Genomic DNA, 139,098 nt, shown 5'->3' on the forward strand with positions numbered 1-139,098 from the left:
GACTTAAAAAACGAGGCAACCGTGCTTTTGCAACTGCAGGCCCAAAACTTTGGAACAGTCTACCGCGCTATATCAGACTAGCTCCTTCAGTTTCCATCTTTAAACCTTATTTAAAGACTTACTTATTTTCGCTTGCTTTTAATACTCATTGACTCTGATACGATGATTGCTTATATTCTTGTCTTATATTATTAGATGTTTATTCTTATTGTCCTGTTCTGCCGTGTATTTTTATCAGCACTTTGTATAGCACTTTGGTCAGCCTTGGTTGTTTTTAAATGTGCTTAATAAAAATAAATATTGTATTGTTGTATTGTATTGTATCCTTCTTCTTCTTTACATATTTACCTCAAAGCATCATAATCCTTTCCAGTTTTCTTACAAACATCTGTATTAAAATCCCCCATGATTATACATTCCCTAGTCATTGATCCATTTGGAGTTCTCATCACATTTTCAAACAAATCAATTTAGTTTTTATAAAAAAGCACCCCTGCTTTAACATGATAATAAACACCTGGTTGATGTTTCCATTTGCTGACATGACATTGTGAGATTCAGTTGGGTGTCCACCTTAGAGATAATCACCATATTTATAGTAAAACCATCATTTTTTTAAATATTATATTTATTATATAATATCAGAAAATATCATTTATTGTAATACTTTTAATCTATATTAAATTATTATGAGATATCCAATGGTTTGAAAATCTTTACTTTTTAAGAATAATTTTATTTCAGTATTTATTATATATTGTGATATTAACATATTTTAATGACAGTATATATTTTTGTATTAATCAAAGCAAACAAAAAATTGTATAAACTTTGCTATTGTGATTGTTTTTATAAGTATTTACATTATTAAAACCATATTATTATTTGATCTGAAGTATTTGTATCAATAATATTTGCCTTTTACCCCATGCTGGTGAGCTTTTAACCCCTCCCCTCATACATTTACACGATTTTTAAACAAAAATAACCACTTATGATTTATTTTCACACAAAATATGTCGCTCCATAAATGTTTAAAAAATATTTTCTTCAATCATACATTATGGGTGTAGGGAAAGGCACATTGTTTCTTAAGGTGTTCCTTTAGCCCTGTTGTACCCTATATTTACATAAAAAGTATTTCTGCGACAATAGCTGGACACCTCTTGCTAAACTAAAGACATGAGGTCAAATGACAGCTGTAAAATATAATGTTTAGCGTTGCTTACAGTTTCACATACTATTTTAACTGGTGCTCTGTTTATTAAAAGAAATAATGCACAGTGTAATTACGTAATAAACATGCTTCATAATATGAAACTTCGAAGTAGTTCTTGTCTACGCCAGACATCAATAATTTAAAAATGCATATTTATACAGTATTTACAACATACGGCAAATTATGTTGTTAGTTTTTTATTTGTGCAAATGTTGCAGAGGTTTTGCGTAAAGGATACATTTCAGCATAAATAACATTCAGATTGCATATTTCAAGACAAAACCTGGATAAAAACTACACATACTGAATTCCTGTTCTCATTTAAGTGTCTTAAGATCCACGCAATAGCACTTTATTCATAAAAAATTATTCTCTGTTCATCAGTACAGTATTGCTGCATTACGGGTTAGTGCATATAGAGAGTTTAAATAACTAATAGACAGAAGGTCAGAAAAACCATTTGAATAAGAACAGCAGGCATATCAAGATGAGATTAACCATATAGAGCACAGGTATGAGAGTAATCTGTATTAGAGTAACCAACATGGTGATCACATGGACCTCATTTATAAAATGTTGCTTAGAAACCATCCTAAATTTGATTTTACGATAATTTCTGAACGTGTGTATGTGTGAGTCAATGAATGAACGGACACAGAAAACGCTGTGTATGCCTCTCTATCAGATGTTAAATCTATAAATTGCAAATTATCCTGAAATTGCGCACAGCTGAACAGTTTCAGATTTCTAAATGATGTCTAAATAGTGTCATTGTATAAAAGAGCAACTGTCAACGTCCAAATTCTATACCAGCGGCAAGAATGACTTATATTTCCAAAAACCTGCAGCACTCGGACATGCAGAAGTCTGATCAGACCCTGACGTGGCGCTGAGCACTTTTAAACATCAAAGACCGTCCTTATAATTATGAACATTGCCTTGGATATTTGCTTTACGATCAAATCTGTGCATATGCATGTTTTATAAATTAGGCCCAAGGTCATCAATATTTGCAGGTCAATTTCAAACATCAAACATCATCACATTTTCATGCTGGAGACTTCATGCTGGAGACTTTGGAAACAAAGGAAGATTGTGGAAACAATGAAAATATATTTTTTCAGGCATGCACTAGTTTTTGTGGGTAAAGAATACTGGCTCTTGTTTCTTGAACCTTGGCCAATGTATCCTTAAAGTGATTTAAAAAGTAGAAGAAATGTCTCATGTCACTTTTCATCGTTCAGTTATTGCTCTTTCGAAACAGCTCTTTTCAAACATTCTTTTCAAAGTAATATCACTGACAACCGTCCCATAATTCTTTTCTTGAGACCAATAGGCCTTGTTTGTGCTTGAAATGTCATTTACACAACCTGCAAATAAAAACGGCAATAAAAACCTGCCTTTAAACTCAAAGAATGTATATGCTGCTTAATCCACTGGTAAGAACATCCAGATTGAAGATTTAATGGTAGTTCGCCACTACATAGTAACAGCATAGAACTTGTCAGTGTATTATAGCTATTATGTTTAGTCATCAACCAAAGCCCCCTATTTTCCACCAATCTTGTAAAAACATGCTTAGATCGTCCAAAAAAAAGGAACAACATCCACGAGGGCAACATTCAGAGGTTCCTGGAGTTCGGGTGATCAGTGCACAGACTTGAATATAACGTCTTTGCTCTTGGAGTCTTTATTACCTTTGTAGCTTTGGAGGGGTCTTGGAGAGGAAGACTTGTTGGCTGGGTTGTGGTAGTGAGAAATAGCATTTTTCCCCTTGGATCTGTGGTGAGAATGGTGCTTGTGAGGAGTGTTGCTTGATTGGCGGCCTCCGGTGACCTTAGGGGGATGTGAGGCAGAAGATGAAGAAAACTCTGGTAGTGGGTCTAGCACAGATGGCACTGCTTGGGGCTTGGCCTGTGGACAGGAGCTTGTGAGGAGCGGTGAGCGAGAGGCAGTTTCCAGCAGACCTTTAGTACCCTGAGTGCACTGTAGTTATGACAAAGACAAAAAGGGAAGAAGGAAGCAGATTCCAGTCAGATGATGAAACAAAAAGCAAACCTCTTAGGGTAAAAGTCATAAAAAAATCTAATCAAAGTAAAAAAGCAGTAAGCAACAGCCATTAAGATGCCTATGATGAGGCAGATGTCATAGTACTCAGTAACAAGTGTTATTTTCTGCTATATAAAACTTTTTAGACAAGAATCAATATAGAATAGTATCACTAACAACGGTATACAGTTCATCCAAAATAAAACAAAAACATGATAGTCGTCATTAAATTTATTCACCCTCATGTCACCCACATTTCAGAAACGTGACTCAATGGAACACAAAAGCTCCAATTCAAAATTTTTATTTCGATAGGATGAAAATGTGACTTACCATATTGCCATTCTCACCTCTGCACTACTGACAATTAATCAATAATGTAAACACTCACATAATTAAAAATAAGCGTGGACTACAATGACAGCACTAAAGCCATTAGCTATAATAAGCCTTCCCGTCATCGGTATATACATTTTATTTGGGCTTTGACATTTTTAAACCTATCACCTGACGATCAATGGCCAACAGCCATATAACCCTGTAGCCCAAGACTGGATGCCTGCTGAAACTAATGGCAAGCACAAACTGCGTGATTTTTGGCTTAACTTTTTCTGTCACAGACAGATTTCCAAGGTCTGCTATAAAACCCTCGGATCATGACCAAATCAGAATCTTAAACAAAAGTCCTGAGTCTCTGTAAACAATACAAATCCAATGGCACTTCTTGTAAAGAGTAGGGGTATCCCTAGGCGTATCCCTAGAGTCCTCTTTAAAGCCTATTGCACTCCTTTGTATGCTGCCCACCTGTGGTGTAATTTTAGTGAATCGAAGATGAAGAAACTTAATGTGGCTTATAATGATGCACTGAGAATTGTGCTTAAAGTTCCTAGGTGGAATAGTGCCAGCGAAATGTTTGTGTCTAACAATGTGCCCACTTTTTATGCGGTTTTAAGAAATCTTATGTATAGATTCATGTGCAGACTGACAGGGTCTAAGAATATGATCATTGTATCCTTAGTGGATGTCTCTAAGAATGATACAAGGTATACATCTTGCTTTTGGAAACATTGGACCCGAAGCCTGTATATGTTTTTATAAATAATACCCCATCGGTCTCACTCCCATATGTTTTTGTATTGTATTGTTTTGTACTGTATTCATATATATATATATATATATATATATATATATATATATATATATCCGTACTGTGTTGTCTCTATGGACCTTTGTGTCTTAAGTCCATGGCCAAACACCGTCCATTCAAATATTTCCCATCCACTAAATTGGCTTTATATCTCTCTCTTATCCACCTATAGCTGGTGTGGTAAGCACACTGGCGCCATTGCATCATCCAACTGGTGGTGAGTGAGGAGAAACCCCTGGTACAATTATAAAGCATTTTGGGTGTACAGTAGTACATAGTAGAGTGCTATATAAATTATTTCATACATGTAAGTTACAATCAATCAAGAAATAGCGGCGAACCAAACAAACCATCATATGACTATTGGCAGCATTTGAATGGGCTTTGGATTTGAAACCAAAAAATGAATCATGTGATTGTTCAGTAATTTTATAATTTCAGAACACTTAATGCATGGGTGACTATTTATTTTGTTAGAGTTTGACATGACCTGTTCACTAAAGGTTTATGCATTAGACTATGTATCTAAAACAACATGGGTAAGTAATTACATTTTTGGTACATTTTAGTTTAACTCTTGACCCACTGCATTCTACGACAGACAAAAAAAGAAAACAAAGATCAAAACAATCAGTTTTATTAGGAAGTTGTTGAATACATTTAAAAAAATCAGCATACGATATACCCCTGCACCCATTCTGCCCACTCACAACTATCTAAAGTGATCAGCTAACATTGTGCATGCCATTGTAATTCTGGCATGCCAGAAACAAAGGTACAGCCAGGCAGTATGCAAACATGCCTAAAACACCTGCCTAGGGTCTTACCAACCTCCCTATAATCCATGCCTTTGCCCAGTGAACCATCAGCTGGCACAAGACAGGACAAATTCCAGGTAATCTTTTTCCTAGACACACATGCAGACACACACACAGAGGTCAAGGGTTAATGTGCTGGGCTAGTGAGTGTGTGCATTCTAAATTTAATTGGTAGGACAAAGTATAGAACCTGGTCTGCGCACTGTTGATAAATGAGGCCCCTGGGATCAAATTTTTAAATGTTGCGAACGGACAAAACATGGCTGGAAATGTTCGTTCGCCACGTCCACGCAAAGATTGTGATCTATTAAAAGCAAACTTGACGGGAGGATGTGCACACCTGTAAGTAAACTCTGAACCTGCCTGCTTACGCATATTCTGGACACAAAGGCGACACATGGTGAGTTAGTGAACTCAAGTTAGATTGCAGAAAGTAAGAGTCATAAAAATGATTATAAGAATAAATGCCTCACACACATTTAATTTCATCTCATATCCGTTAAAGATCCACATTATCACAAAGATTAAAGTTATTTACCCTTGTGTTGAGTGATAATCGTTTCATATAATGAGGTGGTAATTATCAGTCTAAATGCTGTTAACATATAAATGTTGCAGATACCTTCTTTGGCTCTAATGATTGTTACAATTATTAATAACAATTATATTAATTTTAAATCGCAGTGAATCTCATGTGTGGCCATTTGTGATATCGCTGCGGAGATAAAGGATGGGATCGAGGGTTTTACATAATTAAAAATTTTCCTTTGGCTTCTTATAGTGGTTGGAACCAGAAACGTTAAAAGACCAATTTACATGCAGCTGAAAAATTCTGGGGTATAGTATGATGTTTTTTTTCATCAAAATGCATTGTGGATATACAAGTACTTTTCTTTCTTTCAAGTACAAATGCAAAATATGCCGAAAATGTAAAAAATATGTTTAGAAATTTTTTAGGAATGTTGCGTTTTTAAAAAGTACAAATACATAAGTAATACACACGGATTAGTGATTTCAACCCATTCGTTCGTACCTAAAATCCCTTAGGGAAATCATTATATTATTCCACATGTACATGCATTCAAACATAAACAGAAGGCTTGTGTATCCTACACTATTCCTAATAAAGTTACACCAGGTAAACTGTGTATCAGTGCTCGGATTAGCATTGGCACCTTTGCATTGCAACTTGATAAACTAAAGAACATTATATTTTTGCTGTTTTTGAATCCAAGTAGACTGCTTATAAATCTCTTAGTTTTATTTAATTAAGCTAAACAACACCTGGACAAAAATACACGCTTTGTTTGTGTGTTTACAACTTTTTTGTTGCAGTACAATAAATTATCAATCGCTTACAATGACAAAACAAAAATAAACTAAATAAACAACAAAAACAAGCACATGTTTATACCCTGAGGATTTTTAAGAGCACCATTATTTGTCATAGACAACACTGTACAAACCATTAGAACCACACAACCACCACCTGACCCTATCATCTTTCCTGTTAAGTAACTGAGAATTCAACCTGATACTACAGGAAGTACTTTAATTTCCTCATCCTGTACAAAGAAAACTAAAATATTTTTTAAACATAATAGCTGCCGGATTTTTCTGTAAACCATCTCCACTCTAACCCCCTGATCTATAAGGAAGCCTTCTGTAAACACCTTCAGAAAATGGTTGTGTATTTCTCTCATCTAAGTAACATTAAACAAAACAGCACAATCTGTCCTCAACAGCACAGAAAAAGCTGAATTCAAGAAATGAAGAATTAAATCAAAGGTGCTTCAACTAGTGTGGCTAACCTCAGCAGTATGCTTTACTAAGTGGAATGATTGGATCAAACACAGTAAGTCAGGATGTTGAGTGGTTTTGAACTGAGATGTCAGGCTGATGTAGGGTTAAGACAGGAGGTGGAGGTCTGCCGGAGGTGATGATTCGTCCTACCATGTTTATGTCATTTTTAGCAGCTGGCAGTTCAGATTCCATCGGGCTGGTTCGAACGGAGTCATCAGAAGGCACAAACCCTCGCCTGTCAATCAAACTGACAAAAGAACAAAGGAGTTAAAAACCTGCATAAATAAATAAACATAGGTGCCAGAGTAACAGCAAAAGAGATGTTATGCAATAAAAGGTTAAAGCTATGTATTGGTTGATAATCTGCAGCTATTCTAATAAAGGCTGTGCAAATCTCCCATATAACAACTTTTACAGTATTACTAACTCACATCTTATGAGAAATCTGATACACATACTATGAATATAATGGTCTTACTACAAACAATTATTTATTTTCACAGTTAGTATAGCCAATGTACATCTTATGGGAGTAAAATGCATTGATACCGTGTATTGTATACATTTCAGAATTTTACTAAAGTATTGATTTGATTTGATCATTTATAATATTTTTTATTAAAGCAACCAAGTCAATTTGTCACTTTATACATTTTGTTAACACTTTACAATAAGGTTATATTTGTTACAGTAACAATTAGTTATTGCATTAGTTAAAATGAACTAACAATGAACAATACTCCTACAGCAATTCATAACCTTAGTTCATGTTAATTTCAGCATTTACTAATAAACTAATGTTAACAGTGACAGCTTTTGATAAAATAGTTGAAGCACCATGAACTAACATGAATAACATGACAAGAATCAACATTTACAAGGATCAATATATGCTAAAAACCTATATTGCTCATTGTTAGCTAATGTATTTAATGCTGGTAACAAATAGCACCTTATTGTAAAGTGTTACCAATATTCTTTATCTCCAGACATCTCACCTGGGCGGCATGGGCCCACAGAGGACAGAACAACAGTTTTTGATTATACTGTTGTAGCTGTAAGGATTTCCAACATCTTCATTTCCACTTTTTGCTGAAAAGGAACCTTTAATCTGAGATACAAAAAATATGCTGCCATAAGAGAAAAATAAGTATTTTAGAAATAAATTAACCTAAAATTGAAAATGAACAACACTTACATCCTCATTGGTAGTAAGATTTGCTGCTATAAGGTATGTATGGAAGCCTGAGAGGCCCAGAATAGACCATACAGAAAAGAAGCAGACCACTAACTCAAGAGCAGTGAGCTGGAGTCAAGGGCACAATTAAAATAATCAGATATAGATCATAAGTTTCAGGCGAAATCCTAATAATATACTAATAATAATAATAACTACTATTTATGACTGGGTAATGCTTTGCATTACAGCTTTACATAGTAAACCGTCACAGTTTATAGAGATTAGACAGTTTTGCACCCCAAACATTCCCTTGAAAGGAATAATACATTCATCTAACTAAAGTAATTTGAAATTAAACAAAAGGATATCTGGCAGGACTCTCCTGGAGAGCAAAAACCAGTCCATTGCCTCCTTGTGACCCTATAAAAGACAGCATTAAAAACATATCTTAACCAGACTTTTAACAGCCCAACTGGCTTCTGTCTGACCGAAAATAATCCCAGTTTCAAAAGGCCATGAAAACATCTCATGTACACAAATATACATTAGAGATAGAACAACAAAACTTTTTCATAAGAGTTACAGGAATAACTAAATAAAATGGGATGTCTACACGTGTGGTTGCATGTACCCGCACTAAACCAAAAAGAACAGATTCTACCAAGGAACAGATGATTATAGCATTTCCTGTTTCATGTAACTGAGTTCACATATATAAAAGGATTTGGTTAGTGGCATGCAAGAAATTGCAAGTGCACATACTTAGTGCCAGGTGTGTGGTCACACAACCAAAGATGAAGGCTGTGAGGAGAGACAGCGAGACGATGAAGGTGTAGAAGAAGCGATAGTTTCGTTTTCCCACACAATTCCCGACCCATGGGCAGTGATGATCAAACCGCTCTATCAAACAGACAAAATATTTTAGCATTAATAAAAGATTCTGTTGGTTTAGATGAAACACAAAACAAGTGAAGAGCTAAGTGTTCTTATAACTATTTTGCCTCTGCCATGGAAGTCTATGGAAGCTCATAGAATCATACATGGGAAAAAATTGTGAAATCTGGCACACACAGAGGAGATGTTACCATGCCAAACTGCTTTGCCAACAGTCCACATACATTTTTGCCATACATTTAATCGGACTGGGCCTGCAGTAAACTTCTGGTCTGTGTTTGGCTGGTGTCTAAACTATTTATATTTTATTTGTTAATATTAATTAATATTATTATTTTATTTTATTACTTCTCAGCCTCCCCTGGAAAGTCTATGCCAGGGTACTGGAAAGGAGAATACGGCCGATAGTAGAACCTCTGATTCAGGGGAACAGTGTGGTTTTCATCCGGGCCGTGGAACGCTGGAACAGCTCTACCAGCTCTACAGAGTGCTAGATTAATGGGAGTTTGCCCCTCGCGGCGTCCTGTGGAGGGTGCTTCGGGAGTATGGGGTCCATGGTCCTTTGCTAAGGGTTGTTAGGTCCCTGTACGACCGAAGCAGGAGCTTGATTCACATTGCCAGCAGTAAGGCGGACTTGTTCCCAGTGCAAGTCGGACACTGGCAGGGCTGCCCTTTGTCACCGGTTCTGTTCGTAATTTTATTGACAGAATTTCTAGGCGCAGCCAGGGGCCGGAGGGTGTCAGGTTTGGGGACCACACGATCTCGTCTCTGCTATTTGCGGATGATGTTGACGTGTTGGCCGCTTCAAACCAGGACCTTCAGCATGCACTGGGACGGTTTACAGCCAAGTGTGAAGCGGCTGGAATGAAAATCAGTACCTCCAAATCCGAGGTCATGGTCATCAGTCGGAAAAGGGTGGCTTGCCCACTTCAGGTTGGTGGAGAGTTCCTGCCTCAAGTGGAGGAGTTTAAGTATCTTGGGGTCTTGTTCACGAGTGAGGTAAGGATGGAACGGGAGATTGACAGACGAATCGGTGCAGCTTCTGCAGTATTTGCGGTCGATGTTCTTGTCTGTCGTGGTGAAGAAAGAGCTGAGCTGCAAGGCGAAGCTCTCAATTTACCGGTCAATCTACGTTCCTACTCTCACCTATGGTCATGAGCTTTGGGTCATGACCGAAAGTACAAGATCCCGGATACAGGCGGCCGAAATGAGCTTCCTCCGCAGGGTGGCTGGGCGATCCCTTAGAGATTGAGAAGCTCGGTCACCCGGGAGGAGCTCGGAGTAGAGCCGCTGCTCCTCCACATCGAGAGGGGTCAGCTGAGGTGGCTTGGGCATCTGTTCCGGATGCCTACTGGACACCTTCCCCGGAAGGTGTTCCAGGCCCGTCGGACCGGGAGGAGACCCCGGGAAGACCTAGGACACGCTGGTGGGACTATGTCTCCCGGCTGGCCTGGGAACACCTCAGTGTCCCCCCGGAAGAGCTAGAGGAAGTGTCTAAGGTGAGGGATGTCTGGGCATCTCTGCTTAGACTGTTCCCCCTGCGACCCGTCCCCGAATAAGCGGAAGAAATGGATGATTGGATAATTATTTTATTGTATAATAATTTGTTAAATGAACGATTTGTTGAATTTTTATGCATGTTCATTTGATGAAATAAACCATTTGTTGAATGGGTCCTGTAATTTGGTTGCATTTAAAGAGGCCGTAAATAACATTGACATCTAGCGGTTGAGCTTGGTATCATCGTTTAAATTAAAAATATTGGAGAGACAAGTTTAGTCAAACAACGGTTCTTCTCAGTTTTTTTTGCTTGTTATCAGAAATATCTACAGGCACTCTATTGTTTGTGAATGTGTACCAGAAGTAATGGGCAGTTTTGCCTCAGAAACAGCCTTTCATTTTCTGCACTTCTTTATATTTTTTGTATATGTATATCAATTGTTTAATAAAAGTTCGCTGTTCTTCTGCACATTGTCTGGAACGACCCATTTTACTCAGAAAACACACTTTTTCTGGTTTGCACTGAATTTGGTATATGGCTCCTTGTGACATCCATATATAAAATTTATTAAAAGCATTTTGATTGGTCAAACGATTCTTGTATACAGGATCAATTCATTTTAAGGCGTGCGTGCCAAAGGGTCATGTGGCCATTTCTTTGCGACACTTTTGTGTATGGACCAAAACTTATCATCACTGGTACATCTTCTCTGCCTCTTAAAGAATTGGCAACAAAAATGTGGTCAAAATTTATGAGCAATTTTATTGTGTTCTAGGTGCATTTGCTTGTTTTTAAACTTTGTTTTCAAAATCTGATCATCTGACATGTCCAAAATATTTGCCTTTGGGCCATGGTTGGGCTTGACCCGTAATCGCTGCTTGCAGCTATATTTTAAAACACCATGGCACACCACACGGTGCAGGACAAGTTACACCTAGATGTTTATTCTTTTGAATTAGGGTAAATCTTTAATATACTATCTGTTACAACAAAGCATGCCTATTACATCACTATTACAAGGGTTACAAGGCGATTTGGGAAAAAAATCAGAGGAGAAAATACATTACAAACCACACAAGTTTATATTTCAACCATTAGGCTATAGTAACATTTACATAATAATTATAGCTTTAATAAAGCAATTTTAAAAAACTACAATAATTTTTAACGCCAATTCAAGCCGAGCCAGCAAACACAGACATTCTGTTGGTTTAATGCAGTTAGAGCATATATACACTTATATATTAAATGATAATTGAGAAGCATCAGGTGTGGTGCAAAACATTACATATGACATTTTTATGACATATCGCTTATTGCATTTACATTTACATTTATTCATTTGGCAGACGCTTTTATCCAAAGCGACTTACAAGTAGTTTTTTACAGTGACACATTACTGCAGAGCAATCAGGGGTAAGGTGCCTTGCTCAAGGGCCCTTCAGTCATGACCTGCTGGCACTGAGATTAGAACCGGCAACCTTCTGATCACAAGCCCAACGCTCTAACCATTAGGCCTTTATTATCGATTTCTGGGTCTTGATGACAGAATAGGGTTTGTATATTTTCTGTTTGAGAGAGACGAGTAAAGGTAAAGGTAAACTGCCTTCATATTACATTTCAACATATATTTGAACCGTTCAACCGTTTAAGCAAATATATTTTTTATTTAATTCCTTCAAAACGTACATAGTGCTTTAGTTTTCAGCAAAATTATGTATAGTGTTTCTACAGCCTTATTCAAGCATGCGTTTCTATACAGAAAATGTTTGTGGTCAAAAAACAGGGATTTGCACTTGATGACACTATGAAAAGCTGTGCCTAGATTCAAAACTGGAACTAGAATCATCATGCGACCTAGATGCACTGTCATCTAGATCAGTGATTCTCAACCGGTGGGCCGTGGCCCTTTGGTGGTCCTCAGATCGCCATCTGGTGGGCCGTATAGGCAGTGGTAGACACCCACCAAATATAATTGACACATTTTGTTGTTTTGTAATGTTTTAATAATTCTTATGAATTGACATGTTAAAGAAACACTAAAGTCGAGTCAAGGTGCATTATCTAAAAGTCAATGTCACAACACCAAACATGTCACAACGTCAGATTGAATGTCCAATCACGTCACAACGTCAGATTGAACAAACACGTTACGACATTAAAATATAAATTAGAAAAAGCGTTGAAGTGTGAGGGGAGAATTAATTCAATTCAATTTTATTTATATAGTGCTTTTCACAATTTGCATTGTTCCAAAGCAGCTTTACAGGGGAAAAACGGAAACCCCCCCAAAAAAAGGGTAAAACAAGGAACATGAATAGTTTAACTTGTTATAAAAAAGACCTAGTAAATAATATCTAATCTTAGCATCTCCTGGTGGTTTATTTAGCATATTTAGCATTAAGTGAATGCTTGGCTGAAAAGATGTGTCTTTAATCTAGATTTAAATTGGGTGAGTGTGTCTGATCCTCGAAAATTATCAGGAAGGCTATTCCAGAGTTTAGTTGTTACGTATGAGAAAGCTCGACCCCCTTTGGTGTGATGGGTTGTAGTGTGATAGAAGCTCTGTTACGTAGGTAGGGGCTAAACCCTTTAAGGCTTTATAAGTGATTAAAAGAAATTACAGCGGTGGTAAAGTGCCATGTCGGTGGTGAGCTGCCACCGGCGGTAGTGCACGTCACGGTGACAAATATAAGTGTAATAAAAATTATTGTTGCGATCAGGATCGCCATTTTCGATACCAGCATTCAAAAATGACCAAAACTTCAGCCAAAAAGCATAGGAACTGAGAAGTGGTCTGTAGTCACCACCAGTAGAACCACCCCTTTATTGGGGGTGTCTTGTTAAGTGCCTATAATTACCACCTCTTGTCTATCCCATTTGCACAACAGCATGTGAAATTGATTGTCAATCAGTGTTGCTTCCTAAGTGGGCAGTTTGATTTCACAGAAGTGTGATTGACTTGGAGTTACATTGTGTTGTTTAATTGTGTTTATTTCCAAAACCACCGCTGTTGATTTGTCCATTTCCACCGCGTTGGTAAAAAACTGCCACCATCACAGCAGTCTACATTACATACATTAAATTTGGTTTTATAAGGACAGGTAATAAGACGAAGTCGAATGCACAGTTTGTTTTATGTGGATAGATTTTGCTTAATGAAAAGCTACAAAGACATTTGAACACAGAACACCCGGTCTGGTCTGGCCCTCCCCTTTATTGTTACAGGAATAAATGGTTACTAAGTAGACCTGCCAAGTCTATTCTATGGTTATACAACCGTTTTCACCTACAGGTGCTGGTCATATAACTATAATATCATATAAAAAAGTTGATTTATTTCACTAATTCCATTCAAAAAGTGAAACTTGTATGTGTAATGAATGAATATAATACAGACTGATATATTTAAAATGTTTATTTATTTTCATTTTGATGATTATTACTGACAACTAAGGAAATTCCCAAATTCAGAATCTCAGAAAAGTTGAATATTGTGAAAAGGTTAAATATTGAAGACACCTGGTGCCACACTCTTATCAGCTAATTAACTCAAAACATCTGGAAAGCCTTTAAATTATGGGATGAATTACGACTCAAAATTATTAACAAATGCACACACAGTCATCCGTGAACGTGATACACGTTTCATTTGTATTTTACGATTCACAAATATATGCCTTATGATTTGATTCTGTGAAATTTAGATTTGAATAAACACGAAGCGATTTGTACAAATAGAGGCAGATTTGTGATTGCAATGTTTTATTTTGTGTTCATGTATATTGATTTTGCGCATACCAATGAGAAGTTGTGCATTTGTGTATCCGGCAACACGCGTCCATTTATCCTGTTCGGTTCATTTGGATTTTGAGACTTTCTTTACGCGGTTTTGCATTGGACAAATCCACACACACGCAACTGCAGACCCATGCGCAACCATGCAAAAAATAAGAACTACCACTAGATAGCAGGCTTACGGAAACCATAGGTGCTGGTCATATCATTAGAATATCATCAAAAAGTTGATGCATTTCACTATTTCCATTAAAAAAGTGAAACTTGTAAATTATATGAATTCATTACACGCAGACTGATATATTTCAAATGTTTATTTATTTTAATTGTGATGATTATAACTGACAACTAACGAAAATCCCAAATTGATAAGGCGTTTTAATCTCAAAGACAAAGCATTTTCTCATAAAGTTAATAGATGCAGTTATTACAATTACAGTGCAGTAGATGAGTCAATGCAGTTATTAAAGTTACAGTGCAGTAGATGAGTTAATGCAGTACCAGTACACAGTTCTGTAGTGCAAATGATGCAATGTGTGTATGTATATCTTGCCTGAATCAGAAATTAATCGAATATCATTTACTTTTTCTGTGCTGTGATGCTGACGGAAACCAGACTGATAATTGTCCAGATTGCCATTTGAGTTTAGGAATTTGTTCAGCTGATTGAAGACAACCTTTTCAATGATCTTGCCTATAAAGGAAGATTTGTTGGTCTGTAGTTAGACAGTAAGTTTTTGTCTAGATTGATCTTATTTTAGTAAAGGCTTGACAAATGCAGTTTTTAGGGACTCTGGGAAAGTTCCTGAGAGAAATAACGTATTTACTATTTTTAAAAGATATGCTTCTAAACAGTTAAACACTTTTTTGAAAAAGGGTGTGGGGAGTGTGTCCAGGTTGCATGTTGAGGACTTAAGATGCCAACGTTTTCTGATCAAACTTTACTAATTTCTTAGATTGTTGTAATAAAGTCAGACTGACCTGAGTGCCATGTAGGGCTTTGCAGACTTGTCATCAGAAAGCATTTAGAAGGGGACTTGACTTGGGGGTTTGTTAGTATCTCTACAGTAGCAAAAAGCATATGACTGTTGTTGCAGTCAATAGAAATAAGTCTGTATTATAGAAATAAGTCAAAACCGCGTAAAGAAAGTCTCAAAATCCAAATGAACCGAACAGGATGTATAAACGCGCGTTGCCGGATACACAAATGCACAACTTCTCATTGGTATGCGCAAAATCAATATAGATGAACACAAAATAAAACATTGCAATCACAAATCTGCCTCTATTTGTACAAATCGCTTCGTGTTTATTCAAATCTAAATTTCACAGAATCAATTCATAAGGCATTTGTTTGTGAATCGTAAAATACAAATGAAACGTGTATCACGTTCACGGATGACTGTGTGTGCATTTGTTAATCATTTTGAGTCGAAATTCATCCCATATTAAATGGTCTCTCAGTCTAGTTCTGTAGGCTACATAATCATTAGGGAGACTGCTGACTTGACAGTTGTCCAAAAGACGACCATTGACACCTTGCACAAGGAGGGCAAGATCCAAAAGGTCATTGCAAAATAGGCTTGCTGTTCACAGAGCTCTTTGTCCAAGCACATTAATAGAGAGGCGAAGAGAAGGAAAATATGTGGTCGAAAAAAGTGTACAAGCAATAGGGATAACCGCAATCTGGAGAGGATTGTGAAACAAAGCCCATTCAAAAATGTGGGGGAGATTCACAAAGAGTGGACTGCAGCTGGAGTCAGTGCTTCAAGAACCACTACGCACAGACGTATGCAAGACATTGGTTTCAGCTGTCGCATTCCTTGTGTCAAGCCAATCTTGAACAACAGACAGCGTCAGAAGCGTCTCGCCTAGGCTAAAGACAAAAAGGACTGGACTGCTGTTCTCTAATGAACGTAAATTTAGCATTTCCTTTGGAAATAAGGGTCCCAGAGTCTGGAGGAAGAGAGGGGAGGCTCACAATCCACATTGCTTGAGGTCCAGTGTAAAGTTTCCACAGTCAGTGATGGTTTGGGGTGCCATGTCATCTGCTGGTTTTGGTCCACTGTTCTCTGAGGTCAACGCAGCCATATACCAGGAAGTTTTAGAGCACTACATGCTTCCTGCTGCTGACCAACTTTATTGAGATGCAGATTTCATTTTCCAACAGGACTTGGCACCTGCATACAGTGCCAAATCAACCAGTACTTGGTTTAAGGACCATGGTATCCCTGTTTTTAATTGGCCAGCAAACTCGCCAAAATCTATGGGGTATTGTGAAGAGGAAGATGCGATATGCCAGACCCAACAATGCAGAAGAGCTGAAGGCCACTATCAGAGCAACCTGGGCTCTCATAACACCTGAGCAGTGCCACAGACTGATCGACTCCATGCCACGCCGCATTGCTGCAGAGCCCCAACTTAGAATTGAGTGCAGTACATGCTCATACCTTTCATTTTCATACTTTTCAGTTGGCCAAGATTTCTAAAAATCCTTTCTTTGTATTGGTCTTAAGTAATATTCAAATTTTCTGAGATACTGAATTTGAGATTTTCCTTAGTTGTCAGTTATAATCATCAAAGTGAAAAGAAACAAACGTTTGAAATATATCAGTCTGTGTGTAATGAATGAAAATAATATACAAGTTTCACTTTTTGAATGGAATTAGTGAAATAAATCAACTTTTTGATGATGTAAACAGCCTGTATATAGCTGACTTGACTTAAGTCTGCTACTATGGCATAAAAGAATAACAACAGTGTATATGTAATCTTTGAATATTCTGTGTTCATACTATCAAATTTGGAAAGTTTGTCCTCTGAAACAGTCCTTGATGGACCAAGAGTTGCAAAAGGTTGAGAACCCCTGATCTAGATTAAGGTCTGACAATGAAAATCCATTTCTGATTTCATCTTTGTTTTTATCACCCTGCAGGAGTGCAATATCTTAATTGTAGGTATTTTATATTATCTGTTTTTTAAATATCAAGTCACAATGGTGGCAGAAGGGATACATTTTGTCCCCACTGGTGACCAAAAGGGGGAAATCCACTCCATTTCGACAGCAAATCGCACCCTGACTGTTACTGTAGCCAAAGCTAAATACCTAAGCTAAAAGCTAAGCCACCAGACAATGACTGTACACTGGTTTTGTAAAGTGTTCCTCACCCACACAGTTGTCACACAGGCTGCAGTGAGAGGTTCGAGGAGGACGAAAGATCTTGCAGGTGAAGCAGTACTTGAGTTTAACTACTTGCTGGTTGATGACAATTTCTTTAGTGCGCGGAGGGGGGAGGTAGGATGAGGAAGAGCCATCTGGGTTGTCTGAGAAAAAAAAGAATAACAAAAGAATTTAAAGAATTTAAAGCGGACACAATAATAAGGTATAACGTGTTTTCTTAATATTCCTTTTTCACATTATTGAACTTGAAAATTATTTAAAAAAATTGAACCATAAACATCTACTTGTTTTCAGAACACAAAGTAACTATTCAATAACAGCCTTGGGATGGGCCTTTATGCCTAAGAAGTGCCTTAAACTGCCTCATCTGATTTGAGGCTTCTTATAATTCCCAAGTTTGGACTGTCCATTGCAGATAGAAGATAATTTAGTGTTAATGCCCCCAGGTTATGGAATTCTTTACCCATCTTTACTCTTCTTCTCTATCCATCTTCAAAACACAATTGAAAACAAACTAGTTTGAAATGTAACATCAATAATCTTGCATCTTTCCTGTATAATGGTATGTTTGTTTGAAAAAGTATTCTCGCTTGAAAGTGCTCATTGTAAAGCGACCTTGAGCTTGTGGAATAGCGCTATATAAAAAAACGACTTCTTCAGTGTGGTAATTCCACGGGCCATTTTATTGTTTAGAAAAAACAAAGGTGGTAATGCCATTACACCTCGGGGAGTGCGTTATTTTCTAAATATTAAATGGACTGGAAGACGGTGTTCAGATGTTTTATCTCAAGACTTTTGTAAGGTATTTGTCCTGGAATGCTCTTCTTGGAAGCAATAATTTCTTACACATCTCATCTAAAGCCGTTGTTTGAGCTATATATGCAGTTACCCAGAGAGAAGAGGTGAAGACAGACCGATATCTGTAAACTGTAATTTGCTGGCAATTTACCAGTAGGTGTGAAAAGGGCTATATATAAATTATCTCCTTGTGTGCTTGTGAACAAAAAAAAACATAGGTGTTCTGAAACAACATGAGGCAGACTAAACGCTGACCCATCTTTATCAGTAGCATGGTAGTATTTTAAACGTTTATAATCAGAGGTAGTCACCCTCACCAATCTTTTTCTCAATGTCTGCAGCCTCTTCTGGTGTTGCTCTGGGCAGAATCCCTGGATCTGTAAAGCTTGTCTGGAGAAGAGAGATGATCACAAACACAAATAGGATCCCTCCGATTGCTGGAATAAAGGCAGTCAGATGTTTCACCAGGAATGGGCAGCTATAATGAAAGAACAGCGGAGTCAAGAAAACATTGATTCTGGAAAAAGGTCTAAAATCCTGTGTGCCACTCCTGGGTGACCATTTTAGTTTTGGAAACTGATGTTCCGAATATGGTAAGAGGCGCTACATTTCCGTGCAGTTTTCAACCAATCACTACGCACTTGTGAACTGGTCAATCATAGCACCCTTCGCTTTTCAGAGCGATGAGCTTTGTAAATTATCAGCGCGTTTCAGAGAGGCGGAGCAAAGAGGAGATACAAACATGCACAGCATGTGGAAAATACAGTGTATTAAAACCTTAAATCGGGTTTACACATTGTTTTACATCTAAAGAAAACAATAATATTCGTTTTAGCCGCATCAAATTACCCATTTAAGTTTTTTGTTTTTTTATGCATTTGGCAGATGCTTTGGAAGCGACTTATATTGCATTGTGCCAAACATTTGTTTCGGACTATGTGCAGTCCCCTTGGATCGAACTCATGACCTTGCCGTTGCAAACGCCATTCTCTAACCACTGAGTCTATGTAGTGCAGCTCTTAACATGCTTTAACATAAACCATGTGCAAATTAATTTTTTTAAACGATTGCGGAGTATTTTCTCTATAAAACTGCAGTTTAATTAATTGATTATTCAAATTATTTGATACACACCTCAAGGTGGTAATGCGTCCACGACGCGGAGTGGTGTTAACTTTCGGTATATAAACTTTCAGACCGGAGTCGATTATTTCGCTTATACCAGAGTTACACCACAAGACATTGTTCAAATGTTTAATTTAAACTTTTGTCATGTTATCGTCTTTAAAATGCTATTGATGGTAGGACTACATTCTTGCGCATATCATTTCAAGCGTCCTTTAAAGCAAACGGACTCGGAGGCTTCAGCCACTGCGGCTACGTGGTGTACCTGTGAGTGAGGGCGTGTTCACATATGCCATGTTTATTTAAATCATGGGTCTCAAACTCAGTTCCTGGAGGGCCACAGCTCTGCACAGTTTAGCTCCAACCCTAATCAAACACACCTGATTCAGCTAATCAACATCATCAGGATTACAAGAAACTTCCAAGCAGGTGTGGTTTAGAGCTGGTTGGAGCTAAACTGTGCAGAGCTGTGGCCCTCCAGGAACCGAGTTTGAGACCCATGAGTTAAATTAAAACGAACTCTGGTGCGATTGCTCTGTTGATCCGGTTTATTTGTGTAGCGTGAACTGCCACCAGAACCCTGGTGCGCACCAAAGAAGCGGACCGAGAGCGCTAAAAAGATGGGTCTCGTTCCGCTTTCAAAAGAACTCTGGTGCGGTTCGATTGTAATCGGAACCGAATACAGGGTGTGATGTCATCAGATGCGACCCTAATAAATCACATGATTGTACAGCGAGAAGAAAGCAAAATGAGCCGAGGGCCGTGGAGCAACGAGGAGGACCCGCCCTCTTATAGCAGCAGATCTTTGTTTGTACAGGCAGCGGAGGTATTCATGACGCTGATTTGATTCGTGTAGAAATTATTTTAGGTTATCGTGAGCTCGGAGCTGATAAAAATTCCACAATATGAGGACAGAAACGAGCGCGTTTGTCACAGCACGCATCATTGTTATGGATGTTCAGAGTTCCGTCATTCAACAGCCCAGTGGTATAAGTACCTATAACCAATGGTCTAGCTCACATTACTTAATGGAGGCGTGGACTAATTTGCATATTCCTTAGTATGCTAATGAAGCAAGGGTATAGAATTACTTAAATCACCGAAGAGATAATGTGTGTTAAGTGATAAAATTATCGAACGCAATGGGACTTTAAAATAATACAATTAATATGCAATAAATATTTATATAAATGAATATTAACAAATAAAATATAAATAAACTATTAAATTACTGACCAGACGATAACCAAACACAGATTTGACGTTAAACCTGGGATTACATTTTTGGATTTGGCTACATTTTGATTTATAATATAATATATTTATTGTAATTTCACAGGTAAATACAATGACATTTTAGCTCTCTCTTCCCAGGTGCACATTAATAACATTAATATGCACATATAATGCAAATGACATACAGAAACAAATATGTACAGTACAATAATGTATAAGTACATATTTGTGCTGGAGTAGAATTGTATAGTCTTATTTTATTAACACTGCATATAGGAATTAAGAGTGTGTCTGACCTGTGTTTTGACTTTCTATGGACCTTTTATGTTTTGCTTATAGTCAATGTTTTCTTGTACAGCTGCTTTGTAACAATGCAAATTGTAGAAAGCGCTATATACATAAAGCTGACTTGACTAAACTTATATAATTACATTATTTTGTATTTACTTTACAATCTGTACAAATAAAACCAAATTAATGTATCCACAGTGTTGTTTTCTTTAGCATTAGCTAATGCTAGCGCTTTCACAAATAGACCATTTGTTGTTCAGTAGCTGAGGTGTTGTGGCTCAATGATCACATGTGCACTCTTGACGTGATGCTATCAAGACTGTACAACCAGTTAATGTTAAATTCCGTATGTGTAATAAAGTAAATCCATCCTCGTAACATGTTTAAATCTCTATGAAGCTTCATAAAACAGTACAGCCATGCCTGGAGGAACCCCAGTCACAGACTGTATGTATTTAAAAAGCTGCCGATCATGACTTAACTAAAGTTGTGTATTATAGCGCTGTGACATGTTTAAAATATAGTATTATAACTTTAAGATTTAGCACATTTGCTATGGGAGAAAACAGGACTGAAAAGTTCTTGCACACTGAGATTTAACCGGAAACACAAAGGTCAAAAAGAGTCTATTTTAAAATAAAATTAATTTAAAAATAATAATAATTAAAACAGCAACATTTTGTCATTTTGATGTGATCTGGCATGCTACCAAACCCTAGTAATGTGTCTTCACACAACAGTTATCAACCTCAAAAAAACTGGCCACTTACTCGAATATGAAAAATAGTCCGCTGGTGACCAGTATAAGCCCCAGTGTGAGAGGCAGCACGCCGCTCTGACGCGCCACGAAAATGCGTCCATCACAGTAAAAGCGGTTCTTCCCGGGAAACACCTCCCATTTTCTCCGGGCTTGTTTGGTCTTTTGCTCTGGAAGAGTTCGCGATGGAGGTGTTGGCGTGGGTGTCGCGAGTGCCTGAGGATCTATTTGCTTATATTCGCGTTTTTTCATCATTTACAATGGTAGAAACAAGACACTCTGTGTTTAGTGTCCATCAGATATCAGCTGCTGGATAATGATCGGACAAACGTCGTTGATACTGTCATTACAGAGAAATCACGCCGACAGTCATAAGGCTTGTTTGAGATGCGCCTTGCCTCGCCTGAAATGTTGGTGAGAGTAGGCGGCTGCAGTAAGGGGAGGAGTCAAAAAAGTCGACATTCTCAGCCAATGAGCATGAAGCTGTTTCGTCAGTCAGTCGATTCCCATCATGCTTTTGAATAGCGCAGTCGGAGGAGAGCAACTGCGTTCGCCTGTTCAATCCGACACAGCCGCCTCGCCGTCGCGAGAGTTTTTTGGCATACGTCAGCATGACATCAGAGCAAGGCGGACGTAACTCGGACACTTTTCTAACCGGCATGCAGCTGAAAAGTTCTATGGAAGGCCATTTAGGCAGAAATGTCTTTAGACGTAACGTGTACAGACGCTTATGGAAGGCCAATAGGGTCAAAAACGCGCGAATTTTAACACGTCAACAACACGTTAAGTACGTGTACTTTACGTGTATTTAACACGTACTCAACGTGTTAAATACACGTCAAGTACACGTAGAATACACGTAAAAAAACGCGTGATTCAGTCGCCGGTTTCCAGTTTAAACGGGTCATTATCATTGGCTGCCTACGAATTGGGTCAAACCATTTCTGCACACTTCGGGGGTTGCCTGCTGCTCATAGGCTACATGCTACCACCATGAAAGATCCTTTTGTTTATTTGTAATTTTCTTGTGAAGCCCACAAGTATAAATGTCTATAAGTAGGTATTATTTGTTAGTGGAAATTAAGTTTATTAAGATAAGATAAAAGTTATCTAGAAATTCAGTTTTCTAACAAAAAGTTACAAATGTGGTTCTTTATAATTCTGATACAATCCATTGTAATGAATTTCGATTTTTGGTAAACAACAAACTTTTAAAGACTGAGATAAAGTTGCTGCTATGACCAGCAGGGTGCACCCAAAATACCACAGAAGTGCCATAGTACAGGATCGAAATCAAATCACAATAGATATCAATGAAATAAGATACTGACACATGTTTTTTCTGTAATAGCCCATCCCAGGTCATACTCATGATTTATATCTTAAGGCATACCATACTTTAATAAGACACTAATATCACTGCAATACATTAAACTGCAATGCTCAGCTACATTACTTTACAAGTAATCTTATTTCTGAGATATGCTTTTATTTCTTGAGAAATGGTACCGTGGCCAAATGTACAACAAAGGATCAATAAATAGATATATGATATAAATACATTAACTGGTTTAAAAATAGATATAGTCTATGTTACGATAAGGCTTAAATATAAATATAAGGCTATGTTATGTTAAGTCTGTAACAAAAAAATACCACCTTAACAGTGGTACCTGTAAGAAACACAGTCAACAAACCAATAAGAATATTTAGTTTTATTTCCAAATTACAATAAAAAATATAGCTGCAGAAACTTTGGCAGTGGGATAATGCTACCAACTTGTAGGGGAGAGATTCAGCGCTACAGGAAGACTGTAAGATACAATAAGGTGGACTTCAAAATTTAGTTTCTACGCATACAGCATCCACCTGAAGGTTGTGTGTGCAAAGAATTTTAGCTGAATGCACAACCTGCTATCCCCTGACCTAACAGGACATGTAAGATAATTAAGTTCGATTTTAAGCAGGACAAAATTACATAAAATGTAGAATAACTATAAAGAAAAAAGACAAGAGAATATGTGTCAGCTTCAGTTGAATATCAAAAACAAACATGAAAAACTGCTGTTAAATCCTAACCCTGCCAAAATGTCCATAAGTACAGAATTAGGCAAATAATGTATATCACCACTATAATTTGTGTATGAAGTGCAGACTAGTGTCCAACAGACAGAAGGATAACATCTCCACATAACTCCTAGCGATTGTCCCCGAGATCCTGAGGATGGCAGCTTGATGGTGTGACACTTTATTAATGAGAGATAATGATGTCAAGAGCCAATGATTCCAGGGTAAATTTTATGAGCAAAAAAGTTTTGAAATTTTGGACTGTTGTAGCGCAAGAGGGTTTAAGTTAGAGACCCCCAATTTGCTATGGTAACATATGAAACCACTTTTGGCCGATTTAAGAGATAGTCTAATTGCATTTGACCGGATTGTGTTTGTGGTAAAGATACTCATGTGGTTGAATGCGTTCAAACAGTCACAAGACACCGCCTGCTCTCTGCCTTTGGACATAATCCATTAACATTCTGGGACTTGCATTCTGTTTAACCCCTTCATCAGCGTTGTCTGCACTTGGGTTCTTCTTCCTCCTCCTCCACGATCACGACAGTATGACAAAGTAGAATTCCAAAGATATTTAAGTAATTATTGAAAAATGATAGACACAGACAGCCATCCATTAACACACACAAACAATACTGGACAATGAACTAAATGAACAGACTTAATAGGCGAACATAATCAAATAAAACAGAATCAGTTGAGGGACTAATTAACTAACGAAATAAGACAAAAATAGTAGAACCAAACCTGTAAAACCATGACAATAACAAGTCTATCATGCATGTGAGCTATCTTCTCAGTGACACCAAAATTGTAAAGAATAGTTATATTGATGACCAACTTAAGCGTGGATGTCAACTTGCCTGGCTCAGTGCATGAATCTCTGTTCTGTCAGTGCTTGAGAGGTAAAGTATGGGAACAAAACAGAACACTTGGATTGTGGCAAAGAAACCCTATATACAATTTTCCCTTTTTGTACTAAGACAGGGCGATTAATGGCCGGTTGGTGGCAGATAGCCACTTTAGTGTGGCCTCACTCAAACCAGTGTCAGGATGGTTATGACCTAAAGTATTACAATTGTATGATTCAGCTGACCATTCAGCTGGGACCAGCCATCATTGACATCAATATACTTTGTCACTTTAAATGCATACTGAAGCTGCAATTTTTATATTGTTTGTTAAATGGCTAAATACAGGAAGTAAAGTATACATGAATAAATATGTATAGTGTTCATATGGCTGCTTAATTATATGAGTTTACATGCTGACATCTGTTTTCCACCTGTTACGTCTTAATGTTGTTTTGTGGTGATCCACAAAGAAAGAGACATTCACCAAGGGACTGTTCCTTTAAGGGGGTGTGTTTTTGTGTTCGTTAGGTAGTTCCGGGTTAACCGGTGTGTGGTAGTTTTACTCTGACTCGCTGTTCGATTTATTGTTTTAAGTGGAGTAAAGTTGACTCGACGCATCTCCGTCTCCCGTCTCCTTATTTCTTACACTCCACAATTGGTGACCCCTGATGCGAGTTGGATACGGCGGAATTATGTCCCACAACGACGGCAGTGAAAACGCTGCGGCTAGCGGCGCGGGTTTCGTTAATTAACAATCCAGCACCTTAAAAGGGCACTGAGAGGGTTACAGGGTTCTTAAAAGGCCCTGACAAAGTTTTACAAACAAATGTAATCTGTTAGTTTAGATACGTCATTTAATTCTGAGAATGTGTCATTCGTTCGTAGCATAGGACTGACTTGAATTTATATACAGGAATTGAAGATTTTTTGTTTATATTTCTCTTGTAGAAACTGAATGTAGAGGCTTCAGTTTCCTCAAGAAGGGGACAGTAAATTATGTTCACATTCAAATATATGCAATAAAGAATAGCTCTGTGCACTTACCTCCATGCTAAGTTTCTAAATTCTAAGTTTCTATCAATGCACACAGAAAGTGTCTTTTCTTCATTTGTTTCACCCTTATAAAGGTTAAAAAACCTTTCAATTATATTTGGTCTTCATCAGCTGCCAGTACTACTATACGATTTGGTTGTTGGGCGCAGATGTCACTCTTTCATGTTATTATTCACCCATTTCACAAATAATTGTTTGATAAAATTAGGTACAAGCGCTCATCCTAATCCTGAAAGTCTTTTAATTAATTTAAATTATATCACATGTGTTTAAGTGCAAAATCTCTGAAACAGAAATGTTTTAACAAGCACCACCTGCTGGTTATAATTGTTGGCACAAAAAGCTCACCTTGTTTTACAAAGACCTATATGTACTACAATACGCTTTATCCTATAACTATCTTAATTAAGTACCTCTGCTGTTACTGTTTTCCCACACAAATATATAATTTTTTTATGCTTACCAAAGTTTGATAAATGGTAAAGCTAGTATTTCTACTACTGTGTTTATTTAAGAAAAAAGCTTGAGTGGAGTAAAAGCAGGTCATTTTCATTTTGTACAGCAATCATATTAGTTTATCTACATAACAATAATAAATAAGAGACAAGAAAAGACAAATAAATAGAAGTATCCATAGCATGTTTAATGTTGGTAGCACAGAGTCTATAGGACCCCCCAGGTGTGCAGAAATGGTTTGACCCAATTCGTAGGCAGCCAATGATATTGACCCGTTTAAACTGGAAACCGGCGTCTGAATCACGCGTTGTTTACGTGTACTTGACGTGTATTTAACATGTTGAGTACGTGTTAAATACACGTAAAGTACACGTTAATTTTTCACGCGTAAAGTACGCGTAAAGTACGCGTAAAGTACGCGTAAAGTACGCGTAAAGTACGCGTAAAGTACACGTAAAGTACACGTAAAGTACACGTAAAGTACACGTAAAGTACACGTAAAGTACACGTACTTAACGTGTTGTTGACGTGTTAAAATTTGCGCGTTTTTGACCCTATTGCCTTCCATAGATTTACTGGTATGTGATGTGACGCGTTGTGACGTCACCGTCGCTACATGTTTCAATAATCAAGTGGTGCCAAATATGTAAGCCAGTGTTTATATGGAAATATGTTTATGTACGTGTTTATGTTTTTATTTTTACTTTGTTTTAATGGGTTTGTCAAATTGTACGAAATAGAAAATGTCTTAATATGTATAAGTGTCGTGTTGTGCATTGATGTTTTAATAAACAAGCAGTACCAAATCATTTATTAGAATGTTGCGCAAACGGCAACCTGACTTGACCAGATTACACAGAAAGATGTCACCATTGACTAGCATCGTAGGTAAAATTGCATCATACATTTCTTTGTTCTTTTGAACTCAAAAGAAGATGTTTTGAAGAATGGAAAGCAAACAGTTCTGGGGCACCTTTGACTACCCTTGTAATTTTCCCTACTATGGTCGTCAATGGTGGCCAATAACTGTTACAAGTATTCTTTCAAATATCTTTATGTTCATCAGAATAAACAGATTTATACATATTTGGATGAACAAAATTACTGAATTATAATTTTTTTATCCAAATACCAGATCCCGGCAGAAGCTGCACCGATCCGTCTGTCAATCTCCTGTTCCATCCTTCCTCAGTCGGAAAAGGGTGGCTTGCCCACTTCAGGTTGGTGGAGAGTTCCTTCCTCAAGTGGAGGAGTTTAAGTATCTCGGGGTCTTGTTCACGAGTGAGGGAAGGATGGAACGGGAGATTGACAGACGGATCGGTGCAGCTTCTGCAGTAATGCGGTCGATGTACCGGTCCGTCGTGGTGAAGAAAGAGCTGAGCCGCAAGGCGAAGCTCTCAATTTACCAATCAATCTACGTTCCTACTCTCACCTATGGTCATGAGCTTTGGGTCATGACCGAAAGGACAAGATCCCGGATACAGTCGGCTGAAATGAGCTTCCTCCGCAGGGTGGCTGGGCGATCCCTTAGAGATAGGGTGAGAAGCTCGGTCACCCGGGAGGAGCTCGGAGTAGAGCCGCTGCTCCTCCACATCGAGAGGGGTCAGCTGAGGTGGCTTGGGCATCTGTAACGGATGCCTACTGGACGCCTTCCCCGGAAGGTGTAAAGCACATTTCATATTAAGTGATGATTCTGGTGTATTTCTATACAGGCATCAAAGAGCTCATACTGGGTTGTATACAACCAGGTTTAATTTAATGCATATGATGCCTTTCTGTCAGTATTTTATTCACCCTCGTTTTAAACCCTAGTGACATACTTTTTTCTGCAGATTACATACAAAGTAGCCAATGCAAAAACGTATAAACTGATTGTAGTATTTGTCATATGACTCGTGCCCTAAATTTATACTAGTATTCTAAACCAGGGGTTCTCAACCTTTTGCAACTCATGGCCCACCAAGGAATGTGTAAAAACATTCCAAGGACCACCATTCCAAATATGATAGTATACACAGAATATTCAAAAAGTACAAAAATATACTCTGCTGTTAATCTATTCCACAGTAGCAAACTTAGTCAATTCATATATATAGATTGAAACTGTCATTGTACAATCATAGAAAAGACTTGGCAGGTTTACTCCGTAACCATTTATTCCTGTAATAATAACAGGGCAGGTCAGACCAGTGACTTTGTCAGACACACAAGGGGGAATATTCACATAAAGGCTATACTATACCTGTAACAGGTCAGACACACAAAAGGGAGCATTATATTTACCCAGAAATCAATGTTGCGTCTAAAATACGTCTAAAAGCTGTCCAAACACAGCCTGGAGCTGTCTAGGCTAAAACAAGGCAAAATTTTGGCTGTCAGTGAAAATCTAATAGACGTCTATGCATAGACCAGACATCAATTAGACGGCTATTAATTGACTACAGAATTTGTTTTTTAAATAATTTTAATATTTTTAAGGAAAAGATCAATTTGACAACTTAAGTTAATAGAAAATTATTTGTATAAAATAATAAAGAAAATACATTAAAGTATGTATTGTAAAAATTACAAAACATAGTACATTTATAAAGGAAAATTTAAATGCAGTAAACACATTTTACAATAAAAAAAATTTAACACACTTCAGTATAGGGTGCAATTCTCGCTAAGGTATTTGTTAGGTTTAGGTATTGGGTAGGATTAGGTATGTAGAATATGGTCATGCAGAATAAGTGCTTTATAAGTACTAATAAACAGCCAATATGCCAATAATAGACATGCTACTAACAACTAGTTAATAGTGCGAATTGCCCCATATACTGAAGTGTTACCTATTTTTTCATTTATTTTCTATATTAAGATATTGACATTTTCCAAAGAATTCTTCTTTTGTTTTACTTATATAACCACCCCCCTGCTCTCCCTGGTGCTGGTTTAAAATGCACTCCTATTGCGTTCATGAGGTCAAACTCTATTGCCTTAGGAAAATTTGCCATCACAGCATCTGTCAAATGGAAATAAATTAATTAGAAACTTTGACCTCATAATCTTTACTTTACAATAAACAATAGTCAAGTCTAGTCAACTTTATTTATATAGCGCTTCTTACAATTTCCATTGTTACAAAGCAGCTATACTAGAAAACATATTGACTATAAGCAAAACATATAAGGTTATGCAAGTCAAAACACAGTTCAAATATCAGACAGACTATAAATTTCAATATGCAGTGTTAATTAAATAAAACTATAAAATTCTAGCAGCCCCCCGGCCAGGCAAACAGTGCAAAACAGTATGCAAACTGTGGCGACGAACCTAAAACACCATTGGAGGAGAAAAAAAACCTCAGAGGGAAACCAGGCCTAACCAGGGGATTCCAGTTCCCCTCTGGCAAAAGCTGCAGCCTCTGCACAAGCTCGACAGTGCTTGCATAACAAGGCAAAATAAAAAAATGTATTTTTTAAAAGATTTAAGATTATCATTAATAATCTAATAGCCGCTGAAATTAATTTTGTAGAGTCGCTGCATCCTTTATCCATCTCTATCATCACAGCTTTTGTCAGGTCTGGGCATGGACTGCGTCCTGCCTGCTCTAGTAACCTTGGACTGCGTCCTGCCCGCTCTGGTAACCTTGGAACAATGGGACAAGACTGGCTCAGAGTAGAGTACAGTTCTGCACTCCTTGATGCAACAAATGCATCAGTTGTTATTGGAAGTGTTCCTGGTTCCGGTTGATCTAACTAGCGCAGCCTTCGTAATATTTATATTATGATAGTGTAGTGTATATGTAGTAGGGTTAATTGAGCATGCCATAGGTAGCCAGCTGAATCCATTTAGGGATGTGGGTGTGTGTGTATATATATGGGCAAATACAGACAAACTGAATGTGCGTCTTCTTTGACACCGCCGGTTTCTGGGTGACGTCATCTTTTCTCGTCGCAGGTAGGAAAGGCGGTCTGTAGCGGGTGGGTTTGTTTGTATGGGGAATAATTGTTGTTTATTATTATTATTCTTAGGAGTTGTTGTGTGGTTGTTCCCTTTGGCTGGCTGCATGCTGGTGCTGGTATGTCGTTTATTTTTGTCTATTTTATTCTAATAAGAGTTGTTTTAGTGTCTCATGATCCAAAGTTTTTAGGCTTATGTGCTTTACTGCTGGCCGAGTGCCTGCTATTAAGGACTTAAGCTGCAGCACCTTATAAGCAAAGACGTAATTGTTTGTTTCTGTTTTGCTTTTTAGGATAATGTCCTGATAGTGAAAAAGGGGATGCTACTAGAGTTATTTCAGCCTTGCGTGAACTCTATGGGTGTTCTCAGTCATATGTGGCTTTACAGGAGGCGTTTTTTTCCCGGAAGCAACAGGACGGAGAGACCCTGTTAGAATTCTCTCTTGCCTTGATGAGTCTGTTGGACCGTGTTAAGCAGCAGTCGCCATATGCCATGTTAAATGCTGAAACCCTTTTGCGTGATCAATTCGTTGAGCATGTCACAGATAATTCTTTACGTCGAGAACTTAAGCAGTTGTTTAACAAAGTGCGACGTAACCCTGATTTTAGTCTTCTTGAGGCTCGTAGTGAGGCAATTCGATGGGAACGGGAGGGAATGCCAGGGGGTGCAAGAGGCCGTAGCCATTCAGTCCCATTGGTTCCGTTGATTCAGTATGGGGTTCATGGAGGACCGTTGTTTAGTGACGGTGGTTCCTCACAGAAATCTGAACTAAGCGAATTGAAACAGATGTTTAAGTTACAGCAAGCTCAGTTGGATCAACTTACCAAGGGTTTAGCAGTTCTACAGGGCTCGGTCACTCATAGTTCATCCCCACTATCACATATTCGCCCTCCGTATCCACGCAATCCTTCCCGCACTAATCCCATCATATGTAGAAGGTGCCAGCAGCCTGGTCATTTTGCTAGGGAATGTGATGGGGACAGAGTTGCCCCTCAACCCTCGCTTACGTCTTCATTGGTAGATGGGAGGAGGCATCCTCGTTCTCAGCCACTGTCGGAAAACTAGTTCCCACCGGGCTGCAGAGCCACAGCTCGGACGGGGATACTCTAGGCTCAGAGGCACTTCCTATGTCAAATCCATTGTCTCGATTAATGTCATCATGCCCTCATCTGCTTGTTCTTATTGGCGGGGTGCAAGTGCCTTGTCTGGTTGACACTGGCTCCATGGTATCCACTATTACAGAGAGTTGTTTTCTCCAGAATTTTAAACCAGGGGGCCAGGATCGCCTCCAGTCATGTCAGTGGTTACAACTTCGCGCTGCCAATGGGCTGGACATACCATACATTGGTTATGTGGAGTTGGATGTTGAGCTCTGTGGCAGGTTAGTGCCAAATTGTGGGGTCCTTGTTGTCAGAGACCCTCCTGGGGGCTTACGTGCTCAGGCGCCAGGCATCTTAGGGATGAATGTTCTTAGGTGTTACCAGGAGCTCTTTGGACAGCATGGCCCTGCACTTTTTGAATTACCTTCCATTTTACAGGCACCCAGTTTTTTGGCAAAAGCTTTTCAACATTGCCAAGAAGCTGGTAGTTCATCGTATTCTCATTGCGTGGGTTCAGTCAGGGTGCGCGGTCGTCGGGCATGGCGTATTCCCGGTGGCACACTAAAGTTTGTAACCGCAACTTGTTCTGCGACGCTTGCGAGTGGCCCAGTCCTTTTTGAGCCCCCTGAATCTGGCTTACCAGCAGGTCTCTTAGCTTCTGTGTTGTTAACACAGGTAAACCGGGGTACTGTGTCTATACCAGTGGTGAATGTGGGCACTAGTGATGTTTTGTTGTACCCTCGGGTGTTGTTAGGCACTCTGACGAGTGCGTATGTCATTAGTTTGCCCTCAGGGGTGGCTGAAGTTAATTCTGTAGGGGCCATTATGGGCTCTCAGAATACTCAAGTTTCTCCCACTATAAAGGAACAGATAGAGTCCATCGATTTGGCTGTGTTGTCACTCGATGAGCAGTGTCAGGTTCAGGGTTTGTTGCAAACATATCAATCTGTGTTCTCTGTCTGTGAGGGGGATTTGGGTTGTACTAACTTAATGTCTCATGAGATCCCCTTATTAGACGACACCCCTGTCCGACAAAGACATCGTCGAATACCGCCATCGGAGTATGAAGTGGTTAGAGATCATATTAATATGCTTCTGGATGCACAGATTATGCGGGAAAGTTCTAGTCCCTATGCATCTCCTGTTGTCCTGGTTAAGAAGAAAGACGGTAGCCTACGCATGTGTGTGGACTACCGTCAGTTGAATTCTAAAACCAGGAAGGATGCATTTCCCTTACCTCGCATTGAGGAGTCATTGGACTCCTTGACCGGGGCCCGCTGGTTTTCCACAATGGATTTAGCCAGCGGGTATAACCAAGTGCCGGTGGCTGAAGGCGATAGGTCAAAAACTGCCACTGTACACCGTTTGGCCTTTTCGAGTGGAACCGCATGCCTTTTGGGCTCTGTAATGCACCTGGTACATTCCAGCGCTTGATGCAGCGGTTGTTTGGTGACCAGCAGTGTCAGTCATTATTACTGTATCTTGATGATGTTGTTGTTTTCTCTTCTACAGTGGAGCAGCATTTACAGCGCTTGGAGGTTGTTTTGAGTAGGTTAAAGCGGGAGGGCCTGAAGGCTAAGTTTGAAAAATGTTCTTTTTTTTGCCCAGAAGTTGCTTATTTGGGTCATGTAATATCAGCTAGGGGTGTTTCAACTGACCCGAAAAAGATTGAGGCCGTGTCTCGGTGGCCAAAGCCTACCAGTGTTTCAGAGCTGCGCTCCTTCTTGGGTTTTGCCAGTTATTATCGGCGGTTCGTGGAGGGGTTTGCCCATTTGGCAGCCCCTCTGCATAAGCTTGTGACAGAGCTTGGAGGTACAAAGCCTAGGACATAAGCAGAGCAATGTGTTGTGGGTAAATGGACACCTGAGTGTCAGAGTGGCTTTGAGGAATTAAAGGAATGGCTTACCACAGCCCCAGTCCTCGCCTATGCAGATTTTTCGTTGCCCTTTATCTTAGAGGTCGATGCCAGCCTGAGGGGATTGGGTGCGGTTCTCTCACAGGAGCAAGGAGGTAAGGTTAGGCCTCTAGCTTATGCAAGTCGTGGTCTTAGACCCACAGAGCGTAATATGTCAAATTATAGCTCTATGAAATTGGAATTTTTGGCACTGAAATGGGCCATGACAGAAAAATTTTGTGAATACTTGCTGGGCAATAAGTGTGTTGTGTTCACTGACAATAATCCTCTTAGCCACCTGGGTTCTGCCAAGTTGGGGGCCACTGAGCAACGCTGGGCTGCACAACTGGCTGCCTTTGATTTTGAGATAAAGTACAGATCAGGAAAAAGTAATCGGAACGCTGACGCCTTGTCTAGACAGAATCCTATGTTGTCATCATTGGAAAGCTTACATTCAGGTATAGCAGTTCCTGTATCAGTACAGCAGGCGGCAGGGGCAGTTCCGGTTCCACCAGTTGCTCAGTCTATGATCGTTGCCCTACCGGGCCGTTCGGATGTTGAAATCGGCCGTTTGCAGCATGCTGACCCAGTAATTGGGGAGATTTTGGGGTTCTGGAAAGAACAGAGGTCCCCTGAATCCCACGAACGGCAAAAGCTTTCTAAGGCTGCATTGACTATGCTTAAGCAGTGGGATCGTTTGGTGGAAGTGCAAGGAGTACTTTATCGACGCATTTTTCGTCCTGATGGGGGGGAAGAAATTTTGCAGTTGGTTTTGCCTGCTGCTTTACAACATGATGTCCTGACAACGTTACATCAAGATCATGGGCATCAGGGCATTGAGCGTACCACAGAGTTGGTACGCCAATGATGCTACTGGCCTGGTATGTCTGCTGGGGTGGCACGATGGTGTCAGGAATGTGAACGATGCCAATCTGCTAAAAATACTCAACCGGTAGCCTGCAGTTTTTTGGGCCACTTATTGGCCTCTAGGCCTAATGAAATCTTGGCTATTGATTTTACCCTGTTGGAACCTTCTCGTTCTGGGTTGGAAACTGTTTTGGTGATGACAGACGTTTTTACGAAGTTTACACTAGCTGTTCCTACTCGAGATCAACGAGCAGAGACTGTTGCGCAAGTATTGGTACTGGAATGGTTCTATAGGTATGGGGTCCCAGGGCGGATTCATTCTGACCAGGGCCGCAGCTTTGAGTCTTTGTTGGTCCAACAGTTATCAAGAACTACTCCTTACCATCCAGCTGGCAATGGTCAGTGTGAGCGTTTTAACAGGACGTTACATAACTTATTGCGCACATTGCCGGTTTCAAGAAAAAGAGATTGGGTGTCCTGTCTTCCCCAAGTAATTTTCTCATACAATACAACGCCACATCAGGCCACTGGTGAGTCCCCTTATTTCTTAATGTTTGGCCAGGAGCCACGTCTTCCCGTTGACTTTTTGCTTGGCAAGGTCAACGAACCTGTAGCCGGGAAAGTGCATGAATGGATTGTGGAGCATCAGGCTAGGTTGGAGGTGGCCTTTGATGGGGCGCAAGGACGGCTAAAGACTGCCGCTGGTCGGCGCAAGGCATATTTTGACCAGCGTGTGCGTGATAGACCACTGGAGGAGGGCCAGTTGGTCTATCTGCGTAACCTTAAGGTGAGAGGGCGCCATAAAATTGAAGATCTTTGGAGTTCTGAGCTCTATAGAATTATCGAGGCACCCTGCTCAGGTGGTTCTGTATATGCTATTGCACAGGTTGGGCAATTGGAACACATCAAACGTGTTCATAGGTCATTATTGAAGGCTCAGATCCAGAGAAATTCTTTGGTTGTTTCTCCGGACAGGCCGGTGGCAGACGTATCCCCGCAAGAGGAGGAGGTGGAGGATGTGGACCTGTGGGTTGTAATGTCGGACGTTCCTGTGGAAGTACAGCTTGGATTAGCTGAACGTCAGTCAGACACTGTAGGAATACAGGAACAACCTGATGTTATTGAAGTAATTGCAGGGCCATCCTTACATTCCACAATTATGCCTCAAGCTAGGGAGGTGTTACAACGGCCCAGACGGGCCACTGCAGGACAACACTCTAATGTTCATCATCTGCCAAGGCCTTCGGGTGGGACAGTTAGTGGAATGATTGCGGGCAGGGACCCACTATCAAGTATAGTGGATACAGTCTTTAGACCTTGGACTTAATTACTGGTTCCCACTTTATGTGGAGTTCATCGCCGGGGCGTCGATGCGTAATTGGGGGGTGAATGTAGTAGGGTTAATTGAGCATGCCATAGGTAGCCAGCTGAATCCATTTAGGGATGTGGGTGTGTGTGTATATATATGGGCAAATACAGACAAACTGAATGTGCGTCTTCTTTGACACCGCCGGTTTCTGGGTGACGTCATCTTTTCTCGTCGCAGGTAGGAAAGGCGGTCTGTAGCGGGTGGGTTTGTTTGTATGGGGAATAATTGTTGTTTATTATTATTATTCTTAGGAGTTGTTGTGTGGTTGTTCCCTTTGGCTGGCTGCCTGCTGGTGCTGGTATGTCGTTTATTTTTGTCTATTTTATTCTAATAAGAGTTGTTTTAGTGTCTCATGATCCAAAGTTTTTAGGCTTATGTGCTTTACTGCTGGCCGAGTGCCTGCTATTAAGGACTTAAGCTGCAGCACCTTATAAGCAAAGACGTAATTGTTTGTTTCTGTTTTGCTTTTTAGGATAATGTTTACTTTTTTTGGTTTCATACTTTATAGGTTTTTGACCATTCAAGGCGTTACGGTTCTTCGGAGCTAAGGGTTAGCTACCTGACTGCTTTGCTGTTTTGTCCTGAGTGCATTGATGCAGCGACTTTCGGCGCACGCTGTCGCCTGGTGACTGTTCTGTTCGCGAACGCAGTTCGTTGAAGTAACTGTGGTGCATTGTCTCACTAGTGACTGTCTCAAACCCTCAACACTATTCAGGCGCGTCGCTTCGCCGTGTTGCAGACTGCGTGCATCTACCGCTTGCATCAAATTCATTGTGACGTTGTGTGTAGAGCTTTGTTAATCACTTTGATTTCTGCGCATTTTATTACAACTGCCTAGGTTTGTTATTTGTTTCTATTTTTTGTTTCCGGTATCTTTTGTGTGGATACTGTTCATGTTCGTTTCTTTTTCTTATAAATATTATTTGTTTCTTTTGTTTTGCCTTGCCGGTAGGCATTATCCCTCTACATATCCCCTTTAGCATTAAGGTCTGACATATATATTCTCATATTGTGAATAATTGTTTCGTTGGTTTATTGTTGATTTCGTGATTTGTCTATCCCTGTCCTTTATTGGGTAGCCTATATGTGGAGAGAGGGTTGCTTACTCTGTTATAATTTAAGTTTACACGAAGTGCTGTGTTTATTATTGATTGGTTTTGTGTGTGGTTTGGGTTTCTTTTTATTTTTGTAACTAGCCAACTGTTCCACTCTCCCAATTCTGTTTGTTTTCCTTGTTTACTCATGTGATAAACCAACGTTGCCATTAGACCTCTTAAATATTTAAACAAACTTAAAAGATAATAAAATAATTTATATTTATACCCACGTCTGTTGCCTGAATTGTTTACTCTAGGTATTTGAACCTGTGTGCCCTAACTAGGGTTATTTCCCCAAATTGTGGGGTGGCGTAGTCGATTTAAACTAGAGTATTGGGCTTTTCAAGCCCCTCCCCTTCGCTCTGCTACATATGCAAGATTAAAAAGATGCGTCTTTAGTCTAGATTTAAACTGACTGGGTGTGTCTGCCTCCCGGACAGTGCGGGGAAGACTGTTCCAAAGTTTAGGCGCTAGATAAGAAAAGGATCTGCCGCCTGCACTTGATTTTGAAATTCTAGGTATTACCAACTGACCCTGACGCCTGAGAGCGTAGTGCACATGAAGGACTGTAATACAAAAAAAGTTCACTCAAGCGAGGAGCTAAACCATGTAGGGCTTTATAGCCAATAAGCAAGATTTTAAAGTTAATGCGATGCTCGTAACCAGTGCAAGGTTGAAGGAACCGGGCTAATATGCTCATACTTTTTTGTACATATACGCAGGCCCGTCGCGACAAGGCAAGCAAACCAAGCAATTGCTTGGGGCCCCGAGCTGGCAGGGGGCCCCGAGCTGGCCTGGGGCCCAAAGACAACAACTGGTTAAGAATAAAATGCAACGACAAACTGAGCGCCCCTTTGACAGTCAATGCAGTAAAGTGCAATGACACTTTTATTGGGATCCCCCTGAAGGGGCCCCTTTCGTGATCTCTGCTGCCGGCAAAAACAAAACCTCCGTCGGCAGTCATGAAGCGGAATTATGCTTCAGGATCCCAAAAAAGAAAGAAGAGAAAGGAAGAGGAGGATAAGAATAAACAAGATAGTGGTAAGTGATAAATTACACTGGATAAAATAGTTCTTCTTGTCTTGGTGTCATTTTGCAGCAGGTAGGCTTGCAAAAATATGTTAGCTAACGTTACCTGTAACCTGCCTGACGGCAAATGCTGCTTGTAACGAACAGTTAGTGCAACTTCGGACGGAATATGGTTACATACTACTGTAATATGTTTTTTAACGGGATAAGGAAGATGCAGATCTGTTCCAGAATCACTGTTTATCGTATTTAATGACATGACATTTGCTATAACTTTGTAATAGGTTTTGATGAAAGTGGCATAACGTTAGCATGCTATACTAACTATTCCACCGTGATGATCTATTTACCAAATGGGGGGGTTAGGAAAACCACACAATAAATTCCGTGCATCAAACATTAGCTTGGGATGTTTTTAAGCATTAGTAACCCTTAACAAAGTGTTAGGAATATCTGGTCGTCTATCTATGTAATGTTTATAGATATTTTAAAATGGTTTCTTAAAGGTTTACAAAAAATGTTTAATCATTACCCGATACCTAATATATTATATGATAGATATAATGTGTGTTACAATAAACTGTTAATTTACAGCACTACTAATAATTAGTAAACATATAATTATAATTTCATTGTTTGTTAACAGTAAAAAGACTGTTTGCTAACAGTTAAATGACAGTAAACTAAAGATTAATTAACTATCAATTTACCATCTATTAATGATTGTTATTATTAAGTGTTACCATCTTTTCTTTCTCCCTCAAGGTGCTTTGCTTAAATTTCTCAGCCCTCAGGCTCTTCCTAAGGAGACCTCCACTGATGAAGGTAGAGTGAATTTCTCTCACTGAGCTGAGCTGTTAATAGTGACCTCTTTCAATATGCTAACAGTGAAATGGTAAAACGTACTTCACAGGTAATTTCAGATTTCTTTTTTCAATTATTTTCCCAGCTACACCATCAACTTCATCCTCAACATCAGATGCATCACTTCTCAGTGCTGATGTTTCCTCTATAGCACAAGGTACCACCACAAGCTCTAGAATTACAGCTGATATCCTGCACAGCCCAGAGTTTAAACTGATAAGTGTGTGCGGTCATATTGTTAGAAAAACAACAGTGCAAATCACTATTGAATTCCCACCAAACTGTGTAAATACCAGTCACTTTAGCCCATGGATATTTCAGAATGTTTAATATACAGTTTAATAGCCACTTCCCCATTTGACATGCTTAATTACATATACAGTGAGAAGCTACTGGATTTGTACAGTAATTTAAGCGTTGCTTTGCGTCTACTCCTGACTCTCCCTGTGTCAGTGGCCTCTGGTGAGAGGAGCTTTTCAGCTATGAAGCTGATAAAAAATTACATGAGGTCCACCATGGGCCAAGAAAGGCTCACAGGACTGGCACTTACGTCAATTGAGCGCGATGTTCGCCAGTCTTTGGACATGGAGGACATTGTCATTGCCTTTGCAGAAAACAAGGCTCGCAAACAGCAGTTTTAGATAATTTGCACGTTTGTGAGAACTGAAAAATGTTAGTGTGTGTGTGTTTTTAAGTATGTTGGATTTAGTTATTGTGCACTTTTTTAATGTATATTTGATTTTATGGTACAGTGGTGTTTTTTGCAAATGGTCAATTGTTGAAAATGTTAAAATGTTATGCACATTATATGCAACAGCAGTATTTGCACTGTAATTTTATTTTATTTATGCACAGTATATGCAACATGAGTATTTGAACTTTAAACATGTTTTATTTATGCACTGTTTATGCAACAGAAGTTTATGCACTGTAAACCTTTTTTATTTATATAAAGTGTGGTTGAATTTAAACTTTATGGCTATGCTGTGGTTCCTGTAGGCTTTGCGTGTGTGCGGGGCGGGGGGTTGGGGGGGCCTCCATATCCATTTTGCTTGGGGCCCCCAAATTCCTTCAAACGGCCCTGCATATACGAACTCGACCTGCCGCATTTTGGACCAGTTGGAGTTTTTGTAATAAGCCTGCAGGGCAACCACCTAATAGTGCATTACAGTAATCTAGTCTTGATGTCATAAATGCATGAATTAACTTCTCTGCATCTGTTTGTGACAGCATATGACATAGTTTAGATATATTTTTAAAATGGAAAAACGCAATTTTGCAGGTGTTGGTGACATGGTTCTCAAAATGACAGAGTACTATCGAGTAGAACGCCAAGATTATTTGCTGAAGACGAGGCTTTTATGGAACATCCGTCAATAGTTAAGCAGTATTCTTTGTTGTTAGATATGGCGGTTTTCGGTCTAATAAGTAACACTTCTGTTTTGTCCAAGTTTAGTAATAAGAAATTGTAACTCATCCACTTTTTTATATCGACTACGCATTCCACTATTTAATGGATTTGCGGTGTTTCATGAGGTTTCATGAGGATTGTTGTGATCTATGGTAGAAAATAATCGCAATTTCTCCATGGGGCGCTGTAGTTCGGCGGATTTCACGTCTGGTTGCATAGTTATATTTTTGTCTCAAATATCTTGGATTTTATTTGTGAAGTAGTTCATAAATTAATCACTGCTATGCTGGTATACAGAATCAAAAGTCGCTGACGATACATTTTTGGTTAATTTAGCCACTGGGTTAAATAAAAACATAGGGTTGTGCTGGTTATCTATCTATCTATCTATCTCCAATGTTATTACTCATGCTAGAGATTTGAGACAATTCAGGCAGATAAGCAAGAAATGTAACTTTTTGCAGCCATAGGCCTGTAAAGCAAGCATGATACCAGATAATGTTATTATTATAATTTTAAATACAATTTCAACGTTGTCCACATTTATACCGTAAAACAGTGTTAAACATAATATGATTACAAATGTGAGTGGGTCCTGACACATGTTGTCTAACGCCCATGGACAGTGTCTTTGAAAGCCATATAGCAATCGCCAGAATAAATGTTAAAGATGTATTATCCTTATTAGGTGTTGATACATTAAGTAGGCCTACGCTCTTCACCTCGCATCCTCCAAATCACTAAATGTTGCACAATTTTCAGCAAACGAAAAAGTCACAAAAAAGGTACAAATCTGTAACAAATTAATCTTCATAATTAATCTTATAATTTATCCTAACGAAAAATAACAAAGTCTGGAGAAAAGGCGCTGGACTTTGGATAAAAGAGAGGAAATGACATCGAAGAAAGTAGAGACGAAGTCAGAGCGTGGGAGAAATGGCGGAAACTTGAGTAGCGTGTGTTTGTTGAAATTTTAGATTGCCATGAGGGAATTCGTTTTTACTCAAGTGAACTTTGTGGATATTACGTCCCAAATCAGTGGATGTGTATTTAGCGCAAGGAGAGTTTAAAGACGAACCGACGGCCCGCCTCTGCAAACGGTGGCACTCCATAAATGGTTTGAAGATTTTTTTCAAATGTTTTGTTTGTTTAGATTTGAACCGATTTAATAATAATTTTGTTATTTAAACATTTTTGACTTTGGAGTGTTATTCAATTGCTGAACGGGTCAATGAGAGTTTTCGACAGTTAATGTAAACTGCCGCCCAACATAAACATAAAGGAACGTAACTGAACAAGACAAGAAACAAAAACTTCCCACAATGGGGCAAAACCTAGAAGCAGTATTTAAACGAACCAAAAATCCATCAAATGACTAAATGGGAAACACGGCATAAAACAAGGTTGTGATATATGCACTTGATATGCCTGTTCACTAGAGGGCGCTCTAGCTCCCACCCTTGTGTGTTGTGTTGAACATAGAAGACTGTGTTCCCAGTAAACAGAAACGGAGTTAACACAGCAATAGTCTCCGCGTATCATGGTGTTATATAAAGGACCAAAGATATAACATATTGGCGACGAGGATAATCCTTATAGAACCCAAGTCTAATGCAGTGGGCTACCTACATAGAAAGGTTTGAACAATTTGTTGCTGCCAATGACATTGCAGATGAGAAACAAGTCGCCGTGTTACTAAGTGTGATTGTGCATCTACATACGGATTGCTGCGTAGTTTAATTGCTCCGGATAAACCGGGTGGTAAGTCATATTAAGATAGTGTGCGCATTTTGATTCGATTTCTCGCCGAAACCGATCGTGATTGCAGAAACATTGGCACAGTATATCACAGTTTTGAAAAAGATGAATGAACACTGCGAATTTGGGACATATTTGCAAGACGCATTAAGAGATCACTTTGTGTGCGGGCTGAAAACGGAGTCTATACAGAAAAGGCTACTGACGGAAGCAGCGCTCACATTTCAAAAGGCGGTGGAGTTTGCGATGTCTATGGAAACGGCCACGTGGGAATCTCCAACACTTAAGTGGCTCTTTGAAAGTGAATGCGATGTCCCTGCTAGAGCACGGGGGCAGCAAGTGCTACCGTTGTGGAAGAACGAACCACAATGAGAAAGATTGTCATTTCAAAGAGCAACAGTGTCACAACTGTGATAAAAAAGGCCACATTTCCAAAGTTTGTAGAATTAAAGCAAAATACCCGACCACATATAAAAAGTTAAAGTCAGTGAGGATGAAAAGTACCCAACAGAAAAAGAGAGTTCATCAGATGAATGTGAAAGACTCGTCGAGTGACAACACTACTGATACGGAACTGACACTGCATGTGATGTCTATAAAGGAGGAATTGTCACACTTCTGTCTAAAGCCAAATGTAGCGGGTGAAATCTTGGAAATGAAATTAGACACTGGAGCGGCAGTTTCTTTGATCTCAAGATAACTTTATAATGCACGACTAGCCCATAAACCATTGGAAACGACAGAAACCTACACAGATGAGGCAGTGTCTCCAGTAGGGGTCATCGTAGTCAACGTGACAATTAACAAACAGAAGGCAAAATTACCAGTCTATGTCGTGGAAGGAGATGCCCCATCACTATTCGGGAGAGTGGCTCAGGAAAATTAAGCCGAACTGGCGTGAAATTAAGAGTGTGGGTAAAGGGTCAATGGACACGGTGTTAGCAAAGCACAAAAATTTCTTTAGAGAAGGACTGGGCCTGCTAAAAGGTATTGAGGCTACAGTGTCATTTAAACCACAGTTCCAGCCACGATTTTGTCAAGCACGTAATATACCTGTGATGGCTACGGCCACACAGGGTAACATCCCCTCAATTCTAAACATTTGATTACCCTTTTATGCGTTTGCTTTAGTTTGTTGCACTGATTATTTACATTCATCTAAATGATATTTAAATAACAAACACAAAACAGTTTCTTTGATTTGGTTTATTTTGCTTTACCCTTACATTGATTTACAGGGAGTGCATTAGTATCATATGTTTCTTTGAGTTACCTGGATCGTTGGGGGCGGTCACTTCCTGGTTGGGCGAAAGGAGTGGCAAAGGGCTCGGGAGACCTATATCGGGAAGCCAGCTCATTAGGCCATACCATGTCTCACCATGTGCCAGGGGGGATTGTGCCTTTAGTTAATTCTTGTGGTGTTAAGTGTTAGTTTGTTTACCCCTTCTATGTTAGTTGGTTTAGCTTAGCCGTTATATAAGCTCCCTTCTGTGTCTTTTTGGGGAGGCAGTTTTTTGGTTCAGGTAGTCTTGGGTTACAAGGCTATGTACATAAGAATATATGCCGTCACTGTTGTGTTGCTTGTTTCAGGGCCTAGCTATTGATTCTGGTCTTTTTGTTACTCCTCAACATATTGGGCATTAAATCCCATTTGTTTAAAAGACAACTTCCTGTGTTCTCTTGCCTCACTGTTCCGGTCCCTTACAGTACCCTATGCACTGAAACCGAAAGTAGAGGCAGAAATAAATCGCCTATTGAAGCTGGGGGTCATCTCCCCTGTGACATGCAGCGAATGGGCTACCCCTTTCATACCAGTTGTTAAAAGGAATGGGAATGTGAGGATTTGTGGAGATTTTAAGGTAACAGTGAATCCGGCCCTTTGTGTTGAGCATTACCCTATTCCACGAATAGAGGACTTATTCCAATCATTGGCAGGGGGCCAATGCTGCACCAAACTGGACCTCTTAAATGCTTAATTACAAGTGTCTTTGGCAGACAGCTCACACAAATGTCAAAAGGACTTTTCTGTTACAATCGCTTACCATTTTTGGTATTGCGTCAGCTCCTGCAATTTTTCAAAGGGTGATGGATCAGATCTTACAAGGCCTTCCCAATGTTCATTGCTATCTAGATGATACATTAGTTACTGGGTAAGATGAGGAGCAGCAAAATGTAGACGCAGTCCTCAGTCATCTGGATGAGTTTGGACTATGTGTCCAACGTGAATTCACAGAAATGTGAATTCTTTAAAGATTTGCTGGAGTATTTGGGGCACATCATAGATGCTCAGGGTCTTCATAAGTCATCAGAAAAGGTCAGGGCAATCAGGGATGCGCCTGCACCAAAGGACGTTAGTCAACTTCGATCGTTTCTGGGACTTAAAAACTATTACAGTCGATTCATCCATAATCTTGCATCACTGTTAGCTCCCATCAATGCTCTTCTGTGTAAAGGAAAGCAGTGGCTGTGGTCTCTTGAGTGTGAGGATGCGTTCGACAAGGTAAACATTTGTTGCAGTCGCAGAGCGTATTGACATTATAATCCACAGTTACCAATCAGACTGGCCTGTGATGCATCGCCATACGGTGGTCATCACACACATCCTACCAGACGGGCTGGAAAAACCAATAGCCTTTGCCTCAAGAACATTGAGCAAAACAGAGCAAAACTATGCACAAATTTAAAGGGAGGCACTTAGAATTGTCTTTGGAGTCCACCGTCCACTGACAACAATTTTTGTCCAACAAAGGCTATTCCGTCCATGGCTGCGGCTCGTATGCAGCGCTGGGCTTTGCTGTTGGCAGCCTATGACCAGATTTCAGCTTCAGACAGAGGAGAAAAGGCAGGGAGCACACACATGTCAGGGATGTGGGTGGGTTCGACAGGTGGTGGCGTAGAAAACTGGCTGCTGATGGCGGTAGTTTTCTTTACGAAGAACGGTGCAAAATCAGCAGCTGTTAACTCCAATTAAAGTACGGGAGCAGGCGGACAGAGGAGAAAAGGGAAGGTTTTGAAGAGCGTGCGAGAGTCCAGAGAGTTGCATTTGTTAATAGTTTTGAAATTAAATTGATCCCATTACCTTATGTTCAATACTAACAACAATCTTGACAAAATCTGTCCTCTAGGCCAGCTTGTTCCACTCCATCCTGCCCCTGGCTGTAATTCATGAGCAACTGATCTAAGCTCAGGGCCACTTAGAGAAAATTGCATAAGACTAAGAATCCAGCTGACCTCTGTGAGTGTCAATCCATTGTAATTAATAGAGCATAAAATGTCCGACGATGGGTGCAAATGTTACACAAAAATCCCAGTGTGGAGCCTGGGCATGCACAGAGGAAATCGTGAGTAGAGCCAGAGTCTGCGTAATAATGAGCATGAAGGGAAGTGCGGTATCAAGGTCCTGCCTTTATTCCCTGATGACTCAATTGTATGGCTCCTGTCCCATTTGTTTACATCGAGAAGGCAGGATTTTTGACATGCACCACAGACAGCCACTGGGGAACAAATCAAAGACGATCAGCCTCACTTTTCAGGACGTGTGAGGCACCCCTGTTCAGTACCTTTAACTCTCCTCTTCCCGCACTCTCCTCCACCTACCTCCTCATTGACAGCTGGGCCCGTATTCATGAAAAATTGTAGTTTCTCCTAGTGACAAAATTCTATGAAAATTATTATGTGGGCGTTTCCCCCTTGAAATTACAGAAAAGATCCTAGTAAAGAACAAAGTAATTCATAAAGCATCTTAACCCCTAAAAGAGCTCTTAAGGACCAAAATTTTAGGAGTTGCAAGGACGACTTTTAAGAGAGTTAAGTTTCTTCAGCACCAGAGAAAATGGAAAAAACACGAAAAGTGAGATGAAATATGTTGCATTGCATGACAGTTTCCATATTACGTTTAAGGTTTGTCTGATTTTGTATTTTTATGTTTTTTCAACTTTTGTTTATCTTGGTTTTCTTGCACAGCTGCTTTGATGCAATGCAAATTGTGAAAGCGCTATAAAATACAATTACATTGAGTCAAATGAGTGAGTTAATAAAACAAGATTATTAGATTATTAGACAGGACTATCACTGAATCGGCGCCGGCATACTTTCACACCCTACTACACTCCTACACCCCATCAAGAACCCTGCGTTCAGCAAACGAGCAGCGCCTTTTAATGCCTTCTCATAAGGGGACTAAATCCCTTTCCCGCTTATTCTCCTTCACAACTCCTTCCTGGTGGAACATACCTATTTTACTATTGCTCTTTGTATGACATATCGCTTATTGCTCCCTGAACTCTTAATAAGTCGCTTTAGATAAAAGCGTCTGCTAAATGCCATCCATCCATTTTCTTACGCTTATCAGGGGCCGGGTCACGGGGCAGCAGTCTAAGCAGAGATGCCCAGACATCCCTCACCCTAGACACTTCCTCTAGCTCTTCCGGGGGGACACCGAGGCGTTCCCAGGCCAGCCGGGAGACATAGTCACACCAGGGTGGTCGGACGGGCCCGGAAGGCGTCCAGTAGGCATCCGGAACAGATGCCCAAGCCACCTCAGCTGACCCCTCTCGATGTGGAGGAGCAGCGGCTCTACTCCGAGCTCCTCCCGGGTGACCGAGCTTCTCACTCTATCTCTAAGGGAGCGCCCAGCCACCCTGCGGTTATGACCCAAAGCTCATGGCCATTGGTGAGAGTAGGAACGTAGATTGACCGGTAAATTGAGAGCTTCGCCTTGCAGCTCAGCTCTTTCTTCACCACGACAGACCGGTACATCGACCGCATTACTGCAGAAGCTGCACCGATCCGTCTGTCAATCTCCCGTTCCATCCTTCCCTCACTCGTGAACAAGACCCCAAGATACTTAAACTCCTCCCCTTGAGGCTGGATCTCTCCACCAACCTGAAGTGGGCAAGCCACCCTTTTCCGACTGAGGACCATGGCCTCAGATTTGGAGGTACTGATTTTCATTCCAGCCGCTTCACACTCGGCTGTAAACAGTCTCAGTGCATGCTGAAGGTCCTGGTTTGAAGGGGCCAACACGACAACATAATCCGCAAATAGCAGAGACGAAATCGTGTGGTCCCCAAACCTGACACGCTCCGGCTCCTGGCTGCGCCTAGAAATTCTGTCCATAAAAATTACGAACAGAACCGGCGACAAAGAGCAGCCCTGCCGGAGTCCGACATGCACTGGGAACAAGTCCAACTTACTGCCGGCAATGCGAACCAAGCTCCTGCTTCGGTCGCACAGGGACCTGACAGCCCCTAGCAAAGGACCACAGACCCCATACTCCCGAAGCACCCTCCACAGGATGCTGCTTTAGCAGACGTCCTTCTTTGAACCGCCACCTTAATGTGGTGGAGGGGTTTGAGTACCAAAGTGACCCTAGGAGCTATGTTGTCTGGGGCTATATGCCCCTGGTAGGGTTTCCCAAGGCAAACTACAAGGTTTCCCTACTACAACACGGAATCAGGTTGTTGTATCACTTAACTTGCACTTCTTTCATATTAGTGTATTTTATTCATAGCATACATTGTTAATTATCACTGTCGTTGCTAACTTATCCTGATATCTCAATAACCTCTCCTGGTTATTTACTTGAAAATCTTAAACCAAAACACTCAGCGCCGTTAGCATAGCACAAGCGTGCTAGCGGGCTTTCTGTTTACACTGCTAAATATCATCTCGCCTTCTAGCTGTCTTGTGTGCTAACGGTTTCTCTTTAAAGCGTATATGCTAAGAATCACCGAGCAGCCTTGGTAAGTTGGAATTACTCTTCAAACCCGGTGAGTTATGGCTTCTTCTCTTATTATTGTCACTTGCACCTCATGTCATATGTTTAGCTTAGCCTTCTCTGTCAGCGGCGAGGGTTTTACATGCGATAAATGCAGGGAAATAGCTAGGCTGACAGAGAAGATCTCAGAATTAGAGTCTCGCATCCAATCTTTATCTGAGGATAGTAAGAATGTAAGGAGCTTAGAAAACACTTTGGATGCGAGCAATACTAGCGCGCACAGTTCGGTTCCGGTTGAACAACCCCCGCAGCTGGGAAGCTTTGTGACTGTGAGACGGTGTAGTCGCAGGTCAAAACATCACTCAAACGTTCCGACTACAGTCTCGAACAGGTTTGCCCCGCTTAGTGACGCACCGACTGAGAAACCTGCTGAAAGTGCCCTAGTTATCGGTGATTCTATTGTTCGGAACGTTAACATAGAGGCACCAGCCACCATAGTCAAATGTTTACCGGGAGCCAGAGCGCCTGACATCAAGTCAAATTTAAATGTGCTGGCTAAGGCTAATCGTAAATTCAGTAAGATTGTTATTCACGTCGGCACAAATGATGTTCGACTCCGTCAATCGGAGATCACTAGAGATAATATTAAAGAGGTGTGTGAGCTCGCAAGCACGATGTCAGAAACTGTAATATTCTCTGGCCCCCTCCCCACTTATCGTGGTGATGAGATACATAGCAGAGTATCATCACTAAATGGCTGGTTGTCTGAGTGGTGCCTGCAGAATGATATTGTTTTTATAAATAACTGGAAGAGTTTTGAGGGCAGACCTGACCTGTTGAAAAGAGATGGTCTCCACCCCTCCTGGGCTGGAGCTTCTCTACTCTCTAGAAATATGGCACATAGTCTTAATGCTAAAACTTGACTCACTGGGGCCCAGGTCAGGGAGCAGACTGAATGGCTTAACCAACGGTCTGCTTGCCGTCTCACGTTGCAGAACACACATAATACACTACATGCGATAATACTTTCTCCCAAACATCATAAAATAGAGACTGTGTCTGTCCCCCGGATTAGTAAACATAAAATAAAGCGTAAACCTCTCAAAGGTAATTTAATTAACGTTAAACTAACTAAACATGAACATAATACAGATAATCAACTGTTACGACTCGGATTGCTAAATATTAGATCTCTCTCTAATAAAGCACTTTTTGTTAACGATATGATAACAGATCATAAAATAGACATGCTCTGTCTAACAGAAACATGGCTAAAGCCAGATGACTATATTGCGTTAAATGAGTCTGTCCCCCAAGATTACTATTATACACACGAGCCTCGCCTAAAAGGCAGAGGGGGAGGTGTTGCTGCACTTTACCGTAACTCTTTTAGCATTTCTCAGAAGTCTAATCCTAAATATAATTCTTTTGAAGTCATGGTACTTGATGCATCAATACCTAATATTAAGGACAAAACATCTTTAAAATTTATTCTGGCTATTGTATATAGGCCTCCAGGGCACCACACAGATTTTATTAAAGATTTTGGTGGGTTCTTATCAGAACTAGTACTGTCTGCAGACAGAGTCCTTGTTGCTGGTGACTTTAACATTCATGTAGATAATGATAACGATGCTTTAGGAATGGCTTTTAAAGACACTCTTAACTCCATGGGCGTTAGTCAACATGTGTCAGGACCTACTCACCTTCGTAATCATACTTTAGATTTAATTTTGTCTTACGGTATAAACGTGGTCGATGTTAAAATCCTTCAGCAGAGCGAAGACATCTCAGATCATTATCTGGTATCATGCTTGCTTCAATACCCAATGGTGGCAAATCAAACTCCAAGTTACAAATATTGTAGAACAATAACTTCGACTACAAAAGGTGCGTTTCTTGATAATTTGTCTGAATTGTCTCAAATCTCTAGCATGAGTAATAACGTTGAAGATCTTGACTTTACTATTGAAAATATTAATGCCACCTTCTCGGAAACGCTAGACATAGTTGCTCCCTTGCGCTTAAAGAAGATTAAAAATGACAGACCGACACCGTGGAAAAATGAACACACTCAGGCTCTAAAGAAAGCGGCACGAAAAATGGAGCGCAACTTTAAAAAGACTAAATTAGAGGTATTTCGTACTGCCTGGAAGGATAGTACAAAAAAATACAGGAAAGCCCTAAAAACGTCTCGATCCGCCTACATTTCATCACTAATAGAAGAAAACCAGCATAACCCTAGGTTTTTATTTGATACAGTGGCTAAATTAACCAAAAATAAATCGTCAGCGACTTCTGATGCTGTATACCAGCATAGCAGTGATGATTTTATGAACTATTTCACAAATAAAATCCAAGATATTCGAGAGAAAATTATAACTATGCAACCAGATGCGAAACCCGCTGAACAAACGACTTACTACAGCACCCCTAAGGAGAAATTACGTTTATTTTCTACTATAGATCACGATGAACTATCGAAAATCATTAGATCATCTAAATCGACTACATGCATGCTAGACCCTATACCTACAAATCTTCTGAAAGAGATGCTCCCAGAAATTATAGATCCTCTACTTAGCATTATTAACTCATCTCTGACATTAGGACATGTGCCTAAAGCATATAAGGTGGCTGTTATAAGGCCCCTTGTCAAAAAACCCCATCTGGACCCTGGAGAACTAGTTAACTATAGACCTATTTCGAATCTACCTTTCTTATCTAAAGTTCTGGAAAAAGTAGTCTCAACTCAAATATGTTCCTTCCTCCAAAGGAATGAGATTAATGAAGATTTCCAGTCTGGATTTAGAGCACATTACAGTACAGAGACTGCTCTGATTAGAGTTACAAATGATCTGTTTATGGCGTCCGACCGAGGTTGTATCTCCTTATTGGTGCTGCTAGATCTTAGTGCTGCATTCGACACCATTGACCACAGCATGCTCCTACATAGACTTGAAAACGATGTCGGTATTAAGGAAATAGCTTTGAAATGGCTTAGATCTTATTTATGCGACCGTTTCCAATATGTAAAAATAAACAATGAGGTATCACGCAAATCGCAAGTCCAGTACGGTGTACCACAGGGCTCAGTACTAGGGCCTATGCTCTTCGCATTATACATGTTACCCCTAGGAGATATAATAAAGCGACACGGAATAAGCTTTCACTGCTATGCTGATGATACGCAACTTTATATTTCCTCGAAGCCTCACGAAACACAGCAATTCCATCGAATAGTGGAATGCATTGTCGATATAAAAAAGTGGATGAGTAGCAATTTTTTATTACTGAACTCGGACAAAACTGAAGTGTTACTTATCGGACCGAAAACCGCCCTACGTAACAACCAAGAATACTGCTTAACTATTGATGGATGTTCCATAAAACCCTCATCTTCAGCTAAGAATCTTGGCTTTATATTCGATAGTACTCTGTCATTTGAGAACCAGGTCGCCAAAACCTGTAAGATTGCGTTTTTCCATCTTAAAAATATATCTAAATTACGTCATATGCTGTCATCATCAGATGCGGAGAAGCTTATACATGCCTTTATGACATCAAGACTAGATTACTGTAATGCACTATTAGGTGGTTGCCCTGCAGGCCTATTACAAAAACTCCAACTGGTCCAAAATGCGGCAGCTCGAGTTCTTACACGTACAAAAAAGTATGAGCATATTAGCCCGGTTCTGTCAACCTTGCACTGGTTACCTATAAAGCATCGCATAAATTTTAAAATCTTGCTTATTACCTATAAAGCCTTGCATGGTTTAGCTCCTCACTACTTGAGAGAACTTCTTACGTATTATAGTCCATCACGTGCACTACGCTCTCAGGCGTCAGGTCAGTTGGTAATACCTAGAATTTCAAAATCAAGTGCAGGCGGCAGATCCTTTTCCTATCTAGCGCCTAAACTTTGGAACAGTCTTCCCTGCAATGTCCGGGAGGCGGACACACTCTGTCAGTTTAAATCTAGACTAAAGACGCATCTTTTTAATCTTGCATACACTAGATTATCATAATATATGTATTTCAAAGATCTAGGCTGCACTAGTTAGATCAACCGGAACCAGGGACACTTCCAATAACAACTGAAGCATTTGTTGCATCAAAGAGTGCAGAACAGTACTCTACTCTCAGCCAGTCTTGTCTCATTGTTCCAAGGTTACAAGAGCGGAGCGGGCAGGGCGCAATCCATTCCTAGACCTGACAAATGCTGGACGAAGGAAGTGACGTCCCTACAAAACTTCAGCCACTATTAGATTATTAATGATAATTTTAAATCTAATTTTTTTTATTTTCGCCTTGTTGTGCAAGCACTGTTGAGCTTGTGCAGAGGCTGCAGTTTTTGCCAGAGGGGAACTGGAATCCCCTGGTTAGGCCTGGTTTCCCTCCGAGGTTTTTTTTCTCCTCCAATGGAGTTTTGGGTTCCTCGCCACCGTTTGCATACTGTTTTGCACTGTTTTGCCTGGCCGGGGGGGCTGCTAGAATTTGGTAGTCTTATTTAATTAACACTGCATATAGGAATTTATTGTGTGTCTGATATTTGACCTGTGTTTTGAATTCCATAACCTTTTATGTTTTACTTATAGTCATTTTTTCTTGTACAGCTGCTTTGTAACAATGAAAATTGTAAAAAGCGCTATATAAATAAAGCTGACTTGACTTGACTTGACAAACAGGTCCTAGGCAACGGGTCAGACTAAGAGTGGTTCAAAAATTCCTTATGCTGCTCAATATATCAAGGACCGTGACGTCGCACAGTATGGCGCAACCGGGGCACCACCCTGGAGCCAGGCCCGGTGCTCGTATGCGAGCGCTTGGTGGCCGGGCCTTTCCCCACGGGGTCCGGCAGCCCTCAGCCCGAAGGAGCGAGGTGGGGCCGCCTTCCCGTGGGCTCACCACGTGCGGGAGGGTCCATGGGGGTCGGTGCATAGTGGATCGGGTGGCAGTCGGAGGAGAGTGCCTCCACAGCCCGATCCCTGGACACGGAAGCTAGTTCTAGGGACGTGGAACGTCACCTTGCTGGTGGGGAAGGAGCCTGAGATGGTGTGTGAGGTTGAGAGGTTCCGACTAGAGATAGTCAGGATCACCTCTACGCATGGCTTGGGCTCTGGAACCACACTCCTCGAGAGAGCCCCCCAGCTCTCCCGCCATGTGTTGGAGTTTACCCCGGTGAACGAGGTTAGGTCGGGGTTAGGTCTCTCACTGTTGTTTGTGCCTACGGGCCGAACGGCAGTGCAGAGTACCCGACCTTCTTGGAGTCTCTGGGAGGGGTGCTGGAAAGTGCTCCGACTGGGGACTCCGTCGTCCTACTGGGGGACTTCAACGCCCATGTGGGCAACGACAGTGACAATCGGAGGGGCGTGATTGGGAGGAACGGCCCCCTGATCTGAACCCGAGCGGTGTTCAGTTATTGGACTTCTGTGCTTGTCACAGTTTGTCTATAACGAACACCATGTTCAAGCATAAGGGTGTCCATCAGTACACGTGGCACCAGGACACCCTAGGCCGCAGGTTGATGATCGACTTTGTGGTCGTTTCATCTGAACCTGCGACCGTATGTTTTGGACACTCGGGTTAAGAGAGGGGCGGAGCTGTCAACTGATCACGGATGATTTCTTCTACGGTAAAGAAATTGAAAAAGCAAAAATTACTAGATCTCGAGATTAAATTTAAAGAATTACAAAAAGAACATTCATCTTCTCTAAAGGATTCAGTGAAAGTAAAAATGATCGAAGTAAAGAAGGAGATAGAAGAAATAAACACACAAGATATTCAAAAGAAGCTTCTTTTTACAAAACAACAATATAATGATACTGTAGGGAAAGCGCTTAAACTTTTATCATATAGATTAAGGAAACAACAGGCGGAGAGAACAATTTTCAAAATTAAACACCCTGAAACAAACCAAACTGAAACTAATTTAGAAAAAATACAACAGTGTTTTGAGGAATACTATGGGAAGCTATATTCTCAGACTCATTTAAGAAGCGCTACGGAAATTTACTCATGTTTATCCTCATTAAATTTGCACCAAGTCACAAAAGATCAAAATAGGAAACTAATCTCAAAAATTACTAAGGAAGAAATGATATCCCCAATTAAAAAACGGAAAAGCCCCTGGTGCGGACGGTTTCAATTCCGAATGGTATAAACTCATGCAAGATCACTTGGCACCGACATTAATGAAGGCATTCAATGGGGTACTTGAAACGAAGACCATCCCTACATCATGGAAAGAAGCTATTATATCTACTATCCCTAAAGAAAATAAAGACAAACTGGTCTGTGGGAGCTACCGCCCTGTGAGTGTACTCAGTATCGATTACAAAATATTTACTTCCATATTATGCAAGCATCTCGAGGCAATATTACCTGAACTCGTACACAATGACCAGACAGGCTTTATTAGACAAAGGCAGACGCAGGACAATATTAGGAAAGCGCTTCTGATAATGAAGCATGTCAGGCAACGCAAATTAGATATAATAAGCTTGGATGCAGAAAAAGCGTTCGATTCGGTACGATGGACATTTTTATATAAAGTATTGGATGCATTTGGTTTTCATTCTTATCTTGGGATAATTTCTGCACTGTGCAACGAACCCACTGCCAGAGTTAAAATAAATAAAATGTATCTGAGCTGTTTTAAAAGCACTTTGAGTGTGCTCCCGCGGCAGCACACTTTGTTTTCCACCGGCTGGCTAATAACACACAAGTTTTCCACCGGCTGGCTAATAACACACAAGTTTTAACACAAAAAGGAAGTACGTCACATCGTTTACTTCCAAGTTCAGAAATAATAGCATTTTGTTGTTTGCCTAATATACGCTTGTGGCGAGCTGTAAAAGTATTGGAAAACCACAATCCTAACCTTTATCTTCGTAACGAAATCCCACCTGGCCAGTCAGTGACTCATTCTTCTTATTTTATTCAAATATTTATGTTGGCGATTCCGTAAGCCTGGAGACTGTAGTGTATACTGGGAGTTAAAAATATGCTATGCGAGTAAACAGTGAATAGAAATGAATAGATGCTTGGACCCGGAAACGGTATTCCTTACATCACCACTTAACACTGAATTGAGAGCTCCATGAACCACGTGACCACACAGGGGGGAGTTTAAGTGTCACAACCCTGTTTTCAACAGCTTTACAGTAGCCTAATAAGGCACACGACACGAAATGGTATCGTGATTGTATTTGTAACATTTCTTTGATGTTATTTGATTGGACAAAGTATCAACACATCTTATACAAAATTGTTTATCAAATAGAGTACCACTTTAAAAGACATCACTTAACTCGATAAAATAAGTTGTGTATTGAGGCCATACATCAAAAATTTTACACTAAAACAATCATTATTAAAAGGTAGCATACAGCATGCAGAATGTTTTGCATTTGTGAACTTTTCAAGTCAAGTGACTGAAACCCAAGTCGTTATTTACAGACAGTTTTTCACATTAGTGAAGCGTTAACCACTGTCACCTGACTCAAACCAACACTGCTTTACAAATATACATTTTGGTCTGTTCCCCACATGCTATCATGTGTTTACAGGGGAAAATTCTTATTAAAAGCACCATATCAGAAATGACTATCATTTGGAATCTAACAGCTAGTCTTCAACCACAACCTGTTATATTGAAAAAGTGGACAAGGAAGTCTTAAAAAAGGATTGTTTAACAAGGTTGAAACAATTTAACATTTTATACACGTTTACATCACCATTTCGAATTACAAAAATTGAGCAGTGAAGTTTGTGCCTCGGAACTTTGCTTTATGAAGAGGTCACTCTTTTGTAAAAAAAAGTTTCATTAAAAAAAAATATTGTGTGATCCATGACAAAGAATGGCAAGGCTGTACTTAAACTTTTTTGCATGTAGCACTTTGTTTATGTTTAATGTTTTGTAGCACAGGCCAGACATTCGTAGTGCAAGTATAAACGTCTGTTATATTAGAAATAATAGATGTACACCAAAAATATTTACATGTAGTTTATCACATAAATAGGCAGGTAACGGACGAAAGAAAATATATGTTGCAGTTGGGTAAATTAAGGCCATATAGTTGTTTATCCTAGGTTTTTCTGTTTACATTTTTCTGAGTTCTGTCCTTTCCACTCAATTACTTTACAATAATTTTATAACATACTGGAAACTTCTATACCATTTTATTATATACAATGGTAAACTGCAGTAAAATCCTTTTGCAGATACAATGGTGTTTTTGATATATATATATATATATACACATATATACATATATTATATATATATATATATATATATACACATACATATATACACATACATATATACACATATACACACACACACACACACACACACACAGTTAGGTCCATCGATATTTGGACATTTTTGATTATTTTAGTTGTGTATCAAAATGGATTTGAGTTATAGTTTTATAATGGATACTGTGGTAAAGTGCACACTCTCAGACTTAATTAGAGTGTATTGACATCCAGATTAGCAGAAGGCTTTAGGAATTACAGCTCTTTAATATGAAGCCCCCCTTTTTTTTCAAGGCACCAAAAGTAATTGGACAGTTGAATAAAAAGCTGTTTTATTCACGGGTATGGGCTTTTACTTTAACATGCTTCATTTATGAAGAAATTATTTAAGGTCTGGAGTTGATTCTTCATGTGGTGTTTACATTTGGAATCAGTTGTTGTGAACCCGCATCATGAGGTTCAGGGAAGTCTCCATGCAAGTGAAACAGATCATAGTTAGATTTCAAAAACACAACAAATCCATCGGAAACATGCCAGGAACATTAAGAAGGGCCAAATCAACAAGAATAATTAATTGAAGAATTAATCCAGACGGTTCGGTCTTCTGTTACATCACCAAAAAACACAATTGACCCAGTGACTGAGGAAGTCATGCATGGAAATGGAATCACACTGCCCGAAGACATTTTTACTGAAGTTGTCTGCTCATATCATGAGATATTCCAAGCCTTCTCCATATATTTTATTCTTTTTAGTCTTATGCAGGCTGAGATTAATTTGATTTATCCAAAAAATGCTTTTTAGAGCTTGTTCAGCTATTTTAAAGTCTAATCTACCCATCCTATTCTTGAGGCTTTTGAACCTTGTTGTAAACCCTCTGTATTTTCCTTGTATTCTCTTTATTGTTTTGATTGACAAACCATGCCATATTTACCCCTTGGAGATTGCTTCACCTTGTGAAGGTGTTTTCTTTATCATGGAGAGGATAATGTCATCATTCAACACTTTTAACTCCTATGGATGCCCAGGATTTTTTGTTGCTGACCTCAGCTGGGTGTTTTTTTTTCTCTCAGAATGTACCAAATTGTTGATTTGGCCGCTCTAAATATTCCTGGCATGATTCTGATGGATTTGTTGTGTTTCTGAAATCTAACTATGGTCTATCTCCCTGAAACCCATAATGTGGGTTCACAGCAACAGCTTCCAAATGTAAACCCCACATGAAGAATCAACTCCAGACCTTTAACATGCTTCTTTTATGAATAAATTATTTAAGGAAAAGCCCGTACCTGTGAATAAAACAGATTCAACTGTCTAATTACTTTTGGTCCGAGTGTGCACTTTACCACATTATCGATTATAAAACTATACAGCTAAAATAAAAAAAAGTTTGCTTCTGTACAATTATTTATGGACCTAACTGTATATATAACAGCATATTAAATATTATTTTAGTAAATTTATATTTACTAAAATAATATTTAATATGCTGTTATATATACAGTAATCTAGTGTTTATAGCTTATTAATTTACTGCAATATTACAATTTATTATAGTAGATATTATAATGCAATACAGTGTTTTTAATCTGGATGTTCAAGTTATTTTGACGGGTCGTCCCAAAGAGTGTGTGCTGTCGTTGACCATCTCCTTTATGAAACAGTGAAATGCTTACGAAATAAGCTCTCTAATGTGTTCATGTTCCATACAGAGATGCAGACAAAAGCACGAGCCTCACACACGCGTGTAGTAATGTGTTAAAACTGTGCAGCTCATTCACATTCACGCAAAACAAGCAGGTGACATTTAAAAAGCCAATAAGGCGTCCGCTATTCTTTCCCTGTTTCCACATTGCGGAAATCACAGGGCTCTAAATGACCTCAGTGCAGTAGGAAAACAAGTTTTAAATGCAAGAACAACCAAAATCACACAAACACATCTCACAATCAAGCAGCTCGGTCTAAAACATGTTCAAAACTGTATTGCATGTGTGCCACACTCGTAAATCTATTCTTAGCATGTGAGATATACATGTGGCACTGTACAGCCCTGAATGGGTTTACAGATTTATATGCTCATGCTTTTTTGATTGAGTTTTAATTTTAACTGAGAAAGAGAGGACGTTATTTACTTATAATTAAGTCCATATTACGTCTTACAATGCTTTCGTATATTCGTAAAACATGGTTAAAGAAATCCATTGCAAAAGATTAAATGTCCATTTATTCTTAGCATGTGGAACATATAGTATAAAGATTTCATACGGAATAAATGATATTTATTTAGCCCAAAAAAGGGGAAAAGGGACGTTTTTAGCTACATCATCTGAAATACAAATGAATCCAGAGCAATAGATTTGACTAAGGAAACTGTTAGGAAAAAAGAAAAACCAAACTTGTTTATTGGTTCCAGTAAATGGTGAAATCAATTGGCGTAATGGAATTGTCTAATTTCATATAGTTCTCTGAGCTCTTAACAAAAACTCAACATGTTTTGTGTATAGAACCGCAAAGGGAAAAAGACTACATCCTTTTGGATGCAAGGAGATAAGGGTGGTAAATAAACACATGGCAATGCGCAATGAGAGATCTGTTGAGTGAAACCTTTAATATGTCAAAGATTAAAAATGGTGAAGAGCGCCATAAGATGAGAGAGAAAGAAAAAAGCAAGTGTAATTTACAACATCATTATATACACTGCAGTCTGGACTGCATCTAGAGCTCGAGACCAGTCCGAGAGGTGACTTCTTTAGAGGTCAAGTGATACAATCGAGGGGAAAAAGAGGTGGGGTGTTGTAGGTTAACGTTACTTTGGGGGGAAGCCGTTTCTTTCTCTCTCAACATGAACTAAAATTTTTAAAAACTACAGTTCTTGCTGCCAAGCCAGCATTTTCTCAGTGTGAAACAGTATTGTTACAGTATGTTTACAGTTTTAAGGTGTACAGTACAGAAAATGTCCTACAATCTACTGCACAGGCTCCCCATATACATGTCTGTTCACAGCCGACGACCTGGTTCCTTTAGGGCTAAGTATATATAATCCAAGTTACAGCAATTTATACCACACACACACTAAAGTCGGCAAGTCTGTTTAGCCTCCAAGAACCAGAATATGGTGTTCTCCATGCTCATCCTCATCCTGAACACTGGCATGATTTTTTTTCCAATCACTGTAAACGCGACAGCAACTTTGGTTAAAGTTTTGTTTTTGTTCCTTTTTAATATTTTCGTAACAAAAGGTTTAGAGGGCAGCACACTGTAACTCAATCAGCATGTCTATATTAGTTTTACTACATACACAATAAATTCATTACGACTTGATGGTATATCCTTCCTCGGGAGCGAAGCAAGGTTAGATAGTGGAATTTGAGGTGATTTTGCATAAATTAAAAAAAGTAAAGTTTTGCCGTAAAATTCTCCACTCACGCAGACACACACACATTAAAAAAGGGAGTGGGGAAAAACATGATCAACCCCACAGCTGTCATGACTGGCCAATTAGAAACAGTACGTCACAGATTACATGGGACACCAAAGAGTTCATGAGTGGGGAAACAGATATGTCCAGTAGCCGTGACTCATACAGCGTGAACTCTGAGTGGTTCTCCTCCACTTTGGCAAAGGCATGCAGCGCACGCGCTGCTCGCCGCATCATGTCCATGCTAGTGGGTTCAAAGTGCGTACCTTGCAAGTGCAGCAACGAGCCCTGACTCTGCTGAAACTGAGTGGCTGCAAGACTGTCTTCCAAGAAGCCAATAAGGTTTCCGACACTACCCTTCTGCACAGCGATAGCCCGGGCAGTAACACTGTCACCTTGTGCGAGGTTAGCTAGCAGCACTACTGCCATCTCCCGGCAAACGGGCACTTTGCGATCACCGACCATGCGCATGAGGGAGCCATAGAGCTTCTCCAAACGGCTGAAAGGCGGCGTAGCCAGAATGAGGTCAACGTTGTTATCCTGGATGCTAAGTTTACTGAGGGTCTCAAGAACTAATTTCTGGGGAGACAGCGATCCGTTGAGCCCTAGAGTAGGGAAGGGGTCAATGGCTTCCGCTGAAGGGCAAACAGCCCAGTGGAGCAGGCCATCCAACAGGGGCAAGCAAATACTTTCAGGGTAGATGGAAAGGTCCAGCTTGCCTGAGATGTTTGCTAAAGTGACCAAGCAGTTTTCCCGCAGAACCTCAAGGCAGTCCCACCACCACTCGTCTCGCTCACAGCTCACACCTTCATCCTCCTCTTCCTCTTTTTCGTAGGTGACTGGAGCCTGCTTGCGTTCAGGATGCCGATGGTGCAAGAGCACCAGTCTGCCCAGAATTAGCAAAAGTCCAGGATGCTTTGACATTTCTAGATCATTGCCGGGAATAAAGGAAAGGCTGCGGACGATGTTAGCAACGCAGATGCACCGACGGGCAAGAGCATCCTGCCAATCTGAGAGCATACAGAGTGGAGTCTCATCCTTGCTATGTGGCTCGTCCTCCACAATCCTAATATTACAACTTTGCTGTGCAAGGTCGATCCCAAAGAGAAACGTATGTCTCTCCTTGTCAGTATCCTGATTGCCTCTAACTGCTTCCTCGTTCATGGAGCCTTTCCGAGCTGATAGCACGTCATCAATGGTGGCCGATATGCTTGTTGATGGACTAGCTGTTGAAGTGCTTTTGTTCTCTGATGATTGATTAGTGGATGCCTGAGATTGCACTAGAGGTGGCTTCTGCTCCACATTTGTTGGAGCCTTCACAGCATCATCTGTAACTTGTTCCACTACTTGAAGTACCTTCTTATGTGACTCAATATTCACAGGCACCCGTTTACGGTGCTTCAGCAGTTCCATCTTGCTCTCGAAATGAGTTTGTATGTGCTCTGTGGTATCGCCACCACCCACACTCCAATGGATAAGACCACTGTCAAAAGCTTGTCGCCGACCCAGTTGACTAGTGCGGCCAATCACAAATGGGTCTTTCTTCCTCAAAATCTTAATAGGAAGCTTGTCAAATTTGCTAGCTTGTTTTGGCCTGTCCTGGGAGGAACTTATTTCCTGCTTTGGGGTAGGTGATCCAAGAATATCTTTACATAATGTATTCTCCCCATCTCTCTCTACTTGATTAGGCTTGTCACTGGGTTTTTGGACCTGTGTACACTCTTTCTCCTGCTTGACCTGAACCTGTGGCAACTGCTTTATACTGTTTTCAACATCTTCATATGCCTCCTCCTCTTCCTCCTCCTCCATCAGTTCTACCTCCAGACCCTCCTCATCAGACATCTCCAGGTCGATGGTATCTGGGACAATCAGGGTACGTTGAGCGGGGTCTCCAACCTCATACTCTTTCAAGATGCCAAAGATCTCAATAAGGCACCTTCGAAAGTATTCAACAATGAGCTCAAGGAAGCCAGGAAGCTGCCAAAGAACAAAAAACATGAATGAAAAACTAACAAAAGGGTTAACAATAAACATGGAACTTGAGGCTTTTGTGAAAAGTAACTGGCCCAACTGGGTCAAAAAAATAACAAGAACTGATCTTACCTGGTTCAGACTGAAGGTAGAAATGCTGTTGTCATCATATAGAAGAATATTAATGGTGTCCAAGGCCCAAGTGCTCTCGGCTAACAAGCCTGATTTGAGTGACATCATGACTCTCCAGGCCTCTGGTGTACCTGAAACAGAACAAAACCTACTTTTTAGATCACCTCAACATTTCATCAAGACAAACCAGTAGAAGAATACACATCATAGTTTGTTTACCGATATCTTTCATGTTTAGCCGGCGACGTGGTTTCAGAATAGGCTGCGAGGACTCTACTGAACCAGGTGGGAATGCCACATCTCTCCGTATTTGAGGGGGCTGCACTGGTGGCTGGGCAATGTGTGAAGCAGGAACTGGGGGTCCAGCCTTCTGAATTTTCATGCCTGGGTGCATGTATGGGGGCTTACTGGGTGACGTTCTGTTTTCCATTGGTCTTGGCATGGGTGCAGGACTAGACACCTGTGGAATGTGGTTTTGGGAGGTTTGATAGTTTGGCTGAAGAGCTCTGGACATTGGTGGACCAGTAACACCTGGCCCATATGGGGACTGCCGTTGGTTGACATGGCCAGGCCACGTTCCATCATGATTCATGCGTTGGTCTGTAGGCATCATATCGTCAGAGCGATTCATCCCATGGAAGCTAGCGTTCTGGGAGAGGGCACCCGGGGGGCCCTGACGATTATGATAGTTAGGGTAGTTAATCTCATTACGTCCTGGCCACATAGGACCTTGGGGGCCTTCGGGAACTGCTGGCAGTGAGCTACCCATCATCTGCTGAGCCATGGAGGACTGAGAGTTTGGGCCACCTGTGTTAGGCCCTCGATCTCGCCCGAAACCAAAGGGAAATTGGTTCTGTGGGCCAGGTTGGCGTCTGTCAGAGCCTGAAAAGGCGTTATACTGGTTGTACATATCTGGTTGGGACTGGGGTCCACCTGGGGCTTGGGGTCCTTGCTGTTGACCACTAAAAGGGTACATTTCCCCTTCATGGCGCTTTGCAGGAGGTCCATAAACACCATCAACTGGCCTCTTCTGTGTGTAATTCTGTATTTAAGAAACATTTTGACTTTGTTAATGGGACACATGAACATCCACATATCCAAATTCATGATGGTAACTGGCAAACACAACAACACGGTTATTTTGAAATCTCTAAATCCATTTTAATAAAACCAAGAAACAAAATAGCTCAAAAACCAGAATCTGAGTGGTCAAGTATTTTAGAAATATATTTTAATTTTTTCACTGACCGGTTGCTGCTGTGGGTATATTCCTGACTGCTGGTTTGGGTATGATCCACTAGGTGGAGCCCCTTGGCCAGGGTATTGATTACCATATGAATCGTGCCTACAAACCAAAAAGACTTGTCAGAGGTCAAATAAATACAAAAAAGCATGCATGCATATTAAAAAAATAGAAATAAATACTCCATTTTGTGCAGTTTTGGTCTTTGATCACTGCAATTATTAACCACTGCCATTTTTCGATTTAAAGCAATTATTAACCACTGCCATTTTTTCGATTTAAAGCTATTATTTTTAACATTAACAACGAAATTCAGATGGTGGATTTAATTAAAAGTGCGCATTGTGTTCTATGTTTTTAGTGTGCTCATAGTGTATTGGAGTCCCCAACAACAGGTTTAAATGCATCAAGGTAAAAAAAGCTGTCATTTTATCAAAATATGTATTTAATATCACCCCATTTCTCAAAGATCTCTAAACGGTTCATTCAAAGCAGTTCGAAGATTTAGTTTCTCTAAACCCCTTCCTCCCACAAGCCAATAGGTCAGCTACACCAGTCTGTTGTGACTGGTCTTCCCGCATAGATGCACAACTACATTTCAGCTCTTGGAGGCTTATTGGTAACTTACACAAAGAAGATTATTAGTATACAGAGATACTGTAAGGGTTCAAAAATGGCATCGATTTGTGTTATAAAGATAATGATACTTGTGTAAGCGTATCATTATCCTCAACAAGTACCCACAGCTAAACCGTAAACACAGCACAGTAAAGCAACGTAAATGCATTGGCCGCAATGCTAACTTGACTGACTTATGAAACATTACAGCATATAAACAAATGTGAATAAATCAAAGTAATAAAAAAGACAGACACTCTACATTAAACAACACGTTTTTAGACAATAGTCACATCTGATTATCAGAACTATTTAGAACAGTAATAGCTGCTGTAAGTGTAGACCACATAACACACAATATTATTTTCAATATTCAATAGAAGATATAATTTATACGTCTTATTAATAAGACTAACAGGTTGTGATTCAGAGATGTTTATTGGTCCAAATAAAGTTATACTGACCCATCTTTCATGGACAAGCATTTAGCAAATCCCACACTGAACTCACCAAGGTTGGAGAAAAAGTTGTCCGTAAAATGACAAAAGGTTTGGATTGCACTGTAAAATATTTTGAGTGTTTGTGGGTAGGTTGTGTTTCGCGGGCAGGTGGGAATAATGCATGTATTAAATCGTGACTTCTGAAAATTACAGGTGTGATTACAGACTTCGAAAAAATAACGACTCGTTCTGATTTTAGGAAATCCAAGTAACTGGCTTTTAAAATCCTAACCTTTGCTGTTGTGGGGGCCGGTTGGGGGAGTACATCCCTGCATCTGCACCAGAAGGCATCATGTTCGGTTGTGGACCCATGTTACCATCTGGGCACATACCTGAATCGGATCTGTAAATAAATAAACATGATTAACAGTCTGTTTTTATAAAAAAGTAATGTCAATTTGGCTTAAATGTTCTCACCTTCTCTCATATCCCGGACCATATAGATACTGTTGTCTTTGACCCATCTGCATATTGCCCATAGGTCCTGGAGGGCCTCGGTTATACTGTTCACCCATCCCACTATTTGGGCCTTGACCTGGGGTCATGAACTGTTCACCTGCTGAAATTAAGCGGAAAATGACTTTGACACAGGTATTCCTATGAATACTAAAAAGAGAGTTTTGGTTTCTTTAGTGACTTTCATGCAAATCAGGATATGATTCAAATTGTACATAATTGTGAAGAAACAAAACTTCACAAAAAGATCAAACCAGGGGCCGCCTTGCTGTGAGGCAACAGTGCCAACGTCAAATCAATAAAAAAAAATTTAATCCTTAAAACGGTACAATGTAAATGCGTAACTAGAACACCGTTACCTTTTCTCATACCACTGAAAGGGTCCTTATTGGGCTCATAAGGTCCCATGCGGCCCATCACATCTGGCCCCCCCATACCAGGCTGATAACCTGAATTAGGGGTCACAGAGTTTCGTCTGGAAAAGGCTGGGTCCCCACCGTCAGCAAATGGATCCTGCAAATTGACACTGCTTCTGTGCAACACAGATATTAAAGTCAGCTCTTTTAATGTAATATTAAATGGGCTAGTTGCACAAGATGGTGCCGGTGAGCTTTTGAGAACTAAATTCCAGTCATATAACACTATCCAGTTGCTTAGCAATGTAAGGAGCATCTGTTATATCACTGATATATTACTTTCTACTTTTAATCTAAAAACACCCATATTTGCCAGCCAAAAATCCTCATTTTCCTATACAGTGTAATACGACCAGAATTACTCTGCCGACTCTGTCCCAATAGCTCACCGTATAAAGATGTAGTGCTCAAGCAAGACACAGGTATGTTTAACAATATGACACGTACCTAGAACCAGGCATGGGAGGAATCTGGCTGTGAGGCGTTGATGCAGGTGTAGGGGGCTTCAGGTCTCCACCCTCAGCCAAGGAGCTGCTGGTCGACTGTGGTGTCTGAGGACCCTGTAAAGATCCTGATCCAGCTAAAACAAAAACCCACCAGGGTGTCAGTTAGCAAAGTCGACTGTAATTTCAGATGGTGTCATACCCAGTGTTCAGTACAAGTTTCTTTAAAAAAGCTCTTTTGTGCTAAAACCAGGACATCCATAAATATACAGTGGCATGCAAAAGTCCAGGCAGCCCTGGTCAAATGTTTAAAGATGACCTGCTAATGACATTTATTTTATAATTAAAGACTCATTCTTTATAAACATTTTTCCGAATCAAAACAAAAAAGTGCCTTGAAAAAACTTTTATCAAACAGATTCTTTTATTTCCTGTTTTGGGGGATTTTCACCCATTCTTTGCAAAGGGTGACATTCTGTCAGATTCTGTGACCACAATCAAAGTCTGTTTAGTGAAGTCGTGTTACTACGTAATTCAAACAAGACTTGAATGGGAATACTGATATTTCTGCAATCGCCGGCAAAATCCAAATCAAACGAGATATTAAAAAAACAACATTAAAAAAATGACGTAAACTGTTCCATAACATTTGTTTCCTATGATCAAATTGCGCTTAAAAACATAATTTTTCATGTTGATTTAGATATTCATATCTTTGCCACCGTGCACGTTGCTGCAGGTAACATAAGACTATAAAGTCATTGTGTTGAACATTCCGTATCCTATGTAAAATGTGATCTAATAATGAGTTATCATGACTGATCCTCGTTGTCATTTACAAGCCCTAGTTAGTGTGATTGTCTTATCCAACCTCAATGCATGCATGGTTAAGCGTATAGGTTTTTAGATAATGAACATCTGCATAATTGTCAGGGATCGATACGGAGACACAAAAAATGCGTGTACACATGGTGTGTGCACACCACATGTTGCATCCAATCCTAAAGGACGATTATTACCAGCGCGCCTGTCAGATGATTCAAGCGTCCATTAATTAACTCATACACACACTGGGGTCACTGCCAGGTGAGAAGTATTAATTTCTCAAACGATATACAAAGATGTTACCATATCTCACACACACACACAAAATACGAGATATCCCCCCCACAAAACATTTCTCATTGGAGCTATGCAAATAGGTGACCAATTTTCATCTCAAGAAGGTGAATTGTCACCGAAAGTGCAGGAGTGACTTTATAACTGTTTAAAGATTGAAAGCATCAAAGCAGCAGCACAAATATTTTGCTTGTGTAATGTGCATCTGAAATCGCAGTAGATGCATCTAATTTGCCAGAAATCAGACAAGTAATATTGTAGCTTTAATTTGTGCAGCATGTAGACATGTTAATGTGACTTGCACTGTATTTGTGAAGCTTTCTTCAGATATTTATTTTAAGACGTAGATCCACTATGCAAAAAATACATGTTTAATGTTAGAGCAGAAACTACAAGCTGGGCCAAGCCAGACCGAAACAAGACAAACAAAGATAACCATTATACAAAGTAAAACAATTAGTAAAAAGAGCTACTTAATGCACAAGAAGTGTGCATTGTTAGGCCGAAGAGCTAGTTAACATCTTGCTATGTCTTTCCTAGACCTCGTAAACATGTTCTTTGCTTAGGATTTAACTCCCGTTGACTGACACACTTGGTTAAGACAGAGTTATCCTCTAAAACAAGTTTGGAGTTGACATAAGCATGTCTGCACTGACCTGGTGATGGAGGCTGGACCTTGGCCTGGTTCTTTTTAGGGTCACTATTGAAAAAGTCAGGCGGTGGGTCTTCTCCTCGCTCAATCTTGCATTCAAAGGCATAGAGACACTGGATGTACTGCTTCTTCAAAGAGCTGGCGGCACTGCTGGATGTGCCAACATTCAGATTAGTGGCCAACTCCCTCCACTTTTTGTTCTTGTTTACCTGATAATGGCAGACAGGCAGAAGTAAATTACAACAATGAAGGCATATTCACGTTTTGTGAAAATGTAAAGACAAACCAACGTTAAAGATAACATGAAAATGAAGCCTACCTCTATTTAATATATTCCTAGACCACAAATATAATAATTTTCTACAGCGAACATATTTGCGAGAAAAAAGGTATAAACATATTACATTATATTATATTAAGGACACAACATTGTCTTTTTTTTGTCAACATGTCTCAGAGTAATACACAGAATTATTTTGTTTTTTATGAGTGAATCAATTAATAAGCGAGTTCCAAGTATTTTCAACATTAGCATTTCAGTTTATTTACATTTACTTACTCTCATGTCATTTCAAACCTGAATGACTATTTCTTTGGGGAAAATATATTTTTGAATATTGCAAGAATTTTGTAAACCAAACTGTTTCGGTCTATTATTATATACAAATACTAATTCAGATTCTGAAAAAATAATGACAGTTTAAGCACAAACATGTAGGTAAAATACAGTTCGTAATGTTGCCTATACATTATATTTTGGGGGCCAAAATTGCTTGACAGCCCTAATATATATACAGTTTATATATATTATATATACATTCTTTAATAATAAGGTTATTATGGAAGGTAATGCACATCTTTAATGTCAAATTATTGTATAAATTCATATTTTTCTAATAAAATACTCTTAATAAAAACCATTAACATATAATTTATAGGAAGATAAGCACATTTCCACACCTGAGTGAGGCCACCAATCTCTTTAACAGACACGTAGAGGCGGAAGAGGTCAAGGGGCTTGCGGCCCACCGCAGGTAAATTGCTCATGCCCATAGCTTTCTCCTCAGCAAATGCCAAGTAACGGTCCACCCACATTTTTCTCTCTGGTTCTGGTCCCAGCTCATATAGGCGGGTTATCTTTTCATTGGTGGTGGTAGAAGAATTTGACTTCTGCAAGGACACAACAAAAATGACAGGTATGCTACTGACATGCAAAAACTAGATTTCAGCTGTTAAAGTCGTAAGGGATAAAAGCAAACATCATCATCATCATCATCATCAAAAAGCAAAAACATCCTCATTAACCAAAAGGTCAAAAATTTAGTGGAAAAGCATTTTCAGGGGTAAATAATTAGGGCTATCTGAGGGCAGATTTTGAATAGAGTTCTCTTTCATGTCTTTTTATTCTTAAACAGACATAACCCCACAAAATAATATAAAAATGCCCATAGTGGCAAATATCCTTGTCAAAGTAATCCATTATTTCTCAAATAACGGTAAACAGTTTCGAAATATACTCATGTGTCACAGTTTATTTGATCCGTGCATTTCTTAAATGGGGCAGCAGCATAAAAAAGATCTCGGTTTTTAATGTTCATCAAACAACAAAGGACGACGACAAAAAAACAATCACTGCTCCTGAATGATGAATTTTACTCAGATTTGCTTAATAGGACTAGGTGTTATAATCCCATTAATCCAGCACAGTTGAATTGCCCAGTAGGACATTTCCCATGGGAGCAGTCAAGAATATGAATTTGGGAAAAGGAGTTAATTTACGCAGTAATATTTTACATTATTTAATTTCTGTACCTGATAAATACTGTTAGACCAACTTGAAACACCTGTAAAACACTGGTCATTTTATTTGTATGCTTGCTTTTATTACATTTATTTGTGCATTCTTGGATTACTTATTTCATCAATTAATGATTAGTTAAATTCATGTGATGAAGGTTAATAGATTGGTTTTATGGTATCATAACCTTATTAATTAAGATTACATGGATAAAAAACAACAAAGTAATACCTAGACAATGTTACTTATTTATTACTTTTTGGTAGGGCCAGTAAAAATAAGAATCACTTGCTGACTGGGCTGATTTTCATTATGTATAAAGTCGAGATACTTTTAAAACCAAACCCCTGAATATAAATTAGGATTTACCCTGTATATTTCTCAGCATTCACAACTATATAGACAATCTGTCAACTGCTTTTTACAGAAATTAGGGTTGACCGTGCCCATGGTCATATCAGAGCCATGCCAACAACACCAAAGCCCGGATCCATATAAATATTCATATCATATTAACCTTTTTAGATTCTGTCTTAGGAGTCCCATGCACTTTGTTATTCAACTTCTGCGACTGGTTGAGCTTTTCCATGCCGAATTCTGGACTGGGAGCCATGCCTTGGAGAAAAATATAAATTCTTCATTATATTTTTTCAATACACTAATCATTGTTAACAATTGGCTATCATAAAACACTTGCCATTGATATAAATTTGATATAAATAAGTTGTAAACAAGCTAATAGTTCAGGGCTCACCCGCAGAGTTATTGGCCATGTTGCCAGGCACTGGATATGGTCCCGCTTGGTTCATCATGTTTTGCATGCTGTTCATGGGTGGGGCATATGGAGACCCAGCTCCCATCATGCCTTGGCCAATGCTGGGATAACCAGGTGGCCTAGCAGAGGAACAAATGCTCACGTTACAAATACTTCGAGCAATACTTTATTTTATTAATAAAAACTAAAAGACAAACAATACATCTAAAAAAGACTTATTACAACTTTATAAAGTACATTCTACAAGTTTTCAGCAGCAATAAAAAACCAGCATTCACGAATACTGTACTCAAACACTGCATGTGCACATTCAGAGCGCAATGCAGTGGCGTCATGCACCCATTCTTTTTTTAAGGGGGCACAGTGTGCACAACACACAGAAACATATACCGTACATACAAATACAGTTAGGTCCATAAATATTTGGACATGAGCACATTTTTTGTAATTTTAGCTGTGTATCAAAGTGTAACCGAGTTACAGTTTTATAATGGATATTGTGGTAAAGTGCACACTCACAGACTTATTTAGAGTGTATCCACACACAGGAATTACAGCTCTTTAATATGACGCTCCCCATTGTGGTCTGTTTCACTTGAATGGAGATTTCCCTGAACCCCATGATGTGGGTTCACAGCAACAGCTTCCAAATGCTCCAGACCTTTAGCATGCTTCATTTATGAAGAAATTTACTAAATTACATTTGGTCCCTTGAAAAAGGGGGGAGCTTCATATTAAAGAGCTGTAATTCCTTCAGCCTTCAGCTAATCTGGATGTGAATACTCTCTAAATAAAGATGAGTGTGCACTTTACCACAATATCCATTATAAAACTGTAACTCAAATACATTTAACTAAAATAACAGAAAATGTGCTTCTGTCCAAATATTTATGGAGCTAACTGTATATACATTTTAAAGCAATATTAAGCGTCATCAAATCATTGCAAGAATTTAAATAATAACACCATCTGATGGATATATAAAACTCCCCAGTAAAACAAAAAAGATGAACATTTTCAAGTTAAATGCGTCAGTCTATTGTATTCTGTGAACAAATATTTTGTGTATATATATATATATATATATATATATATATATATATATATATATATATATCAGTGCAAGGTCAAACAAATAAACAGAGCACAAAGAAAAAGCTAATCAAAAGCAAAGTGGTTAGCCTTTGTTTTAACTGCCTTTTATAGATGATAAAATTTTTATAGATGATAAAATTCCTCCTACTGTGAAACTAAAATATATAATGCGATATATTACATAATATAATATTTTAAGTGCATACATTTCTCAATATATGAAAAGTGGCAATTATGTATTATTCAATATATTGTATATTTTAAGTATTATAGTAGTTTTAGTAAATGATTAAATATATTGACAGTCAATTTAGAGAAAAAAATATTTTCTTTCAGAGTATTCTCAGTCTTTGCAGTTTGCACCCTGAAATTCAAGTGTTGATACAATCACATAAAAGTTACTCACTTTAAACAATGCTATACCAACTACGCACAGACTACACCAAAGTATTGTGAGAGCCATTTGAAAGCATACGAAGCAGCATGCTCTCAAAGTAGTTGTGACATACACGGATCGGTCTGAGCAGCAATGCTTCAAGTCAAAAACCAGTTCATGGTTCCAGTTCTCGAACCAGCGTTTGGTCATGGGGCGAAATGAATGTGGATGACAAATGAGCCAAGCTGATTACATCATTAGCCGGGGCTGTCGCTTCTGAAGCCGGATTGATAAATGTTAAGCTCCTGTACGTGATCAAAATGGCAAAAATCTATAAAAGATGACGAGGCTTCAGCACGTAACGGATAAATAGAATCGTAGAAAAAGTGACTGTTCAAAAATCTGAGGGGGCACGTTTGAATGGACATGATGCATATGCCATAAAAAAAGAAAGATTGCGAGTGAAGTGCAAAAAAAGCGTGGGATTAACATTTTAGCCGTCTCTGTCAGCTCAGTGTCTGCTCTAAATGATGGTGTGGGGCGCAGGTGAAGTGATGTTAAAAAGGGCATCTAAAGCATTACTAGCCCACACAAGTTTAGTTTTGATTTCTTTGTTGTATAATGATTAGGACTGTCAAGCAGTGATTTTTTTGGGGTAAACGATACTTGATGTTTTAATGTAAATTGAAATAAGCAATTATTATTATTTTATAAAATGACACTAAATAAGAAGCTTAAACTGCCAGTAGGTGGTGGTAAATGACATCTGATTAAGTCATTCCTCCATTCATTTTGTCCAGCTCATTCAAACCGGATTCAAAAAAGTCACTGTGTGCGTTGCTCGAAGCCAAACAGTTTAGTAAATTGCTTATTATTAGTTTATTAGTTTTGTAAAACTAAGCAAAAACCAAATAATATTGTCCAAAATAACTTTAATAATAATTAATTAATATACATTTATTGAGCTGTTGTATCAAATAAATGTTAGGAACATCCTGACTGCATTCTATAGGTTTCGTCGTCCTGGATCATATTCTTCTTCAATCAACTGTTTAAGTGACAGATGACCTATACATAGGTCTATTTCAGGGCACAAGTATTCAATGCGTTACCATAATTAATCTAATTATAGCATTCAATTGACAGCCCTAATTAAAACATGATACTTTTTCTACTTGCTTGTATTCTGCAGAATTCACCGTACAGCAGTGCTGTGTTGTGATTCTACTTGAATGTTTCAATTTAAAGACCTTTTACCAAAATAACAATTATGATCATTTCCTCACCCTCTTATCATTTCACACCTGCATTTCTTCAGCAGAACACAAGCAATGATATTTTGAAGAATATTAACTGGCCCCCATTCACTTGCATTAGTTTTGTGTCCGTACAACACAAATGCATGGGGGCCAGTGTTGTTCGGTTAGCAACTTATACAACACAGATGAGCAAGTAAGAAGAGACTGGCTTCTATACTAGCATTAGCACAGTTATTCACTCAATGAGCACCACTCTTTAGAACAACAGTAACCAATTAAAAAAATAAAACTTAAAAATAAAAAAAAATAAAAACTCTCCTAAATCTAAAAAATAAATCAACAAAAAATAACTAAATTTTTCTTTTTATTAAAAATACTTTTACTTGCAACCACAGATAATTAAAAAATAGGAAAAACTTATGAAAATTAATCTCCTTATGCAGTCAGACGGGGAGCATGCTGGACACTAACAGATCATCTGGAAATGTACAACAAAAATTGCTTATTTGTAAATTGTGAATGTAAACTATTACAATTTTAACAACAATTTTTTTTATTTAATTATTTAGATTTAAGGTTTAAGGTTATTTTAACTCAAATTTTGGTTAAACAACAGGAACACAATTCTATTAAGTACATTTTAATAATTTCTTTTCATAAAATCTACTTGGGCAGAGAATAAATTTTACAGTGTATTACATATAAGGCACTTACACAAATACAGTTTAATTATGTCAGGAGATATCCCAGTAGCAAAAGCCAGGAAGTATATTTCACAGACACATTTTGAAAGAGCCACATGGTACACTCTACCTGTGTATCGAATTAGATGGGCCGTGTTGCATGCCAGCTGCACCAGGATCCTGGGTCTTCCTGTTTAACCCAGGTGGCGGACACATCCCAGTTGACACCTGAGGGGGCATGCTGCCCAGGTTGGGGCCCAAGTTGGGGCCCATGCCAGGGCCATAGGGCCTTGCCCCCACCTGCCCCGGGACCATCCTTCCAGGAGGCATACCTGCATATGGGCCACCTCCACCCTGCCCTGCCATAGGATTCATTGTGCCGCCTATTCCAGTGCTACCAGGGTAGTTAGCATTGGGCATACCTCCATAAGATGGCGGCCTAGGGTAACCTGTGTTGAAAGAGAAAAGGTTAGGGTAGTACTGGCTAACCTGTCTGTCTTTGTTGGACAAGAATAAGAGTGAGGACAAAAGAGGTTTATCAATCTGAAAGAAATTTAAAAGCAAAACCAGGACTTATAATGGAAACGGAAACATATCGGAACATGCAGCACATTTTGGTTTGTTTGTGAAAAAAGTTGACGTCACCGAAAGATGTCAACACCAGGAGGGAGAAAAAAATAACCGTTCAGAAGAATTTCTTTCAATTTAAAAATAATGTGAGCAGTCACCAGACTCTTTATGTCTTGTTAAATGAACATCTCTCACCTTGTGGTCCATACTGGCCACTCTGTGGTCCATAGTTGCCCATGTTGTTGTTTTGTGGATAGGAGCCAATCCCACTATGCATTTGACCTCCAGAAGATTGCCGTGGGGATAAAGTTGATCCTGATTGAGGAGAGCCGTATGGCATCTGAGGGTTTCGCATATATACTGAAGGGGAGAGGATGTCATCACACTTTAATTAACTACCCTTAAGAGGTTTTTTGTGCTGATCATAGTTCGACTGGTGTGGTTCATTTAGGTGTCATATAACTAACATATGATCATGATTATTGATTTAGAGTCAGGCTACACCGAATACCTTATATTCAGTGCCAGCATCTGGTTAACATTCCAACAGTCGATTTTCCACCCATTTAGCATTTTGCCTTAAAGGCCCCCAAATGTAGCCCTTTTTCAACATGTAATATAAATCTTAGAGGAGTCCACAGAATGTTTCTATGAAGTTTCAGCTCAAAATACACCACAGATCTTGTATTATACTGTGCCCTAAATGTCCGTTTTTGGTTGTTTTGGTGTTTGTCTCTTTAAATGCAAATGAGCTGCTGGTCTCCGTCCCCTTTCCATCAGAAAGCCAGTGCTTCCAACAACATAACTGAAGAGAACGGTCATTAAGTGAATGAGAAACACTGAGTGTGTTTACATGCATACTAATAAACCAGCTACGTAGTAAACCGTGTTTACATGGAAGTTTGAGACTTGTTGGTGTGGTGCCGAAAAAGGACTCATGGCAAATGATGTCTCCCCATTCCCCACTAACATTAGGTGTTAGGATTAGGTGTGGATAAACGAATCCCCCGTCAGTTTCAATGAGAGTCACCGCAAAATCCAAACTCAGCACAACAACGGGTTTCTCGCCTGCAGTGACGTCATCGTCGACAGACTGTTTGGTAATTGCAGTGGAAAACGGTCAAAAACTGTATTTTATTTCTCTTCTCATGTCTGCAATACCTACATATGCAACAATAGTATTTCATCTTTACGTTTCTACATCAACTTCATGATTCGAGAGCGGTCTTTTCTATGTTATTTTACAATTACTTCCATTTAGGAGTTTAAGCCCTGCGCACAAACAAAACTTAAGAGAAAACTGGTAAAGGCTTTTATATGCAGATCGTAATCGGAGTAATGGGCAAAAATCTACCTCTGCCGAGCGGGTATTGTTTGCACCTTTATGAGCTTTCCTCCATAAAAGAAAACAGTTTTACGCGTTTACATGGCCTCATATATATCAACTTATTGGTCATAATCGGCGTAAGATATCACTTGGGCATGTAAACACGCTCATTGTCTCATCTTTAAAAAACAAACACAAACACAATGTTTTGTATAAGTGAGAGTACATGATACACATTTGTTTAAAAAACGGAACACGCTGTAATGCTCTCTTTAAGTGAAGCACTTCGCGTTATGTCTCTACAATTCGCAAATAGTTTTAAACGGGACAATACATGGGACAAACACATCATATCTATAAAAACTGAAAACAAGCTCTCTTTGAGTGAATGCACTTCGCCTTATATATCTACAATGTGCACATTCTTTTTATACATACGTGATAATACACAGGACAAACACATCATACCTAAAAAAAGGGGAAAACATGCTCTCTTTGAGTGAATGCACTTTGCATTATTTCTTTACAAAGTGCAAATTGTTTTAATACATAAGTGACAATACACAGGACAAATGCATCATATCTATTAAAACTGAAAACATGACCAATTCTGAATCCAGCATTTTACTAATCATTCTTTTGTGAAACGTCCCGGTGTAAAGTGACTTCACCTGATGTCTTCTGCACATTCTGTTGATAAATAAAAGTAATTCACAGCATCTTCAGGGACTCAATGTCGGGAGTAAATTAAGACTTCTGTTCAGTCTTGCATCCACAACCAAAAACCTTGTTTGTTTACAAAACATTCTTGTAGCTCACTGTAAGTACTCCAGTGTGAATACTATGGCAGACAGTGTACCACTTGATGAGGGCGGAGACAGCAGTCCATCAGCAGCCATAGGGATGGCTCAATCAATGTGACGCAAGGTTACTGAGAGAATGCCAACAGCTCTTACAAGAGGACAGTTGAGGTTTCTAAGAGTCGTTGTAAACTCACTCATTGCAAACTCACTCTTTGCCTCCCTACACTCACATTTTTAGTGGGATTTACTGCGCCAAAAAGAGCTATAACTATAACAATATGCATCAACGATACACCTTTATCAATAACGTTTGAAACATTGCCGATATAATGCTCCAAACTTAACATGTATATAGAGACATGTAGTTTGTTGCAAAACAACCCATGTGCAGTCACTGGATCTTAAACAGCATTTTATTTTCTTAGACAGTGCAAGCATTTTATTTTACAATTAGTCCGCGTTTGCAACCTGCAAGTTTGGGTTTTGATCAATGATCATGATACAGCATTCTTCAGCACGACACAAATTCACATACACTTTTTAAAAGCGTAAATCTCACTTTATTATTTGCATGCATTTTAAAGATGTGCCTATTTAAGCTATCAACGGTTTGACCTTCTTCTCACACGTTAGCGTACTGTGCACATCCGACACCTGCACGCAGACTAAGCACAGGTTCAGAAAGTTCTCTTCCAAGTATTATTAGCAATTTCGCTGTAAAATGCACACAAGATTAAGCCAAAAACACACAAGGTTCACATAGTGGCTAATGTTATTAGTAAAGTTAACAGTGGATGTGTATTAGCATTGGCCTTTAAAGTGACAGTAACCTACAGTAATTAACCTGTTGTTGTCTCTGGTATAATAATCTGTTTATTAGCAAAACACTTCACAGTAATACAGTTGAAATTGGGAAAATGTTTAATCCAGTCATTTTCTATTGATCTTAATAAAGGCTATTCAAATGTATAAAAAAATTATCAATATCGAATGATATGAAACATATGTATGATACATTTTTAAGCTGTATTGAAATTTGATATGGTGAATTAATTTGGCCATGATAGTCGTATTATCGTAACCCTAACGCTGGATTCACACAGGGCTTCAGCGTCAACGCTTGACGGAGGGAATGTGTGAAGCGTGGCCAAAGTGATTGTAATACTGAAAACAGCCAGTCAAATTGTTCTCCTGTCTTGCATTAACGCAATTGGCTTGCATCCGCCCAAGAAATATTTGCATAAGGCGTTCTGATTGGCTCATGCCTGCATTTGTGCTTGAAGTTGAGAAATGTTCAACTTCTTGTCGCGAGCAAAGCCAGTGAAGCGACGGTGACGGATACGCAATTCAGTTCAGCAACGCATGACATCACCCATTCAGAGTAAATGAGAAGCGTTGGCGCTGAAGCCCCGTGTGAATCCAGCATAATAGAACCCTGTCACTGAAAATAGATTGACAGACTTAAAGGATCATGGTGTAAATTTAGCGGTGGCATCTAGCGGTGAGGTAGCGAACTGCAACCAATCGCTCACTCCACCCCACCCTTTTAAAGCGCTATGGAAGCTGAGAAAAGGATTAAGATGTCATCATGTTTTCGCTTCTTTCCCAAATGAGAACTTATTTACGTAACACACACTGAGCAGTTTGTTTGTTAAGGGCTAATGTAGAAACAACGGAGACATGGCAACAACATTCCATGCAAGGGGACCCAGATAGAAGTAGCTCATCAAAAACATAACGCTTCCTTATGTAATTTCAGAGGTCTTTATAGACCGCTGAACACAAAGTTATGTATATTATATTGCAATTCTGTCAATAGATCCTCCAAAAAACTACCCACTGGTCCTTTAAGTGGACGCTACCAAAACATGCAAAGCCAAATAATAAAAAGTTAAAATACATGTGAGTGTTTTATTCTAATAATGGACATTTTCACGACTCTGCCCTCACAAACCTGAAGTCGTCCTAGTTGGGAACACAACTACGGTGCTGCTGAAATGCCCTTTTTTTCTTTTAAAATGGTCAGAAAAGAAGCCAAATTTCACATAATTTTTTTGTTAGAATTGCAGTTTTTGTATGAGATTGTGGGCATGACTAATTAAGAAAAGAATAACCGTTTATTTGTTAGATTGTTTTTCTTTCCCAGATATATTGTTCAGTAAATTATATAGTTACACTTTGTGCCTGAAACATTTGCCTACAACATTTCAAATGTTTCTATAAAAAATAATTAGGCTCCAAACATATAGGTCGGCAAAAACTTAGGCGGCAGGGAAAACACTTACACCCCAGAAGCAGCCATTGCTGCATTTACCCAACTAAGACGACCTCTGCTCTGTGAAGGCAGAAGTCAGAGAAGGGTCCATTGTGAAGGCAGAGGAGGAAGTCAAGTCAACTCCTAACTATCATTAAATGGTCTGCCACCGTCATATCTGTCAGAGTCAATACAGCATTATGCTCCAATGAGGGGACCTGAGTCCGCCGACCAGTCATTGTTAATTGTCCCCTGTGTAAGATTAAAGATTAGAGGTGACCATGCATTTGCAGTGGAGGGGCCTACATTTTGGAATAATCTGCCTTTACATGCTAGAAAGGCCAGTTTAAAAATCTACTTTTTTTGACAATTGACTCTGTGTCAGCTGCTATCTTTATTTCATTTTAATTTATTTTATTTCATTTACTTTTAAATAGTCTGTGTTTATGTTAATCTACACTGTGATATTGTATTGCTTACGCTGGTACAGCTCTTTGGCAAACACTTGTTGTTTTGAAAAAGTGCTTTATAAATAAAGTTTGACTTGACTTGAACTTAAGATCACATTTGAAGAGAAACATGGTTTACCTCTATCCTGACCCATTGAGGAATGCAGTATACCATCTGACTGCACACTGGAGGGTCTGGGGGGCATCTGGTTTCCTGTAGTTGGATAGCAAAAAAGTATAAATAGCTAAAACTTTAGCTTGTTTGTAGTACAGAAAATGAAATGATATCATTAAACTTCACACCTGGCATGGCTCCGGGTGAGAGTGGTCCTGTGCGTGAGGCGGGGCCACTTGCAGGTGAGCCAACGGGTGATGGCGAGGGACCGCGGATGCCTGGCATGTGAGGGGAGGTGTGGGGAGAGAACGGTGACTGTGCTGGGTTGCTTTGCTCACCCTGACTGCTAGAAACACCTGAGGTGCTCACGCCAGGACTTAAAGCACCATCTGTGCCTGTGGGGAGATCATCAATGGACCCTGAAAGGTCCTGCAAAGACAGAGGAATAAAAAAGTGCAATTAAGGATCTTTAAGGGTGAACAATTAGGTCAGTGATCTGTACAAACCCTAAAGTTTCAACACAACTTGCCAAACAACCATTGTTTAAGAGGTGGAATGTTTTGACAGGACCTCATAACCCTCATAAAAAAAACTACATTGTGGTGATAAGACTTACACAATGCACTTTTCATGTTCTCTAGATAAAATGTAAACATGTAGTTGAATCGGCACAAAAGATCAGCAACTTGTGAATTATTACTATTGATAATACTGTGAATTAAATAAAAACACGACAGACACAATATGAATAAGTTATGCATAAATACAGTTTTCTTGTATGTCATGATTTTGATCCTACACATTAAACAACTAGCGGCATTGAAACAAGTTTGAGCAATGAGCAGCGAGCCCATATGAGTCGCTGAAATCAATCTGGCAGTCAGTCATAAAGCCTCCCAGTGGAGAGGTGCTTGTGTGCACACAAGTGTGTGGGGGAATATTTACACACTAAACTGTCGTCACAAGGAGTGCATGTGTTCAGCAAAATTTTGCAAGCTCATCTGCCAGCCAGATCAGAGAGGGAACGGAAAAAAGTGGGAGTGGAACACTGGGTCCAACTGGAGCATGGCCAAGATTTCCCATAGAAATCTCACACTCACAGACTGGCTGTGGCTCCAAAGTTGGTGGTTTTGCACTTGAAACGGCGCCCGCTGCTATTTTTGGGCCATGACCTGCTGGAGGAACCCCAGAGGGAGAGACAGGAGGAGGACACTGATTCAGACTCCTGCCACACACACACACACACACACACACACACACAGTGTGTCTATGAAGAGTGTTTATATGACCCAGGTTTGCTCTCCTAACAGGAAAAAATCCTCTGTGTATTTGAACATTTACATTTATGCATTTGGCAGACGCTATTATCCAAAGCGACTTCCATTGCATTATCCTATACTTTTGGTTCTAAGTATGTGCAACCCCCTGGGATCAAAACCACGACGTTGGTGTTGTTAACGTCATGCTCTTACCACTGAGCTACAGGAAAGCTGTAAGTATAAAGCTGTATTTGTACATGTGTTTATGATGGGATGCATGAATCTAAAATAGATTCCTGTGTACCCGACTCATGAGAAAAAGTGTTTATTACCCAGGAGTATACTGTAATCCCGGAGTCTCTTAATATGCCAAATTGTGTGTATATGACCACAACACTTGTGTGGCTTAAGAGAACAGAAAGCAATCGTTCTCTGAGGAATTTGATCTCAAGCATCACAAATCCTAAAGAAGATATATTAATTAATAGACTTGTAAGTCTAAGTACACATAAACTAGAAACCAACAATTACGTTATAATTTATTATAATGGAGTCCTCGGGTTTTGTGGAAACGACAGGAAAACTGTATTTACAGGTAAATTATCTACATTAATTTAAAGGTTCATTTATGCAATAAAACAAGAAATGCATAACATTAAGCTTTGCAGGAAAAACGGCAATGCACCATAAGGCGGACAAACTGTCAGGCACAAACCTAATCTGTACACGTAAAATGTATAGATACGCCCAAAACTAAAGACAATCCTCCTCCAAACCCGGTCATCTAACCTTTTTAGCCCTGACAGCAGCCTCACATACTATAAACCTGTCTGACCCCGCCATCTCAAGAGGTCATGGAGTTCCCTCGGCTAGCGAACGAGTTGCGGTCTCCTCACAGCCGTGTTCCAGGGGGTCTCCCTCTGTCTTTTCGCGATCGTGTCTGGGAGAAATAACATAATGGGAGGGTGGCGGACGGTTGTGCAAAATGGGAGACCGCTATGTTCTCAAAGACCCATCAACTACGAAATAAACTAAATAACTCAATATATCTTCATATGACATAATATACGTATCTTCTTCATTTCAATCACCCACTGTGGTATACATTGCAGGTGCGGAAATATTTACCATAACTGTTTTTATTTGTGTTTTGTGCGTGCTTTTGAATGACACTTTTTTTTCCACCGAAAGGGCTAATAAAACAGACGTCTCCGGACAAAAAGGAAGGATAGTTTCATCACATAGTTTACTTGTTCGTTCGAAAATAAGGTTAAAGATCAGGGAACAACAAACAGTTTCTGCCAGTCTCGTATTAATCTTGAGTACCTATACTCATATAGGTACATAGTATATATTTGTATTGCATACGTCGCAAAGAGATCAGGGAGCACCAAGCGATATGTCATACAGGAGCAATAATACAATAGGTGCTAATACAAAGTTACTAGTTTCCACAAAAGCTAAACCACTACCTGTTGAGAGAAAGAGAGGGTTAGTTTACATAGAAATGTATTCACAGAAGAGATGGGTTTTAAGTCGTTTTTTGAAGGTTGTGAGAGATGTGTTTGACCGGACAGAGTTAGGAAGAAGGTTTCACCAAACAGAAATTATGAAGGACAATGAGCGGGAAAGCGATTTAAGGCAGCAGTTACGAGAAGGCATTGGCGTCTGGGCAGGCTATTTATTTCACCTTGCCGTGCTTTTCCGCAGCCTCCACTCGGCGTTAAAGGTCTTTAAAGTTCTTGGTTATGGATGTAACCTCAGTTCCCTGATGGAGGGAATGAGGCGACGTGTCAAACCAACAGATGGGGTTCCTATAAGAAATGCCACTGAGCTTGGCTGTATCACAACATCAAGCTGCGCAACCCTGACCGGCCTAGGCGAGTCACGGGTGAGCACTGCCGCAAATCATGATCTCCCAATGAAAAATGTAAGGCTGCTCTTGTATAAGGGCGAGGGCTCTAACCAACGGTTGTCACAGGTGGGGGCCTTCCTACTCTAAATACGAGATGGCCGCCTGGCACCGTGAGGGACACTGGGGAGCGCAGGAACCTCGAGAGAGGAGCCTGTGCTACGGACACCACATCCTACCGACAGGGAGGTGATATGTGGAAATTATACACACGGTCTTGCCAAATGGGGAGAACTCATGAAGGAATGGTGCACAACCCCAACAGGGGTACACGAAACGGTGCAGGGAAGGTAACAAGTTCACCACCAGGGAACCAAGAGTAAGGAAACCAGGCGATGTTGTGGGTGCGTCCCGGAGGACATAGCCAGCCGTGACCGCTTTTGGTGAGTGGTCGATCGCATCCAAGGTTACAGAGGGGAGACCTGTCAGGGACACGCCCACGCTGTAGGAAATTAAGCACTTTTAGAAAATGTGAAATTTTAGATACCTGTGTCTTTCGACACAACGTTGAGAGACCAACAGAAAGGGAACTAAGAACTATAACAGAATCAACAATAGTTTTTTCATCATAATGGGTCAGTATTAATATAAAAGTCACCATGGATGTTCACAAACACCACCGTGAGGAAAACAGTTACAATTATTCAAACAGTGTTTCCCCCATTTTATAATATTTGTATACACTGTGATTTTTTTTAAAGCAAGTCAAAATAAAAGGGTGTTACAGTGGTTATATGTGCATGTAAAAAGAGGATCTGTGGTTAAGAACCAATTGAATATGAATATGTGTGAATGTGTAGTTCTGGTTTTATCCAACCTTTTCTCATGCACATACACACACGCATTCTAACTTCCCCTCACGGATACACACGCATATGCATCTGTTGCCAAAACAGTGGACTGAGCCAGTGAAAAAGAAAAATGGGACAGAGAAAAAAAAGCCACGCACGCTGCATCTATGAGGCTGCCATAGGAACCGTCTCCACGTGCTTGACACGTTAGTGCCAAGTAGAATCTGTCCCCCCTCTCTTTTCACATTTATCTTCTCAGAGTGGATTAAGATAAATGAGCAGACTTACAACATAACGCTGGCCTTAGTCAACCATGAGCACACAGCATTGCTGCATCTGGATAAGTGACGTGTGTGTGAAGTTCTTAGTGACTGTAAGAAACGAGGCACGCACTTACACATTAATTAAAAAGGGTCCTCATGCTTGCCCCAAAAATCACAGTTCAAGATTTTAAGAATACAACTGTATCTTCCAAGATTAAAAAAGCCCTAACCATAGTTGGCTGAAGCTGTGCAGACCTCAGCCATGAGGGGGCAGTACCACCCCACAAAATGTGAGCGTATTGGGGAGAGGCCTCTGTGTACTAGCACTCCTTACAACCTCACATACAGCTATACCTCAGATATCATCCTTTCAGCAATCCCAAACCATAAGCATATAACTAATCCGACACCATGTTCTGGGCATTAATGACACCCAGTCAATGGTTCTCAAACTGGAGACCCCTGATAGGCACTGGGGAGCCACAGTTTTCAGGAAAGTTCATGAAATTTTAGCATTGCATGATTCAAAGTTTTAGGTTAAATGTTTTGGGGCGTGTGAATCATGGCGATTATAGAATTTTTTTTTATTGCAACACTGGTACGAAAATGTATGTTGATAAAACTATGACAAGATCAAGAAATCAACACTGTTAGATTACTACAAATTCTGCATCAATGTTTTTGAAAATACATTTAAAAGGAATATCAGCGTGAGGTGAAGTGTCATCTCCTCTGCCCTGTCGCACTTCTGTCTGTCAGTGAGCTTCAATGCTTGCATGGTGCTCGCGGAGCAGAGGAACGCTTGCTCTTGTCTGCGTGAGCATGCCCTTCTGTGCTACGTTTTTGACTCTAGACCAGGGCTTGACATTAACCACCAAATGCGATAGATTTCAGCTGTGGCGGGTAAGACAGCTACTCCCACTAGCCACTTGGCAGCTTAAATATCATTTTTAATTGTAGTTTCATAAAGGTTCTGTGTATGAAACGTAGCAGCATCTAATTGTCCACCCTTCCCCTTCCCATTCGAAGCACTATGGCGTCTGACACATGACTAACACTCTGTCTACAGTGGACGTGACTGGCGCGACATGACAAAAGTCATTAGAAACCAATCAGAACCCCTTACAATAAACAATTTTGTCCACACTGGATGCGGCGGGTTGTAACGTGTCATGTTTTTTTTTACAAAGTAGATAAAGTGTTTATGAAACACGCTCAGAGCAGTTTGTCCCTTTAGGCCTACTGTAGAAACAACATGGCTACTGTAGCAACAACATGGGGAATTCCATGGAGGGTGACCAGATTACTTTATTTTAAAGTAACGAAAACATAACTCTTCAATATGTAAAGTCTTTATACACCTCTGAAGACATGTATATTATATTGCATTTCTGTCAATAGATCCTACACACAGCACCTTTAAAATAAACAATGCAACACTACAAAGCTCCCATGAGCACTCCTTGTACCCAGTGTTTGGTCATGCGAATGCACATTACCGACTCACAAGTCTTCGTGAAGAAGTGAAATGAATGGAAAAGTCCATTGGTCATACCGCCAGCATGCCGACCAAATGGGCAAAGACAGCTTCGCTACATGATAGTATGGCATGATAGTATGAAACCACAATAATTACGTGTGAAAAGAGTAATACATGTTAAAATGACAGCCTATGCACTGCTTCCAACCAATTACCATATGCATGATGGCATAGAAAGCCAGAAGTCTCCATTAAAGCGGCTTATGTCTTTTTTTACAAATAAAGTGGCTTGTCATAGATCCCGATGCTATGGTGTTTTATCTGTGATCTCACAGGACGAACTGACTAGGGAGAAGATCGCCCAACCAAAAACATCCACTCTCTTTCGTCTGAAAGTTGAGTAAAGACTTCAATCATCGTAATTTAACTGCATTCAAAAAATGCAGGTCAAAAATTACCAAACTTTTGAAACAAATCAGGCTCAAAACATCCTTAAATGGAAGAAAGAGTGCTGGGTGCACATTTAGAGACCATCCACACGGAGACGCATTTAGCTGTATACACAAAGATTTTGTATCGTATCTCCATTTCGTCCACACATATCCAGCGTTTTGGGAGCACGAGACCTCAATTCTTTTTAAACCGTGTTCCAGAGTGGATATATCTGAAATCGCCACCCTTGCAATTTGGTGTGTACAGCCATTCCATATATATTTTCTAAAATGATGTTGTCATTACCCCAGACATCACAAATTTTATGTGCATTCTCCAAGTCATCTCTGTTTTTAGTGCATCTCTGTGGCAGAATTACAGCTCCACATACTGATTTGGCATGTCTCCTACATCGTTTTGAGTCGGCTTTAGTGGTTTCGTGTCTATGCAGATATTTCGGATGACGCCATGAAAAAAAAGATTGGATAGGGAAAGCTCAGGCTTCGTGTGGATGTTGCCTTAGAGGGGTAAATAAAAACATGTATTCACAGGCATCTGGACTCGTCTACTGTCTCTCCTGTATGTGACACAGTGGGGAGGGGTGCCATGAGAAAGTGTGTGTATTGGGAGGTCTTTTGTGCGGGTCACAATAGTAGCTGGAGCCACAGATGCGTTGGTGAAAAAGGCAGCCACCCCGTCTGGAGAAAAACAGACAAGGTGGACACTGGGGGGGTGGGTGACTGACACAGAAAAAAAGCCTGTCTGAGTCCTCTTCTCCAGAGCATCACTCCTTCTATAGCGGAAAGCCCCCAGAGAGATCGGGGCCACTAGTGACAACCCCATTTAAATGCGGGAGTGAATGCCGTAAGTTCCATGTATCCGCATTTGTGATGATTGATACATTAGTAACCATAGCAATGTTCTGGCGTCTCGCAGCTGTAAGAATATAACCAGTTTTGTATATGTTATGTTTCAGCTAACACCGTGTCTACACCGGACGCGGTGCGATACACAGCTTGTTCTAATGGGATTGTCGTGTCACGCTGCATGCAGTGTGGACAAAATGTGTCATTATAATGGATTCTAATGCGTTCTATTGTCTTTTATTGGGCTGCATCCTGCTGCGTCCATTGTGGACACGGTGTCAGATTCACTTTGGCCATCAAATAAACTAAAGTACCTCTGACAGACTGCCTGCGTTTTGTTGGAAAGGATAAAAAGGACAGAGCAAAGGAAAAGGGGTCAATTTAAATAAAATGTTTTCAATGCATAAAGACTTTTTTGCATTATTTTTAAATGACAAACAATTACAGTTGTCAAATACTGTAGCTTTCTTTAATCTAACTCGTCTCGGTTCCATTCATTAAACTAATGCACAGAACGAGATAAAATCTTGCGAGTGCAAGCGCAACACAGAACGGTCAATATGAGCAACAGCCCGTGAATCTGAATAAGCCACGTGCACACAGGAAGACCCAGAATAGCAACAGGAAACATGTCACAGAATCTGAATACTTCTACAAAAGAGCAGCACAAAACAGGCTGATAGTTGAACTCAAATGCAGCCTGGGCAAGTGACATTTTGATAAAGGCTGGAATACACTACAAGACTTTTGCTCAGATTTTCAGTCTGGACTTGTTGCAGAAAGTCAGCAGATTTTATGGCATAGTGTGTGATGCCCTGTTTTTCTCTGCAAACTTTTATAAAGTATGCAAGTGTGTTGTTTTGTATCTGTTCCGAAGTTTGATAGTGTATTCCAGCCTTGAACATAGAGAAATAACACAAGTAATGTAGTGTCCTTTTTAAGAGAAAAAAGGTTCAAGTAAAACCAGTTAAGAACCAGATGAGTGAATCCATAAATTACTGCTCTACATGTGTACAGAAAACTCAAATTCAAAAACTTTGTAACGTGCCATTGAAAGAGTTCCAGACATGTTCATTCATTGTGATGCAAACCAACGATTATCAGAAAACAAGATGAACCTGTCAAGCTGGTTCTCATTACTTGCTGTGAGGCTTTTTAGATAGCAGCTTTTTTCACCATTAATGTGCATGAAGTCTCCACTCAACAACCAACAAACCACAGTCAATGTACAGGTTTTTGAACTTAGATGCTATACGGAAAGCTTTATTTTGACAAACTCATCATAGCCAATTGTGTTGGTTTGGGTTGTTTATGTGAAAGTGACCTATTTGTCAGTTATGGTGAACCATACCTGAAATGTGACCTCTGCATTTAACCCATCCAGTGAGTAGTGAACACACGCACAGCAAGTGGTGAACACACGTACACCCGGAGCAGTGGGCAGCTATCAGCCCGGGGAGCAGGTAGGGGTAAGGTGCCTTGCTCAAGGGCACCTCAGTCGTTACCTGCCGGCCCTGAGGATCGAACTGGCAACTTTCTGGTCACGAGTCCAACTCTCTAACCATAAGGCCACAACTGCCCCAGTATAGTTATATAGTTATATAACTAAACATTGTTTCTCAGCATAGTAAGATCATTAGGATCCAACTAGTTTGTCACATATTTGGATAACTTGAATATGCAGGTCAGGTGGCAAGTTGTTTTAAGTCGTAAGGTGTTTTACCTTTCATGTCAGCCAGGCTAAAGACATGAAGGGTAAAACAGTGGGGGGCTAATCTACCATATAAACACATCAAGAGGGAGATGTGGTGGTAGTTGGGTCAATCGAGGGCTTGATTATTGCCTTTCACATGGCTAACCCGAGGGATTTCTCTGGGATAAAAAACTCTGCATCCCCTACCAAAGTGTAGAACCTATGGCGTAGGCTGTTCGTAGCTCTGCATAGCATGATATGCAGCTCTCCAAAAACAACACGTCAACTCAACCCGGACCCTGTTTAATCATTATAAATATATAACATGTTTTATGGTACTTCTTCTGCAGTGCATGTTTTGAGCTTATGCGCGAGAGCGCCCTCTGGCTTTCAGATGCAGCAGCATTTAACTGTACTTCACTGACAAGCTGCGCATAATAAAACGCAGACAACCGTCTGACTCCTGAAGCCATGTAAAGCCAACTAATCCAAAGTAGGGATGTCAGTTTAGACAAATTCTCACAATCAATCTTCATACTGCAGTATGCATCTGCACATATATGCATGACGATGCGCAAATGCCACACAAAGCGCCAGCTTCCTCGCCTGAATACATTTTTTTCTAAGTTTAAATAGAAACCTATTAGCTTTGTTCAAATGAATCTGTGTGATTGATAATATAATAATATGATGAATTTAATAATTAACAAATGGACCAATATACATGTCGCCACCTCAGTTGTGCACTCCCATAATTGCGTGCGTCTGCGTGAGAAATTTGTTATTTGATTACTAAATGTGCATAGGACAATATGGAAACTATTACAAAGAATCTATAGAATTTGAAAAAGTGTGCTTTTACTCACGGATGTCCCTAACGCGTTACAACCTTTAGGGGTTGTCTCACACAAATAACAATTATTTGGATTACATAGTGTGTCTGATATTTGACCTGTGTTTTGATTTCCATAACCTTTTATGCTTTACTTGTAGTCAATGTTTTCTTGTACAGCTGCTTTGTAACAATGAAAATTGTAAAAAGCGCTATATAAATAAAGCTGACTTGACTTACATGAGCATAAAGTCAAATGAACAGTTTAATGATTTTCTAAACCATTTCAAATAAAATAACTGATTAAACTGTTCACATGCTATCAATGCAAACAAAACCCGACGCACCACATTGATGCAACTAATAAACTTGGGACAATACGCGTTACCGATAACACCACACCTTAGTTATAAAATAAAATATATGTTGCAATTATGTTTTCCATCTAAAGCGCTTATTTTGATCTGCAGCATTAGATCTTTGCACCTTTTTCCTTTGACGTAATAAATGCTAAAAAGGTTTTTCGTTATAATTTACGAAAAATTTAACATAAAATAGCCTAGTATCATTACAAACTCCCTTACTAACAAAGGCGGATGGAATCCGAATAGAAAAATAACATTTTATTTTGATACAAATAGTTATTAATTCATTATTTATGGTTAATTAAACAACAAAAAATAACACTGACAACCTCACTTACTATCACAATATTAAACGGAATGTTTATTACAAAATAAAAAGACTAATAACAATGTAACTGTCTTGTATCATAAATCAATTTAAAGATCTTCAGATTTTCCCCTAATTTCAAACACAGTTTGTGGTTTATTATTATTTTTAATGAAAATACAAAATTTAAACGAGGACAACACTTCATATATTTGAACGAAGAAATGAAACTTATTAACAAAATCTCTCCTCCTGCTTTGTAACCTGTCAATCATCGTGTGCAGCAGCTGCCAGACATGCGCCACACAAACTCTTGCGAACATTTTCCAAATTACCTTTAAAAATGCAAAACAAATGTGTGTCCGTAACCAAGTAATGTAATAAGTGGGTAGCCATTGCCTTTTTCAATGAGTCTGCTTTATGTGTTTTGCGCATTAGCCGCACACAAACCTTGCCATGTTTTGAAAACAAGGCATTATTCTGTGCCAGCTAACAACTGAAAGCGATGTATGTGCTAATGGTGAAGATCTGCAGATAAAAAGCATCAACTAGTTTCAGAACACCCATCTACACTCTCCAAGAATGTGGTACCACTACCACAACAATTAATGTATTTAATCTAAAATGCTTTAAGCATTTTAAAAGCCAGTGTGGGACTCACAGGAAGGCTGGAAGGTCGTCCCTGCATGTTGTCTTCTGGCCCACTCTTATTGGACACCATTGGCTGGTTGGAAGAAGGAGTAGATGACTGGGAACTATAGGAGTCTTGAGACAGCTCCTGGGAAATTAATACAAAAACTAATTGAGAAACATTGACCCTAATACTAATAATTAATTTGTAAGTTTTTACAAATCTTTTCCCACTTTGAATCGTGTTGTAATGACTAAGTCAAACATTGCAATATGGCTTTACTAGTAATAATTGTGCAAAAAAAAAGTGATCAGTCGTCACACACCACATGTAGCTATTATACCAAAATATATATATCAACCGCCTGCCGTCATGAGCAGTGCGTCATGTAAATTTCATAGTCAGCACTGTCCTGTGTCTAGAGTTTATCCGCGATTCAGGTGCTGTGGTGAGGCGCGTATAACTTTGGTTCCTTTTGCAGTTTTGCTGGTTGGGGTTTATCATTTAAATCAAGCACAAAGTTTTACCTGTGGTGGCGGTGGAAAACGTTGGAAGGGTGACTGTTGTTGCTGCTGCTGTTGCTGAGACTGCAGTGGAGGAGTCTGAGAATAGGGTGAGGGCTGACCCTGCCCCGAAGGTTTCTGGGATGACTGTGGGGATACCGAGCTGGACGTCTGTGTATGAGCCGGACCCTGCTGCTGTTGAGAGGGACCCTGCTGGTGAGAGGGACCCTGCTGTTGAGGTGCCTGCACAAGAGCGGAAGGTGGCTGAGAATATCCAGGCTGTGACTGTGGTCCTTGCTGGCCCTGAGAAGTACTATGCGACTGAGGAGGACCTTGGGATTGGGAATAGGGTGAGTGGCCTGATTGTTGAGTCTGAGAATATGAAGGTTGGCCCTGAGGCTGACTGTAGGGGGGCCCACCCTGACCATGAGAAGGACCAGGGGGTTGCTGGGTAAAGGGAGACTGGGAGCCTGGTCCAGTGGGGGGCTGTTGGGGGTATGGAGACTGCTGTGGGCCTCCGTGGGAAGAAGGGCCCTGCTGCCCATAGTAACCACCTTGATTGTGACTATAACCACTTGGTCCATGTTGTCCATAGCCCATCTATAGAGACAAACATGACAAAAACTAAGTATGCTATTTATAAACAAGCATATCTTACTCTATTGCGTGGCACATTTATTAAACATTTTAGCCTATATTCAGATATAAATCATGTTCAATACACGACTATAATGGCCAAAATAATTGATGGTTGCGATATCATCACATAATATATATTGCAACCAAAAAAGGCTGATTTCAGTCAAATCCCCCTTAAAGTTTTCTGTGATTCATTCGTCAAAAAAAAATAAAACTCAAAATACGTATATATTGTGGCAGATACTGGGTTTGTAATAGGGATGCACCGATATGTAAATTTTGGCGGATAACTGATGATTCTTTAACACTGGAAGCCGATAACCGATATATATTGGCCGATCTACAGTATCCAGATATTAATATAACTTTTCCTAAGACTGAAACAAAACGCAAAAACGGGTTTTTGCACCAAGCCTTCTTTACTATAGTTAAAGAAACTTTTCTGGTATATTTTATTCAACAAACAAATTGTAGATGTTCTTCCTGAGCAACCCAGAATGTTTTTTATAATAGCCAACAGTCTAACAGGTCTCAAGACAGAAAGCATTCTGATAGTAGTCGGATTCAAACAATATACTTTTGTTCCGGTAATTTACACATTTATAAATACTTTATCTACACACTGTACCTACATCAACAACGTTTTGCTAACAGCAGTAAGTGAATGATGTACTGTACTGTATTTTAACTGTGAGCAGCGTGCAGCTGGAGAATTTTAACCAGAGAAAATTATTCGATTTATCGGCTAAACTATATCTGCCCAAATTGTATTATCTGCCGATATCGATAACATTAAAAATGGCCCTTTATCGGCAGATACCGATATGGCCAATAAGTTATCGTGCATCCGTAGTTTTTAATCACAGTGGCAAAATGTTAAATGACTGCAATATTGCAACCTTCTATGTTAACATGTTCAGCAGATCCTGGAGCTGAATTGTTTCCGATATCATATGTGACCTCAAGTTTGGTATCTATGTAAATTACAGTGGTAAGCCAATATAGTGTTAAAACTACCTGTTTCTTCTTAGCAACGGCCTGCTGCAGCGCCTCTGATAACAACGTCACCCACAATTTTCTCTATATTTAGATTTTTTGCACCCTCAGATTCCAAAGTTTTAAATAGTTGTATATCAGCTAACAAACCATACGTCAATGAAAAGCTTAGTCACCTTTTAGGTAATGCAAATCTCAACTTCGAAAAATGTTCGGGACGAAAGGCGGGACGAAAGCCGTGAGGCGGGGCCGGTGGCGTGAGTGATAGTTTGAATCAGCTGTGCGCGCACCAGTCCCGCATCTCACAGAGGAGATCGGGAGCTTTAGAGGAAAAACGATAGGACTGTAGACGAGAGAGGACCAGGCCCGGACATATGTTAAGTTTGTGTTTATGTTTTATTGCCGGCAGTCTAACGTGAGGTGGCTGCCAGTTTTTTACTTGTGTTTATTGTTTGTTTCATTTGATTAAAGTTTTGTTAAATGTTCCCCATTACATTGGTGCCGAAACCCAGGAGGAAGGAGTGACATGCTGTCGAAGAGCCCTCGCTGTCGAGGGGTATCGCGGTGCCAAGGAGTTCGGGCAGCACGGACGAGGGACATCCGCCGTGGGCTGCCTCTCTCCCATCTCTAGTCCCTGTCACTCCTGGTGCTCCCGTCTCCATTCTCTCGTCGAGGGGGGGTAGCACCAAACAGGAAGTCACTCGTGGTAATGGCGCCCTCCATGGAGTTACTTGATGACAGTAGATTTGGTGATGTTTATTTAAAAAGAGTCAGGGTCTACAGAGAAGTTTTCTTATTGATAGATGTGTGTGTGTAAACTTGTCATTGACGACGTGGATTGCACACCTTCGCAATAGCGGTTGCAGTTTACTATCACACACAGCCTGCACTGACGGCGGGCTCACATTCTACTCGTCTTTCCACATGAAAACTAGAAGAAATTATAAATTTGCAAGTCGCACATGTACTTGTAAAAGATGCTCGCGCTGTCATGAAAACTGGTCGCAAAAAGCCACACTTTATTCGCAGTTACAAAATAAAAGTGAATTTATTGATATGCCTTCAGATGCTAATATGTGTAGTAATCTTTACTAGTAATCTTTAACACTTTTCATCAAATTGCAGCTGGGGTGTAAAATAGTGAGGCAGGTAAAGATGTATAATATGCATTTACTTAGAGCTCCAAGACATAATGAGAGTTAACACAACATTGATTTACGCTGGATTGTGAGACACGTTGTTCCTATTCCACACGTCCAAAAACCATCACAATTGCAAAAAGACATTTTAGGATTCATCTGAGCTAAGGTCAACATTTTCTTCAAAGGTCTTACCTACTTGAACAAACCAGTGAGCACACAGGCTTTCGGTAAAATGCTTGACAAAGAAAGGCCTTTTGTTGCACAAAAAAGTCTGATGGTGACAGGCAGGGCACTTTCCCTCTCAAGGAAAAAGGAAATAAGAATGGATAAGAGAAGTATGTCTCACATGGATGTTGCTAAAAAAAATTACTCTGAGAGCATATTCTATGGCAATCTCACAAATAGATGACATACCAGCCTCTGAGCTTACTCATCACAATGAGCAGAATAAGGCACCCATCGGTCCACATTTGAACAGAGACCAGGATCAAGAAAAGCAGATGCTCACACACAAACATACAAACCTAAGGGAGGAAATCCCCATGTGACAAACCACTGTGAACTTATGACAACCTTCTTTGAAAGCAGAGATGATATAATGAAAGACCTCTTTAGAATGTTAGAAACCTTCAAGTTTTGGCAAAAAAAGAAGAGAGTAAAGGTTTGCACACAATCTGAATAAATCTAAACGTATATATAAACAGAACAAATCAGCATATGGACCACTTACCACCCAGAAACAATAGTAATGTACCAAAAACTATTGCCTAAAAGCAGAAAGTGCTAGGGTTGGGCTGATAGACGATGTCTTCGTCCATCCCTAACGGCTGACAGACATGACGATGTTAAGCTGGCATCATGATTCCAACAAATGTTTCACTTTCCTCTCGCGACTCTCGCTACTCTGTGCGAGTAGTTGTAAACAAAGTTGCTGCCAATCACGTTGTAAACAAATATGAACAAGGCTAAGGGGCATATAAGCTGACACTTTACAGATCAGACTGGCCTGACTTTATAACATTGTAGCTCGCACTGTATAAAGAGAATGCTCAGTTTGCACAGACCCGCCTGACTTTATAACTGTATAAAGAAAGACACGTGTCTGCACAGACTCCGTTGTATAAAGAAGATGTGTGTGTATGCATCCTGCATTGTATAAAGAAAAAGTGTGTCTGTGCAGCCCCCGTTGTTAAAGAAGAATTGTCTGCACAACCCGCATTGTAAAGCAGTGTGTTTGCGTAGCCCTCATTGTATAAAGATGACGCACGTCTGCGCAGCTCATGCCTAGAGCTCCTCACATTATAATGAACACACAACCCTAGTTAGTCCTTTGCAATTACGATCATTCACAGCAGTGTTTTCTTCAGACATACTTATCTTTAAACACAGTTTAATTTGCCATAATACTGTTAATTCAGCAAGAAACCCTCAAGTATATAGGCTACAAAAATGTTTCATATGTGAAAATCAGGTACCATTCTGTGTTTTTTTCCAAAACCATCATTAGCCAACTATGGTCGCAAGTTCCTTGGTTCCAGCATAGTTCAACGATTTAAGTGTTTCCTGAAACCATCGTTCCAATGATAAATCGCAAGCATCGCAAAGTTACGTGTTTGAAACTACAGGTTTAGAGCTGTTGTTAGAAGCATAGTTCCTTATTATATTATGATATGTAGACTTACATGCATCATGCTTTTGAGCAAAGTAAGCAAGCAACATGCAGTGCATTCTATATCGATCATTCTAAATATATACAAATAAAATTTTACATCTTTTAGTTTGTCAAGAAAAAAAGAAGCGCTTTACAGCAATAATATGACATTAAATCATTCTGAACAATTTAATTAGAAGACGGTTTTTACTCCACCACCTGTGACGTCATCAACTACATTGTTGAACAAGCGTGGTTCAAATGATAGATGAGCTCTAAATTTACTTTGTTTTCGGGAAACAGTCGTGAGTAGCTAGTTAGTTTCTCAAACAATGCATACTATGGTGGTTTACCACAGCGTTGTCGTTGGTCGGGAAATGCACCCCTGGATAGTTTAGTATAATTTTGTTGCTGCTCCACATCTGGCTCTTGAAAGTGGCTGCATTGTAATTTGCAAATGAAATTTTATAAAGGATATCCCAGTAAATGATTTCAAAAACACAGCAATGATCAATTAAGGCTAACCTGCTGTCCATACTGCACTCCGCTCATGCCTCCAGGAGTTCGCACCTGCATGCCCATAGGGTACCTTTGGGGCCCTGGAGGTCCATAAGCCTGGCCTGGGTAGGGAGGTCCTTGCTGGGAGCCAGGGGGAGGACCCTGCTGCTGAGTGTAGGGGTTTCCTGAACCATAGTGCTGCCCTCTAATCTTTCCGACCTGGTCCATGGGGACTGGTGGCTAGAAAACAAGAGTTCAGAAAATTCAGCCGCAACATTTAAAATCAGCTCCCTAAAACCATATATGAGGTAAAATTAAGGTACGTTTCAACTACCTAAAACATTCATCCAGACTTAAGTTTACATCTATCTGGACTCCAGTTAACCACCCCTGTGATTGAGATAAAGTTTGGTTTGGTCTGAGGAGTAAAACCTAGCATGATGGCAGTGAAAGTTATCGCCCTTTATCTGACTCCTATCTTGTGAAGCATTCCCCAAGACAAGATCACAAAGGCTAAGGACAGAGCTGTGGTCTTTACAGAAAAATAAATTGCGTGTGATCATGCCACCAGTAGGCTTTGGCCTTTACCTTTATCAGCAATAATTCTGATGACAGGAAAGTAACACAGCAACATCAAGTTGGATGAATGAACCAGTCAAAAAATAAAGTGTCATAAAATCGATAGCTACAGCCCTAAAATGAACAAAACCACCCAAGATTATGCCAAGATTTCAACGTGTTAAATAAAACCCTTAATGAATGCAGAGTTGTGAAAATGGGGAAGGGCATCAGATCTTGATTCACTTGGGCCACATTCTTAAACCTGCTGCTGAGACTAATGCAAATTAAAGAACAAAAGAATAGAGGAAATCAATGCGTTTTGTAGCTTTAATTCTGTATTTCATTCAGAATTTAGCATTAAAGATTGTAAAGTCATTGAGAACTTAATTCAATTTCTGTACATTTCCTACCTGTTAGACATGATAGCTCTCAATCACATCAAGTTTAGATAAAGTGTTGAATGGCTATAAATAATGTTAAAAAACCTCTATCTCCTTCGGGTTGTTTCCGAAAGGGGTTGCCACGGCTGTTTTTTACACTGCATGCAGTCAGTAAATACGAATAAATGAACAAAAAAATGACAAGCTATTACACACAATATAAATAAACAGAACAAATTAAATATTTAGGTTTTTAGGCTTATTCGGGTTCAGATACAGATATAATCAAGTCAAGTCAAGTCAGCTTTATTTATATAGCGCTTTTTACAATTTTCATTGTTACAAAGCAGCTGTACAAGAAAAAATGACTATAAGTAAAACATAAAAGGTTATGGAATTCAAAACACAGGTCCAATATCAGACACACAATAAATTCCTATATGCAGTGTTAAATAAATAAGACTACCAAATTCTAGCAGCCCCCCCAGCCAGGCAAAACAGTGCAAAACAGTATGCAAACGGTGGCGAGGAACCCAAAACTCCATTGGAGGAGAAAAAAAACCTCAGAGGGAAACCAGGCCTAACCAGGGGATTCCAGTTCCCCTCTGGCAAAAACTGCAGCCTCTGCACAAGCTCAACAGTGCTTGCACAACAAGGCAAAAATAAAAAAAATTAGATTTAAAATTATCATTAATAATCTAATAGTGGCTGAAGTTTTGTAGGGACGTCACTTCCTTCGTCCAGCATTTGTCAGGTCTAGGAATGGATTGCGCCCTGCCCGCTCCGCTCTTGTAACCTTGGAACAATGAGACAAGACTGGCTGAGAGTAGAGTACTGTTCTGCACTCTTTGATGCAAAAAATGCATCAGTTGTTATTGGAAGTGTCCCTGGTTCCGGTTGATCTAACTAGTGCAGCCTAGATCTTTGAAAAACATATATTATGATAATGTAGTGTATGCAAGATTAAAAAGATGCGTCTTTAGTCTAGATTTAAACTGACAGAGTGTGTCTGCCTCCCGGACATTGCAGGGAAGACTGTTCCAAAGTTTAGGCGCTAGATAGGAAAAGGATCTGCCGCCTGCACTTGATTTTGAAATTCTAGGTATTACCAACTGACCTGACGCCTGAGAGCGTAGTGCACGTGATGGACTATAATACGTAAGAAGTTCTCTCAAGTAGTGAGGAGCTAAACCATGCAAGGCTTTATAGGTAATAAGCAAGATTTTAAAATTTATGCGATGCTTTATAGGTAACCAGTGCAAGGTTGACAGAAACGGGTTAATATGCTCATACTTTTTTGTACGTGTAAGAACTCGAGCTGCCGCATTTTGGACCAGTTGGAATTTGTAATAGGCCTGCAGGGCAACCACCTAATAGTGCATTACAGTAATCTAGTCTTGATGTCATAAAGGCATGTATAAGCTTCTCCGCATCTGATGATGACAGCATATGACGTAATTTAGATATATTTTTAAGATGGAAAAACGCAATCTTACAGGTGTTTGCGACCTGGTTCTCAAATGACAGAGTACTATCGAATATAAAGCCAAGATTCTTAGCTGAAGATGAGGGTTTTATGGAACATCCATCAATAGTTAAGCAGTATTCTTGGTTGTTACGTAGGGCGGTTTTCGGTCCGATAAGTAACACTTCAGTTTTGTCCGAGTTCAGTAATAAAAAATTGCTACTCATCCGCTTTTTTATATCGACTATGCATTCCACTATTCGATGGAATTGCTGTGTTTCGTGAGGCTTCGAGGAAATATAAAGTTGCGTATCATCAGCATAGCAGTGAAAGCTTATTCCGTGTCGCTTTATTATATCTCCTAGGGGTAACATGTATAATGCGAAGAGCATAGGCCCTAGTACTGAGCCCTGTGGTACACCGTACTGGACTTGCGATTTGCGTGATACCTCATTGTTTATTTTTACATATTGGAAACGGTCGCATAAATAAGATCTAAGCCATTTCAAAGCTATTTCCTTAATACCGACATCATTTTCAAGTCTATGTAGGAGCATGCTGTGGTCAATGGTGTCGAATGCAGCACTAAGATCTAGCAGCACCAATAAGGAGATACAACCTCGGTCAGACGCCATAAGCAGATCATTTGTAACTCTAATCAGAGCAGTCTCTGTACTGTGATGTGCTCTAAATCCAGACTGGAAATCTTCATTAATCTCATTCCTTTGGAGGAAGGAACATATTTGAGTTGAGACTACTTTTTAAGTAAGGTAGATTCGAAATATGTCTATAGTTAACTAATCAAATGCAATAATCGATTTCCTTATTTTTTTAGATAACAGAATGCATATTCTTCACAGTTACATATAAAAATTACAACACTTGTCTGACTGTTATCCAGGATACTCGACAAGTCGGGTATTTTGACATACTTCTGTATGTAGCCTATTTTACCTTTAGCCGGTAACATTTTTTAAATCCTGTCTGCCTATCATGTTCGAACGCCTTCAACCACATGATCGTCACAATCCGGTCTAATGCGTTTTTGACTTCTTCTGGAAGTGGTAGAAAGTAGACAAGGTATAAAATGGTTCATACCACGTTTGAACCTATATTTAACATTGTCCACTTGTGATCCGATTGACCAAAACTCATATCAGGTGTAGGCTACAGAGCCTCTGAGAGGACAATTCAGGGGCCAATAAGATTTCAACCCCTAGATCCGCCAGTGGTTCTATAGCAAATCACAGAGAGTATAACAGGCACCCACAGCAATAGGCTTAAACTTGACCGACTAGAATCAGAATTTTATTGGCATTTCAAATGAAATGTCATTATTTATCTTCAGATAGACAGATAAATAATGACATTTGTATTCGTAGGACAGCCACATGAGAATGCTAAGTGTCAAGCCCTGCCACACAAACAATTTGCTGAACTATAATGCCAAAATAGCATGGATTTTTGCCATGTGCATTCCTCGCAGTTAAAGAGTTAATTAACGGTCCGCTAACAACGCTCAAGTTTGCATCTCGTATCTTAAATAAAATACACCAATCTGCAAAAAAAATATGTTGTGTAGTTAATAATGGTAGTGTGACCGAACAATTGTTTTGATTTTAAGCTGGAGATGAAACGCAACACAAAATTGTATCTTGCCAAAGAGTGCTGCTTTTAAATGTCTAAAAAGATAATAATCCTACTGCTTGCTTTCTGGGAAAAACATGAATAATTATAGCACAATTGGTGTACTGACATTGACAGGTAATTATTTATTCTAAAGTGATGTGTCAATTATAATGAAAAATTTGAACATCAAGCCATGAATCCAATATTATTTGACTATGTATGTTGAATAGACTGTACAGCAAAAGTGAGTACAAGTAAAGTGGGCATCTTTAGCTTAATCATCTGGTTTACATGTGTTCTTTTACTAAAATTGTGTATGAAATAAAATGCGTATTATGATATTTAAATAAAGAAGGGCTGCAACTAACGATTATTTTTATTGTGGATTAATCAATAGATTATTTTTTTCTTCGATTTGTCGACTAATCTGCACTAACCTATCTACTGCACTGTAACTATTAACTGCATCTACTCATCTATTGCACGGTAACTTCAATAACTGCATTAACTAATCTACTGCTCTGTAATTCTATTAACTGCATCCACTCATCTATTGCACTGTAACTTCAATAACTGCATTAACTAATCTACTGCTCTGCAACCTATAAAATGCATTAACTCGTATACTCCACCGTAACTTTAATAACTGCATTAACTCATCCACTGCACTGTAACTTCAACAACTGCATTAACTCACCTATTGCACTGCAACTTCAATAGCCAATGTCAATAATTTATGCATACCTAAGTCACTTGCACTATTTTAGTCTAAATTATTTTCTGTTCATATCCACCTGTAAATTAATGTTCATAGTATATAGCCATCTGTATATATTGTTCATAGTATATACCTTCTGTCATATTTTCATAGAACATTCCTACTGCAAAATATTTTTATAATCCATGCCCACTGTATTATATTCTCTCATATTGTATTCTGTATTTATTCTACCTGTATATCCTGCACTTGCTAACTGCACTTCTGGTTAGACCTAAACTACATTTCGTTACACTGTACTTGTATATGTGTAATGACAATAAAGTTGAATCTAATCTATTCTAATCTAACGATTACTTTTCCGATTAATCTAATGCTTGTTGTTGGATTACCATATTAATTATTTGGTAAACTTTCCAGTAAAATAATAAGTACAGCTTCTACCTTGTAAAGTATTAAAAAATATACTTCAATTTAATTCAGTTTATTCAAACATAAACGTATAGTTTAAAGACGTTACTTCAAATATATATCCTGCCTATACACTGCAAAATATCCTGAGAGGCAACACGTAGTTTCAAGTAAAATCAAACATAAATAATGCCCAACAAGAACAGTGCACAAAAATATTCGGGCCTGTGTCACAAATTTTAAGTAACTTTTCAACATTTCAAAAAGTAGTGCATGACAACAATAATTGTATTTTAGAAAGGGTAACGTATTTATGTAATTTTATTATGAAATGTATGAACTGAGTTAGCTTGACAAAATGTAAAATGTATAAAGTAAATGTCTAACAAGGAAACGTGTTGTTTACTATCTGTTATCAATAACCGTGGATGTAAGATTTACATCTGACTAATGTTGAAGTTTACTGCCACCGTAGGTAACTTACATTAGCACCATTAGCATTATTACCACATGTGCTAGCCAATAGCTTCAGTTCTAGGGTGATGTCTATTATGAGTCATTGACCGTAACCAAGGCTCATCGTTTTGAGGTCGGAGAGTCACAGGATGTTTTTTCTTGAGGTGCTCTTGCATCGCAGTTGTGCTGCCGTGGTATGCCATTATTTTGTTACAGAGTGAACAAATCCCTGTTTTGTCCAGACTCTGTTTGAAGTGTTCCCACACTTAAGATGATCGTGGTCTGGTTTTATCTAATATGTTTATCTTGTCATTTGCACTATGCCCCGGAGCAGAATCCCCCATTACTGCAAATTAACGTAAATCAAGTAACGTGTCGATGCATTTCACGTATGTTGTCGTATTTTTGTAGTCGACATAATCAATGAAGTCGACGCGTTGCTGCAGCCCTACAAATTATCAGTATGCTTTACTTTCCATGTATTATTATAATTGGTTGGTTTTTGAAAGTTATTAAACTTTCTTGTAATTGTCACTATAACACTGATGATCTTTTCAACTTTTTTTCGTAATGCATTTCATCACTGTGATGATACCATCTACCATGATTAAAGCTTCGTCAATTACTGCAACATAAAAATGTCAGCCGGCACAAGCCTATCAGAGTCTTGCATAAGACTGTAGAGAAAAGCTCAGATGTAAAGTCATGTTCAGGCTTTGATACACTCACGCTCTCTGGCTCATCTTTCTGCTCCCTCCTCTTTCATATCCTCCAATCAATCACTAGAGAAAACCAGTCATCTTTTCCCTCTTACACTCTTGGAAAAGGGAAAAATAAATAACTGCAATTAGCACATGGCTAATCTGCATATAGGAAAGCCAAATGTTCTTGGCAGAGGAGGTTACACCGGGTGGAATGTCTCACTGTCTGCTGGGGAAGCAGGAAGGGGGTGTGGACTGCTCAGTGTGTGTGTGTGTGTGTGTGTGTGTGTGTGTGTGTGTGTGTTGAGAGGTTGGGGCGTTTTATGAGCGTATGAGAGCATGCCGGCTCTAGTGAATCAAACGATGGATTGGGTATGCTCGATAAACAACTGCTGCTAATTTAATCCTCCACACGGATACCATGGACCAGGCCTACAGCACAGAACTACTGTTCTGCCAAACACTACCACATATTAATACAGACACGTCACATGGTGTAGGATTTTTCATTAGGTTCGCAAAAGTCTTCTGAACATGTTCAGGCATGTGAATCATGGAGGCAGCTCCACAATAGCAAACCATTCACTGATAATCTGCACCAAGACATGCTTGCACTTTTACAGGATTTTGTCACGTTTTGGGGACTACATATTTAAGGAATTAATCCCATATTTATGCCAAATGTAAAATGTGTGCGTGGGGAATCAAGGGATCTCTCACATCATGAACGTAGAACTTTGATCACAATTGTGCACAAAACCACAATCCTGTGCTGAACTTCAGTATTTTTGAACCTGGACAGTTACTTAAAGCCTTACTGTTTTACTGTAGTCCATGAGTAAATGCTACTGAAGTATTTTTTAATGTAGGCAAAACATTACTATTGTATCGCAAAATTCCCCAAAATCTATACGTGATAACGGAATTTGGGGAAAAACATTTCGGATTTCGCAATACTGCAAATTAACGTAAATCATGTAACGTGTCGATGCATTTCACGTATGTTGTCGTATTTTTGTAGTCGACATAATCGATGAAGTCGACGCGTTGCTGCAGCCCTACAAATTATCAGTATGCTTTACTTTCCATGTATTATTATTATTGGTTGGTTTTTGAAAGTTATTAAACTTTCTTGTAATTGTCACTATAACACTGATGATCTTTTCAACTTTTTTTCGTAATGCATTTCATCACTGTGATGATACCATCTACCATGATTAAAGCTTCGTCAATTACTGCAACATAAAAACGTCAGCCGGCACAAGCCTATCAGAGTCTTGCATAAGACTGTAGAGAAAAGCTCAGATGTAAAGTCATGTTCAGGCTTTGATACACTCACGCTCTCTGGCTCATCTTTCTGCTCCCTCCTCTTTCATTCTTTTAATTGCAGTTACTTAAAGCCTTACTGTCTTACTGTAGTCCATGAGTAAATGCTACTGAAGTATTTTTTAATGTGGGCAAAACATTACTATTGTATCGCAAAATTCCCAAAAATCTATACGTGATAAAGGAATTTGGGGAAAACATTTCGGATTTCGCAGGGCCCTACAACAGTGCTAACTAAACGGAGAGCACTGACCGGTGTATAAAAGACACATCATTGACGATTACGGTTGAAACCAGAGAACTTATTTCAGAAACCAACCAGCATTTGCAGTGACTTAAGGCCAATGGTTTAATTAACCACAATACTACATAACTTGAAAAACATCCAGGGCATGCGTTTACAAATCTTGGACAGGGTTTTAGCTTCTAGTTTTAAGAACATATTTCAGCAACCAGGAGGATGCAATGGCCAAAACTTTGAACGCGAATAAAATATTGCTTTTTAATAGCATTTCAAACCTTGGGCAAGTGTTGTCTGGTTACCAACATTCTTCAAAACATCTTTTGTGTTCCACAGTGACAAGGTTTTGGAATTATAAAATTATGATCCGTCAGGTGTTGGCAGAAGAGATGCATTTTCAGACGATTCTTAAAGATGTCTACAGAATCTGCTGATCTTGTAGCGGTTGTATGACACACAAAGAAATTGGAAGTCCTTCAACTTTACAGTACTCCTGAGTTTTCCGGTGTAGACAACTTGGCTGATTATTAAGGTGATAGTTCACCCAAAAATAATAATTCTGTTATAATTTACTCACCATCAGGTTGTTTCAAACCTATGTAAATGTATTAAATGAATTGTTCTGTTAAACACAAAGACTTTTGTAAGAATGTTAGCAATTTTCAGTTCTGTGATATCATCCACTGCCATAGTAGGAACAAATATTGTATATTTTATTGTTCTGTTGAACACAAAGTGAGATATTTTTAAGAATTTAGGAACACAAACAGTTCTGGGGCACATTTGACAACCATTAAATTGTTCCTACTCGGGCAAAGTAATTTATAAAGGTATTAAATGACATGAGGGTAAGCAAATCACGAGTTAGTTTGGGAAAATGGGCTACACTAGTTTACCATCTTATTTACTATATTAGAGCCACGGTTATAATACATGACACTAGAAACAAACAAATGTGCACAATGCTTGTTTATTTTGGTCTCTTATCACATTCTGAATCTTTTAAATTAGTACCTTTTAAATAGTATGGCTACGTCTCTCACATAAACCTATGAGCTGATAGAACTAATAGCATGCACAGCGGTTCATATACGGTTTGTAGATTCAATATACGCATTCAAAACACAACATACATTCACAAAAATATAATGAATTGCGTTGCAACCGAATGATAATATTAACAAAAGCATCATTAACACAAACAGAATGCAAACATTGTCCACTCCATTCCAATACATTTAAAACTCGAAACAGGCAATTACATTTCAAACTCTAGACCATGTATTAGAGGACCCCTGTCCATTTTCTGATTGTAGTACAGAGCCCTCAAGTGATTGTTTGTGGTAGAACGTCTTTGGTTGGAGAGAACCAGCTTATATATGCTGTTGCAACATTCTGCATCTTTGTAACGCAGGGCCTGTTAGTTCAGCCTATCTTAAAGGCCCACCCAAAAGGTGGCAAACCACAGCATACAGAAGTACTTGCCTAATATAAAAATATTATCAAGTAGTTATTCAATAATCAAGTAAAGAGACTGTATTAAAATAAACCCAAATAAACAGATGAAAGCAAAACAAATAAATATAAAGGCACAGATACAAACGATCTTTTAGTTTATAAACATTAAAGGTCACACAGAGAAGCACATTAGATGAGTGATCTAATATCCACACACCTGTTCATCGTGTGTTCTGTTCAGTAAAACAACCGACGGTGTTTACACAACATTTATGCTTGACATTTGACGTAATTATGTGTGTATTTGACAGGCCAATAACAATAGGCATAGAAAAAAGCATAATTTGTTAAAAACAACGCTTTTCTTATTATTAATATTATTCATAATTTAATTAGATAAATAATTGTTGTGAGATGTTTTTAATATTTTTGGCAATTATTCTGCAGTAAAATTACTGAATATACAGGGTCGCAAAAAGTGCTTCATTTTCATAATGTTGCACTGTGTTGTGAACAAACCTTATTCAAATGTGTTTAATACATTAATAAATCAATTAGAAATTAGGGGTTTATGATTTAACGATGTTTATTGTTCATGTAAACTCTCAACACTTTTCAAGGCCAAATTTAAAGCACATCTTTTTAAAGGTACATTCTTCCTTTTTTTGATGTGAACTAAAAGTCGACCGATTGATTTTTTTATGAATTGGCCCATTGTGTCACAAACAGGGCAGATTAAGGCCTGATTCACATTTCACTTCTTAAACCATGCAGAAAACCTGAGCAGCGGCTCTCACTCTTCAAATGACCCGCGTGTACACATGCCACTCCGAAAAGTTTAACTATTTCCATCTCGATACGGCGCCGACACGCCTAGAAACTTGACTGTCGCCCCATATTTGCGTGACGTGCGAAAAGACGCAAAATGTGAATCGGGCCTGGCAGACAGATGCATCTTTGAGCGGCAAAGCATGTTTTGGAACACTAGATGCTGCCTCTTGCAGCAATAGATTGCCACAGGCATAACACTGTGATGTTACCCTCTGCCTGCTAACTACCTGAAAACTTCACAAGAAAACGGTTAGACTTCAATTCTTTTTATCATTCGTTCTTAATCTAGCCTTGTATATTTCAATGATTAAATATGATGCTACTTGAGAATGCGAGTAACTTTTTGGCTCACAACTTTCAAAAAACGACTTAAAACCTATCTCTTCGGCGAATAATTGACAGACAAATGAAAAAAAAACCTTCACTAACCCTCTCTTTCTCTCAACAGGTAGTGGTCTAGCTTTTGTTTTTCTCCCCTCTGAGGCTTCGATACGGAGCAACGCGCACTCTGCAGCCATGCCTTGCTAAAAAGCGAAACTTCTGGCTAAAACGTGCACATTAACTTTCCTGCTTAAATGTGTCTGTGGGTCGGACCGTGTTTGGACTTGGCATTAAGATGCGTTTTGGTCGATCTCTCAATTTACAAATGAACGCGACCCGGGAAGATACACATACAGAGAGAAGTGTTTTTCTGCTCTGACAGCCGCAAGACACTGTGAACACTTCAGAGTGTGACTGAATTCTGAGATTTGACTAATAGCAGTGTCTGCCAACGAACAAACAAAAACAGTTTGAGAAAGTTGAGCAATGTATTATTACTATGAATTAGACCGCTATCTTGTACCCTGCAACAAACACTTACTCAATCTTTCTCAATCAAGTGCACTGATTTGAAGAGACATGTCTTCAATAAATGTTTAATTTAAGCAATTTTCTGTATCACTTGTTATCGCTTAATTAGATTTTATGAGATGAAGGTGGACAAAAGAAAATCGTATATTGGCCATCGGCTGCCTTGATTTCTAAAAATTGGCATCGGCCAGAGAAAAAACCCATATCGGTCAACCTCTAATGTGAACATCAAAGAGTAAGAAGGCGTGAAAGAGAACTCAATTTAGTATTTTGTGCTCGGACTCCCCCCGGCATATCTCAAACAACCTGCGAGACCTGATGGCTTTTAGTGATTTGTCTTCATGAAAGCTACATTGATACACATATTTGGCTTTATTCAATAGCAACTCACAAATACAAAGTATTTAACGTGATTTATAATGTTAACATTTTGCATGCTTTTCCGTATTGTTAGAGAGCTTTATACAATAGTATAGTGCTTAAAGATTTCACACGTTTCCTGCTTTATCTTCACATACATACAATTCATGCAACACATTTCGTTATCTTTACCTTAGCCGAGGAAGTCTTGTATTCTGCAGGCGGCCAGACCTATTTATTTCAGATGCAAGCTTTACTCGTTTGGTCAACAATCAAAGTTTAAATAAACTCTTTGAAAACTGCACACACACTGTCCAAATGAGACATTTACAACAATAAACTATAGTGTTCCTGCTAGGATTTTATAGAACAGTGGGGCTGGATGGAGTCATAGGCTAATTAACATCATGATGTCATTGCGTAATTTTGTGTGATGCAACTTCAGACCCATTTCTAAACATATTTTAATACAGCGTATTACAATAAAGCCGTTCTCAAATACATATTGTCTGTTTCATATCTATATATATATATCAAACATGCCTCTACAGAGATACTCTTATTATAAAGATGGAAAACTATATCTGGACCCATCTCCTGCGTTCAGCTGAAGCCAGTGGCTTCTAGTGGCTTTGGCTTCTCCCTTCGCAGAGCAGTAAGACGTTGAGAGGTGATCATTGCTTCAGGAAGCCCAACTGTCTCCCCTACAGCCTTGATTGTGAATGTACCTGTAAGATTGGCTGTTTGGGGACTCTGCCATAGTTAATCTAGTGTGTGTCCTGGCCTCCGTGTTTCTGATAAGCACGGCTCTCTAATTTCAAAGTTCTGTGAATCTAGAAGCTGAGACATATCAGTTTTAGTCTGTGCTCAAGAATTTTAAATATTAAAATATTGAGAGTTATGAATAAGTTATTGTAAACAGAATTGTATGTAGCTTTAGATCATTTTCTATTTTTCCGTTTTATAGCTGCATTCCACGCTTCTGTCCACGTTTTCCACATCGCAGCAATAATAACCCAGTACAGTATGGTTACTAGGGTTGTTCTGATTGACGATACTATTGTGAATCTGGCTTTTCCCTCGCACCAGAGTTTATATTGTTCGGGTTTTGAGTGTTGTGCGGGCTTTTTCTCGCAGGAATTGCAATGTATGTGAGGGTTGAAAACCCCCTGTTTTTTTATCGAATAATTAGTGGATAAACAGTGCTGTTCTGTCTTCTCGCCTTCCTGACTTGTTTGCCGTGAGCGTGGCCGTGTGGACGGATTTGAGAATTTTAGCAGCGGTTAAAGTGACTGCGGGTGGCATCCTGTTGTAAAATGTGTTTTACATCATAATCCTATAGAGTAAACAATTCTTTGAAAAAACGTCCTGAGCGCTTTTTCTAAATCCAGCGCTATCGTCTTTTTCTGCAGCTCGGAGCGTCTTTTGAGGTTGAAAAAACTGTCACACATGTGTCATTTTGTCATGTAATCGACTGTTGTTTTCAGTGTCTACTTGGAGGATCGACTAGTTGTCTTGTCTCACCCATTCCTAATCAAGTCATTTACTTACTTCATGTTTCTGTTGTCAGACATAAAATAATTACCGACAAATGTTTATATGCCCAGTCAGTAACAATTACAGGTGTTTGAAAACACTGCTTACGATTTTCAGTTTGTTTTGAAACTGTGGTGGAAACACTGCATCCGTTCAACAAACAGGCTTTGGGGGCCAAACGTGCCCATGTGCAGTTAGGATGGGTTAGTACTACCCCCTTAGAAAATAAACTATTATGATGTGATCTTCCTGACAGTAAATGACAGTATATGTTAGAAATTATTTACATCAAACGAGAAGGTGTTATTGACATTACATGGCCAGAAATGCAAAAGCGGGCTTGTTTTGCAGCACCTGTCTTTGCATACTCTTCAAACACAGTTGTATTACAGGCATGCAAATTATCAGGTCAATGCAATGAGGATTGAAAAACTCTGTGCCACTAGATTACATCACATGTATGTGTAACATACACCATATGTATAAGGTGAGTTCATTAAAAACATGCTGGATCAATATTCAAGAAGTTTATTATAAACTGAAAAATTTGGCTTACTAGAAACATTTTATGTCTGAGCAGGATTTGGTTTTACCAGTGAGTGTAAGCGGAGCGTTTGCGTGGTCCGTAAGTGACTGAGCAAAGTGCACAGTCATTGAGCGAAATATTGAGCTGAGTGGTGCTCTGGTTCGCATGCAATCTTCCGATGAGCTCCATGTGTGCGCGAGCCCTCGACCTCTCGTATTTAACGGTCACTTGCATTTAAAATCAAAGAAGCGTTTGTAATACAGCAACACATTGAAGAAAGAACAAACTGCATATAGTCGCTCTTAAATGTAGATGCACTGCATTGTGATTTTGTCCGATGATGTTGCGTTTATAAGTCAGGATTTTAGCAGCTGTTAAAGTGACTGCTGGTGGCATCCCGTTGTTAAATACAGTTTAATGTGACAGATAAGAGTAGAAGAAAAACAGATAAGTGTTGTTTATGCTAATTATTCCATGACATCACCAGTGCCTCAAGTCTGTCAAAATCCTATGGGAAGCACTAAATGATGATATAATAATGCAAGTTAATAGGGCTGGAACGATTCCTCAAGTAATTAGAATACAAAAGAAATTTGCCAAGAAGCTTCGTTTAATCCATTTAACTACAGTCCACACAGAACACTGCGTTTCCCCACTGACCATTATTACTGCTGCACAGCCAACTAAACTCTGGACATGTTATGTAAACACAGAAGACGCTGCAGAATAAATTACAGAAAAATATACAGAGGGCAGAGGTTTTCATTTCTGCTCTGACAAACGCGAGACTGCGACAAACACTGTGCTTGGTGCGTTCCTTGTCTTTAAACTGAACTTTTAGGATTTCAGCTGGCAAAGTGTATCATGTCTGACTAACGCACGTCCCATAATGTTTACACTACGTATTATGTCCAAAGCATGCCCAAATGTACACTATGAACCAGTTTAGCACCCATGCGATACAGTTTGACAGGTGAAATAAACAGAGCCGCTTGTTTGTGTGAAATGCGTTTGCCGTTGTGCTTGTGTGACCTTAAACAATTGCGCACCGCTATTTTACTTCGTTTTAGTATATTTTTTTAAACTTGATTTCCTGCTGCATTGAGTCCATATAACTTAAAATCCTGTAATTTAAACACACCATCTGGCTGTTTACATTACAAGCCGTTGTGATGAAGTTTATGATAAGCAGAGCCCTTGATATGTGAACTCTGAAGAGGGCAGCATGATTGATATATATCATAGAGGCCGTTTAAAATGCACTTGCCCAATGGAGCAATTAAAAACAATGTCTCTTTATGTGGAACGACTTTTTGAGTGGTTTTCCATTTATGAAGTCCCCCTCAAAGGAGTATTAATTAATGTGTAATGTCATATTTAACCTGACTGTCTGTAAGACCTCTCTCGAGCTCCAAATGCGTTTCTTGTTTAAATCAGTTGTGTTGCTGTTTTCGTCACCTCTGTTTTTAAAGATTATAGCATCTTGTTCATGGGGCTCTGATGTTTTCATATCAGAGTGAGAGGCTCGCTTTGACACGAAGTCGATTAAGCCTACTACAGTATTCCGAACGCATATACAGTATAAACACAATGGCGATATATTGCATCACCAAAAACTAACAACGTCAAGTTTATATATTGCGCAATAAAACTGTAGTATCTAGGTGTCTTACTATAATTAATGAGTAAATACAACAGTATATCGAAGTATTGTTTCTGGGATGCACAATAAATGATCAGCCATATTGATAATAAAATTTAGGCAGACATATTACAGTATATTAAATCTAATTATTTCCTCTGGGTAAACTTAAGCTATACACTGCTCACAGTTAAAATGCACTACAGTTCTGTATTTCTGTCATGATCATTCACTTTGTTGAATCGTTGATCAAACATTGTTGATGTAGGTACAGTACAGTAGGTAGATACAGTATTTATGAATGTGTAAATTATAGGAACAAAAGCATGTTGTTTGAAACAGACTGATGTCTGAATGCTTTCTGTCTAAAGACCTGTGAGACATGTGGCTATTAGGAACAATTTTCTGGGTGTCTCTAAAACACAGGACGGCGACCTTTGTGACCAAAAGGGCTCTCTCCACAAAAAATGATTTGTCTGGTGCCGCAAAATATATGTAACATTTAAATTACTATAACACAGTTTATGCATGTAAGGTAGTAGTTACCCAGTTGCACCACTAGCTGTCAATATATTATGATTTTGTTGTATTTTGATGTTAAAAATGGGGAGTGGGAGTATTGCAATAGGAGAGTAGCGTGAACAGCCACAAGAGATACCTCCGCATACGGAGATCATGTGTTAACATTACAAGCGCGCCAAGCTAGCCAGATTGGATTTAAACTTTGCCGGCTAAAAAGGTTTGGTTTAAAGACGAAAAAAGTACTAAGCAGAATGTTCTCACAATTCCATTTCTAACACACGCATACAGTGCTCGGCAGTGTCTCACATCTGTCAAAGCAGGAATACATCAGCAACTCTCTGTATGTTTTTTCTGTCTTTTCCGGTGGCGCTCATAAGTACATTGAAAAGGCAAAATAAGTGCATGCAAATGAAATATCTGAAAACGCAAATAGATTGACCGAGCCAGGGTGTATGGCTGATATAATCAGGACAAAACAGAAGGATTACAGCAGCAGGTGTAAACAGGTATTTGCCCCTTTCGTTCACTGATCGACCAAAGAGCATCTTAATACCAGGCATAAACAGGGCCTTATAAAGTCGTCAGGGAGCCGCATCAGGGGGGCAGAAGAGACACATGTGGTTTGAGATCCACGGGTTGCCCATCTATAAAAAAAATTATCAAACAAAAGGTATACCAGAAAGGTTTGAAGGTTAAAGAATCATCATTATGTTATCTGGTTATCTGCTTTCAGTGTTTAGGAATTATCGGTTATCGTTGCATCCGAAGTATTTTTTATGTTAGCAAAAATATTACTCCTGATCATAAAAAACTAAAAATACAGAATCCAGAAAATTAAAATAGAAAAAATTTAATTTATGAAAAACTGTAAGCTGAATATGGAAAATATAATGCATTTCATAGAGCCCAAAACCAGATGTTGATGTTTGAGCATCAGTAAAGTGGCTGTGCGCAATTGTTAAATTTGTACAGCAGCCCAATTCAATCTAAACCTCTCACTTAAAGGTAGACACATCGCTGCTGCTGCAACAGTCAGAATGTTCCCCCTGTGTCTGCAGACAGAACACGTGCATGGTCACACACACACACCCACATTCACAAGCACACAGCTGTCACCGGCAGGCAGCAAGGGATCATTCACAAAAACCAAAAACACCCCCACCCGGCTTGGTTTCCCTAAGTATGTGTGACACACACTCACAGAGTGAGGCAGCATGTGGAGATTCATTACTCAGCAGTGCAGACAGTGTGCTGTGACAGTAACAGTTCACTCACTACCCTGCAGGCTACTAAGACAGTGCCCTTCACTCTGTAGATGTTGGGATAGGGTTCTCGCTCATCACCAGTGATAGTTCAAGGTTATGATCAAAACCAAAGGTGGAGTCAAAGACCCCTATCAGAATTCAGCCTATTTATTTGCATCTCTGGTTTAACTACAAATAAGATAAATAAAAAGCTACTGCAGAATTATTTCAATGAATCTATTCCGACCGTATACTCGATAAATACATTTTCTCATGTAATTTTACATATTTACATACTAAAGGGTGCTGCACATTGGACGCGATGTGTGAAGGGTGAAACGACTGATTGCCAAGAGCTTTTTAACACCTGTAAGATAGGTGCTGCTGATGGAAGACCGTGATGCATTCATGACAGGGTTGTTTTCGGCAGTATCGCGTATTGCTGATAGGGAGGGGTACAGAGAACCCGTACTTTTTTGGACTGGTCCATAATTGGGTCCATAATTGGGTCAATACCAGTGTAATCGATATACTTCAGGACAAATTATTCCGTAATCGATACTTGCGTTGTTTTATCTCAGTGTAAATGGGTGATTGATGGCAAATTAGAGGCAACTGCTGCTGCTTGTCATTTTCCATCCTTGAAAATTGTCATTACATGGCCAAAGTTTGCTCGACATAAGCGTGATATCCATGTGCATGTAAAGTCAGAGCATGTTTGTGTGCAGCAAATAAAACATACCAGCAAGGTTGAAATGCTCAACAGTGTGGGCACACGTAACGCATTACAAAACCAAGCGACACCAGTGTTAGCTGTTATACCATTCGGTAGTGTAATAGGGTGGCAACTAGGGCTGGGCGATAAATGGATTTAATCGATTAACTCGAATTTGATGTTTAAGGCGATTTTTTTTTAATGAAATTCGGTTTTCTCTTTAACTTCTACGACCAACCTTCCCCTTAGGCTTCCGTAGTTCAGAGTTCCGCTTTCCTTACAGCCACACAGACAACACGGCCGTCAACAGGGAAGAGCTCGTTCCAAAGAAAGGCACAGTTACATCCGTTGTTTGGAATTTGTTCGCTTTTTCGGTGTCAGACGCAGAACAAATAACGGCACATTGCAAAGTGTGTTTTAAAGCTATTGCTACCAAAGGTAGCAGCACTACAAACTTGTTCCAGCATCTTAAACAGAGGCATGCAGCCGAGTGGGAGGTGTGTGCCTCTCAACGAAACGAACAAGACCGCAGTTCAAACACACCCGCAAAAAACTAACTACAGTGCTACCAAGCCGCAAATACTTTGCCGAAATTGCCTTGCCTCGCCTGTACAACAGTACTCGTGAAAATATCGCTAGTGTGCTGGAGGGGGTGTCGTTTTACTCCGCCACAACGGACCGTCGAACGATGCAGCCCTATATGAGTTTGACGATGCATTTTATGTGCCCCATCAGAGAGGCTTTTCAGTGTGGGAGAGGGCATTGTTACATGTAACCGGGCATGCCTCAAGCCAAAGGTTGTAGACAGGCTTTTCTTCCTGGCTAAAAATAAGTAAATGAAGAATGTTGAAAGTAATGGATGCAGATGTTTCATTTTGTTTACAATTTCAGGGATTCAGGAAAACTGTTTAAAGTTTTGTTTGCACTTTATGAATACCACTGCTGTATGTATTTTTGTAATATATCTAATTTTGTCATTTTTGTTACATTTATTTGACCAATAAGGGACACACAATTTGATTTTTTATTTATATTTTAAATTATTTTGAAGGTGCATTGTGTCACTAAGTTTGAGGTTATTAGAAAACTGATAAGCTAGATTTTCACTGTTTACAATGGCAGGGCCTGCAATCTCGTTTACAAGCATGTTTTAAGGCTTGTTTCCTGTTACACTTATGCCCCAAGGGGAAATTTAGATTAAACTGCATAAAGGAAAATCTGAAAAAAAAAGAGTACATTTGTTTTGAGCGGTTTCTTTGTCAGTTGTAGTTTGTTTTTAAATGGAAAAAAAGAAATAGATTAAAATCGAAAATCGATTTCGGTGTGAAAAAATCTGAGATTTAGTTTTTAAGCCATATCGCCCAGCCCTAGTGGCAACAGTAATGTAATGAAACATTTACAAACAAAACACACAAACTAATTCAAGCAATGTGCTGTATCTAAAATGTTTCATAGCTCCTGCTCAACTGCTACTACCCTGCCTCAATCTCAAGCGAACTTGACACATTCTTTATAAAATAAGTCTTTATAGTTAGTACTAGCAGTCATTGGCGTAGTTCAGAGTTCTGCTTTCCTTACAGCCACACAGACAACACGGCCGTCAACAGGGAAGAGCTCGTTCCAAAGAAAGGCACAGTTACATCCGTTGTTTGGAATTTGTTCGCTTTTTCGGTGTCAGACGCAGAACAAATAACGCCACATTGCAAAGTGTGTTTTAAAGCTATTGCTACCAAAGGTAGCAGCACTACCACATCACCACGGGTTAAAAATCTAAATCTTTTGTCCGAATCCACAAAAGTGGATTCGGACACGCCAGGAGTGCACCTGTGCCGTGTGCTTTAAACCATGCGTTTAGATCGTGAAAATAGGGCCCTGTGAGTGTGTTGGAAGTTTGGAATGATGAGAAAACACTGTGCGTTTCTCGTTTTTAAAACAAACTTTTAGGTCCTCAGCCTGCAAAGTTTAAATCCTCTCTGGTTAGCACACTTGTTGTTCCCCCATGTTTACACATTATGTTTGCAGGTGGTCTGTCCAGTAGGCTAAAATAATGAATAATGGATGCAGATCATAGGGTACACAACATCCAGATTCAGTTCTGGTGCGTGTATTATGTTCAAAGCAAATGTTTTGTAGACATTTTCTACATCTGTACCGGCTATTATGGCCAAAGGTGGGTAGAGTAACCAAAATTAAAAGTAAGTAGAGAAATTGTTACTCGAGTAAAGGTAAGTCACTATTTTAAAAATGAATGAGTAAAAGTAAAAAGTATGCGATGAAAAAACTTCATAAGTGGCTAGTTACTTAGTTACTTTGTGTCCGATTATATAGGCCTACTATTCATAAAATGAATATTACCGCCAATATTGTAATATTAAATTTCATCAATATTTTTAATTATTATGATCATAAGCAAACATCTTTGCAAAATACACACAGAGACTAAAGAATAGACAAACACAGAAGAGATAAGCATTTCTCTAAATGTACTCTAGTCCCAATATCAATGTAGCCTACACAACTACCACTTATTTAGAATAATAGACCATGTCAAAAACTAAAGTGAGCCTGCAGAGTTTTGCGTTTACAATGCATTTAACTAAACTCATAGCATTTGCGAAGATGATCTAAAACATCTGCAGTGCTCTCTTATATAAAATACAAACAAAGTAGAAGTACAGATTTTCGATTAGAAATACAAGTAAAAGTACCCACTTTTATTTTGATTTAGTACATATTTTCCAAAATGTTAATGAAGTAAATGTATAGCGTTACTACCCACCTCTTATTATGGCAACGTCTAACTGCACACACTATGCTTGTACCTTTGGGTTCCATAAGGAATATTAACTAGCCAGTCAAAACAGCACACTCGTCTCACTTGTAATACGACTGTCATTAGCTATAGTGGCTCACCGGAAGTCTTAGCACAAACAGCTCAAATATGGCGGCGCCAACATTTACGCCAAAAATAAGGTGGATAGTCACCTAATCAAATGCGAGTAAGTACCACGATACCAGGTGGATAACAAGGGTATAGCGCAAAGTGCCGCACAACATTGATGCACCAAAAAACAATCAACATTCATTTACAGAAGACGTTTAGAACAGAATATACCTTTATAATAAAAAAACTAAATAAACCAGATTCAAGTCACAATGTACCAAAGAATTTGTTCAGGCAAAATGTATGAAGTACGAGGGAACATATATTCCAAACACAAGCCACAAATAGCCAAATTAATGGACATTGTTCTTAAACATCACGTAACAATGCTGTGCCACTTACTAGACCTCAAAACTATTAGATAATGTTTTTTTACAAACGGGAAAACAGCACGTTCATTACCAATAAACTACCAATAAAGTTTTACCGCATGTAGAGGATTGCGATAAAGCACCTTACAAAGTCCCTTTCACCTTTTTTCGTGCGCACTCTTTCTCTGTCCTCCTGACACAAACTTGCTTTCAGTGCAGAAAATGAAAAGTTCCAAAAGTCTGCGCCGAGGTTGCTATAAGCAGTGATTTTGGTTATATTTCTTTATTATTGTTATTGTATCAGTTTTGTATAATTTAGTCTAGGTAACGAACTATGTGTATTTACAGACAAAGTGTTAATTCACATTTATATTCCCAAACATTCAGTAAATCAAATTAATGTGTACAACGTTTCCAAACATTTGTCAGAGTCATCTGCAGGTGCTGGCGAAACGTGCTGCTTCTGTTTCTAGAAAATGGATAGGGGGCGCTGGCCCAAAGATATTAAGATCCACTGTGTTCTATGGCACTTACGCATTGCTGCCCTTTGGTCCACTGATTGCTTTCATTATTATGCCTCATTTATAAGTCGCTTTGGATAAAAGCGTCTGCTAAATGACTAAATGTATGAGAAATTACAAATTGCAAAACTGTAAATAAGAGCTGCTGTTAATATATCTGGATCATGTACCCTTGATTTTTTAAACTGGACAGTGTAAGTGGTAAGTTAATAACACGTACCAAAATTGAAAGAGGATGACAGCTAAAGGTGTAAGGACTACATGTAAATTAAAAACAAAATCAGACTGGTCCCTCAAACGATAAGGGTATTTTAAAGAGTGTCTTCTTTTTGAAAGATATAATCCACCGTAGAGCTATACGATTCTCTTACGATTCTGAATGACGAATAAAAAGTAAATAAAAAGTAAATTTTACGACAATTACCATAGATCAATTACTCTAGTTACTTTTTTTACTTCAAATGCAAAAGTAACACTTTATAAAAAGTATTAATGCATTAAAGTGACTTTAATATTGAAGTGATAAGATATATTTATACAGTAAAACAAATTCATAAGGTGACACCTGCAATTAAAGGTCTTTAGAAAGATTTATCAATTTGCTTGGAGAATGAAGAGGTTTTTAAAGAATGATACAACTGATGAACACAAACACAGTATTTACATATAAATTGTTTAAAATAAAATGCCACGTTAAATGCAGGGCAGCATGATGAAAAACAACATATAGCTCAGCTTTTCTATTTGTGTAATTAAGCATAATACATTCTCACAACATGTTTTTCCATAACTGCAATTGTTAAGTTTTGTTTCAATCCTGTCCAGTTAAGATGTGAAGCATAATCAGAACAATGTGTAACAATCCTGAAAGACAATCAGAAGAGCAGTTTTGTTATTAGGCTGTATTAACTTTATGTTTGTTTGTTATTTGGTTTGAGGTTAATTTGGGCAGACTGAGAACTTGTAAACGTGTGTGTCTCATGCATGCGAGTTGGCAACTCTCTGCTTTAATCCCAGTTCTTCTGAGATCAATTGACACAGAATTAACGATAGCGTGTTGTATAGGAACGCCGTTTCATACTTAATGATGATAATACATTATCTGCTTCAGTGGCAGCACCAACACAGATTGGAGCATTATGACTTTAGTCTGAGGTGTAATAGACACACAGGAGTATCATTGCTTTTCATTAATGTGATCGTGTGGGTGTTTGAATCAAAATCGCGATCTTTTAACGATTAATCGTGCAGCTCTAATCCACTGGCAGCAATAAAAGGTGAGGGTTTATTAAAACATGTACTTTAGTGCAAGACTGGGTAAGACAAAATATTAGCGTTGATATTCACAGGTTCAGAGTGAGAACAGAATGATGATATAACGGCAATGACACTTGGCTGACACCTGCACTGTTTGTAGACACGGACTACAATCTTAACTCTGAGCACTACGCGAAATACTACTTTTAGGAACATCCAAATCATGCCAAGAAAGATTTACCAGTGTCAATTTACGTGGTTCATTGTGGCATGGATTTCAATGCACTGTTGCAAATAACTGGATGAACAACTATAAAAATACATAAAAATAGTGGCCGACCGATATATTGCAGAGCCCGATTTATCTGCCGATATCTGGACATATTTTATTATCGCCATCGGACGATAAATCTTTCAGTTTGGCCGATAGATTCTCCGGTTCGTTCACGTTAGCGCATTAGCATTTTGTTCCTTAGCAAGATGGCTACACTCGACACCACGCAGCTCCGCAGATACACAGGTTGGCACATGACACCAGATGTGAGAACAACCTAAGTGCAGACTGCATTATATGCTCTAAAAAGACCGTTTGGCCTGCAAGGCAGAATTCATTCAAACACTCAAAGCCAGCTGATCACAGACAGTGAAAAAAACAAGAATTATTCCTTTTTTAACATCACGTTGTGATGGGTTGTGTGTAACAGTTAACACTCCGGCATGCAGCAAAGTCTCAATCAAACAGTTCTGTTAGGTGTCCTATCCGCAACCCAGCGGTCACTAAAACTGGGGACACAAATATGATTAAAAGAAACAGATAACATTTTACCTAACAGAAAGTGACAAATCCTGCGAACTGCTCTTCCTAGGATGTGTGTTGTTTTTGGTAACTTACAAACAAGACGCTGTTTCCCCTGCACTCAGTAACCTGTCACTCTAATCCCAGCATGAGAGCTGTGTGTCGTGTGTGTGAGGTGAACGAGACAGAGACACATACACTGTATGTTGAGTAATAATCCATATATATATATATATATACCTAAATATTTGTATTTAAGATTTACCGCATTTAACTGTCAACGATAACTTAATGTGTGGACTGGAGTGTACATTTTCATATGTTCTGCTTTGATGCTAAGCTACATGCCACTAACTAAGAAAATATACAGGCCATGCTTTTTGTCATGGTTTTGTCTATGTTTTCACAGAGACAAAACAAAACAGAAAAACAGACATTAATCTTTATTAGTCAAGTATTATTTTTTTTAAGAAAGTGAAACGGAGTAAAAATACTGAGTAAAATAACTTAATGCGGTTTATTTCTACAGTACCTGTATATTAATATTAAGGAATTACATTCTCTTTTTGTCATAATTATACACTTTATCTATATTCTTCTGTTGGATTAAAGAAGCAGTAAAACAGTTAAACAGAAAAGCTGCTCTTATTGTCAATATTGAAGTGTAACCTCATTAAATGTTGCACAATTAAGAGAATGTTGCATAAATATCTTAATTGTACAACATTTTATGAGGTGTCACTTCAATCAAACATTATTATTCACTAATTTTTGTATGTTCCTCATTTACTATAATCACATTTCTTATATCGGCGACATTGCTTTCTCAATATTGGCCATTTAAAAACTAATTTCGGTTGACCACTAATTAAAAACAAGACCTTACAGCAAAACAGATTCTCACACAAATAAAGCGGTTAGTCAGTGAAAACGCTGCCCGGGACTAATAAACTGCACATCATATACAAATACTTCTGGATTGGATGTTTATTAAGTAGATTAAGCATACAGCTATACAACTCTATGAAGCCCTAGTAAACATTTCAAGCCATGCACATAAAATGAAATAGGAAGTGCTCTAAAACCATGAATTTCGATGCAACGCTGTCTGTCAACCAGAGAGATTCGTAAGATATGCAACAAGCACACTACTGATTACTGAACAAAATCGAAATATCCCTTTGCAAATGAAGACATCTGTTGTTTATAGCGAAAACGTGAGCCTCAACAAAAATATATTTTATTATATTTTCGCATAAATTAAGCGATTTAGGTGTTGAAACAGTAGCATTAAAGCTTAAAGATGCATACAGTCAGGCAATGAGTTTAAGTAGAGCAGCATGTCGGCGGTGCTCTTTGCTGCATTAGATGCAATTATAAACGGCCAAGCGCAGGAGGTGAGGCAGCCAATCAGATTTGAGCTCGCGTGTCAACCTAAGACCAACTGTCTCTTGCCTTTGACAGAAGGATTTTACCTCCATAATTCAAATCCCAAAGCAAAGCAGCCTGCTGCACTTACTCGCATCACTCAGCCTGTTTACACACACATGCGTACACCAAATCCATCTTAAAACACTTTAAACATGATTTATTCCCATCAAATTCATTCTCATTTTTATAAATGCGGTGTTTTTTCGACATTAATGTACACCCTGACATAGTTACGTATTCTGATTAAAGTAACGTTTGTAGCATCGACTTGAGAATGTTTTGGTCGGCGAAGGTGGAAATATACGAGTGATGATAAAACGTATTTCGACGAAACAAACCCTCACAACACCCCGAAGCAGTTTAACTTGAAATTTATCTCATTTTGTAACGTTACATGGAAAACCTCATGAAAAGACAGCTGAGCCTTGATATGGAGCGTTTTTATGTTGGTCTTTTTAGCGGGATTGCAGCCTCCAAAATTAGCAATACCTCTTTATTCCCACATCCAAACCCATGTCCCCTATCACCCTTGCCCAAGTTCTGGACGCGTGTCTTGCACAACTACCCAAAAGAGGGACATAAATAAAACGGATTCTGCACAATTAAACCTGCTTATATAGCTGGCGATAGCATGAAAAACACAGGCAGCCATTTTAGAGCAGACTTAGAAACAAAGGCACTCTTTTTCATACTGAACACACAGCTTTAACAGAACAGTTTAACTGACAGCGAGCTAACCAAAGTTTACCTGGGTTCTGCTGATGGCTTGTCCGGTGTTTCCCGGGCTCACGGGAGGAGGGTGATGGCTTCTTTGTTGCCAGCCCGAGTGGCCCCCACCATACTGACTACCGCTGCCCATATCCCCCGGTCCCTTCGTAGCCCCTTCCTGACCGCTATAATCACTGGGTGGGTAGTTTTGGTAGCTCCTGGTGGAGCTAGGAGAGGTAAGGAGCTGGTTTAAAGTAGGGGTGGATGTGGGCTGAGGGGTCCCCATGTTATACCTCTGATTATTATAGGAAGCAACCATCGGCGTAACGTTAGTTCCTCCTGGCGGCGGCTGCTGCTGCTGCTTTCCCGGCTGCCCCCCGGACGCCGGCGGCTGGCTATTTCGCGGGGAATTCATGCCATATCCTTGGCCCTGGTGGTACGGAGTCCGGTTCGGAAAGGGGCTGTAGTTGTTGAAGTGGTTTGGGTAGCCGTGCTCATGTGAATTGGACGGGTATGGGTCCATCACCGCTGGCCCTGCCATGCTAGGGCTTTGTTGTCCGCCATGTTGATGAAAAGGGCCCCGGTTGTATTGCTGGTTATAACCGTACGGGGGTGGAGGGAAAGCGCCCGAGTGGTGGTGAGCCATCCCGGGGTGGCTGTTCCCTTCGGGTCCGCCAGATTCATTCTGGTTATTGTTAACCCTGGACGGGTTCCCGTTGCCGTTTTTCATGTCAGGGTCGCCTACTGCTCCTCCTCCCCCGGCAGCATTTCCCACATCGGCCCCGTCGTGTAGCTCCTTCTGGCCAGGGGATCCGCCGTCGGCGCGTAGCTCCTTATTTTCCGACTGCTTATCTCCTAACACTGACTCGTCCTTCGGCTCCCGGTCCGGCTTTTTGAGTTCGACGGACGGGCTAGTGTTGAGAGTGGCGACCTGAGCGGCCATGATCTCTCTCTCTCTCTACCCCTCTTTCACCGCGAGTCACTTTGAATATAAATACAACGTTCTTATAAAGACGTGCCCGTGTCCCGTATCATTCCCTCGACTTTCAGACCGCACTCGGTCTGCTTTCCCGAACGCGACTCAAGTATAAAAACTTTCTTGGACAGTATAAATAAAGGTCCCGGGAATTAATTTAACCGACACAAATGTGTGTATGTAAGTGTGGAGGGGGCCTCTACAAAACGAGAGCGCAAGCGAGAAACCGATCAAACCAGCACGAGGCTCCGCGAGACATAGCCATTTTACCCAAGCGTGTGATCACGCAGAAAACGCGTCATGGAGTAGAGGCTCTGCGTGGATCCGGACTGACAGAGTGAAGTATGACATTTCAAGGTTCTTTAACATAGTTTTTTTAGGCTCAACATATGCCGGCGAACCTTGATTTATCTATCTCTTTATTTTATATGATTTCATTTTGACGTAATCCATTTTCTAATCAGTGTAGCATTCAATAAAAAGCTCACTGGATCCAGATTATTTATTCTTAAAATAAATTAGGTTTGCAACAAGCACTGGTAATGAGATATTTCTGAACCATGCAAAAGGTGCTTCCCATTGCGAAACTTACTGTCACAATCATTTGGTTGTTAGGCAGTTGCTAAAGTGGTCTGAGAGGTTATAGCGGTGCTAGCTGGTTGCTAAGGTGTTTTGGGGGGCTGTTAGCACATTGCTATGCAGTTGGTATCTGGTTATTAAGGTGTTCTGGCTCTCTAGGTCACATGGCTCCTCAAGTAACATAGAACAAACAGTCCCAGTTGAATCACACACCAAAAGTTATACATTTATGAGTAAGTTAAACATTTATGAGCAGTTTGAACAGGAACCACTTATAATACAATAAATAAAAAATAAAAACATATTATACATTAAAATGCAGTATTGCATTGCAGAACTGTTATGATTAGTATTATTATACAACAAAGCATGTTGTGCATCAAAAAATATCATGCACAATATTAGTCTGCATTTCTGCATATTCCAGACAGCAAATGAGAGGGTTTATTGCACCAGCATTATGTTTGATCGGTGCAGAGGACAGCTTGAAATTACAGCCTGTGTGCTAATGTGTATGTGTGCATGTGTTTCAGAGAGAGGGAGAGAGAGAGTTGGAAAGAGGATGGGGGATGGACCGAGAACAGGAAGTGCAAATGAAAAAAGTGAAATGCAGCACAAGCCAGAGAAAAAAGGAAAAAACTGCGTAGGCCGCAGCAATCAAATCTGGCACACCAAATCCAAGTGCAAATTCAACAGCAAAGCATATATATGGATTGGTAAAAAGCTACTGGCAAGCTTAGAGAAAGCACAAAGTAAACAACCAAATGGAAACAGCCATACTCTTTTCCCTACCCAAACACTGCTGCTCTCTACCTATCTCTCTATCCCCAACCCCCTCTCTCATTCTCACTGCCTGTCTGCCTTGCTCTGGCTCTCTCTCTCTCTCTCTCTCTCTCTCTCTCTCTCTCTCTGGCTCTCTCTCTCTCTCTCTCTCTCTCTCTCTCTCTCTCTCTCTCTCTCTCTCTCTCTCTCTCTCTCTCTCTCTCTCTCTCTCTCTCTCTCAACCTCGGTTTCTCGCAGAAGCGGCTTGCTCTATGCTTGCAAAAGCAGCAGAACTTTGCTATCTGGCTGTGGGGGATGGGCTGCTAACACGCAGAGAGCTCCTCTCTTTCTCTACAATGCAGAACATGCGCCTGCAAAGGGTGCCAACCAACCTGACCTGAGTCAGGGCTTAAGAATACCCCACATTTCAAGTGTTATAAAATAAAAATAGACTTGAAATGTATTTATGACTGTGAATCTGTATGCGTGTGTGCGTTTAGTGCGAATTTGTGTTTGTGTGGAGCTGAAGGGAGGAGGCCGCTGACTGTATCAGCAGAACTGAGAGTGTTGTGTGGGTAAATTGTAGACAGTTAGTTAATAGGTAGGGGGGTTGGCTGGAGAGCTCTATATTGCTGTTTTGCATTACAATTTGATTTGATAAATGCAATTATTTTGTGGTATAGTTTTCCAATAACTGTAGAAAATTGCTATTAATATTGTTCTTTAACAGGTGCAATATTTGCTTTTAACTCTGCTATGGAAGAGTCTGCATTTAAATGTATGGTTACGTACTTTGTTGATATGTCTTACAGTGTGACATGCATTTAAAGGTCCAGTCAGAAATATCTAGCGGCAAGGTTGCGAATTGCAACCAACCGCTCACTCCACCCCTCCCTTTCGAAACACTACGGCGGCTGACAGAACCTGCCGAATTACATGCAAGGGGACCCGCGGTGTATCTACATATAAATAGCTCTTTTTAAGGCAATAAAAGCTTAAGGCTTCACTGTATAAGTTCTTAAATGTATAATACATTGCATTTGAATCAATGGATCATCCCAAAAATGACATACTTGACCTTTAAAATGAACCAGCCAATGAGTAAAGGTAAATGTGTAAGCCAGTTACAGGACAAAAAAAGATGCAATATCACATATACATTTATCTTTCAACCTAAAATGATGAACTAACATTTCATCAGTATTAAAGCAGACATAAAATAATGATTTAAGTTGAATCCAGCACAAAGGCCTTTAGAAAGAGAGGTTGTTGAATGTCAGTGGCTTTCAGGGGCCACTCTCCTTTGAAATATTTGGCTCTGACATTACTGCTGGGCTTTTAGACTGAGGGACCAGGTTGTATAGCAGCAGAAATGCTTAGCCACCAGCTTTCTACACTTGAACGGAATAAATCAGGCATCTTTGCATTTGAAAATTGCATGTAGGTATACTCTTAGTCGTAGTTGTCCAAGGACAAATGAAGCTTTTAACGTAAGTATTTTTTAATATTTATTCTACTGAAACTCAAATTAAAAGCTCTCTCAAAGATAGCACCAGGCCCCTAGCTATGAATTCTCTGCATGGGCAATGTGACACAGCCCATCTGTGACAGGACGGTGATCTACGACTGTTTACTCTGTACCCCTCCACCACCTACCCATGATTCTGAGCGTGATGCATCACCTGCGGCCGACTGCTAAGGGCTCTCCTCAGTCGCCACAGCGACAAGCCTGGAACCAATCCAAAAGGAACCTAGCCAAAAATACACTGTATTTGCAAGCTTTACACTCTTACTTATATATAAGACAGAATCATTACTAGAAAAGTTAACGGAAGTTATTTATAATAGGAACCTATAGATAACTTCTAAGTCTTTGTTAGCTTAAAATTTATAGTTTTGAATTATTGTAACAAGGAATCTAGAAGAAGATTAGATAATAAGGCAACACCTTAAACTACAAATGGCACTCCACTCCAAACTCTTATAAATCCAACATCTTCTAAACTAATAACACTTTAACTTTCTCAGAACATTTAACACTAGCACTACACTAGCATCAAGGTAAATGTTGAATAGTGGATGTTTATTTTATTTATTCAGATCATAGCAGAGTTACCACAGGTACAGTTTATAAACATCGATCATATGTTACTCCACAAATGTGTCCAAATTCTTTTCATCATAAGTTGATATTTAAAGGTTTTTATTTTCAGGTTTTTGGTTGACGTTTTTTATTTTAACACATACACATCTACAGCAAGTTGGATGACAATATTAAGAAAATCAACTAAACTTAAATTTAGTCAACAAAATTAAGCAACTAAAACATCTCTAAAAGATCATGGCTATATGTGATGTTACTTTTTCTGTCTCAATTCAATGAAGATATCTCAGTAGGAGAAATGTCAAGCTTTTCAAAAGGCAATGGATCACACTTTTCTCTTATTTGATACAGAAACTTGCTTGTTGTGAAAACCTTCTAAACTACATTGATTTTATAGTGCTGAGGTAAAAGCCACAGGTATTGCTACTAAACCAAAGTAATGGCTATAGGTTTGTCTTCAAAGAGCAAGTCAACCACACATCTTTGCATGCTTGCAACATTTGAATTTTCCCTGTTGATAAAGTTCACAGAAGGGATCTTTAACCACACTTGGGTTTTCTGGTCTGAAGTTGATGTATCACTCATAAATGTAAGAACTGTAAGAATAGATAAAGTTAAGACGTTCTGTCTGTCTGTCAGACTAAGAATGGAGCCATTGGATTGCCAAAACAATTTAATAATCTAGATTGGAATTTTCTAACAACAGTGGATTAGATTGGCACAAAACAAACACATACAAAAAAAACATTTTGCTTTCACAGTTTGATTTGACACTGATGTTTCTGGACACCAAAATAAATTTAAGTATGATGTAGCTCTGTAAAACAAATTGTGCGGAGTGTGCAGAGAAAGTTAATCGCACTTTAAGAATTATTTTTTTAATGTTGGTGATATCACTGTGTAGTTCAATGGACAGAAGCGTTTCATCCTTTGTTTGATATATACAATACACTGTAAATGTACATAACTAACTTTGTGGTATTTTAGCTGCTAGGAGCTGCTGTTTTTCACGTGGAAGATCTTAAACTATTAAAACACAAAGCCAAATTTTAGGAGCTGAAAATAGGTCTTTGATAACCAAGGAGTCTTGCTCTTTATTTGAATTCTGGGGAGAGCCCATCAAAGTTTTTTTTCCTGCAGATTTACATATACAGTATTAAAAAAAGTACTTAAAAAAACTAACCCTCTCTCTTTCTCTCAACAGGTGTTGTTCTGGCTTTTGTTGAAACTAATAACCAATTAAAAGCTGTGGTTTTGAAAATACCTGCGTTCATGTGGACACTGGGCCATAGTATAGAGATTAGCCATTGGGTGAGCTCATACCTGGAACTGATTGTATCAGGATTTTGTTTTATAGGCTCAAACTATGTGTAGGGATGCAGTGGCAGACTGTGTTCCAGGATGTGGTAGAGATGCATCTTTAACATAGCGTATTTTTTGTATGTTCCTAGTATGTATTTGCCAATACATGCAAGGATCACCAAGAATTTTCTTTGCTACTTTAGAGCTATGTCTCTCAAGAGCCTAACAGTGTGCAGAAGTTCCTTTCTGCTCCTGAGCTCATGTAGGTTTCTGCTTTTGAGTTTATCTTGTTTGCCATGTAAGCAGCGATGTGCACCCAGGGCCCAAGATTCAAATACAGGGAATATATTAACTACACAGTTTGATTTGTGAGAGGAAGGGGGAGGGAAGGCAACCGAGTATGGAGATTGAGAAAGGTAATAAAGAGGTACAGAAGTACTGTACAGAGAAAAACATAGAGTTTAGTTGGAAAAATCTGGTAAAATGCTGGAAAATGAGTATAGTGTTTGCTAAGGCAAGCATTACTATTGCACTTAGGGTTAGAGATTTGATTAGCTCCTCATTCCATAGAGTTTATACCATGGTTATGAAAGATACCTTAAATTGTGCAGGTTGGGAAAATGTTTGCTATTTCTTTTTTTAAGTGCTTAGACTGCCATGTGCAAATGGATAAAGAAATCCTACAAGTTTAAAGCAAAGCCATTGCTGGGTAATATTATAGAGACTCAATGGACCCACCCATATCACCCTGTTGTACTAGCAAGCAGCATTCACATTTACAAAATTATAATTTTTTTACTTACATTCAGATATGTTTGGGATACATACAGTACATTAGTGGTTTCACAATACCTATTTTATCACTCACTTCATTGTTTCCTTTCTTTTCCTCTCAGACTTTTAAGATTCACTGTGTGGCCCGTCACAGGGACAGCTGGGATATCTCTGTGTGGAATGGCACACTTTAGGCATGACCGTAAACTCTCATGCTGAACTCTCCAACACCACCCCCCAGTCAACTACATTTACATTTGGCAGACGCTTTTATCCAAAGCGACTAACATTGCATTATCCTTTACATTTATACATAGGTATCTGCAATCCCCTGGGATCGAACCCACAACCTTGCATTGCTAACGCAATGCTCTTACCACTGAGCTACAGGAAAGCAAAACGTGCTTCAATTCTTCAGGGGGCCAGCAGATCCCTTTAGGGGCTTAATCTTTGGGTTCTGGCCGCTGTGGTTAAGGCTATAGCTGGGAGATACAGGGCAGGCACATTTCGAAGAAGCAGGTCTTTTGCTTGTTTAACACAAAACATTTAAAATTTTTCAATTATTCTGACATATAGACGGTAAATAATATTATTTTATTGTATATTAATTGTATTAAATTACATTAAAACCGTTCAACAGTTATTGATTCTTTGTCTACAGGAAGTTAAGTTTGGGCCACTTTACGTTTGTCTATGTTGTTGCTGCTGAAACCATCTAACCCACGTGCCTAGCCCGAAATTAACTTCCAGTCTTCTTGTAACAAGCTCACCTCAATGGTCAGCCACACCCCTTCAGCACCTTCTCCCAGATTCACCCATTCACTTTCCCCGGACTATTGACTCTCACAAACTACATTTCCCATCATCCTTTGCACCCGCCATAATTGCACCTGGTACTCATCCCATGGACATTAGATGTACCCTCGCTTGTGTTTAGTCTGTCTAAACTAAAATCTAGTTCTATTTTTTAAACCTTTCTAGTTCCGACCCTTTGTTCTCCCGTGATTTCCTGGTGTTTTCTCGTCTGCTTTTGATTCTTCGCTTAATGTTGTTGCCACTGAAACCGTCTGTAAATGGGCTTTCTACACTCTCTGTATACACAGACCCAGAGCCGTTGAAACAGAGTTGCGACACTCGATCTCGCAACCGTGTGGTCACGTGGTTCATGGAGCACTCAACAGTTCCAAACAAATCTGTGCTGTCAACCTATTTGAATGGATTTTAGTAGGACAGACAACAGCAACTACATTTGCATAAATGTTGCTAAATATATTAGCACATTGTGTACACGGATTACTACGTTTATACCAACATTTTGTCTGGGGAGTAATATGAATATAACATCTATGAATATACGATATGTCCACCAACTCGTTAAAATCTATAGCCATTATTTTACCAACTGTAAATGAGTTTGGGAGACACTGAAATGAATGGGCTTCAGTTCAGTGTTTGGAACTATTGGTCGGTCCATGACACGAGTTAATTCCGCATTCCATTCTTACTATTAAGGTCTATGGCAGTGTGGTAACTATGTATTTCAACGGCTCTGCATAGACCGATGTGAATCTGCACCCATATCCTAAGAAAATCTTTTTGTGTTTGTTTACTGAAATCAAGATGTTAAAATTGTACTACTTACTTTTTAATGTACATTCCTGTTCTTACTGTGCACAATTTATTAGCTATTTAAAGCATTTTATTACCAATTTGGTTACACTTCAGTAGGGGGCATTCTCGCTATTAGCAAACCATTAACTACGACCCTTTACCCAATAAACTCGTAATTTGTTGCTTATAATAGTAAATCAGGTAGTTGTTAGGTTTAGGTATAGGTAGGATAAGCGTCATGTAGGATGTATGGTCATGCAGAATATGTGCTTTATAGGTACTAATAAACAGCCAAGATGCCAATAATAGGCATGCAAATAGCAACTAGTGAATAGTGAGAATTTCCTATACTGAAGTGTTACTGAAATACTTCTGATTACAATTCAATTCAATTATCATTTATAAAGCGCTTTTCACAATGTGCATTGTTCCAAAGCAGCTTTACAGGAGAAAATAAGAAAAACTGGCAAACACAAAAGTGGTAAAACACAGTACAGTGCATGGTGTTTATAGAACAAGCAAGATTATTCTAGCAGATAATGTCTAATAAAGGAGAATGAGCGGGATAGAGATTTAATGCCCTTATGAGAAGGCAATACAAGGTGCCGCTTGTTTGCAGAAGGCATGGTTCTTGATGGGGTGTAGGAGTTTGGAGGGTGTGAAAGTATGCCAGTGCAGATCCAGTGATAGTCCTGTAGGCAAGCATCAGTGACTTGAATCTGATCCGGGCTTCAACCAGTAGCCAGTGGAGAGAGATGAAAAGGGGTGTCACATGAGCCCTTTTGGGCTGTTGGAAGACAGGGCGTGCTGCTGCGTTTTGAACCAGCTGAAGTGGTTTGATAGCATTTGCAGGAAGACCAACAAGGAGAGCATTGTAGTAGTCCAACCTTGAGATTGGCCTGGACCAGGGCCTGGACCAGGAGTTGTGCCGCATGCTCCGTGAGACAGGGTCTAACCTTTCGAATGTTGAATAAGGCAAATCGGCAGGATCGCATTGTCTTTGGAATGTGATCATTGAAGGACAGCTGTTCATCACTGTACATCACTAAACCCTAGGTTTAACATTCTTATTTGGATATTTGCGGTGTCAACAGTCATGATTGGATAAATACTGCAGTGTCAAACTGACTGAACAAAAATAGTGTGTGGTCCCTTTAAATAACCGAATACAATCCGAGAGAAAAATCGCAAATCCTTTTTTGCTGTTTTAAGTCACTTACAAAGACGTTACTTACTCAAATAAATAAAAAACTCAATGGATTATTTACACAGCGCATGGAGTTTATGTGACTGTACAGACTTTGTGATATGAGGTAAGCCTAACTGTGTTCAGTTTTTGATTGGGTATTCGTTGCTTAGCGTGTAGTGGTATCATTCTACCCCTACTTCGTTTTACACTACACACGTTTGGCACCGCAACGCATGGTTGACCCTGCAAAAGCGGTGTTCACCCAGCTTTTACAAATGTGAAATGTTCGTTTAGCCGTAGTTAAAAGCGGGGTTTAGAATGAAGATAGGTTAAGCACAGTGTGAAAAACCCCAAAGTGTATACCTACATATTAACTGAGTTAATTTTAACTGCTTGATATGTTTGAATCCACCAGGCTCAGCTCCAGATATGGGATGAAAGGTGGGCCAAGTGATTTTCCAAGTGGGCGTTGGGGGGTGGGGTAACTCTGTATATTTCTTTTGCTCCAAACTATTTACTTTAAAACAATATTTAGCTTTCTGAATTATTCTTATGTCTTGTGTTAATATTGTATAACATTTAAATTTTTACTAGCAACTAGCAATGCCAAGGTCATGGGTTTGATCCAAGGGGATGCACATACAAATTTATACTATAATGTATTGTTTAATGCAATTTAAGTCGCTTTGGATAAAAGCGTCTGTCAAATGCATAAAAATAAATTACATTTATTTTACATTTACATTATTTTACAATTTAGTAACTTTAGATTTTATGAAAAAATTAAAAGAGCTATTCATAACACTTTCATATTCACTGCTCATTGTAGAGAATTCTGTCATAAACTCATCCATGTACAGTCCATGTTTTATTGCTTTTTCATGAGCTAAAAGTCCAAGTTTTTTTCCTATCATTGAATCATTGTTGGCGGAATGGTGTCAAAACCATCACCAAACCGTTAATATTCGATGTAACGGGTGGAATAATTATTCATCAATTATGGGTCATTTGGGGTTCGGGTAGGTGCATAATAGGTGCGGTTGGAACACGGATCCAGTGGCCCAGACTATTTCGACTCACCTCAGCTATTTCAAGGCTGAACTTAGTTATCGCCGCTTTCTTTGGCCAAGAAGCAATATCAGTGACTGACAGTTAAAGCAACCAAAAACTTTTCGTTTTGTGCCGCGTATGTTTAGAGGCGTGGAAATGTCCCCACAGTAACAGACCAGTGTACATTCACGAACTATCAAAAGTAAACAGCAAGAAAATATTGCTGTGTTGGTGCCGTGAACCTTGTATGTTTTTAAGAATTAAGATTTAAGGTCGATCATGATGAATTCTTATAGCAACCATTTTAACACAACAGCTGACTACTTTAATCAGACAGCTTTGTGTTGTTTCCGGGCGGGCCGTTAAAGAAAGCCACACGCACGTCTCCCGGAAATCCTGTGAAATTTAACCAATAAGATGACGACTTTGAACGTGCTAAAGTGTTTCCAGAAAAGTGTGCCTTGTGTATCAGACATTTAGCCAACGGTCCGTGGGCCTGACGTCTGAGGCTGAGACTACACAATCCTGTGCTTATTTGTGTTCAAGCATTGTCTGAAGAGCTGATTTCTAATTGCAGCGCGTTTGCAGTGTTGAGCATTGAAGCCAATCGCCTTTAGCAGCTTTGTTATACTTTTTTATTGGCCTTCTTGTGATAGGAAAGTGGTGAGGTGACAGGAAAATGCTGAAAAGAGACAGGGGAGCAGGATCGGCAATGGACAGCACAAGACGGGACTCGTGCTTGTGGCGCGAGTGCACTAGTGGTATATTTCAGTGCACCAACCACCAGGCTATTGGCCGGGCTTTAGTGTAATTTTACAGAAAAAGGAAAGGGAAACTTGTTAATATCACATGAACAATATAGGCTATTTCAAACAAATTTTGCATTAATCAAAACACATTTGATAAATCACTTATCAAATTTAGATATAGATCTAGATCTACTATTAGCTAACAATATTTTAGTGGATTCAGTCTTGGTTGTCTCTCCCGAAACTCTGCCATGTTGATTATACATGTTAAAAAGTGCATTACTCAGGGATTCCAAGTCCGATTGCAATGGAACAGTTTTTTCACAGCAACAGCGGTTCATAGATCGTCTCTCTTAATGGCACTGGGTGGAGGTCAGGGTGAGAAAAGCTTCTGATAAGGTGGGCAAAGCCCACCCTGCGCCCCCCCTCCCCATGGAACCGGGCCTGGAATCCACACTGCATAATTTTTCTGATTATTAACCAAATCAGCACAGAAAACAATGCCAAAGTATTCTGCGGATTACTGTCAGTGGCTGCTTATGGATTATCATGGCCAGATGGTTTTAACCTTTGACACGTGTTATTGGAAATGTCAGGAATCCCCAAGATTTGGATAGCATCCGTGCTCATTTGGAAAGGATGCTGGTAGGCCTATTGCCTCTTAGATAATCAAGCATTAGCTCTGTGCTGGCATCCAACCCTTGAACATGGTGCCTGGCATAGGGCATAATGCCCACTATGGGTTTTCTTGGCAACTGCCACTGTGTGTCATGTTTGCTTGTCTATGAAAACAAAAACGTGCCTAAATGAGGCATGATTGCTATTATCTTATTATGGCAGCAGGCGCCTCAAATGCAACAAAAACGGCAACGATATAGCAGTGTGCTCTTATACACGGTTTACTTTTTCTGGCAGAACATGGAAAGCCAAGAAAACATACAAAGATGATTATTTAAATGTAAACAGAATAAACACTTCTATAAAGTCAATTAATAAAATGATATGTTGTTTAAAAACTAACAGTAAACACTAATGGATGAATTCAAAATTAATTTGATCATTTCGAAAATTTGCACATCTCTTTTGAACCTCTACTGATTATGAGACATCATGTATGTCAGCACACGAATGCAGAATGAATTATATATAATTTATTACGAGGTGTGTTTAATCCCCAGCCCCGAATTACAAGGACTAGAAAAAGTGGCCTTAGCATACACTAATAACAAGGACCAGCACAATCATTGAACCACAATGGGAATTCAAACAGACAAATGCAACGCAAAAATGAGCTGAATTTACAAATGCACACACATGGAGAGATAGAAAGACTGTGACTGGATTTGTCTGTATAAGGCAATAAAGCACTTGCTCTGCAAGAGAAGCAAAAAGGGACAGAAAGAGAGGCCCGGCAACCAAAAAAAACACTAGAGGCCCCTTTATGCAGAAACACAGATTTAATGTAAGGCTTGGCTCCCTGTTATGGTCGGCAGAGAGAGGGAAAAGCTGGCCTGGATCTGACAGAGAAGGAAAGAGGCATGGGAATAAGGGAGCCCCTGCAGGTTCCGTATATGGGACAGCAGTGAAGTCAGCAGGAGTTTGTAAGGGTCCTTGCCATGCAGGTGCATGATTTATTTTTCACAAGATGGCGGAAAAGACATTTAAGATTTCCATGTCTTCTCTGTATGGCAACGTGTGTCATCCACAATGTCATACTGCATTAAATAAACAACCCATACCCAGGGGAAATCAGGGCAACTTATAAATTGACAATGCCAATGCTATTCTACTCCATATTTATATTTCAAGCATTAAACCTATATCACTCACACACAGTAGGCCTATATTGCTGAATTAGATAAATAACACAGAAAAATATTGCCATCTGCCACACTGATAAAGATAAATTGAAGCAAATGCTAACTGCTCATCCGCTTCAATAAATATGCAATCGAGACATCAAAAACAAATAGGAGTTTGACAGTGAACAGCTAAAGAGCTTTCGATTGTTTCAAAGACGGTCAAATCTGCACCCGTGTTGGTTGTGTTTTCACAGCATGGAGGCAGGTAGAAACCCTTTTGGTTGTGTCTTCTCACCCACTGTTTAATCTCACCCACAATCATGCTCAATGACAGGCACACAAAGCCAGACACCAAGCACAACAAGGCCTTGCTATTATGTAACTGCCGACAGCTGGGTGAGCAAAAGGAGGGGTGACCCCGTAGTCGTGGCAGCACTTTGTGTCACCCAGACGTGACAATCAGGAAGAAGCCAAGGACAGAGAATGAAAGGGGGGATGCATGGGGGCTGTTAAGTCTCCAGCAGGATAGTTTAGGTAATACAGTCGAATGAAAACAGAACCAATGTGAAGGATGGTATGTTGACCTTTATCTCGGCCGATGATGGACCAGAAAACAGTGTCCAGACCTTGAGTGTTTTGCTGAAATATTTGCATACTTTGATAGGCATTACAGTCAATATAAGCTATTTATTGTTTTATTCATTTAATTCATCTTTGGTATATTTGTAGAGCCGGTTCCTCCCCATGAAAGTATTATTTGAATGAAAAGCGACCACTTTTTTGAGAATCAATGGAATTAAGACATTAGGTCCTTACAGTTGCCATGTATTTCAGAAGTGTTGCAAATGTTTGGAACTGAAATGTGCAAGCACCAAAAGCAACATCAAACCAAAATGACTAGTTTTAAAGGTGATTCCTTGGGGCACAATAGAGGCACCCAAATGTCTTCTCATTACATTCCACATGACCAGGCGTTTCTCAGGAGCCCATCTCAAAAACCCCCGTTGCCAGAAAGGCATGTTTTTGGCAGACACTCCTGGAGCCAGAATAGCAGGAGCTAATCAACAGGAAGCAAAGAGATCTGGCTGAGAATCCCAAATACTTGAATGAGATGACAAAAATTAATGTAATTTAAACACAATGAAGATGTGTTTGAATGCAAAAAAACATACGGGGCTCACTAATGCAGGCAAATTACAATTCTATGTGTTGTATATTGCAGTGGAATAATCTGTAATATGTTATGTACAGTAAATTGTTTTGATTATCAAAAACCTGTTAAAAAATAATTTAGTGACATGTAGCCTCCACTGTTAAATCTGTAAAAGGTGTTCAGTTGGGTTAGGATCTGTTGACTGATATAACATTACCTTTATAGACCACTTTGGATGATGCAATCAACGCTTGTTTAATGCTGGCCCCGAATAACTTTCTGTTTTACCACACGAACATTTGAACAAAATACAACCAACAGAATATTATAACCAATTTAAAACATTAAACAAATGACTTTTAGATTTAATTATGTAAGACTTAAAAATTAAGAAATAAAAACTGAAATCAGAAGTGCTTCTGGACCAGTGTTTACATCTTGCAAATTGGTCTATACTTATCAAACCTTATCATGCCTGCATTATCAAGGCCACTTCCATCATAATACAAATGTTTTATCATAAGATAAAAAAATAATTAATAGGGCTGTAACAATATTACAAACAATATTTCTTCCGGGCCTTTAACATAGAGAATGTTAAACACTATAATATATATTACCTCTGTCAAGGTCCAGCTGGTGCAGTTTTTAAAAGTTTATATTAGGGAGTTTTAAGTCATTTGAGCCATCTCATATTATACCTTATACATCAAAACAACAATTATGAATGGAAGAAAAATAGAGAACAGGTTATGACATGGTTAATTTGTACATCATTGCACTGTTCAAAGTATTAATTTGTCTTTTTAAATATCGCAATACATATTTTACCGCAGCCATCCCATACAACTAAAGATTTAGGATTTGGTAAAATGGGAAATACTGATCACCAAAATGTTTATTGGCTGTAAGTATCTGTTTGAGGAAATCTAAATAACATCTAGGAATTGTTTTTGAAATGTTTAGAAACCAGAACTTGGCCATTGCACTAGCCTGTGAACTATCAACCTATCTAGAGGTCAGAGTACACAGAATCCGGCTCTCAAGAGATGCAGAATACAGTTTGGATCGGGGCTGTTTACCATATATATCCTACATGTTTTAATCTGTCAGAAAAATAAAAACAGCATTGCGTCCCTTTTCTTTCGTTGCAGTAGTCAAATAACTCAAATAGTGTATAAAATATTGTTTTAAATTCTTCTTCCTCACTTCATGAAATCATACTCCGTTCCAGGTTTTCCGGGTGATCCTCGCTTCAATTTACTGTGTGTGCTTTCAGAGCCCTAGCACGCAGTGACAACCTTCGGGATTCTTGCGCAGCTCACTTGCGTCTGTATGTGTGACAGGGAAGGTTTTTTTATGCAGTAAACCAACCGACCTCCGTTCAGTAAATTTGAAATAACCCTTTAATAAAATATGACCAGCTTGATTTTTACAAATAGTTGTGCACTTATACGCATGCCAATGAAGGAAAATGTTAATTAAGTTAGGCACTATTTCACTCATCTGCCCTGTCTCTTACACATACAATGCATTCCTGTGTTGTTCCGCGTGTGATGTGGCCGGGCCTGCCTGCTGTTCCTGTAAACTCCCGCCTTAACTAGCGCAGAGAAATGTGTGTGGAATAGACTGTGTGCTTCTGTTCCCATTATACTGAGAATAGTCTTAATTATATTTATAGAGTACAATAATAAATTAAGAAACAAGGTTTTAAGGTACATTCATTTTTATTTAAACCGATTTATTATAAATCTGCCAACTGAATAAATGTAAAAAATAAGAATTATTGTAAAATGTAGTAGCCTTAATAAAACGACAGGCTATGGAAGCACAATCATTCATAAATAAATAAGTAAACCAATATCTCAGTATTATGAAATATATACCTAAAACTTTACTTTGTTTTGTAAAAATTAAAAGAAAATGTGCCTTCAGTCGAAATTTGACTCTCTCGTGAACCTGCATATGCGGTTTTATTTTTTAGATAAATATTTTGTCACAAAAACCCATCTTTCCACTTCAGAAGACTTATGTTAACCCCACAGAGCAGGTCTCGTACTATGATGGCAATTACCTATTCTGTTTGCATGCGTCATTTGTTTTATTTTCTGTGATTAACCAATGATTATTAACTAGATCATGCAAATAAGTATTTAGTAAGTACTTGATAATTAATATTTCAGATTGAATTATTTTAATTGCCAGCTGGATATTTTTGGAGGGGTCCAATAAAATCTGGAGGGGCCCTAGAAAAATCTGGACCAATCTGGCCCTGCCCCGGAGACGTATGGACTATTTTTATGACAAATAAATGCCCTTTTTGGAGCTTCAAAACATGGCCATTACTATTAAAAATTAAATAACATAGTTTAGAAGAAATAAGAAAAATAAAAATTAACCAGTTAAGAATACAAATAAAATAAAATATAGTTTAGAATAGATAATAAATAAAATAAAGTACAGCACAAACAGTCGGACGGTCAGAGGCACAGTGTACATGAATCAAATGCAAAGTTAAACAGATGTGTTTTGAGTCTGGATTTGAATGTGGCTACTGTGGGAGCACATCTGATCTCTTCTGGAAGCTGGTTCCAGCTGCGGCTCGCATAATAGCTAAATGCAGACTCTCCTTGCTTGGAGAGAACCCTTGGTATTTCTAGCTGATAAGATCCTAATGACCCGAGTGTTATTTAGGGTCTGTATTCAATGAGCATATCTGCAATGTATTGAGGTCCTAGGCCATTGAACGCTTTATATACCAGTAATAAAACTTTAAAATCTATCCTATATGTAACTGGTAGCCAGTGTAAGGACCTGAGGTCTGGTGTGATATGATCATATTTTCTGGTTCTGCTCAGTATCCTTGCCGAAGCGTTCTGTATGAGCTGCATCTGTCTTATGGTCTTTTTGGGGAGGCCAGTAAGGAGTCCATTACAATAATCCACCCTGCTGGTGATGAAAGCATGCACTAGTTTCTCTAAGTCTTGACTGGAAACAAAGCATCTAATTCCTGCAATATTTTTCAGATGATAGTATGCTGATTTAGTTATTGCTTTGACATGACTACTGAAGCTAAGGTCTGACTCTAGAGACACACAGAGATTCCTGACTTGATTTTTTGTGGTTTGACCTTTAGAGTGAAGGTACGCGTTCACCTTGAGAACTTCATCTTTATATCCAAACGCAATGACTTCAGTTTTGTCTTTGTATAACTGAAGAAAGTTTTGGCACATCCAACTATTTATTTCATCAATGCATTTGAGCAGGGAGTCAATGGGGCTGTAATCGTTAGGCGATAGGGCTAAGTATATCTGTGTGTCGTCTGCATAGCTGTGGTAAGCAATTTGGTTATTTCTCATTATTTGGCTCATTGGGAGCATGTACAGGTTGAATAGGAGAGGCGCAAGAATTGAGCCTTGGGGGACTCCGCATGTCATGGATGTCCACTCAGACTTATGGTCACCTATACTCACATAATAACCTCTTGCTTCTAGGTATGACCAGAACCATTTTAGGACTATCCCAGAAAGCCCCACCCAGTTTTCCAGCCTGTCTATAAGTATGTTGTGATCGACCGTGTCAAATGCAGCACTGAGGTCGAGTAGGACTAGCACGGATAATTTGCCTGCATCAGTACTTAAGCGAATGTCGTTTACTATCTTAATGAGCGCTGTCTCTGTGCTGTGATGTGGGCGGAACCCAGATTGAAAATTGTCAAAGTATCTGTTTGAGCTTAAGAATTTGTTCAGCTGGTTGAAGACAACTTTTTCAATGATCTTACCTATGAAGGGAAGATTTGAGATCGGTCTATAGTTGTTTAATATGGTCTTATCCAGATTGCTCTTTTTTCAGGAGGGGTTTGACAACAGCAGTTTTCAGGGAGTTTGGGAAACTTCCAGAGAGAAGTGTTAGTCAAACTAGTTAGTCAGTCTGTCTACTGTAGCAAAAAGAGTCCGGGTGTTGTTTAAGTTGCTGTTTATAATATTTGAGAAGGTAGTCTGCCTAGCTTTGCCTAGTTCCATATTGAAAGCATGGATGGTGTCTTTGTAGATGTTATAATGGACTACAAGTTTTGTCTTCCGCCACAAGCGCTCTGCTTTTCTGCATTGTCTTTTCATATTTTGCACCGCTGTTGAGTTTCTACAAGGTGCTTTTTGTCTACCACTCTTTCTGATCAAGCTAGCAAAAGCCAGGATATTATTCAGTATAACTCTGATTGTGGTCCGCTCAAAGCAGAAGGTCATATACACCTGGAACGACTTGAGGTTGAGAAAAATATAGGCTAATTTTATTTTTGGGTTAAAATGTTCCTTTTAACTCCCTGTTCTTCAGACCGCCAGTGACAAAGCGAGATGATGTCATTCACCTCAATGGTAGCCTAGCGACATTTAGTGACATGAGCGACACTGACTGTTGGTGATAGGAAGTGGGCGTGTCTAGCGACTCCACAAAGTATACAAATGATGAGCGACTTTTGGGAGCGACTACCAATAGGAGTACAGCAGCGGAGCTCACGTCATCCATCTCCCGTCTGTTACTGCAGGATTTGTTTACAAATATTTCTAGGAAAACCAAAGCAAGGAATGCCTATTAATAACCTTGTAGCAAGAGACAAGTGACACACTGCGACACAGTCTGAACTAAGTCACCTTAACCCTTATAAAAAATAAACCATGATTTTACAACAACTATGATATTCTTTCTAAAACCATTGATTCCACAAAACATAAATTTGTGGTAATAGAATTGCTAATCAATCCATCAAAAAACAACAACCATTTACACCAAAAGCTAGAAATAAAAAAACAATTCATGAAGCCATGATTTAAAATTGTCATTCCATAAACATCATAATGACTTAATTTATTTGTTTGCAGAACACCCAAGTTTTGCAATTAAATTGAATGGGAATTATAAGGTAACGTAAAAGAAATCCATATTCAAAGACTTCTGAAGCAATATCAATCCGGATGAACAGACAGACCTGTATTCACTCTGGGAACCTAGGGTATAGAGGGATGTATGGCTTAATACGTTGAAATAGTCTTACACTACTAGCATTTGTCGTTAAAAACTATTTAAAATTTTTAAAAACCTAATGTAAGACTCATTGTAACCTAAGGAGGCCGCCATGTTCTTATTCGATGATGTTAAATGGTTGCACACACAGGCAGCCAAACTGAACACAGACACACTAATCAGTTCCTCAGTAAATAAAAGGTGCAAAA

At 39.3% G+C, this 139,098-nt stretch overlaps 2 protein-coding genes across 6 annotated transcripts; both read right to left on the reverse strand.

Moving 5' to 3' along the window:
* Positions 1 to 1,422: 1,422 nt before the first annotated feature.
* Positions 1,423 to 22,384, reverse strand: zdhhc18b (zDHHC palmitoyltransferase 18b). The gene is made up of 9 exons (XM_079484872.1): positions 21,811 to 22,384; positions 18,706 to 18,866; positions 17,578 to 17,733; positions 8,979 to 9,116; positions 8,590 to 8,636; positions 8,235 to 8,342; positions 8,035 to 8,147; positions 7,187 to 7,283; positions 1,423 to 3,205 (listed from the first exon to the last, which is right to left on the reverse strand). The coding sequence occupies exons 1-9, from the start codon at positions 22,050 to 22,052 to the stop codon at positions 2,867 to 2,869; spliced, it is 1,401 nt and encodes a 466-aa protein (XP_079340998.1). The 5' UTR covers positions 22,053 to 22,384; the 3' UTR covers positions 1,423 to 2,866.
* A 35,750-nt stretch (positions 22,385 to 58,134) lies between these two features.
* Positions 58,135 to 121,125, reverse strand: arid1ab (AT-rich interactive domain 1Ab). 5 transcript variants are annotated; one of them, XM_079484769.1, is made up of 20 exons: positions 119,860 to 121,125; positions 94,305 to 94,517; positions 89,376 to 89,951; positions 88,879 to 88,995; positions 78,206 to 78,446; positions 78,042 to 78,116; positions 73,265 to 73,429; positions 72,630 to 72,948; positions 69,066 to 69,205; positions 68,829 to 68,926; positions 67,474 to 67,683; positions 66,518 to 66,722; positions 64,747 to 64,879; positions 64,243 to 64,412; positions 63,845 to 63,986; positions 63,660 to 63,770; positions 62,315 to 62,411; positions 61,286 to 62,108; positions 61,067 to 61,197; positions 58,135 to 60,940 (listed from the first exon to the last, which is right to left on the reverse strand). In XM_079484769.1, the coding sequence occupies exons 1-20, from the start codon at positions 120,760 to 120,762 to the stop codon at positions 59,030 to 59,032; spliced, it is 6,780 nt and encodes a 2,259-aa protein (XP_079340895.1). In that variant the 5' UTR covers positions 120,763 to 121,125; the 3' UTR covers positions 58,135 to 59,029. The 5 variants fall into 5 exon arrangements, with proteins under 5 accessions (XP_079340895.1, XP_079340896.1, XP_079340894.1 ...); XM_079484770.1 differs by having other exon boundaries at positions 63,845 to 63,983; positions 64,243 to 64,415; XM_079484768.1 differs by having other exon boundaries at positions 64,243 to 64,415.
* Between the last annotated feature and the right edge of the window lie 17,973 nt (positions 121,126 to 139,098).

This window comes from Barbatula barbatula (genome assembly GCF_947034865.1).
Source record: "Barbatula barbatula genome assembly, chromosome: 21".
Taxonomy (NCBI): domain Eukaryota; kingdom Metazoa; phylum Chordata; class Actinopteri; order Cypriniformes; family Nemacheilidae; genus Barbatula; species Barbatula barbatula.

Excerpts from the sequence above, each read along its gene's own strand:
- arid1ab (XM_079484768.1), bottom strand. The coding sequence starts at position 120,762 with ATGGCCGCTCAGGTCGCCACTCTCAACACTAGCCCGTCCGTCGAACTC. Across the intron at positions 88,996-89,375 it reads GTTTTCCACCGCCACCACAG|GAGCTGTCTCAAGACTCCTA; the intron begins GTAAAACTTTGT and ends TTAATTTCCCAG. Across the intron at positions 62,412-63,659 it reads CGGCCCCCACAACAGCAAAG|GCACGATTCATATGGTAATC; the intron begins GTTAGGATTTTA and ends TTTGGTTTGTAG.
- zdhhc18b (XM_079484872.1), bottom strand. The coding sequence starts at position 22,052 with ATGATGAAAAAACGCGAATATAAGCAAATAGATCCTCAGGCACTCGCG. Across the intron at positions 17,734-18,705 it reads AGACATTGAGAAAAAGATTG|ACAACCCAGATGGCTCTTCC; the intron begins GTGAGGGTGACT and ends TTTTTTTCTCAG. Across the intron at positions 8,343-8,589 it reads TTGCTCTCCAGGAGAGTCCT|CTCACTGCTCTTGAGTTAGT; the intron begins GCCAGATATCCT and ends CCTTGACTCCAG.